We start from the raw sequence: 119,239 nt of genomic DNA on the forward strand, positions 1-119,239 counted from the left end.
CTGCGAACATTGAGTACTTTTTTGTTTTTTTGTTTGTCCTTTGGATATTTTTTCATATTATGTTGAATATTAAAGCCACTCGTGATTTTTAACCATTGGTTAGAGCAGGGGTTCTCAAAGGGTGGGCCATGGCCCACTGGTGGGCCACAGAGCATTTTGAGGTGGGCCACAGAGCTATTAAGAAAATTTCAGAATTAATGTAAGCTTAGTTATATTTCTTATGTTATTCGCTAAAAATATATTCGTATTATATAATTATACGTAGGCTACATAAAGCTTTTCATCCGACTCTGATTAGACGTAGTGGCACGTATGAAGTCAGCATGTACAAATCGAAAACGTTAGGGAGAAACGGTGGCTTTTTCTACTGGATACGACAACCTACGGCTAACAGCAACTAAAATAATTTCAAGCGTATAATAACTGGAATATAATGCTGAAGTAACCAGGTATTCCGGCGGGGTCATATGTCGTATGCCGTTGAAAGGGGTATACAATGAACTCGCAATGAAGTGCAATTGATGTACAGATTTACTGTACTTTGGCCGGCCGTATTATTGTAAGCTACAAATAGACGTAATTGCAAATTATTAGCAACTTCTGGTGGAGGTATACTGCACCACCGCAACGAATCTTAATGGATTGAGGATTTATCGGAGCGCATTAATCTTTGAAGTCGGTTTAAAATGTCCGGCCTGGAAATCATTGTACATAATGAAAGAGTCACAGGAATAGATTGTATCATTGGATTGAATATTCTGACATCGCAACTTAAGTTGTTTTGGTGCAAGACATACAAAGTACATCATGCATATTGATCACTAAAGTCCCAATCACGCAGTGCGGGGATCTGATCATTGTGTTTCGCGACGCGAATGGAGCAGCGGACGAAAATAATCTACTTAGGAGTTTTAGCTTATGATCTACCAGAGCCGTAACTGCCGCACCCACACCCCGAATTGGGGGAACTCGAAGGGCCCAAGATTATTTCGTTGATCTTTTGTTGGAGGATATTTATTCAACTTGAAATTCTTTTTTCGCGCTTCGCGCGATTTCATATCCCGAGAGATCGAGATTTAAATATCATCAGTTAAAGAAAAATGCGCACATATTAGAGAAATAGGCATATCGGCGCTGTCCATGACCACGCATTAAACAAGATTATGACTCTAAGATATCAGGTGGGCCACAGCACATTTTTAAACCGGAAAATGGGCCACGGCCAAGAAACGGCTGAGAACCCCTGGGTTAGAGAGTGAAGGGCTGTGATTCAAATGTGAATCCAGGTAATTATGAATGCATTTCGAATCACTATTCGAATTAGATATTGCAAAAGCAGTCGGTCTGTTTTGTATTGGGTGAATTGACTTTCCAACACCGTTGTCAATTCGGTTTTTACTATACCGCGGTTTGATGACACGAAGTGGATAGTGCACGTTTTGCAACTTTCGTTTAATATGATAGATTACACTACATAGCGTTTTACAACGTTAATTCGAGTATACAAATATATATTCCTGGTGATGCCAAATCTTGCGAAAATAAAATCTGCAAAATGTCAAAAATAAGCTATTTTTGGTATTTTTGTGATATGCCAAAAATAATGCGGCCCGATGATGACTAATAATAGCTAAAGGTAGAAATACGTTACAACAGTAAATCTAGCAACATCTTTGATAACAGGGGCGGGCAAAATACGGCCCGCGGGCCATCCGGCCCGTGGACAGTTTCCCGTCTTACATGACGTCAAATTTTAGTGACTGTATGAAATAATATATGAGTGTGTGCGCAGCGGGCGAGAGTAGAGCTTGTTCGTCAAAACGAGAAGATTTGCATTATCGGCATTTACCATATACTCAACCCTACTGAATTGATTTCGTGGTAAATTTGGGGAACCGGGCTTATCGAACGCCACGAAATCTTAATTAGGGATTGCATCGTGTGTTGATTAAAGAGAAGTTCTTTGCCACATTGTGTTCGGCGAGATATGGCCTTGAAGTGACATTGATGTCGGTAAAATACATCATTCATTAAATACGATTTATTCCTTGCATATGAGGATAAATGAGCGAATAATGTATCGATTCAGCAATCCGGCCCGCCGAGTACTTAATTTTCCTATATCCTGCCCGCTGAATGGAGAAATTGCCCGCCCTTGCTTTATAAGGATCCAAATTCAGCGGGGTAAGTTTTGGTAATCATAATGATTTGTAGGACTGACTTCATCGAGAGAAGTAGGTCTATATCAGTGGTCGGGAACCTATGGCTCGCGAGCCATATATGGCTCTGTTGGGCATAAAGTATGGCTCTTTGCGAAACTTTTATATATGTGCTTCATTTATCAATATTGCAGCAATTTGTTAATAAATCTTCAACACGACCAGTACAAATATTTTTGTGACAGTATAAATATGCCCTTGAGAGGTTAATACATTTGCGTATTCGCGGTTAGGGGCTCGGACCCCTTTTCAAAATCTTCAAATTTAAGTTGCTGTCTCGCCTGCGACTAATATCACTCCCGAATTTGGATGTATCCGATTCCAAATCTCGAATTGCACGATACCTTGATTGATCAATGAAAATAGCAGACAAGGCGACGCCTATGTGACAATGCAGTTTTCAAATGCACATTGTCTTCTTGATCTACGGCGAGCAGTGAACTGACGTGGAAGTGACATTTACATTTACAAATTCAACGTATCGTAGTTGCTTTGTAGTTGCTGTTCAAATGTAGGCGTGTGGCACAACGTTGTGTTACCGCCGAGTACTTTGAGAATTGAGAAATCGTATCGGACTCGACAATTTCATTCGATTATTTATCAGTTTTTATAAATTTTATGATAGTCATGATCAATTGCGCTACGCTAATCCCGGCCGTGCCTTACCAATGCCTTACCTCTCCTGTCACGCTATATTTTCGAACAATAAATAGACAAGTTGTGATTTTCGTAGTAAAAATATTCAAAATCTAGTAGACAGGTAAGGCACTGCCTCACGTGCATCCCCTGACACCACGTCACTGACGCATCACACATTACAGTGGTCATGTATTCTGCTGTGTAGTGATAATGTTTAGCATGATTAGTACGAGTTGTTACAGATAATATACGGTGCAAACGAGGAATCCCATGTGTGGCGCTACCATGACGTCACCATTCTACAATTGTGACGTAGTATTTGATTAAAATGTATGGCTCTTTGGGAGTTAAAAGGGAAAATATAGGGTCAGTATGGCTCTTCGGACGAAAAAGGTTCCCGATCCCTGGTCTATATGGTAAGTATTGTATCGCCAGATTCATTACATTACTTTTCGTTCATGCTAATATGTGAAATACGTAACTGTTATGCAGAGTTGATGACGATTGAAATATTGACGCATCGAGATTGGACATGGATATCTCACGAATTAAACATATACGGCTACAAGCTATTTCAGGAGGGAAAAACCTATCAGGAGGCGAGGGTGGCATGCGAAGCTGCCCAGTCGACGCTCGCGTGCGTAGGAATGCGTATTCCAGCTGTGCGGGAGAAAGTATTTTGATAAAATAGGCCTATTCAGGCGCCATTTATAAGGGCGTTGTAAATGAAAATCGCGTATTTTCCAAATATCCACCAACGAGTCAACTATATCATTTTTTATGTAGATGTATACCAGGGCTGAACTGGGTTATATATAGAGAACGGTAAACCGATGAAATTCTGATACAGAAGTGTAAAATCCAAGGTATAGTGCGGTCATCGGGATCGGGAGGTATCTGGATCGGACTGAATGACCTGGAGCGCAAGGGCCAATATGTCCGGCTTGATGGAGTGGTGTCCACCAGAGAAAACACTGAATGGTCATCGACCGAACCGAATACAGCATCTGAAAGATGTGTCGAACTGATGAACTCTGTTAATGAAAAGCTAAACGATAATTTTTGCAGTAAAATCTTTCAGTACCTTTGTGAAAAAGTTTTATTAACTGATCGCTGCTTCCCTCGTCACTTTGAGCGTATTTGTCACACATATACCGCGATATATACCGATCTATTAGTCATAAACAGTTAAAGTTTGTTCTCATGAATAGCTTTCATACATACTTATTCGGAAACTTATGTATATTGAGTCCTTTCTTCTGTTATGCGATCAATGCCGATGTCAGAGACACAAAAATAAAACTTGCAAACTAATTTCATACGCATTTTCAACATCTTTCACATCAGCCGTAATATCTTCAGATGTACTCAACTTACTGATCATAGACATGTACGGTATGTTTATATCAGGGGCGGGCAACTTCTCCAGTCTGCGGGCCGGATATAGGAAAATTAGGTACTTGGCGGGCCGAATTTCTAGATCGATACATTATCCGCCCATTTAGCCATATATACAATAAGGAATAAATCGTATTTAATGAATGTATTTTAACAACAGCAATATCATTTCAAAGCCAATTCTCGTCGATAATGAAGGCGTTCTTCTGGCGCGGTGAACGAAGGAATGGCACTCATGAATCCGAATTGCAGTTGCAGTACTTAAACAAAGGGGCCTACACAAGGCATTTGGGGAGGAGAGATTTCCCTCTCTGTGAATATGGATGCGATGTAGGCCTACTCATTGCCACTAAAAATCTATGGACGGCTGGACACAATGCTTCGAGTACCGAGACGATTTTTTTCGAGAACTGAAATTATACGCTCCTTGCCATAAATAGTTAATTTGTCAAATAGAGTTATAGTTTTGATTCTATTTTCCACTATGCTAGCCTTGAAACCGAGATTGGTCGTATCGCAGCACACGAACCGCAGTACAAAGCTATGTAAGTTAATGTAAATGAAATATCTGTGAATCAACCCACAGCAATGTCTGAAAGTGCGTGAAAGAGTTATGGTCGAAAAATACAAAATTATTTTCAATGTGATGTAGAACTAGGACTGATGTTCCTTGCGGTGTCACAAATGGTAATTATTTGAACTTCCCACTTTCTTACATGCTGTTATCTCATCAAAAAGAGTGATACTCGAACACTCGACCCGACCCGAAGCCTTACTCGATCCAAGGTCGAATTATCCAGGCAATAAATTTTGCCCAGCTCTAGATATGTGATATGATATCCGTAGACAACTTTATGTTGTCTTGGTGTGCAAAACACGGATGGGGACGTTTATTTAACTCTTTGTTGAGACCAGGATCATTAGATTCGAACTAAGTAACACTAACGAATATCCAAAAAAGACGTATAATATTTTATATATTCGAGCAGACGGCAATTTATATGCAGAGGTAGTTAGTGTGGCTAGATAAGCTAGCAATTTTTGGGAGTACTCATATGTCACCACTATAGAGACAGAGGGAAATTCAAAGAAAAAGAAAGGTGGTGGTTCTATTTGTGTTTGAGTACACGCTGATCAGAACACTCCAAACACCATACGTAACCTTGAATACAGTCATTTGCTGGGGAACGCTACATTGTGGTTTCGTTTTTTTGACTTGGGCTGCCTTGGCCACTATCTCTGGTTTGCTGGGGTTATTGTTGTTGTTGTTTTTGGTATTCGTGGTATTTGTCGACTACTGTGGTTATTTCCACCGGTTCAATAGTCTTTAGTATTATGCCGTATCTGCCGACTTGTAGCACCGACCATTTCTAGGCTTTTTTAAAGACGCCGCTTACGCGGATCAGATGGCGTGGAGGAACTTAGATAAACCTCCAACCCTTGTGAAGCAATTCTGGAATCGACCTTGGTCGGAACCTATTGGTTTTGCAGCTGTGGATCCACTATGTCTGGCTTGACGGGGGAAAATAGAGGAAACACTATATGGTATCGCGGTTAGCCGAGCTCAGAGTATGTACGATCACTACGATGTGGCCAAATCGTCCAATTAAAAGAAAGTATGGGGGTTTAACGATAATGCGTGCGGCGGAACCTTGCGCTATCTCTGTGAAAAATATCATTAATTATACGCAGACGTGCATTCTTAGGCTCATTCACGGCACAGCCTTGTTGTACTTTTTCCGACCATTCAAGTAGTTTACCTAACTTGCACCATTTACTCGCGTGGCTTTACTTTTATACTACTTGGATTTTGAATGGTCTTTGAAATGAACTAACTCATTTTTCACATTTAGCCGCGTAACCCTCGGATGGATTCAAGTCATTCATAATAGCGTAATCACTAGGGTTGAACACAATAATTCGAGTATACTCCAATTCGAATCGGGTATATTAATTATAATGTGGAGCGGTCAGAGATTATGTTTTCAAGTACTGAATTATTAGATGATATTTTCCACCATAGAAGCCTGGAGGAACATATTGTAATTGTGAAACTTGTCGCCGTCTATTGAGAAATAAAAGTTGTCAGAGCGTCATTACTAGGGCAAGTTTTTGCAACTTTCGCCACTTTTTTTTACAACTTCCGGCAGCTTCCTAAATACTCGTAAGATATGTAGAAGGATGTTTTAAGCTGTTTGAAGGAATCTTATAGTGCAACATTTTGCAACTTTTTCGATTTTTCATGATAGTATTTTTGATTTTGGTGAAATACACGGCCAAATTCGACTGAAATATATGCAACTTTTTACTGCAACTTTTTTCAAAAATAAATGCAACTTTCCACGGATTTAACTGCAACAAAAACTTGCTCTAGTCATTACACATGACTGAGTATGTTCGTTTACGTAGAGTTTGTTTGAACACTTGTTAACGTTTCGTTCTGTACTTCTCCTAAGACGATCCTCCGCCATTAGAACTATACTCCAGTGAGAAAAGCGAGCTCATAATTATATCTTGAATAAATCACAGTGTTCCGTCGAGAATTGTGTTCTTCGCCAATTCGTGGTAAAGTAGGCTACATTACGGTTTTGATGGCGCTTCTTGGCCGTTGGCACAACTTCACGACTATACTGAGACTCGCTGTGACGAATAAAATTTAAATAGAGTCCCAATGTCCATATCACAACTTGCAGGAATCAAGGGTGCCTTTGGATTCCGCCGGATGGTACTATCTCCGACGAGATGGCCTAATGGAGAAGCGCCCGGCTTCTTAAAGGTTATAGGTCGTGGTTTCAATCCTTGGTCGGGTCGAACCAAATACATGATTGGTAAAAGTGTTATCCATGGCTTCCCCGCTTGGCACTCAGCATTTCCGGCATAGCATGGATGGTGGTGCAGGAATTAGAAAGCTCTACGAGGGTATTTCGGCACCTTCTATGAACGACGGTATATGCAGATTGCAGATCCTGCACGCATGGTATGCATATGCAGTTATACAGATTGTGTGTATGTGTATCATCGTGTCCGGTCAATACCGAGTGCCAATTCTCAGGAATGAATTTCTCGACAACGTCCGTCTCAGTAAATTAGATTCTCGACATTGTCCATTCCCAGTATTGTCCATTCTCTCTAATACCCATTCACGGTAATATACATTCTCGTCAATGTCCATTCTCGGTAATAGCATTCATGGTAATATACATTCTCGCCAATGTCCATACTCGGTAATAGCATTCTCGGCAATGTACATTCTCGGTAATGGTGTTCTCGTTCATATTCGGTATGCTAACCTCGATTCTTTGGAGATTATTGCTCGCAAACGAACCTTAAAAGGTTCTTCACGTATGTACATTTTTTGAATTTCGATATTAACGTGGATTATCGAGCTACATACCTGTTATAGGCACTGTATTAGTATCGATGACAGTGAAGTCGATTCCAGCATATCAATCATTCTCCCATCTCGCGCCCGTGTTGGTAATGGCTATCAATAAATCATTATTACGCTTAAGGTTAGCAAACAACATGCCTCCGATCGACGAAGAATTAGTAGTAGCAATGAAAGTGCTAGCCGATCGCCATATATCTATAATTATCTCATCTATCGCTCGCGTTGGCATTGACTATCAACAAATTATCGTTACGTGAGCAGACATACTGTCAAACTTCGGTATCTTACAAAAACCCAAAACGAAAGTGGGTCATGCTAAAAGTCGACTGATAAGGAATCAAATACCAAAGATCTGTCTATAATGGCTATGAATACCAAAACTACAACAGAAACTGCAGACGATAAGCGAGCTGGGACGAATCGAGGAAATAGTTGCGAGGAGCTGGTCAGAAGAGAGGCTGGGGGCAGTCGTATATATCTACGGCTGCATTTGAAACAAGAGGTGTTTCAAAACACATGTCATTAAAAATAATTATATTTTTAAAAAGTTGTATAATATTGTATGCAAAAAGATGTAGTATAAGCATTCGAACCACATACAATAGATCAGCGGTTCTCAACTTGAATTTTTTTTAAATTAGAGAAATCGCGAGGCAGTTTCGCTACATAACTGCTTAATCTTCGGGATCCACATAAACAGAATGGCCATCTAGTGTGAAATATTATTCTGTGCAAACTCCTTTTAATTGCCAATAGCCTAAACATAATGTTTAGAGATGTTTTGTTTGGGTTTTGGAAAGATTTGTTTGTAAAAACCGTATTCTTCTTTGATATACATAACCGCTACTCCAGAATAACTTCATTTTTCATCATCACCGTGCTATTGAAATTATTATCAAATCAATACATCACAAGATTGCGATATAATGAAAAGAACTGATGGGTTGATAGATAGAAACGACTAGGCTGGACGTTATATGTTCATTAACAATATGTTTCTCAATTATGGTACAAAATATGTTGCAACTTGCGATCAAATACCCGAAGTTGTCGTCGGATGCGTTACGCATTATTATCATATTCGCCAACATCTTTGTAGAGATGGATTTCGGCACTCGTTCATATCAAATCGTTCATTCATCACTCAGCCGCGTATTTCAAGAAACGCGCGCAGCTACAGAATTCGCTTAGAAACAATAAAAGTTTTCCCACTTTCTATATAAATATTATGATGTTATTTTCAAGAAAAATCATTTTATTGCTGTTTATTGCTACCATGCAGTTAGTATTTACATAAGACAAATGACGCTTATATCTACTAAAACTTGGGGGGTTAAGGTGCAAAAGGGGTCCGCGAAGACAAAAAGGCTGAGAACCACTGCACTAGATATAGTCGACTTATACGACATGGAATGGTTGGAGCCCGCGAAATCATCGTCGGTTTGACAATTATAACATGTAGTTATATATCACAGCATCGCAGTGGTTCCCAACCTTTTTTCCTTCGTTCCCCACTTCTGATTTTTTCAGTTACTTTTATTCCCTACAAACTAAAATCTCTCTATTGAAAACTTGAAATCCTCCATCCAATAAAATTCGGTTAGACTTTGTTTCGCTGAGTCTTGCCGTTGGCGAGAACAATCGCCTTTTGTTGCAACATAAAACTTCCTGTGTATCTACTAAATGTGTTTGTGAGCCCAATATTGGTTTTCCAGAGTTCGAAATGAGTTTTTGTGGACAACACGCGTTAAAATTACCTACGCATATTCCAGAGCAGTGAACTAGTAACCGTCATCGTGGTGTTATGTCTCCGCACATATATGTATTTGTATATATTGCATGTAGTTATTTTGCATTTGCGTCTATTCCCCAGCAGATATCTCTGAATTCCCCACTAGTGGGTAATTCCTCGCCGGTTGGGAACCACTGCTGTATCGGAATTGATGTCTGATGAGTATGATGACCGCTGACCGTACAAATGCTGCATGACGAGGTATTCCTGGTAAAAGAGATGTTGATAGTTCGGTGAAGACGGCTCGGAAACCTCTTTCACCAAAAGAGCCATATTGACCCTATATTCGCAAATGCAATTCTTAAGAAACCGTATAATAATATCAATCCATTGTGGCGTCAAAATTGAAAATTCCCGACGTCTTGGCTAAAAAAACAATAAAAAAACATGTTTTAAATAAGGACCTTGTTTTAAACATATTTGTTTTAAATTGATTTTTGTTTTAAATACAAAACAACGTAGTTCGCTCATCTCCGGTTGGGAGTAACTCTAAATGAACTTATCTTGCAGTCAGGGCTCCAATATTTCATTTCGACTCCCTGGTATTGCCCACTCGCCCATAATTTCCTACCACCCCTCCCTTTTTGCTATGCCTGTGATCATTGCAGCCGGAACTGAGACTGTCACATGGACTCAATTTGAGGTAGCAGCAGCAACAAAGCACACGCTTTCAAAATTAATCCTTTAAAAATCGTTTAGGACATATTTTCGTTTTAAATATAAATTCAAATTGGATATTTAAAAACATTAACAGAAAATAGTCATTTCATGTGACTGCTGCCGACAATACCACGTTCCGGCATATCATGTGAACATAAATAGGGATTAATTGTGGATAATAATTCATGTCAACAAGGAAAGAAGCTTATATTAATTGTTTCAAAACGTTAGTCTCGAATTCCCAAGGGAGAGAGTAATTTGAAAAAATGCATAGCAACACTAGTTACATATAAACGGGCAGGGCAGTCTGAATTCGGTCACTGCCACGTTACATTGAGGGTGCATAGGTCAGATATGTCTGAGATGCTACGTTACCTGGTCATTGTCCTTTTGACATACGAATCGTTCCTTCATCTCGTTCACGGACATTGCTGCTGCGATCAGGAGGATAGTGAGCAGATCATCGGACCTCCTGGACGACCAGGTAAGGCCGGAATCAAAGGAAGCCAAGGAAATGCCGGGAAACCAGGAAGAGATGGCCGAATCGGTATCAATGGGAGCAAAGGAGAAAAGGGGGAGTCTGGAATGTGCGACTGCTCCGAACTAGCGACGTCACAAAGTAATGTATCCCGAAATAGTCAAACTAGTCAATCAGGCTATATAGTCAATTCGAATCAGAAATGTGTGAACCTTCTACTTAGAAACAGGAATACAGGAAGCAGTATTAAATGCGGTCCAGAACGACTTGAGCATAACAAAGCGTTTGAAATGTACGCGGGTAAGAGATGATGGTATAGTCGAATTACAATTGGTTAAAACGATTTTGATGTCTACAACAATGTACATTGTTAATCTACCTAAGCCAACGGATGCCAAACAGGCTGCCACCATTGAAATATATTTGTGCAGCTAGCGTGGGGATAGTTTGAATTATCTTTTACCTCCAGTTCCGTTATGGCGACTATCTGGCGAAACTGACTGCGGTCAAATATAATTTCCCGATTTTCTCTCTAATTTGATATCACATGATATTTAGGGCGCAGTGCTTCCTGAAACCTGTAAAAATATTGATCTTCTTGTTCCGTTCGTAGCATCCGCGTCACGCTTGTGCGAAGTCAGTATCTCCTCGGCGTATTGTTAACATCATCTGACTTTAGTAGACTATTGCGCATTTTATGCGATCAGGATGTTGTAGTACCAATGCAATTCTACATCTTTAAATTTGTACAACTTAGAATTGACCAGGGCTGTTCAAGGGGCGCCATCAACAATAATAGTATGAAAACCACTTACCTAAGCTATTCGGTTTCTTTAAAAATAATAATCCGAGTTATAATACCCTCTTGGTTACCCTTAAATAGTACAAATACGTTATTTCTGACCTAGGCATCTTTGTCCATCAGCAACGAACAGCGATGTATAATTAAGTTTTCAACGCAGTAAGCTTCGTAATGTATGGTGATTTCGAGGGTTCATCTTATAAATAGGAATATCGGTTAAAAACTACTTCGCATGCGCTCTCATTACATTTCTTTCGTGTTGCAATAGTGCACAACTATTCTTCAGAGTTAATGATGTTCGACTTATTGACGCATCGAGATTGGAAATGGATATCTTACGGATCAAACATTTACGGCTACCAGTTATTCAAAGAGGCAAAGACATATCAACAGGCGAGGGCGGCATGCGAAGCCGTCCAGGCGACTCTCGCGTGTGTTGGCATGCGTATTCCACATGTGAGGGAGTAAGTATCCAGATGACACAAGCCTACCCTCGCTACCCCTTTATCGATAACACTGGTATACACAAAATTTCAGGTTTGGGTTTTTTTGACAACAGGTTGTGGCTAATTTTGGGGCCTTGAATCCGAAAATGACCTCAGATTTTCTCCATCATATCACGTTTTTGAGATATGAAATATCGCTAATTATAAAAAAAATATGAATTGTTTACCCCCCTCTGTTGTCAAAACAAGGAATTCTGATACAATAAATACTGATTTACCTGCAATAATCTAGCTTTAATTACCAAAGAAGCATTCTATATTAGATTCACACAAATTAGCGTTGTCTTTATTAAAATTTCATGCCCTGGCATAAAAAATAGTCACGCAAAAGATCAACCATAATGAAATCAAACGCTACAATATGATGACGAACATGTCGATAGGACAGTACCAAGGTATTATCGGAATTATAGCTTACAGTTCACACAATATGCATATACACATTCCAATGAAGTGCAGAAATTCTGAAGACAGGGACTTGGGCAGGGCGAGTTCAGAAACAGTTAAAGGAGCCCTGCACTCAAATGATGTGGTCTCAAACTGAAGGGCGAAACGAAAAAAAAATTGGCCGCAGCCGTTTTCTTCAGAACGCCACCGTAATGGAGCTGTAATGTATTGAAATTTCCACAAAAACATCACGGTCGAGCAGTTAAGCCGAGATCGAACTTTATATAGTTGTCAACAGATGTTATGAAGTGAATATGTCGTACAACGCAAATTTGTGTGAATCTAATATAGAATGCTTGTTTGCTAATTAAATCTGGATTATTACAGATAAAACAGTATTTATTGCATCGGAATTGCTTGTTTTGAAAGTAGAGGGGGTTCAAAAATTGATTTTTTTCAAAAATTAGGGATATTTCATATCTCAAAAACGTGATGTGATGCAGAAAATCTGAGGCCATTTTAGGATTCAAGGCCCCAAAATTAGCCAAAATCAGTTGTCAAAACCCAAACCTGAAAAAAATTGAAATTTGTAGACCAGTGTATTAGAAGTCAGGGCTGTGACACTAGTCACCGTGGGACAAATGTTAGCCACTAGGCCATTTTATCTGACCCCAGAAAGTCTGGTGTATGATGGTTTCAATGTGAATAGACCATAAACGATATGTGACCGTACCATAAACATTGTTTACTTAAACACAAAGGGAAGTCAGCCGACCGTCGAGATAGAGAGATATGCAAATTGCACATATCACCATTAAAGTTACATCAAACTATCTTATCATGGAATCGAACGTCTCGACTCCACACTGGAAAGCGACAAACACTGAACAATCCTGAGATCTAACCGTTTGGCGAAGACACCGGTTTTGTGACTTTCTCCGCAACGCATATCACGATGCTGCAACATATTGTTTCGGACTGACTCAAATTCGTATCGTTGTCCATAGTTTAAACTGGTACGGATGTTGGTTATTGCGCTACCTGCGTCGCCAATAACTTTTATACAGGGTATATCGCATGAGGTGAGCCTGTCGTTAGGAATTCACGGCGGTATAGGCTACGATGGCATTGCTGACATGAGATCGTATTACCGATAACAATATTGGACTTGGCCTTTAGGATATAACGTGATTGATTTTAAATTACATAAGAAGCATTCCACCGGTACATGAGGCCGATTATTCACCATTGACAAGATAGAATCAAAACGGGACAAAAGTAACAAGGTGTCATGATTCCCCCTGACACACCCGGTAATGAAACTTGTACCGATGCGGTGCTTTCCTAACCACGCCCGTCCTAGTTTTACTACCAGCATGGTACGCCGTACTTACATCGTCCCAACTATACACTGTACGCCAGGCAGTGTTGGGATCAAGTCACTACCTTCGAGTCACAAGTCATCTCGAGTCATTGGACACTTTGACTCGAGACAAATCTTCATCATTAGGCCTGCTATCTCTAAGATCGTCATCTTGATCCAAATTATCGAGAATATATCAGTTTCAAGTTACACATGATATGTTGAATGGGGCATTAGACCTATAGCTGATATGAAATGTAATGTATATTTTTTTGCCATATCCTGCAGTTTGCATGAAATATGTGTCTGAAATATCCTCGGATGGTTGCATCCTCTAACCAAGAATGGGTGAAAACATCGGCCTAGATCGATACCAGTACCTTTTTTCTTCATAATTTAATTGATCCCTTGGCTCTATAAGTTAATATGGTAAAAAGTGTGGATTTTTATATGGTATGGAAAAGTTGTATGGCTAAATTCGTGACAATTTGCATATTTTGGGCATATGTCGTAGAGCAAAAACTTGACGTGGTAGAAGAAAACCAATGGCGTTTTTAGAATCAGCACGCCAAAATTTGCCTAAATCAAGTGCAAAATCAAAGTCAACAAATTTTTCGTTCAAAATTGTTGCCCAGTGTAATCATTGTTAGCAGATTTGTTACCGGCAACATGGCGTTTGATGGTAACCCAAGAACGCTCAATTGGTAATACACTGGTGACTGAAGTATAAATAAGTGAGGAGTGAGATATCCCACAATTTAACGTCAGTGATGAAATAACCAAATTTATATATAGGCTGGTAAATCGATGAAATTATAATGCAGACGTGTCAAGGCCGAGGTACGGAAATCATCGGGCTCGACTAGCATCTGGATCGGACTGGATGACCTGGAGCGCATGAATCATTATGTCTGGCTTGATGGGGTGGTATCCAACAGAGAAAACACTGATTGGTTACCGAATCAACCGGATACACCAGAGGAAAGATGTGTCGAACTCGTGAACTATCACAATCACAATAGAATGCTCAACGACAATACTTGCAGTAAAACCTTTCATTACCTGTGTGAAAAATTTTACTAAAATGTAGAGGTGGTTAGTATAGCGAAATAGGCTAGAAAATTTCAGGAGTAGGCCTACTCGTTTGTGATCACAAACAGAAGAAATTTCAAAGGAAGTTGGTGGTGCTGTTCGTGCTTGAATATGCCTTGAACACTCCGCAAACATATGTTACATTGAAAGTAACTTGCCGGCACGGTAGCGCAACAGTGTGGTTTCTATGTTAGAATACTTCTATTTCGAACGTTTCATTTTTGACATTTCCAAGGGTTGGAGTGATTCGCGAATGTTTTTATGAATTGAATCATATGTACCACCGCAGAGCGATTTAGACCCTGTTGTGCTTTTGCGTAGTTCTAATTTTTGAGGTACCCATTAATGAGTAATTATTGCCGTCTTCACTGCAGTCAGAACAATCTTATATTTAGTTTTGGTCAAACTTTTCACGACAAATAAAACGTGATGTGTGACACGTATTCACCAGAAGGGAAAAGCATACTCGGGCCCTTTTCAATCTTGGTTTGCGTTTATAGGGACCTTCTCCAGTAGGCAGGCCTTATAAGAATAAGTGCAGTAGCTGGTTGGCAAATCGCTGGGGCAATTGTTTTATGTAATGCGTAACTAACGTATATCCACTGTGGCGCATGACGATACACTTGTTAGTGTTACCCATGAGGTAGTATTCGAAACGACATTTGAGCAACTGCTGCGTAGCAATACCCGAACTTGTCTCTAGACAAGTTGATGTTGTTTGTGGTAGCCTATTCTTAGTGATTCTCGACTGCAATGATCATTTACACCAGGCCGATATTCTTTCTTTTTATTCCGTATAGCTTCCTACGTATAGCACGACCCACTTCTAGGGTTTTTGAGATACCGCTTACGCGGATCAGACGGTGATGAGGAGCCTAGATAAATCTCCAACACTGGGGAATGGATTCTGGAGTCAAACTCGGAGGGCCATTCTAAAAGTTGCCAGATACAGAATCTTGAAAGGAATATCGGTATTATGTAAATGACCACGAAAAACACCATGAATTCAACAACAACAACCACTGCGGGTTAGACTAGGGTTACCATATTTTGGAAATCTGAGAAGAGGACACTTTTTCCAAATTTTCAGACTCGCAATACAGGAGGAAAATCCTGAAAAATGGTAAATTTGTAGCACTTCATGGTAGTCGGTTGACTATAAAAACGTCAACTTTCTGGCTCAGCTCCCGAAATAGCCGGCGGAGCGTTACTTCAGTGCTCCCTGCTCATTTACTGTATCTCAGTCGAATTTTTGCCCTATATTCAACCAAAACTCTCAAAAAAGAGGACATATTGGCGTCATCCGAGGACACTTTTTAAAAAGTCAAAAGAGGACAAATGCTCTTAAAAGAGGACGTATGGTAACCCTAGGTTAGACAGGGTTACCATATTTTGGAGTCGGAAAAGTAGGACACTTTTACCAAATGAGAAAAGTTAATTGATCAAGACTGAAAACAGCCGATTTCGCTATTTATGCTTTAAAATTTGGCGAGTTGACTAAAAATAAGGTCATCACTTTCGTTCGACTTCCGGTTTGCACACCTTTTACTTCAATTTAGTGGTGTTGACTCCAAAAAAGGTCGTCATTTTCGATCGAAACACAAATGTCCCGCTCGAACGTCGTTCTTTGCTATTTAGCGTCAGATAAGCCCATTTTCACTAGAATCTAGCCATTATCTTAGCTGTGAAAGCTGTAAAGGAGGACGAATTGCCAAAAAGGAGCACATTTAGTCGTGCTTTAGGAGGATTCGTCCTCCTTTTTCAGGTTTTTGAAAATGCCCTCCGAGGACGCCCTCCTTATTGGCAATTCGTTTTCCTTTACCGCTTTTAGAGCTAAGATAATCGATAGAAGCGAGTGAAAATGGGCATAAATGACGCTAAATAGGAAATTCGTGGATCGATCGAAAGCGACCACCTTTCTTCTAGTCAACCCACCAATTTTTTCGGCAAAAAAGCGTAATCAGATGATTTCAGTTTTGATCAACTAACTTTTCTGATTTGGTAAAGGTGTTCTCCTTTCCCGATTCCAAATATGGTAACCCTAACGTAGTGTGGAAAGTCTAGGTTATTAGATGTATTTTAACTCAGATATGAGTTAGAGCAGCCTCTCTTGTCTGGCATGAATGTAAATGAAGTATTTGAGGAGCCGGGTTACTGGATGTCACGATGTGTTTCAAAATAATGACTAGTCGCAAAGGCCGTGTCTGATTTGTTTGCAAAGGGAGGATTAAATACACCTTCCTCATCCCTGGCCGACAACCTATAAGGCAGTGGTCACCAACACTCGGCCCGCGGGCCACATACGGCCCGCGAGGTCATGTTTAGCGGCCCGCGATCTGATTTCAGAAGAACGCTAATTGAAGCTATTCTCCTGTGTCCAGCATCGCTATTCCTCACGAGCTGAAACCACTTTCGTGATGGCAACAGCATTCCATCGGGAGAGAATCAGCTGATATGAATGCACAATGGGAATGATCATATTGCCTTGATGCGCAATGGCTGGCACTGCCAAGACCGAAACGGCTTAGAGGGCTTCCCCTCAAGATCAGGCTTTACCAGGAGATAGTGTTTCAGCTAGTACCGTGTGTAGCTAACCCCCAGATTCATTAGCCGCTGAAAAGTGTTTTCTGCAGGTATCGTGCGCAACTCACAGATCAAAATAAAATGAAATTGATTAACATGATATTTTTGTTGAATTTTTATTTCATTAATAAAATATTAATTCTTTTGCTGGAAATATGCCTTTTGCTCATGTTAGAGAACACAGTGTTGTACTAACGTAACGATTTAAAAACGTGGTTCCTAAATGTGTGGCCTATTTTATCGCGATATTGCATGTTTGCGGCCCGCGGTCTATGCGAAATTTGAAAAGTGACCCGTGACCCGCGACCCGCTTTGAGTTGGCAACCCCTGCTATAAGGACTCGCTATAATGTACGTTTTGGTCGTTGCCTAGCTTAAACGATGGTTCTATATATTTGCTTGATTAAAGTCCTTGGTTGCATCAATTTAGGCTTCTCGAGGAGCTTACCAACTGGAATTGAGACTACTTCCTCCATTTCTTTGCTTCCTATAATCCGAGCCAACCCCTTGAGACCCGGTCAAATGTAACTCAATCAATTGAAGAATAGGATAACAAATTTACTACATAGAAAGATCATGTCAACATCGAGTCAATAATAGTCACAAATCCATGCTAAACCGCCTTCTGTTTGTCTACATACTGAAGGCTAATGACATGGTATTTTTGGTAGCCACATGACATGACTATTTTCTGTGAATGTTTGAAAATAATCGAATTGAATTATTACTTGTTTCAAAATAAAACATGAACGCTATAAAGGGTTGTAATTTAAAAGTGTGCTCTCTTTCTTTCGTAAACAACCAATTAGATCTTCAGACGTTTGATGGCCGTACGTAAAGAAGACGCTCAGGAAGACTAGCACTAGCTTCTATGTCAATGTTGCTACTATAAGGTTGGATTTAAAACAAATGGTTGTTGAAAAATATGTGTTAAACAAAACCCTTTTAAAAAAATTTCAAGTTTTATAATTATGCCATTATTGTGTAAATACTTTCCAAAAAACATGTTGTATGAGCCTACGGACGATTACCACTTGATGTAGCCGACGTATACGATGTGGGATGGTTGGGACCCTCGAAATAGTCAGTTCAACAGCTATAGTACGTAGATATATATAATTGGTGCGGAATGAATGTTCTGATGATGATGGCCGCCGACCGTTAAATTGATGCATGACGATGTAGTCCTGGCAAAGGATATTTTTGGACCGGATTGGAACCCTATTTCGTCAAAGGAGCTATATTTACCCTATATTTTCAATTTTCAATGCCAATACTCTATGACGTCACAATTGAATATCCGTGACGTCATCGATTTAGAAAAAGCAATAAAAAACTTGTTTTAAACAATTGATTTTTGTCTTAAATGCGACCCTAGTTGCTACTTCAATTTGGCTCCATGTGACGTCTCAGCTTTGGTTGCCCAAGCAAAGGCATAAATTACAATTTGGATGTGGCGGTGAAACATTTTGGGTTGGATGGCGAGTCTATATTAACAATGGGATGACGTAGTGTGACAATTCCCTTCGAAATACTTGGGATGACTTGACTCAAGTCTAAATACACAGCGACTCGAAATTAATTTAGACTTGTTGATCCCCACAATGCCTTCAATTTGAAACAATTTAAAACGTGAAAAGAATGTGTATAGTTAGTCTTCTAAAACTATGGAAGTATATGTGAAAGTAGCCTACAAAGTTATCAATGAGTCAGTCGTAGACGTAGACAAATATCCCTCTGGAGCACGTGAATATAAGTGGAAGTAGGCTACTTCGTTACTGATCCCCGTTGTTGCACTAGTACTTCAACAAGCCAGTTTCAATCTTGTGCGGCCGCAATGATAACTTGAAACGATAAATTTTCCGATTCCAATCACATTCAGAATTCAGATTTGTGACTTATGCAGAAAATCTTTTAGATCACGTTACCTGGGATAGTTGATATAGTTGTTGATTCCAGCACCTCCAAATGAAGCGAAAGTTCAACCGTGTGGCAATAACAAGACACATGTCGATGTAATCACTATTGCTTTACATATACGCCTTCGAAGCCTGCCCAATCGACGAAGAGTAGGCTATGCTGTGATGTCGTCATATCAACATGTTTACATCGGCGTGCAACTACACTATATGTCAAGACTTTACCGTGTAAGCGCTGCAGACTCTACGTTCAGTTATTCCGCAATTAGATAATAATAACCTCCGTGTATATACATATAGCTTAAACATATATCCAATGCTTCAGTATATTCATATTCAGGCATATATAAATGCATTGATTACTTTTACAGTGGCACAAATGTGCGATAACTGCCATAACTCTTCATTTCTGGTTGGAACTGTCTGTCCTTACGAAGTAGTTTGGCCTGAAAAAGCTTATTTGACTTGAAAACTGACAAACTTTTACATGAAAAAAACTTCATTTTAACGAAATCTGGTCATGTGAAGAATTCCACGCATTATGGCAGAAATAATTAAAATTTGCTGTAGTACAATGCAAGATATTTTCCTACATTCTCGGGTAGAAAGTGTCAGTCCTTACTAAGTAGCTTGCCAAGAATGGAGAAGGAACGTTCAACAGCAGCAGTTATTGGCTGAGAACACTGAAGTTGTGCGTATATACACCGCTGGTGGCACACAGTGTTGCTTCATTCTGACAATGGTGTCTATGTCACAATTTTTCATTATGCGCTTCTTGATGTAAGAACCATGCAAGGCCCACGCAGTCTTGCTTCAGTTAGGATATTGCGGTACGTTGAGCATAACACTATGACCACCTATTTGTTTCATTTGAATGTTTATGCTTCACAATGAGCAGACAATGGGCCGTCTACAACGGTAGGTCTCTACAGCGGTAGGTTTATAAAGCAAGCTACAAGCTGTAAAATGTCAAACGATAAGTTCACCGACAGTGTAAAATCTACAATACAAACGAAATGCAGGTTGCAAAAAAATTTCTACTTTGTAAAAACTTTTGACATTTTTTGACCTAACGTTACAATTTTGACATAATTTTGACTTTTTTTGACATGTCAAAAAAATCGCCATAGGTATATCCATTATCCATCCCTATCACGCCCACCGAATGGAAATGTTCATTGTTCACCACCCTTGTACGGAAGTTCAGAACACTGGTTTCGCGCAAAATAAGGAACATCGACGGAATCTTGGTACCACTCTCGTGACATCTATACGATGTACTAATCGGATGAGGAACACTGTTTTGCCAATACGACATGTATGTGTATTCCCGGCCAAAATTATACCAACGCGTCCAACGGATTCCGATTCAATACAATTTCAATTGTAACATTACAAAAATGCTATTAGGGTTACCATATTTTAAGTTCCGAAAATAGCACACTTTTTTCAGACTACAATAGGAGAAATATTGAGATAAAATAAAAGCTGGGTTTCCACGGACAGTTCCCGTTCTTTTGACCTTTTTTTAGTCAACCTCCACGGCAGTTCCAGAAAGAGCCGACTTACACGTGTAGTTTGTGGCGATTTGACCTTTTTAAGTCGTCTCTGTATAATCGTCTTACTCTCAAAACGAAAAGAGAGGACTAATTGCGAAAGAAGAGGACACATAAACGTTCTCGGATATATTTTTAAGTTTTATTGAAAAATATGACAGGTCCTCGTAAATGAGGGCTTAATGGCATATTGTATCCCTTTAACTAGTATGGTATAACCGTGTCTAAGCATGAGTTTCTCTCAGCCCACTTCTTGTTCATGTCCACTGTGCAGTCATCATTGTGCATTGTGTTCCGAGTCATAGTAAATATAAATTGCTCGATACGGGCGGCGTCATGCAATACAAATATTTGACACCTGCACAAGAGTCACAAGCATTATTATGAACATTGCATTGCGGTTGAGCATACTGTAATGTAATTGCATTCGAGGATGGTTAGACCGATTACGTTTTTAGAGGTCGTTGTACTTCTTTCTGTAATGATATGCGCAACATGGGCAGCACAGACACCACCTCAGCACGACATTATCCATTACATTGAAGCAAGACAGGTGAGTACATTACGGTCTCCTAATTGCTAAATGGTAATAATTACTTTGGTCGACGGCTTATAGAAATGTTGAATGAAATGAAGTCAAATCATTTATTGGGTATTTCATGACCACCCACTACATGCTACTTCGAGGCATCATCAAGTGTCGATCAAAGCATTCAAGTTGAAATAATATGTAAACCATATATCGTCAACTACACGTTGGCATGTCACAACTCACTCACATAGATGCGGTTTTACGTTTCCACTTTGCTAATCATCGTAAGGAAACAATAATCCTGTTCAGTCGACCACCACACTTTCCATTTTGTTCATCGTTTGAAGCACAAAACATGTCGCGTTTCATGTAAAAAAGATAGCACTTCAAAATGTCCCTGATGCTGATTTAGCACTATCTATTATGTGCTTTATGATCTACTTCCTATATTATGTGCTCTATGATCTATGTGCTGCAGCGGCTACGTGCTTCGGTATGATATGGATTACTAAAAAATCTGGCGTATGTCAGCCGCCTGCTGTCCTCGAAATTATAATAAAATCGCCTGCGACGACACTTACCCCGTTAATTCGAAACCATCACAATATAAAATTGTATTACAAACGAAACAATTGACGTGCATACTTTTAGGTAGGTTATTAAGGTTATCAACAAAATACGCTTGAAGACATGAAATTTAAAAAAAACAATGACTTCTAGATAGACGCCGAGTAGTCGCCAGGATAAAAACAATTACCGAATTGTAAAACAAAAGGGCTCAACAACACTGGTTTGATACGAGAAATTGCACAATATATATATATACCACGCCAGAATTATAACTCCAATACGCAAAAGGCGGCACGGAGTCCAGATATAAGGAACAGATAAGCGAAACTATATCGGAAAACATTGTGGGAAGACTTACAATACCAGATTACTTACACGATAGTGGCAAATGCATTGTGTAGTGAAAAAATGTCTATAGTATAATCAAATCTATTGTTCAGGTGACCCCATTTGCGCTGCCCATGACTACGACGACGTAAAAATTATGCTATATACCTAATGTACACACTGAAAAGATTTTTCAATGTACAATACAGGATGCGAACCACGTTTACATATACGGAGGAAACCTGACAATAATCGTCGACAGACATCCGTGGAGACTCGCCATATACGACAACACAACCCGAAAGTTATACGTACAAGAGGCTGAAGAATCTTCCAAACGATTGGTTGGTGTATAATATATCGTTTATTTGGATTCTAGCGTGTGCTGGAAAATAATACAATAGGTCAGCGAATCCAGTTTCGAATTTTCTGGATATATATTTCCTTACAGCAAGTTTGACAATTAGATTTCGCCCAGTATTTCGTCTAGTATCGTCTCGACTCCATCCAATATTTTTATGCTGGATTGAATTGAATAAAGGTATATAGTTTCTCATTTATCACCGTCCAAACCGTAACCATAAATGAGAATATGTAAATACTTGGTAAATCTATTTGCTACGAGCATTCGTTTGAAAGGGATACGGGCGATGGGACGGAAAATACTTGGACATATATCAAGGATACCTGCTGCGTTTGGGTGGCATAGTCGAATGGCACCATGCTACAGACGCCTCCTTAAAAAGCACAATGCCTGGACCGAAAGGTAATGTTTTTTGTAGGCTTTACTGAACATTTGCACATAGACGAATTGCACATCTGGTTTGAGATCAAAATTCTTTCTTCTGTTTCGATGTTACTTATAGGCCATAAGGCAATTCAAATATCATGAATCATAATTGCAATATCAAGCAGACTGATACGGTGCCCAAACAATCAGATGTATACTGGAAGTATAGAAAACTAGTCAATTATAGTAAGAATATAATTGATTTCAGTCCATACAAAATTATAATTTGCGAACAAACAGAAGCATATTGGGATGGTGAGGTTCACGTTCGCGTTCTGTGTGTGAACTTCGGAAATTGAGAGGTTCACGTTCACAAACGAACCTGGGTAGGTTCTGCACTGTGAACCTTTTCATATATTACAATTTTCTCTTCATTATAATATCTTTGGTTGAAATGTCTTGCATGTCAACTGCGGGATACTCTACGCCTGGCGCTGGCAGCATATCAAAATCAACGCTATAAACGAGCATGCACATTGACAATCACAAAAATCTTTCCTGCTTCGTTAAAACAGTTTGCTCGAAATATACAGCTTTCCGTTTGTGAAGTTTTAATGGCTCTCTGCTGTGAGTTTGACCCGCAATCACACAACATTAAGATTGGAATACACTACGTGTAGGTAGTCAGCGAATGATTCTTATTCAATCAATCAATAAAATTGATATCATTGTCTGATGTAAAAAATCTAACAGGCGTGCGGAGTCGATCTTGATTTCGTATGTCTATTGTGTAATAAAAACCAAATCTGTGCGATTGGGGTGTTGGCTACTGCTGTAGTGTACAACTTTTTAAAGTAATATCGGTAGCAAGTACAGAAACCCGTTTTACACTCTGCTCGATATCAACGTAGCAATATTCACACGCCGAATACATTGTTCAGTCTGGCCTAGACCGTTAAGGCTTAACCTTATATTCGCTTGCAAGTATCCTCGGCGAAATTGTCGGCAAAGCGACGGAAGATATTTGTTTTATGGGATTATGATATCATTTGATTTCCCCAGTTGATACATTTGGCGACGTTTAAAATGTCAATATGTACTTCAGCATTGTGGAATTATGTGGCCCGAGTCGTCGCTAGGTATCGTGTACAACTGTAAATCGATATTGGCTATAACTTCACTGAAATGTAGGGTTGAAATTAGTAATATAACGTCACGTGACATCATGAGGTTTCGTTATTTGCGTTCTCACAGAACCTTTCAAAAAGGTTCGCGTTCACACGAACCTGAACCTTGCAGAGGTTCATCATCATCATTGGTTTATTAGCAATTTTATCAGTTCAATACACCACAAAAATGCGATACAATGAAAAGAAAGGAAGATGTCGAAGCGACTAGGAGTTGTCTATGGAATCGGACACCCACCTTGGCCCTAATGAGCTACAAGTATTTTTAATATAGGAATAGTTTGAAAAGTAATCAAGTTTGTTTAGACTTAAGGCTGTAGTGCACAACGTACGTACAATGTACTCGTTATTTATTGTGCAGTGTATACATGTACCGTGTCTGTAGCCAACATCTGGAGTATATATCTCTACAGGAGCCCCAGTATCTGCAACCATCGAAGTCGAGACATCGTCCAATGGAAAGCTACTCGTGACATTCGAGAACTTTGATGAGAGACAGGTTTCGATCCGCACTGAATTACAAAATCCCGGAGAGAAGTACACGCGCCAAAATCAAAATCAGGATAATTCTGCCAATGACAAACCACCTTGACGTTTCAGCAATCGCATAGGTTGGGGTTATCTAACGCCAGACGCCGACGAAGCGTTTTACGGATTTGGAGAGCGGTTCACGGGAGCGAACCAGCGGGGTCACAAAGTCGGTTCCTGGCTCGAGGATGGGGGATGGGGGCTCGGAAAATTCGACCCTACCGGTAAAATACGCGTGAGTATCGTTGAAGTACTTACTGTTGTGTTAACAAAGCTGAGCTAGAACTCCGCCAAATGTACAGGTGCCAAAAGGGGAGCGTTCTACGTACGTTCCCATGCCTCTTTTTATATCATCCAAAGGTTACGGAATGCAGCTCGATATGTTTCACAGGTGAACTCTGAACAGATATTCAATTCGGCCTACTCAAAATTAACGGGGACAAAGCCTAAATTTTCGAAATTTACAATTCGCATATTATTATTTATCCTTCTTGGTTGCTCATGCTAAGCCTTTCGACATAGGTTGGCGAAAATGTAAGTATTTAGTAATAGCAGGCAACTTCAGGAAAGTAGAACTAGATAAGGCATAGACTACATATGTGCATGAGCAATTGCTCAAAGGCTGACCGTATACCTCATAATATTCTGACGATTAAGTACTGAAAGCAGAGTGTAATAGTTTTCAGGACATGTAACAATTGACTTTGACCTTATTGGATTTCCTTATTGAAGTGTACAAAGATATCATCCCTTTGTTATGTAGAGATTCGGGTATTGGTGTCTCGTTGGTTGGTCATTTTCTCTCTTTATCGCAGGAGCGTGTTCGATTCAAAAACGTCCAACAAGCACATGCACATCATGGCGGAAACGCATTATATGAACCTTACGATCTTCTGCAAAAATTCTATTAAGGTATTGGAAATGTGGTACCAATAACGAATACACTGATATAGGTATAGGTAGATGTGCTGACCCTCATCGATACATTGGACCATTAGGTTATCAGTCGCTGTATCATAAGCGTAAATATATACTGACAAGTATTTCAGGATACCTTTACGGCCATGTCACGAAAGAATGGCAAATCCTTGATCCCTCCGCTATGGGCATTCGGACCGTGGAATCAACTTGCCGATGAGGAGTCAGGAGTATCGACTCTGGACCGGGCCAAGTAAGACGTCCTTTGCACGCAGTATGCGCCTGCAAATTGTTCAAATATATTTACCACTCGAATCAAAGAATTCCTTATGAATTTTGCGTTTTACAGACAGATGCTTTTTGACCAAGATATTCCGTTTTCCCATTGCGTAAACACTGTTCACTACTTTCCTAACGGAGATGGCACTAAAGCAGAAGACGCAGCCAGAATAACAGTAAGTATCAAGCCATGCAGAGCAAATCGAATTTAACAATTTACCAACCATACACAAAACATCCACAAATTACATACGTAATGAATGTTTTATCTTCTACAGGAGCTGAATAAAGATCTGTTAAACCTCGGTATCAAGGTATATAGAGTTCTCACATTGGTGCAATGACACGAAGAATAAAATACGAAAATTTCATAGTCGACGGCATATTTCAACGCGATGCTTTCACAAGAATGGAACGAGACCTACGAATACGCCGCTCGACAGGGTTACTTTTACAAAACCAAGGACGGAAAGCCATACAATTATTCCTATGAAGGCGCGCGGTAATTCAAAAGTATAGCTAACTTGCATTTCATAAATCGTTATCAATATGAACTATTTCTTTTAATGGTAGGAGAGCTTCCTCTGTGAAACTCATCATGAAACTGATCAATCATATAAGTATTTTATCAGGAGCCAAGGGACCCCAGGGGTTTCCCGGAGTTTAATACACACACTCAACTCATAAATATGCTTTTTGATGACACGCCCTGTTTGGTCATCATCGGCTACAGGGAATGAAAAATTATTTCCGTGATTTCGTTCTTTTAGCACCGGGTTGATTCCAAGTTCATTTTGTAAGCCAGTTTAATTGTGTATTGTGGTCAGTTTTTGTTTTGATGACACATTTGGCCTACCGACGAATCGCAGATTAGCGTAAGTGTTACTAAGGTCAGTAAAAGTTAAGAAATAAGTATTATGTGATAGTTGGAAGCACTGGTGATGACAATTTAACGGATACCATTTACTGAGCTTATTCGTTTACCATTTCACGTAAAAAGTTGTTTGTCAAATCGGTGAACGCACTTCCGGTGACTCGTGGGTTGTCTGGTGTGCGTTGGGAGAAAGTAAATTTTACAACACAATGCGAATTCGTCAGAGAACCTTAAAACTTTTGTTACAGTGCATTTAAAGTGTCTCAAGTAGATTACTCGAATCCTGCGGCCGCCAAGTGGTACACGACGCAGTTGGATCGTGCAATTAAAGCCGGGTTCCGAGGTTTGGAAATTTTAAATACTGTTTACGCTCGAGTTCAAATTATTAATTAGAAATGGAGTAGTTAGAGACAGTTGGTTTCCGTATTTCCGTATTGCGTTCTAGTGCATGTTGAAATCCTGCCTTCGCAACATGACCATTTTAGAATACTTGGGCGATTTTGACATATTTATACTGGCTCTGAAAAATGAAGGATTTGCGTATTTTTAAAAGGCTTCTTTTAAAACATTTCCTTAAACATATTTTTAAAAAGTATGGTTTGAACAACGCTTCGTTTTAACTGCAAGCCTACAAACATGTCCACGGCGTCTTTAGTGTTTGGGTCGTCAAAATCGCAACTTTTCATCCCCTGTATCATACCGAAACGTCTGCTTTGCCTGTTCAGGCTGGATGTACGACTATGGAGAATACACACCGCCTGATTCCGTGTCATACGAAGGTCACAATGGGCTTTACATGCACAATTTATTTCCTCTGCAGTATCAGAAAACATGTCACGACTATTTGGTGAGCAGATTCGGAAACTGGTGAGTATTATGTTGGTAGGTAGATCGTAGATGTCAATTCAGCGATCAATACGATGCAAATATGTGGCACAGGAACTACACTACCCTCTAGCGGATTGCTCATTGTCGAATCACAGTAGGCGTTGCATTTATCAGACGCTATTGTGAACGTGGTGTTGAGAGTGAGACTCGAATAAACTTGGCTTCACCATTTTACCGCTAGTCTGAAGACAAGAAAGATAATAGTTCGCTATGATATCGAGAAACTTTCATATAGTTTTGTGATCAAAAACGTTATGACTGTGATCCGAAACATTCTTTTGCAAAAGCCAATCCAGAAATCAAAAGTTGCTTGGAAAAAAGATCTTCAATTTGTATAATGTCATGAAACAAGTGTTAAAATACTGCATTCAGCCCAATATCAACGTTGGATGGGGTTGTCAGGGGTGTTATATTTCTTCTCTATTTAGTCCACTGGTTCCCAGCGTATGCGCTATCGCCCCCCAGTGGGCGATTTTTAGAAACAGTGGTGGCGGGCGAAAATAACGAACGGGGCAAATGGGAGGCGAAAGCGTACGTAGGGGGCTGTATTTACCTAATCGGCACGAAATGCACAAGAAAAACGGGTTATTCTGGATCTGCATAGAAAGTTAACTAAAAAAAGGCACTCACACCAATTATACGTGCAGATTATGTCTTTCGGGATTAATGTCAGAAAATGACCTTTTTTTATGGTCAATTCACCAGCGATCAGAGTATAGTTGTGTGAAATTTCCCGTTTATATGTCTTCTTTTTCGGTTCCGAAAATATGGAGCTAAAATTTGCGTCGAACTTGATAAGGGGGCGACGAGCCGAAAAAGGTTAAGAACCATAGTCGATTTAGTCGATTCGAAAAACAGCTTTTCAGCGATTTTTATAACTATTTTCCGGGATATAGAGATATAGCTGGCGATTTCCAGCACCATGCAGTTTTAAGGATTTTGGTCCATCCGGAGTTGGCAACACTGCTAAAGTATTTATTAGAATGCGTCAGGTATGTACTTTGAAAGACGAATTATTTTCAAATGAATACTTGTTAATCTTGACACCAGGCCAGTTTTTCGACTCAGTTTCTATTTTCACGCCATCTCTTGAAAATATCGAGGAACGGAATATTATAGAGCAGGGTCTGGTAACATTAGGGTAACCATATTTTGAGGTCCGGAAAAGAGGACACTTGTTACAAATCACAAAACTGATGATATCGGATGAGAAAACTGGCAATTTAAAAACTTCACGGTAAATACTTTTGTATTGACTAAAAAAATGGCATTTTTACAACTCATATCTCTAAAAACCCGCTCGAACGTAAATTAGGTCTTTATTACCGATTATTTCTTTAGTCAACCTTGCTGTTACTGCCGGCGAAATTCAGATTTCGCGTCATTTATGTCGTTTTTTAACTGTGCCTGTAATATTACGTGGCTGTCGGAGCTATAAATAAGGATGAATTGCCTAAAAGGAGGGCATTTGGGCGAACTTGCAGGACATTTTCGATTTCCTGAAAAAGGAGAACAAATCCTCCTAAAGGAGAACGTATGGTTACACTAGGTGACATATACTGTTCACGACGACATTTTGTCTGGTACGCAGTCCGACTTGAACACGTCACCATAACTCACTACTTCACTATGGTACGCAACGCCATTGACCCTCGTTGATCCGGCCGACCGGCTGGAACAGTTTTCGGTCCGTCTACGGGACCGGGTAGACAGGTAGGGGAAGGTGCGACACAATGGTGCATCGTACATATTTTTAAGCCCCTAAGAATATACATCGCTTCGATGGTTTAGTAGTGTCATATCAGCCGTAATCCTGATGTGATTTGATTTCGCCAGGGAAAAAATGATGAGTTGCTTAATTTTGCTAACTTGAGTAAATTTACATCGTTATCTTTCGATTGGGTTTTCGCTGGGTATATCTCATTTGTTGTGTTTGAAATTAGTACACACCTTAGTTAGAGCGGGTATCAGTCGCCCAGTATGCTAATTAAAGCGCAGGATTGCGATTGTCAAGTTTTTTTGGGAGTTTTGCACTGACGAAGTGGGTGGGGCACATTGAGACAATTTGGCTGAGACACAATGGTCCAGTGATATCCAAAGGCAGATTTTACATAATATATAAAAAATCAAATGATGGAGTGCGTAGAAGCAAGATCGTCATCGACACGTCCTTAAAAAAAGCATCCCTTAAAGTGTCATGCCATAAAGGGACGACATTCAGGTTATTTTTCTACCCCTTATAATCAATTTGGATCGATGAGCCGGCAGACAACTTCATGCAGGTTTCATTACGATTCCAAACTTCCAAACTAAAATAGGTCTTGGAGTCCTGCTGACCCATCCTCTTCTTTAACAGTTCTCAGTTTCTTGCTAACTAATGCGGTTTTAAATTTTTAATAACGTCCCATTCTCCCTACCGCTTGTCCTATTGTGCCCCGCCTATGGGGCACAACTGAGCAAAAAAGGTACGTTTTACAAGTGGCTGTGATTTCGTTATTTCTTCGCATTTTCAGACCATTTTTCATTGGAAGTATATGTTTTCTGTTCATCCATTGTTTTGCTAAAGTTCATTCGTATTTGTTGATTCGAAATATAATTATGACTAAGAGTGCGTTATTCGCCCACTGTGCCCCATCTTCCCCTTCGGATACATCGTGAAGTATTTATATTCCTATACTTCAGGTCATCCAAGTACGCCCCGGATTACGTTTTCTATGTGAGGTCCGGTTATCTCGGTTCTCAAAAGTACACATGGGCGCATTGGACCGGAGATCCTTCAGCTGATTGGAACAAAGCTAGCGGCCTACCTGCACAGTTACAGGCTTCATTGAACTTAGGTAGGCCACAAACAAATGGTAGAGTGGTAACCAAAGCTGGTCAGTAACGAAGTGGTAGTACATTTATTGAGTACTCAACTAAGTTTTGTCTACGTGTCCTAGTCAATTGGCTTATGTCTGTAGACCACTTCCTTCCTGTCACACTACTTACTGTTTACACTCTAGATTTGATAAAGTATTGAGTAGTTTTGAGATAATTTTTCATCCCGTTTAAGGGTGAAATTGTCGTGACTGCGGGAGGAAAGAGTCCCTATATCGAGGTAACTGAATTAATATTTTCGGAAATAGCACATGTGGTGTCATTAGTGATTTTGCTTTGGTCGCGAATAGAAACCGCGCGATTTCGAAAGTATGCAACCCGTCAACCTAATCTAATTTTTATACAATGTGGTGACGTACCTGAGTACTTTTCTTACCTTTTTAAAACTGAGTAGAAATTGACGGAATTACCTTTAGTTCTACTTGAGTAACAACACTGACTACTTTTAAGACCTCTGATAGTAATATGGTATACAGACAAATGTTGCAATTATACCACTCATGATAATATAGGCATTAGGTAAAGCGGAATATTCTGACTTACAATGATCTTACAGGCATATCCGGGATGCCATTTTCGGGATCAGATATCGGCGGCTTCGAATGGTGGACCGGTCCTGCTCCCAGCATGGAATTATGGGCGCGGTGGACTCAATTAGGCTGTTTCAGTGGATTCATGCACGAACAGGGTCGAGAGAAGTCATGCAAAGTTTTTCTCATCTCGTCTTACGCAGTTAATCTCTAGGTGGAGGTAGAGGTATAGGAGACAAGACGCACATCTTCGACACCGCCGAAGGAACGCGAATATGGAGGAAATTCGCGAAACTGCGGACCCAGCTTTCGCTGTACGCTTACAACGCGGCGCACCAGGCTAGAGATTCGGGCATACCAATCATGAGACATCACGTCTTATCTTACGAGGGAGACCACGAAGCCGTGAAACAAGACTATCAGGTGATTAACACCACCTCTAAACGATACAGAAATTTCATTCAAATCCAGCTAAGCGGCCTAAGCCTCATTACCGTCATTCGTTTTCCGAAACATATTGTCCTCGCAAAGTTTCACTACTACTAACTGGGTGCTAATATATGCCAAGCAATCGGTATATGGGCTATATCCTACCTGTTATTAAGCATCACGGGGCATGCATGGTTTGCATTTGAATGCTGGAGACTGTATCGTCTTTACGCACAGCGTTTTGCATTCGACTACAGGCCTATAGAAACATTGATTTATGTTATGTGTTAAATATTATTTCTCTTCGCATAGTTTATGTTTGGAGACTCCATCTTGGTCGCGCCTGTTGTAGCCGAGGGTGCTACTAAATGGTCAGTGTATCTGCCAAATATTGAGGACCTATCGAATTTGTGGATTGATTTCAACGCTAATAGTAAATATATCGAGAAGGATGGAAGCTTTCGAATTGGATTCACGGGATATTTACAAGGAGGAACGTAAGCTATTCAGGGGCATTATGTCATCAAAGCAGAATACGTAATTTCTGATTTTCATATGCATGCACCGTACGGATGGCGCAAAGCATGTATCCCTAAAGGTGCAGTTTTGAATAATATAATGATATAATACTCCAACTGACGGTTCTGAGAGCGGTATTCGCTGGTGTCAGAGCCATATCCTGAGCAATGGTCCGTGGTGATAATATATAGTATGTAGCCAGGGCCGTAACAGCACTTCGTGAGGTCCCCCCCAAAAAAACGTTGGTCTTGGGCCCCCATATGGTGATAAACCGAACTTCTGGGGGGCTTCGCTCCCCAGACCCCCCTTAGGCTGTCCGCTCTTTGACGCTACTTGTAATCTACATTGGGGGGCTGTTTAGTGAGTCTGCTATTCTCGACAAGACGCGCGAAAAATTTTAGTAATTCATGATTGAATCGGGCAACATGATCGGGAATTGTATATATATTGCTATCAATTTCTTGTCCTCTCTGCTCACGTTATCAGATTTACCGGTAGAGCTGAGTGAGGTATCTTGGAAACTGTAGGGCCCGTAAATAATAATCACAAATCTTCGGGCGGGCGGACCCGTTGTTATGACTTCGTTGCATATGATGTCATTTAGTGACCTCCTGTCTGCTAAATCAAAAAAATATAGAATTCCCCAAACGTACTAAACTTTCAAACTGGTATTTCTTCACTGGCATATAATTTTTCCCGGCGGGATGGTATGCCTATTCGTCTTCTGAGGTTCGCAGATTGCCAAGACAGGAACATTCGGCGCCAGTCATTTAGGCGCCTATGGACAATTAAACTCATAATTATATTGTATATATTACGAAGTTTTCGGTCAGCGTAAGGGCAGTCCTTTTCGGCCAAGGTTTTCGCGCTGCCGATCGTTCTGGCACACTTCTTGGAGTCGCATATGTAATATGTCCTAAATCGTGATATGTCTTGGTACGTCGTGGTGCGGTAATGGCCAACGCCGGTATGTCCATGTCTATAAATCTTGCGTGTTTTTCTTGGGGAAAGAGTACCAAATAATGAAGACATCTGTCAACTTGAAATCGCGCGCAGCGCGAAAAAAATATGAAAAAGTTGCATAAATTTTGAAAAAATACTCTATAACTTATGCTAATTCACGAAATAATTTTGGGCCCTCTTCGAGCCCAAACCCCCCAATTGGGGGGTTTGGGGTGCGGCAGTTACGGTCCTGTATGTAGCCTACATCGGTGGCTAGAACTTCGACTTAAATCTATCGCAAAGTTATGGCTAATTGCTGGCAGTCGCTATTACAATTACGTTGATTAAGAAGTGTACTAGAATGTAATAGAAATCTAGATTGTCGGTGTAGCGGGCTTATAAGGCCTATGCGGTATGCGTGGGTCTGATTGGAACAACATCGAAATTCCGAATCATTTCAGTACTGTAGACATTGATGCGCCAGTCGACGTCGTACCGGTATTCGTGAGGGCCGGCGACATCATAGTGACGACAGATCCAAGGGTACAAACACTGAGCGCCGCCTCGAATACTTCCGTCCGCTCGTTTCAATCGATGGACCACATCAGATACGTTTGGGTGAGGTGAATGGTTGTTGTGATTTTACTTCATGATTCGAGCATCGATCCGACGACGATCTTGTATCATTCACCTGTAAAATAGTGATGCTTTGTACAGCGGGTTTAAGCCTGCCGCTACTCATGCTTCAAGAAAAAGCATCAATAACTTCATCAATCATTTTTATTTCCGTTTGAGCCTCACATCATACCAGAGGTCGCAAGTAATGAAATACTTCCACTTTTTTCAAGTTATCAAATAGGTTTTCAGACTTTTCCCACGTACACCTAACTATTTTGAGGAAGAACTACTCACTTTTTGCACATTTCAATTGTGTAAACTAGTAAATAGTTCAGAGATATAGTTGCGTCACTTTTATCAGTGAAAGTGTCATGAGAACTGTGGAAAAAGCTCCTGTATCACGGTAACTGAATATATTTTCGAAATTGCACCTATTTGTTCTGTCATTAGTCATTTTGCGTTTATCTCGAGAATACATCTACTAATTTCGACTGCGGTAATCTCCGATTGACTAGTGATAGCATGCGATCCTTCGACCAAATCTACTTTTTAAAACTGGTGGCAAGATAGCGTAGTGGTTAGGGATGGTGTGAACCTCTGAAAGGTTCAGGTTCGTGTGAACGCGAACCTTTTTGAAAGGTTCTGTGTGAACGCGAACGTGAACCTCGTGACGTCATATTCCTAGTTTCGACCCAATATTTCAGTGAAGTGATAGCCTATATTAATGTACACGATACCTAGCGAAGACTCGGGCCACCTAATGTCACAATGCTGAAGTAGGCCTACATATTAACGTTTTAAGCGTCGCAAAAAGTATCAACTGGGGCAATGAAATGATATAATAATTAATCCCATAAAATCAATATCTTCCGTCGCTTTGCCAACAATTTCGCGAGAATTTGCAAGGGAATATAAGCTTACGCCTGAACGGTCTATAGGCCAGACCCCACAAAGTATTCGGCGTCTGAGTATTGCTACTAGGGATGGTGTGGGCCTCTGAAAGGTTCAGGTTCGTGTGAACGCGAACCTTTTTGAAATGTTCTGTGTGAACGCGAACGTGGACCTCATGACGTCACGTGACGTCATTTTGCTTATTCCAATCCTACATTTCAGTGAAGTGATAGCCTAATAATAATGTACACGATACCTGGCGACGACTCGGGCCACATAATGCCACAATGCTGAAGTCATATTGACGTTTTAATCGTCGCCAAATCAATTAACTGGGGCAATCAAATGATATAACAGTCCTATAAAATCACTATCTTCCGTCGCTTTGCCAACAATTTCGACGAGTACTTGCAAGGGAATATATAAGCTTACGCCTTAACGGTCTAGGCCAGACCGGATAATATATTCGGCGTCTGAGTATTGCTACGTTCATAGTGAGCAGAGTGTAAAACGGGTTTATACTTGGTACCGATATTACCCCGATAACAAGTTATACAGCAGTAGCCAACACCCCAAGAGCACGGATTTGGTTTTTATGATACGATAAACATATGAAGTCAAGACTTACCCGGTACGCCTGCTACATTTTTTACATCAGATAACGATATCAATCTCATTGATTGGTTGGATAAGTATCGCTGAATACCTCATGTAGTGTATTTCGCTCTTGAAGTTGTGTGATTGCGGGTCAAGCTCTCAGCCGAGAGTCAATAAATATTTACAAACGGTAAGCTGGATATTTCGAGCAAATTTTGTAACAAAGCAAAGGAATTGTTTGAGATTGTCAAGGTGCATGCTCGTTTGGTGTTGATTTTTTTATGCTGCCATTGCCATTGCATAGAGTGGCCTGTAGTTGAAATGCAATAGAATGCAACCAAAGATGTTATAATGAAGTGAAAATTGTGATATATGAAAAAGATTCACAGTGCAGAACCTACCAAGGTTCGTTTGTGAACGTGAACCTTTAAATTTCTGAGGTTCACACACAGAACGCGAACGTGAACCTCACGTTCACACCATCCCTAATTGCTACGTTGATATTAAACAGAGTGTAAAACGGGTTTTTAAATTTGCTACCGATATTACCCCATTAACAAGTTACACAGCAGTAGCTGTGTACAATAAACATATGAAATCAAGATTCACTCCGCTCGCCTGCTAGATTTTTTACATCAGACAACGATGTCAATTTCATTTATTGGTTGACTACCTACATGTAGTGTATTTCGTTCTTGATGTAGTGTGATTACGGGTCAAGCTCACAGCAGAGAGTCGCTAGATATTCGAGCAAACTTTTGTAACAAAGCGAGTAAAATTTTTGAGATTGTCAAGGTCCACGCTCGTTTAGTGTTGATTTTGTATGCTGACAGCGCCATGCATATAGTGGCCCGCAGTTGAAATGCAATAAATCTCAATCAAAGATGTTATAATGAAGTGAAAACTGTAATATATGAAAAAGGTTCACAGTGCAGAACCTACCAAGGTTCGTTTGTGAACGTGAACCTCTAAATATTTTAAGTTCACACAGAACGCGAACGTGAACCTCACGTTCACACCATCCCTAGAAGTGGTATTATCCACAGCTGAAACCCAGTCGATTGCTGGTTCGAGTCTGACTGAGGTCGACTTCAGAATTCCCACCTTAGTGTTGGAGGTTTACCTATAGGCTCGTCCTCGCAATCTCATCCGTGTAAGCGGTGCCATATGAAAGCCTAGAAGTGGGCCGTGCTACAAGTTGGCATCTACGGATTATAAAGAAAGAAAATTGACCTGGTGTAAATGACCATAGCAGTCGACAAACACCAAGAATACCACAAACAACAACAGCATTTTAGAACTACTTACTTGAGTAATTTTCAGATCTTTCTTTTCTTATATAACTCGCATGTACTACGAAGTGAAGATGAAACAGAGAAGATTTACATCTGTCATTGCGTATTTGAATATAGGCTTGGCCGCTGAGAGGTAACGATTGGGTGGCTGAAGGAGGTCTGTACGACGGATCCGAATACGTGCTCTACTTCGGAAAAATGCCCGGGGTGATTTGCGAGTTCTTAGCCTGGCATACGCCGAAGAACATCACACATGTCGTTCAGATTGCAGGGCCATGGCTGTGTAAGTATGACCAATTGCCCCTTCAGAGACAAACAAGTAAATAAGGAAACATAGCCGAGTGTGTGTTTGTAAGATAACGAAAGTTCACCGAACTTACTGGTACAGCGGTGCGTGTTTAAACGAATCTCATTATTACTTCAATGAGATGAAGGATGCAAGTTGTTTTAACAAACATAAGTCATGCGGCAATTTTGAACTTCCACTGAAAATAGATGTCCCCTGAAAACTTCATTTACCACTTTCAAACACACTATTTTCTACTAAATACGATGTGGTCTGTCTGTGATCGTACCGTCATACGCAAAATTTAATGGAAGTTGGGACTCATTTGGTGGCAATTTAAATCCGAACTTTCGGGTACTTTACCCGGGTCATTTCAAAAGAAAATCGTCACGCAACGCAACTGCCTAAAAGTGTTTCGGTATATCTCGAAACAAACACTATTTGGGCCGAATAAAGATTATTTTTACAGCCCAGTTTACATGTTGATGTATCATTGTCTTTGCGAAGTTTAACCATCATTCGACCGCTACTGTTTATCAAGCAACGATGCAGCACTGCCGTTCAAATATTAGTGTTCTGCTTCTGCGTGCGTGCAGGCGCTGCAAGTAACCAACCATAATATCATTTCACAGCTGTACCAGCCGGAGTCCGATACAACCTCACCGACAAAAAGCTTGCCAACGCTGGTAGCGTTGAGAATTTACTGTCGCGCGTCGACGACCCGTCCGTATCGGAATGGTACTTCGATTCTGACATGAATACGCTCTGGCTCAAAATGGGACCCGACGTGTTCGACGTGATGCCCCTGGATTATGTTTAACAGACCGCCGATCTGTAATGCCCTGTTGACAAACTGCGTTAATTCCGAAGGGTAATACTAAAAAAATACATTGATCCATGAATTTTGAAAAGTACATTACACCGCCCAATAAAATAGCAAGAAGATGTCTCTAAGCGCATAGTGAGCGGACTTTGCACAATTTGGGATGGTTAGTACAATGAAGAAGGGGGGGGGGGGGGTATTCGGATAATAATTTCAAAAGTTGCTGTTACAGGAAATGGTCACAGTGCCAGAAATTAACTTTGCTCGCGTACCCCCGAAAATTCTCTCACTTACACCTGGCGGTACGCGTATCCCCAGGTTTGAGAACCCCTGCCGTAGCCATTTATTACACACATTAAAAAAGAATGATTACCCTGAGTTGTCTTTTTAAATTATCGGACTCGCGCCAGTTTCTGCCAAACGCGCGTACAAGCGACGTTTAGCAGTGAGCAACGTTAGTTAACTAGCGAGTTACTTCTGAATTATCTCAGGAAGTGCTTCGACGACGTCACCTGCATGCCTCAGTCGAGTGCATGCAAGGCACAAGCCAGCGATGAGTCAGACTTAAGCAATAGATTTTACTGTGCCGCCCGTTCGAACATGAGATGAGGTGTACTCTTGATTTGCTTCTGCTCGTAGTGACGAGTTGGCGGATTGCAGCCAAACGTGCAGTTGTGGCTTGTCGTATCTGACAATCGTTGTTGAATATCTGGTTATTGACAGACCTTGGATACCGGAAATTACGTAAGGACCTGCACGACTTCGGTTTTCACTTTGATACAGACGGATCTTATCCGCGTTGCCAGGTAGTAGAATTAGCCTACCTATAGGTGCACTCTAACGAAACAGGAAATTTCGTTGTATAGTAAAATGCGAAACCATTGCGCATAGTAAATGATAGGTTCAGAGAATGAGCTGTCAAATTAATTTTAGTTGGGATTATGTGGTTGAGGAATATTGGCATGTTAATCAGATATAATAAATAAATTGCAAGATCTATGAAAAACACCGTGCATGCGTGCCTAATGATCATTTATTTTTGTGTCTGCCTAAGTGTATCGTAAACTCTTTAAATAGATCTTGGCGCAAAGAATATCATGTCTACCTGAATAGAAGTTACCAGGTCTGGACCGAACGTGAAGCACTCCTATGTATTTTACGCAATCGACAACATTGATTTCACACAATATCGACGACGATGAGATTATTATCAGTATCAGTGTCATTTATTACCATTTTTATCGATTAAAGATGCCGCTAGAATTGTAACGCAATTAAAAGGAAGGAAGGACTCGCAACCACTGGGTATGAAATGATGCTAACTTGCAAAAGGTTCGCTATATGATGTCTCGTGAGTCGTGACATCACAATCCCAATTTGAACACAGCATTTTGCATTGCTGTCTGGTGTCTATGTATGCTCCTTTCTGTATTAGACATTGCCGGTGAGGTAGTGATTCACCAAAGTATATGCTTGATTGAATTTAGACTTCAAGTTGGACACTCGACAGGTCATATTCGAAGACACTCAGATATCCAGCAGAGCCCAATTCCACGCTTCGTGTCCTTCCATATTTATTGCGCGTTTCCTTTTGCTAATTCGTTGCCTTGAGTACTATGCAGGGCATGGTATGGTATGGTATGGAACGAGAATTTTCCATACTCCATACTTGCCTTACTCTCTCCATACCATACTTGCAATTTTCCATACCATACCAACATTGTTCCATACCATACTTGATACATATTACATACTTTCAAATACTTCAATATCATAAGTATAGTACCTTTTATAGCACCTATATTATTGATATTTCGGATGTCATTATTGCTTAAAGTAACGAATCTAATGCGAATCTAATTCCTAGTAATAGTTTTACAGAGTCTGTTTTGGTGAGGTTTAGTTCACGGTGGTGAGGTGCCGTGTAAGTCTACTCTACAGCTTCCGCGAGCAAAATGAGATAGTCAGCAGATTGTTATCTAGGACTGTCCATAAAAGGGACTGGCAACATACGGCCCGCAACAAGATTTTTTCCGGCCGCGGACAGTTTCCCGTCTTACATAATAAAGTGGGCCGCGGCCCCAGTCTGCCGAGATTCCCCCCTACTTGCCTAAACGTCAAATTTTAGTGACTATGTTATTATATAGGTGTGCGCACTGTGCTGCGTGCGAGAGTGGAGCTTACGCGTAAGTTCGTTGAAGCGAGAAGACTTGCATTATCGGCATTTACGATGTGCTCAACCCTAATGAATTGATTCTTGGTAAAATTTGGGTACTGGGCTTATCAAACGCTTTGAAATCTGAATTAAGGATTGCACCGTGAGTTAGTTGATCAGAGAGAAGCAGACACGGCGGCGCCTGTATGACAATGCTATTCTCAAATCAACATTGTATAGTCATTATCGGCGAGAAATGGCTTTGAAGTGACATTGCTGTCGATAAAATACATTCATTAAATACGATTTATACCTTGTATACATGGGCAAATAATTTATCCATTCAGCAATCAAGTCAAGTACCTAATTTTCCTATTCTTCCATTCCATACCATACTTGCATTGTTCCATATTCCATACCAAAATATCGATCCATACCGTACCATACTTCCATACCATACCATACCATAATATGCCCTGGTACTATGTATTAATTGTTACAAAAATAACCGGTTATAAAATCAAACATTTGGTAAAGGTGGTGGACTTTGGTCCTGATACCGCGGCAGGATTCCAAACAATACATAATTGTAATGGTTTGATCGCTTTGGTGCGTGTAGAGATAATCGTGCGGAGCCGCCTCCTGTAAACGACATAACTCCCGGAGTGATTCACTCAGCAGCACAAAAAGCAAGCAGCGTGCCAATGCCTTACTATCAAGATTCAACAATGATGTATAGATGCAGGTGTAGGACAGAAATAGTAGCAGATACCAGGAAATAGGCCTACTTGATTGGAAATGATCGCAAGTGCGGTGTGACTGTCATTTCCTGCGACGCGTATGAACCGATCGCGAAAGAGTAGAGAGAATTGATTACTGATGTCAAGCAGCCGCAAGTCGGCAAATATGAAACGGAAAGTAGCGTCATTTCGCGCCAGGTTCCGGTGTAAATGTTTCTCGAAGTGTCAAAAGTGTAATCTATTCGTGCTGGAAATAGATGATGGCTGGATAACAGAACGCTGACAGGATGCAGTACAGCTCTAATTGCGATAAGTCAGTGCAGGCAATGGCATTTCTTGTCTAATTTAGCGAGTCGCATTGCAAATTCTATACATCAAATCAGGGCTCTTGACTTTTTTCCTGTATGTATAACCGCTCAAATCGCTAGTAACGATGTGCATCGGGCATTTATTATTGTTTAAGGTTCATTCTTGAGACATTTGGAATTTGAACAGTGTCAGGCAAAGTATTCGCTAATTTGATTGATGTCTCTGGCTTTACGAATGAGAAAAAGTCAATGGAATGCAATTACTAAGCTCATATGTTGTTGTCGTGATATAGGAGGCTAAATGTTGTAGACTGTACTGATAACAATAATGTCAGGCGATCCGCAAGTTCTTTCTATTCAATGTAATAGACTCATTCGTTGCTGACCAGTCACCACCTTTGAATCTGAATCCTCTCTTCAACTTGAACTTTACATATCTGCACCGATATTACGTTTGCTAGAAATAAGCTCATCGGTCGATGTAGACACGTAAAGAATAAAGTAATAGTGTGAAAATGGCCTTCATGAATTATTCGTAGCCTTAATGAAATGAAGTAATTTGATTAATTGGCATCCGATTCCCCGGCGGCGTCGCAAACAAATTGCCGCCCAGTTAGTTGATTATCACCGAAATTAAAATGCGATGCCCAACAGGTGGCTGTTTAATCGCGAAATGCAAATCTAGCAAATTTTCATTCGGTCGAAGTAAAGCCATGGAATGATCATATTTGTCCATTTTCGAATTAATATTACATCGTGTCTGTAACGCAGAAATTGCAAAATATAGCATTTGAGTTTTTCTGTTGGTTTGTTTTAACGAATTCTATATTATTAGCGTTCGCATTGTGTTTTCTCAAAACTTGCCAGAAGGATCCGTGGTTGACAAATACGTTTTGTGACGCCACAGTTGCATTTATCGCTATAATCACACGGCTGCGCTTTCGATCGCCGCAAATGCAAGTAGACACCATAACAGCGGAGCACGGATAGTCACCACGAGTGCTGTAATCTATTTGTGCTTGACGGGATCTATTGAGGTTTCTGCAAGCGAAGCTTGCGAACCTCGCGAAGTCCTGTTAAAGACGCTAACGAATGTGATTGTTCGGTTTACTTTACAAGAAATGCTGTTTGCTATAACCTCTATAATATTGTCAGGTGTCGGTTAATTGCACAGTCAGAATTTAACGAAGACTGTTTACAAGTCTCCGTAGTTTTCACATGAAACTTGTTCAAAACGAATTGTGAGCTACTTTTAAAGATTTTCGTATAACGCTTGCACCATTGTGACGTATAGGCCTACAACTACATCCATGAACTCTCTATTACGGCACCACGCAGAAAAATACGTTGCAAACTACCCGATCAATTTAAAATCTGATGTCTTATTTCTCCATCTAGTGGACAGTTGTCCAACTTTCTGCCATTTGGAATTGAGATGTATAATTTGGCGGAATGTCAGGACACGAACCGACGGTTGAGAAGGTTGCCCGACATATGAGCATGCGACACAATGGAAAACGACAGTTCAGCATGGAACACATCAGCATGCGTCACTTCAGCATGTGACTGTATAACCCTAAAACTTACCCTAACCCGAAACATAGCCTAACCTAACCTAACCTAGCCTAACCTAACCTAAAACCTAACCCTAACCCAACCATAAATCCAACCCTAACCTACCCCTAACCCGTAGTTTAACCCACATGCTCATGTGTCGCATGCCAAATTGTCGCATGCCGAAGTCTCGCATGCTGTAATGTCGCATGCTCATATGTCCACGGACCGGTTGAGAACCAATGGTCTAGTGTCCACTGTCTACGCATGGCAATAACAGTCAAATCGAAATTAATGATACACAGAGAGCTAATACATGGTACAAAAAGCTAATACATGGTACCTTAAATCATTGTTAAAAAGCGTGATTTGAATAGCATAGGCTTGTAAAAATCAATTCATGACCGTCATGATATTGACTACCGGCGACTTCCAATGCTACCCACATGGATAAATCCATCTGTCTCTGTTGGCTTGTATAGGCGTCACTTAGTTATATACCGTTTGCTGATACGTGATCATGATTTTATAGCGAAAAGCGAATTTCATAGTCAGAATCCAACGCATAGATCGCGTCTTGATTAGAACAGCTACAAACAACCTTGTTTGCTCAAAGTTGACAATCTAAGTATAGCCAGCAGCTGTAGGACATCCCCATCGAGTATATTAGTAAGTGGAACTCCCGGTAATGTGTACATAACTACATCATATACTGAGAGACATCGAAACATCTCGTTTCGTGTTAAATCACATTTATAGTTATATTCAAGTAATAGGTAGGTAAATACACAGGAAGTATATATATATATATTTAAACTCGTAAATATCCTTTAGGGATATAGAAATGCTACGAGAATTATTCTGTATCGAGGTCGCTTTTGTGTAAGTTACAGTCGCGGATGTAGAACGTAGGTCTGTGGTTGGACGGACAGGGTAAGGGAGTTCTCTGTAATGGATAAGGAACCCAAATATTTACGATGAATGTATTGCATTGACTTGTAATAGACCAGTGCATACTTTCAAGGATATATATAAAGCCTTAAAATTTCTTTTACGTCAATTGTTGGTATCGCAATATTCAAACGCCAGCGGTTATATAATAGCTGAGTATAGTTATAAATGCCTACGGCACGAGTAATCATATTTCAAAGTCAGGTGACGAATACTATATCTATAATTCCGATATCCTACAGAATAGATGGATGATAAGATCGTAATTGTATTGTACAGCCGACTGATGCGAGATTACTTCGAAAATGTTCTGATAAACGAAACATCAGGGCACTTTCCCTTCGAACTATGACACGCATCAAATGTCTGGTGATCGTGATATTTCCGGTGGTGGCCCCCATCAAGCGGTTGACAGGACGCACTTCAATGCGTACAAGGATGTATTATACACCATGATTTGCGTTGAATGATATTGTAATCGTTGAGATATGAATCATTTTCCCAGGCATGCTTAATACGCGCCCGCCATCGATTATGACTCCAGTATAGAGTAGTATAGGCGAGGAATTGTTACGACTATCCTTAAGAAATCGTAGTTCCCGGTAATCGATTTTGATGGTATTCCAGTATACGTCGGTAGCTGAAAAGCCCATCGGCCCTAGCGCAGGAATAGTGTGATGCGTTGTTGTTTAACTATATATCTCCGAAGAGTTTGTGATAAAATATACTAAGCAGTCTAATACGAATTCACCATCTGATCTCACGCTAATACCAGGTATAGGCATAAAGATAACAGCAGATATCCTTTGTACTCATAGCATTCCCTGATGTACCGACGCTAACATTAGAAGCAGATGGTCTGGTATAGGACTGGCGTAGTGCGCGTTAGGAAGCCTCAAGCTTTTCGAAGAGTACGTTATTTTGTGACGCACTTTTGCAGCAGAGATTATTGACAGCAACCAGAGCGTTATTGTTCATAGTTCATACGCGTAAATGTGAGTAGACGCATTTATATTGAGGAAAGGATAGTGGTCTGTTACGTAATAGTGGCAAGTAACTACAATAATAAACGTCACCGAGAGCGCGGCAGGTAAAAGAGATACATTACTAAGTAGGCAATAGTGCAACATTCAACCGGGGCCTACGATATACGAATATCGTAGACCCCTATACAACAAATAACTGGATGTGGAATATTGATTATCGTTACCGAATACATCACGTTTATTTTATACATGCAACTGTATTTGTACTTTTGTTAGTACTTTTCATAATAATAATAATAATAAAGTGACTCTCTCTACAATGAGGGATCTGGTGTGTAAGCGAGTTCATGTACCTTATGAACCTCATGAATTCATGCATATTCATGTATTAGTATGACTTCACTGTAAATATCCATTCCTTACGTCATATCATTGTGCAAGTCTTAATTCCCTAATTTGTAATGATTTTCCAGAGCTCAGTTGCTCCGATTAGTAAGGTCGCTGGCGTATCTTAATCACTGTTCCCGGCTGAATATTTTAGACAGAATGCGGGACGTGATATAATGGACTCATTGTATTAGAATAAATTGATCTGCTATTAATGGCGAGAAATTCGTGACAGCCAAAAGCTGTGTTTCTAGGCTTTTTAAGTGTAGTACAAATGAAAATAGGTACAAAAATTAGATGATCATAACCGATCTGTCAACAGCTTCAATTAGATTTTTCGACTAACAATTGCAATTCTCTCTTATTTAAGGTTAACAGCAGCGGAAGCTAACATACGTACACCGTACACACTCGCATACCATACGGCACATCATACTTTATTCATTACATCGACGCGAATGACGAGTTGTTCATCGCCTGCGCGCTCGACAAAGAAACAAAAAGAGATACGACCACTCCGGCGGCAAGAGTGAGATTTATTATCGACGCTGCAGAATTTACATGCTTGTCATTCGCGTGATGGATAGTTGGTTCAAAACTCGTCGCGAGTCGGGCATGTCAAACAGCACCGTTGATTCTGGATATGCTGGATCATTGGATACGAACGTGAACGGTAATACGGATTCCCCTACCAAGACAGCACAGATGTACGGGATAATGCAGAAGAAGCCGTTCGGGCATCAATCGGCGAGGTGGTCACGAAGGTATGTATCTTGGAACGTACAGATTTATCACGTAGTCACATATAGGTTTCCTCGGTTGCGATAGTGTGTTTGCAAATTTTATAATGCCCTATTTTATAATGCCCTTTAGCCGTCAAGTGTTTTTACTGTAAAACACAACCATATTCATTTTGTGTTGCATGTTAGTGGAATAGATCAATATGTATACCGGAATAGAGATGCGGATGTCATGTCCGCGTCCCTCGGTGATCAGAACTACCGAGTCTTGTAGTATGACATACTGAACAATGAATAGCGTGCTCGTGCTGACCTCAACTTGCGTAAGAAACTCTATAAATAAAAACAATCGCACACTTGAAAGGAATCAGCAAAAGCATGACCGATTTGCAGTTATAGAATACGGAAATAAACATATATGATGTTACTTCGAGAACAGAACGACGGCTGTTTCTACGACCGCAGTGCCCCATAAAAATAACATGTATTTTACAATAGCTTCTATGTATCAATAAAGCGTGAGACTCGCCTGAAGTAAATTATCGCGGCATTTCCTCATAAATTATTATCGTTACGGTAACGCTGTTGCTTGTAGACCAATGATTGTTTGCCGTCATTTAGCTGTGTAGACTACTGCAAAATGAGATTTTACCATCCATAAATTTTGTATGCGTTTGATATTGACACGATACGGGTAAATTTTTTCCCAGTCGAAAAGCACAGGCTCGATAAGTACAGTCGACTATGGAATGCCATACTCGCCGATTACGTCAGTCGCACGATGCTATTTTCTGCAAAATTGCTCGTCTATCAGGTTTTTGCGGCGACAAATTGTGTTTGTAATGACCTTAAATCCATACAAATCTATTATCAATTGTGTGATGGCACCAAAACTACATTTCCTTGGTGTGTCGCGTTCTGCTTTGTATGCGTTGTAAAATTCGGGTCAGTAAAATCCCTGACCCATCTTCTGCATACCAAAATACGCCCTACTATTCAAGGACGTGTTAAATTGCGAGTCCTAATCTGTAGGGATGTCATTTCAAATAAACCCGGAATCATACAGAAGGTGTCTCGGGTTGCAGGAGTCAACCTTTCTACTTCGACACATCCTGATAACATTACTGAGAAAACGGCGTGATATCACTCTCGTGATATATGCGGTAATGTAGGCTATTGTGCACCAGTGCACGGACACCGACAGGACGGCGTGAATTTCATGCTTTTTCTGTGATACTTCTCGCCTTGTATTTCCCTTTGGCTGGTAGGTTAAAGTAGTAATGTCGTGCAGCTACATCTAGGCTTCATGTTTCTATATACCTGAGCTATACTTCCTTCTTTCAATGTGTTTCGATGCCTGGAATAAACATTTTCGCTTTCTCGTTTGTCAAGTACAAAAGATATGCTTTTAATTATGTTTTGGTCACGCAAATGTGTTTAATGATAAGACAGACTGGAGTAGGTCCATGCTTTATTTTGTTATCCTGAAATAACGTAAGATTCTGAACAATTGATGATTAATATTACTGTATATTCATCAACCGTATTAATTCCACAACCACTGGGAAATCATTGAGGTCTTTACAGCAGTAGAGGTACCCCTATCCCGCGTCTACAAACTTGACGAGACTATATAAAACCTTGTGATTATCCACCCCTATGGTGAATTGAAAAATGCCTATTGAACCTCTGTTTAAATCACAGTTACCGTCACAACACTTCGTTGCTTATGCAACATATATATCGGGGATAATTATAGTCCATCCATACGGAATATAGAATACCATTTGTGTGGTTGATAAAAAGAAATAAGACAAGGTATTTATTGTAAATCGCCTTTGAAATTTCGGGCACTTATTGCAATCTCTAAATTCACACTAACAGAGAAATGACTTAGTCACCGCTATTTTCGGTTGCTTTGAATTCAGGCGGCCGCATTATCACGAGCGTACTGTAATACCTATACAAATCAACACCGCTCAACTGGTGTAAAAAGCTATTCCAGAAACTGTATCTCCCACCTGTCTGTTCTCGATTGATCCACTTCTAGCTAACCGGATCCTTGATGACGCGTGCATAAACGCGACAAAGAATCCCTTATCTCGTATGGCCTGATCTCTCTGTAATGATGTCCTGCGTGCTTGACGTGTGAAAACCATTTTCGGCAATACAGTGCTATCTTGATTCGATTACAAGGTTACAAGTAGTTGAATATGCTGTACAATATACTCCGGTGCTTACTAAACCGCTCTCACGGGGGAGCTGGACATACTGAGTGCGGTCCTGGGACGATATGTGGGCGCCGAAGAATGATACTGTATCACAATACTAATATAATAATTGGAAATGTGTTTTTGGCCACAATTGTCGAATGTCTAGATCAGCGGTTCTCAACCGGGGGTCCACGAAGCATTTTCAGGGGATCCGCGAAGCCTCAAAATATTTGATAACCTAATTTGTACTTTTTTTAATTCGGAAAATCACGAAGCAGAGTCGCTTCATTACTAGTAAAACTCCAGAGCTCAAATCGCAGAATGGCCGTCTGAGACGACATATCCTACTGTGCAGTAGTGCAGACTCATTTTAATTGCTAAATTGCCAATAGCCCACTGATACAAACATTTTGCTGTTTGGAAATGTTTTATTGGGGATTGTGAGAAAGAAAAATTGGAGGAGTAAGGTCAATCACGGTGACTTCGAAATGTTTACAAAAATGCGTTTTGTCCTGTGATGCATAACCATTTTTTCCATAATAACTTTAAGATAAGCTGTTAGATAAAAATGACCAGGCTTGTTTGTCAATTTGTGGCGATCGTACCCAAATGTGCCGTCGGAAGCGTTCCGCGTTATTATTACATTCGCCACCATCTATATTTGTGGAAATGGATTTTGGCACTCGTTCATGTCAAATCGAAGGCGCGGATTTTCAAGACACGATCACTCATTTCAAAAAATGGAGTTGCGGAATTCGCTTTGAAAAAATAGAAGTCAACCCAATTTCTACATGATTAGTATGGTCTTATTTTTCAAGAAAAAAGTCATTTTGATTTTTTGTTACGTGGGTTATTGTATGTATCATGATGATGCTTCCCTGTTGAGTAGTAAGGTATGACGTCATGTTTTACCTAACTGTGCATGACCAATTGACCATATCACTCGTGCTTGACCGCTTTTTCTCTTATCTCATCTCTGGTTGATGGCATAGGGATGCCATATTAAATGTACAGCAAGAAAAATTCATCATTAAGACTACAGGTATCAATGGCACAAGATAGATGACGATTGCACGATAATTGAGCTAAATTTGAACTCAAACTTCGTGGGGGTGCGCGGGGTCCATGACGGCCCGAAAGGGGTCCGCGAAGACATAAAGGTTGAGAACCACTGGTCTAGATTGTTCGTCAATCGTCGCGATACGCACGAAAAACACGTTGAACTATGTTTCCAAAAATACAGCGGGCAATATACGTTATGTAAAATGTGGTTTACATGCTTTGCGCGCGTAATTTGAGGCCGCGCAGTCACGTTAAACACAGTTTTATCCGAATTTTCTCATTAAACTGTCTTAACGTGTCGACTGTCCAAATCCAGAAATGTGACCCTTTGCCACTTTTTTGCGTGAGACTTTATTTTCGTCTCAAGCAGACCTGCTTTGAAGCTTGCTGGCCGAATGGATGAGCTAAGCATCATGGAATTGGAAAAATTGACGAATGATTCAGTAAATATTCGAAGTTCGGTAACAACAATGTTGTATAATATGGATTATTTTGTTTGGAGCACATATACGTTGAAGTTGAGAACAGGGTGCAGTATATTGTCTCTATTCCCGAAGTTAAATCCAATGTGAGGGAGGTTAATATGGCTGCGTGAAGTTAGCCAGGACACTGGTACAAAATTTGTGTCGATGATTATACTATTGTATTAGTCATTTGGAGCGACTCAAGGACCATATATCTTCTGAAATCAATTGTGAACCCGACCCGGACTTGAACATCCCCAGCTAGACGCCGATATGCCCTCTACTGTCTTTACTATTTCTTGTAATATGAAGACGCCACACCACGGAAACCTCTCAACAAGACGCTCGATGAAAAAGCTTAAGTACCACTGATGCGCACTGTACTTGTGCGTGAAATACGGTACACTGTGTGATGTCAAACGTACGCAAAGCGCAAATTAACGGAATCAAATTCCATGGGTTACACACATGGCCCAAGAATCCCATACTAGAAAACTAGGATAAATTCTCGAATCGGATATATCAATGTAAAAATCATCTGGTTATCCGTCCGCGAATTGAGGATTAAATAATTCATGCTATTTTTCGTTAATTACCTGCTGGCAAGCTTTTGGTTGATTTAAAATATCATATCGAACCACGTTGGATTGATCATGCCTTTCAAGGGCGCATTTAGCGTAAGGCACAAACTGGACTCACGTTATCGTCAATTCTATTCTATGCGGCCGACTGTGCACGCATTCATAATATCTTAATAGTGTGTTGTGTTGTGGATTGATCCCGAGCCGTGTTTTTTCAAAGATTGCGTGCTAAAGCTATCAGTAAAGTAGAACAACTCCTTCATGACTCGCAATGAACGATAGCGAGTAGAGACAACCAGACAGTCTACAGTCTACACCAGTGGTTCCCAACGTGGGCGATATCGCCCCCCAGGGGGCGATTTGTCGGTCCAGGGGGGCGAAAATAGCCAAGGGGGCGATAGGGGGGCGAAAACGGACGAAGGGGGCGATAGGGGGGCGATGGCGCGTTGAAATGGCTATATTGGCGTCCATGACCGTAACTGCCACACATAAACCCCCAATTGGGATGGGGGGCCTGAGCTCTAAGGGGGCCCACAATATTTTCGCGAATTAACAATAATTATAGAGTATTATTTTGGAAATTTAAACAAATTTTTCAAAAAATTTCGCGCTGCGCGCCATTTCCTGGTCACATATTTGTTACTTATTGGATACCCTTCCTCCAAGAAATAATACGCACGAGGTATAGAAATGGGCATCTCGGCGTCAGCTATTATCACACCATGACGCACCAAGACATATGTAGTTTCAGGCCATGTAACATGCGAGAAGAATGCCAGAACGAGAAAACCTTGGCGGAAAAGGCCTGCCTTTATGCTGACCGACGTCGATATATATACGATATACATATATGTTTAATTGTCCTTAGGCGCCTAAATGGCTGGCGCCAAATCTCCCTGTCCTGGCAATCAGAACCCCACAAAAAAATGCCATCTCGCAGAGAAAAATTAATTGCCAGTGCAGAAATACCAATTTGAAATCGTGTGCGTCTTTTAGTTCAGTACGTATGGGCGATTTGAATGTCTTTTGACATAGCAGACAGGCCACGAAATGTCATTACGTAACGGAGTCCGCCCGAATATGTTCAAATATTATTTACGGACCCTACATTTTCTAAGATACCTCACTCAGCTTTACTGGTAAATCTAGATACATGAGGAGAGAGAGGATAAAAAATTGACAGCAATATATATGCAATTCCCGATCATATTGACCGATTTAATCATGAATGACATAATTTTTTCGCGCTCCGCGCGAATTAAGCCGATCAACTGAAGAGTCAAACAATTTGTGCTGAGAAGTAGCGGCAAAGAGGTATCGGGGAAGTTGGATCTGAGGGGTGCAGAAGTTTGCTTTATTGTCCTATGGAGGGGGTCAAGACCAACGTATTGGGGAAGGGGCTGACGAAGTGCTGTTACGATTATTTGGGAGTCAAGTCGGAGAAATCACCTTTTTGTTAGTCAACTCACCAAAATTTAGCTGGAAAACTGAAATTTCGAGGCCGAGCCGAAATTTTGACCCTTTTTCTTGGTCAACTCGCCGGTGATTTCAGTCTGTATACCCATTTTTCGGTCCCCAATATTTGGGGGGCGATGATCGGTGTGGAGTTTGAAAAGGGGGCGATGAGCCGAAAAAGGTTGGGAACCACTGGTCTACACACTGTACAGTACTTTCACTATGTCGCAGGTTCTTCATGATCAAGGAGGGATTCCTGCTATACTACGCGGAGACAGAAAAGAAGGCTTACGAAACGAAAGGACAGTTCAACATTCATCCCAAGGCAAGTACACGAAATACGAGCTACAGTCTGTATCAATCCTGGTAGGATTTAATTGAATTGTGGTGAGCGTCGATAATGTCGGCTGTCGCGCATTCCCATAGGTATTGTTATATTACAATCAACAATTTCCCAAAAATCTTGATGTGACATGATATCAACAGAATGCAATATTGATGGCTTGTATATTGCAGCTTGTGATCCGCACTGGTGTATCATTGTATTGACTCAGAATGTGTAATGGCCATTTCCAAATGACTGACAAACACTGCATATGGATGTCATTGATAGAGAATGTGGTATCGGTATGAAACGTACTCGATGTGTTTTGAGGTTGGACATGAGATTATAAGCTCAATATATATTTCCAATGTACCATTGCGAGGAACGTGCTCAAACCAGATTTAAACTTCATTCTATCTGGGTAAAACACGACATCGGCTACGAATGCAGTCGAGAGGTCGACTGACTCGTGTTAACGCAAGTTCGGTTCAAATTCTGATTCCAAGCACGATGGTCCTGGTACTCACTGTGCAGTGCACAGCCGATGCGACGTGCAAATAATACTTTGCGTTTATTTTCAGGGCATCATACCGCTCGGAAACTGTTTCATTGAGGACTTATCGTTGCCAGGAATGCCATACTGTATCAACATAAGAAATACGGAACTCAAGGTAGGTTTTCGGGGGTTGCGTTTGTATATTGAGGTTTTTCGGTCGGTAGTTCTGTATTTCACAATCGGTGTCAATAAAGGCGTGCGAGGCTTGATAACTTGACTAGGAATTCTTTCTGTTTCACCAATCATGCGCTGAATGCGTTGCATATTGTATTCCAGGCGAGTAACGGAACGTCTTTAACGCTGTGCTAAGTTTGTATATATATTCTATTTGCAGTCATAGCTCATACAACTGTGCATGTGCATACGTGTACCTGATGGCACTTAAATGGTAGTATAGTAAGTAGCCTACTCTTTCCAACATTATGTACATGTAGAGCTAATTTTGTCCATTAGTTATTCCACGAATACAAATTACATATGCCCTATGCAGATCACTTTTACAAGATGTTGCATTGGTAGTGAGGGTAATCCTAATGATATCGTAGACCAGGGGTGTCAAACTCTACTGGTATCGCAGGCCGTATTCAAACCTTCAGATTGCTCACGGTACGCACCAGTCAAATGATTCCAAAATACTACCTCAGAACTCGTGCCATTGTTTTAATTTGAATACTTTATTATCAAGCCGATACACGCGATAGTAGGCATCATATTATTATTATTATCATTATCATATTATCATTATCACATCATATTACGGATCATAGGGGTTCTATTCTTGCTCCACTTCTATTCGCAAACTATTGAATTATGGCAATAATGCGATGACTGGGGGGTTGAATATAGTTATAAAAAAGAGGCTCTTACGATGATATGAGTTGTCATATTTCTATGCACCCTTTCAATCTGTCGGATTCTGGCGTCAGCCCTGCCTTTGAATTATATTTCCGTGTAATTATTATATTCTCCATATAACCTGCATATATAGGTTTCGCATCGGCGATTTAGGTCCCTTTCCCCATAAAACTCGGAAGTCTGTAGGCACTTTTTTTGCCTTCTCGAGATTGGGTGTCAACGTGAATGACTTGTTCCTAGTGGTGACTGAAGCGAAATCACAACACCGCTGTCGGATGGTTATGGCATATGAACATGAACATGAACATACTTTACATTTGCTGTCGTGAGGGATTATTTAACGGAAGTATTTCTTACTAAAAATACCAACATTTGCTGCTAGAAATATGCCCGGTAATACACGCATTTTTCAATCTACTCAAAATTGCTTCGCGGGCGGATAAAACCGTCTGGCGGGCCGTATGTATGACACTCCTGTCGTAGACCTACCAACTACCAAGACGGCTTGAGGCATCCTTGTGCGTCCACAATAATGCTAAATATTGTTGTGAGTATGGAAATTCGCTTCTTGAATAATGAATTCTCAAGCACCGCTATTGCGGCTCGAATATATCCTCTGAAATGTGGCTTTTCGTACTGTGTATCCCCGTTCGAGTTACCAATTCACGGACACTACACTTTATAAGTTAATTTTATGGCAGTGCCGAACACCTGTTTTGGTGATGCTTCTGGCTAGGAAGGTCCGTAATCTGTATGGTATAGTTGCGATTGCGAGTATACGATATCCATTGCACTGCCCGACACCGATAATTTCACGGAATCAATGGCAATGCTCAATTGGCCATAAATGGCGACATCTGCTATATACCTCTGGTCGGCATTCCTGGGTAATATGGCTTGAATCACAAGCAGTGCCACTGATATAATGAGTCTTCACATCAATGTAAATTATAGCAATTAGGCTTAGAAGATCGGAAATGTCTCAAGTATTGGCCTATTTCGCGACAAAATTCGTTGCAGTTAGATTTTAAGAATATCGAAAAGCCGCAATTTTCTTGGTGAAATGAACTCATTTTGTAGTTTCAGTAGCCATCGTACGATTATTTTCCGCTATCGTTAGATATGAAGAGACAAAACTGTTCTTATGTTTTTACGTCGACAGTTGGAAGTCTGCGTGGCCACCGACGACGAACAAAGTCGCAAGAAATGGATTAGAGCGATGGATGAAGCTACCAAAATGTAAATTCACCAAGTACTTTTTCTCCTGCACACACGATACTAATATGGAGGAGGTTGACTATTACACTGCATCCGTATGTGGAATATGGATATGTAATCCACAATCCTTAGATTGGTTGACATTTCTAGAAACAGTCCAACAATGCTTCAAAATGACTGCCGAGAAACATGAATAGTGGTTAAACAAGCATTTGAAGTGTTTGGTTGCATTAAGCTCCTAGTCGTAAACATATCAAAGGATGACTATAATGTCTGCAGAGAGAAAATAGCATGGTTATCGAATGGCGGCCATGCACTTGCACATTCCACATGCACAGCCAATGCTTCGGAATCACAATATCACATCGAACTACTTCTGGACTAAATCCTCTTTCATTACTCTTCAGCACTAGTGAAAACACAGGACTCTCGGAGAAGATGATCAAGTCCCTGCAGGAGCAAAGTTTGCAGCTGGCTAGAGAGCGACAGGAATACGTCGGTATGACGAACTTTCTCATACTAATCAGTCACCCGTGTGGATCTTGTGATGCATCTTGTGATTCGCCTGCGCTTGCATATGCTATCGTAAACCACAGTATTATAATGTTGTTATATTCTTTGATAATAAATGGAGCATTTTATGTCCGGTTTAGCCTCATTTCATCCAAGTAATCAATCATGAGTGATAGCTTCATTAAATCGCAACATTGGTAGGGAGAATGTTACAAACATACCAATGGATCGCCATGCGGGTTAATACACCAATTGCAATTTCATCAGTCTTGCACCAATGGTAACAGATGAATACTTTTCTGCTACCGGAGTTAAATGTCCTCAAATGTTTGCGTTCTGGATTGATTGGCCATATATCAAGTCTTGTAGTACCAACTACTTTCGTTTGCGTTCGCCTTGTAGAGTGTGTACTCGCCGTGTCAATATTAGCCGTCGTTGCGTGTTGCGAGATTCCCTAGAATTTATAAATGTGTTCCATGATCACTTGTCGATGTATCGTATGCCCGTTCAAACTAATCAAACATCTCTTTAAAGAATCCCCCAGCGCCATATATCAATCCTATTAAACGCAGTTTTTTTTGTGTGCGTGTCCATGAACTGAACTTGAGATATTCCCCAGCCGCCCCTGGTTTCATTGAACTTTGCTTTCCAACTTTGCAAAATTCTTACTGAAACGACCCGCTAATGTTTTCCCGCACACGCACTCAAACTTCTGTTATCTGATTCTCTGAAATGTTGTTTACAGACAAATTCATTAGCGAAGCAGAGGAACTTGGTAACGAAAGAGAACTCAGGGTGGTGAGATAACGTTATATTCTGGTTCCGTATCATTCTTATTGACATGTGTAATTTCTTGAGGTGGTTAGTAACGAAATACTTCTACTTTTGAGGAGTACTCAAGTAGCTTTTGCATACTTGCGTACTCAAGTGGTCATGATTTTAGGCTACTTCTACTTCTACTTACCAGTTTTCAGGTTTAAGGCAGAAGTAGGCCTAGAATACTTACTTTTTTTACTTACTTGGAAATCGCTACGGCTACTGGTATAATTGAGTAGCAACGATGACTACTTTGGCGTCCTCTGGGAATTTCAACAAAGTAGGGTATATGTCTTTACATAAAAGCAATATATACACCGTGATTTGCACTTGTCATGCATATTGTTCACCCACAATTCACTTTACCTTTGCTTGCGACAGGCTCTCGAAGAATTCAACCATGAGCTTGAGGAAGAAAACGCAAGGATTGAAGATATGCTGGAAGATTTGAAGGATGCCCACGAAGATGTGAAAAGGTATTTCAAACATAGGCTTTTACTGGGGGATAGGACTCTGCTACGCGTATAGAAAGGAGATGAGTCTATTTTACGTAATCCGTATAGCCGGGGCCTACGATATACGAATATAGTAGCCCGGTATAGCATTCGTAGCATGATCTTACTACCCGTGTGTTGGGCTGCATGCAATCAGTAATTCTACAGTCGACGAAGTATATTCGTTGGCCCTTGATACTTATTCTGGGTCTCTAAAGAAATAATTCAATTATAGATCTAATCTGGTCAAATGACTGTTGTGTAATAGCGAGCGTCGGCTAATACACCATATCATCTGACTTTTTCAGTGAACTTGAAAAAGCTATTGAATCGAGCAAGACGTTGGAAAGTGAACGAGCCGAGATGCAAGCAAAAACCGACAAACTTCACGATAACTTAACGGTAAGCCAATTGATCTCTCGTACACTGAATACCTCGTTAACTTATGCGGTTTGATTACGCGCGATTCGCATTGACAGACCTTGTCGAACGAGAGAGCAGAAATCATCAAGAAGCTTCAAGACCACGAAGCGAAAGCGGATAATCCCGCAGAGAAAAACGCCGAACTCGCGCGCCAGCTAGCGATTATCGAAGAGAAAGCCATCGTGCTCGAAAAGGACAAGGAAGAAATCCGACAAAAGTCAGTAAGGCGGTTTCAGATATGCGCGATTACGACGTGCATATCTATCGTGGACTGTCGGGTTGCTATCGAAATATTGTTCCACAATGGTGGTCCTTCATTCTTGATAGAGTGATGACTTTTTAAATGTAGTACTGAATGAAAGTGATGCTAAAAGCATAGCGTCCCCATTAACATTCTGCTACTTCCCGTCAAATATAAAGTCAAACATCGTTTGCAATTTCAGATTGGAAGAGAACCAGCGAATGTCCAAAGACCTCTTGCAGGAGAGAGAAGCCATCTCCATAGAGGCGGAGGAATTAAAAAGCGAAATCCAGGTGAGCGAGTGGCCGTGCAGCGTCCGAGCATTCGCCGAACCACAGAAAAATATACCGATATACTTTACAGCATCTCGCGGACGAGAAAAAGACTGCCGAAAGGAACTTGAAGGTACGTATTGTCATTATCACATTACATTCATTTCGATGTTACTGCTCTGACGTCACTGTGGATATGATGTCATTCACACGAAAAATGTGATGTTTGGAATTTCTAGTATGGGCCCTAACTAGACCATAAACCATCGACGCCCGAGTATTGCATAATTTCTATGGCCTTTTTCTTCTTCCGCCATCCATAATGAATTTCCTGTGCCCAAGTAGCCTACTTAACGAGGTAGGCTTTACGACGAGTCGTTTATATTGAGGTACACATTTAACGAGGACAGATTTGAATCACCCGTGTTCCTCGCAATTTCGACCGTGCAAAACCTCGGGAAAGTTGATGGAATTTACAAGTACATAGTGTTTTCTTAGGCGTCCCCAAAACTGCTCCTAAAGTCAACGTAATTCTGTCCATGTTGAAATAAGAGCGAATATTTAGCCTACTTACCACACTGCTTATAAACGTAACATTCAACCAGGAAGAAATGGTTGCACGGATGGAGCTCCAGCGGGAACTCGAAGAATGCAGGTCCGCATTGAAGCGACTTGAGGTGAAAGCTTTGTACAACATCCACATCGTGGAGAGTCAATCTTCCGACGAGGGCACGCAACGGGATGCCGACGGCTCGAGCGAAGCGAACGACGAAGGCAGCAGCAACGAACAAATAATGCGCGATGTTAAAAGTTTAAGAGGTATAGTCTATGTACGCATTTGCCACAGACAGCAATAGGACAGGCAGGCCTACCCTACATGTCTGCAGCAATCTTGATGTTGCGCGCTCTAGCACGCCCTAACGGTGTCTAAAACGGCGTATTATGCCTACTTTCGAACATTATGACACCATTACCATATATGTTCGTAGCCGCGACTCAGCTGGGAATAATGTGATCAATGATCATTAGGGATGGGAAAATCGAGTAGCGTGATCAGTCGTTTGCAAGTGGAGTGCCTGAGTACTACCGACTAAGATGTCATAGCATAGGGTTACCATATTTTTGTGACCCCAATTCCGGACGCTCTTTAGCGCCCACTAGTGGATTTTAAATGAGTTATGAGCACATTTCGATCAAGATGGCGTCATACAAGCAAAGCTTTGTCTATCGACTTGAGGTGGTCACGATCCGGTTCAGGAGTATGTGGCTGTGTGTTGTAAGTTGTAACCACGGTCGAAGACACATTTTTTCGCCTCACTCCCGCACAAATAAACACTGATCGGCCCACCGTACGGTAAACGATGCAACTTCTTAGGGCTTACTACATGCATCTGGTCGTAAATGATTTGAATAAATTACAGAAGAATGCGGAGTACCAATATTCTTCGATAATGATAATAATGTATCGTTGGGATACTTTTTTTTTTATCTGAACAAGACATACAAGGTAACCTACAATGCGATAAGACACAATGCGTTGTAATGAACAGAAAGGCCTATAGTGCCCGACGTCACAGTTCTTTTCGATGTTGACATTTTATGAAGCCGCGGCCTTTTATAGTTCGTTATATTTCATGTGAGTGCTTTCTGTCGTCGGATCTTTTTCTGGGCTTTTTACGGCGAAGAAAGAGGAGATCAGATAAGCCTCCGCCGCGAATCGTACCGGCGCCGCCCGGTTAGTGGACCCTTATCGTCACTACTACGCTATCTCTCTCGCGCATTGTGGAATTACGTCAATAATATTGGTTCTTCCATATATTATTATATAATTTTGATCCTCTCTCCGCCCACATGATCAGAGTTAGCGGTCGGCTGGTGGAGGATGGCGACTTCGAAAATGCAAGTAGCGTAAATGTACGTCATGATCATGTCACACCGACATGATCATTTATCAGCCTGCACCACTGAGCTACATAAACAACGCACATTCGGCGGTTTCCAACCTTTTATGGTCGCGACTCCATTTCCAACTTGGCGTTGCCCAGCTGATTACTAATTAATGGTCGGCAAATTTGCCCAGATTTATACTCACAGCCTATTTTGGAAGTTGATTACGTTCAACCTCTTCGTAAACCCCAGAATAAAGGCAAACTATATTTGAATAAAGTATCCAAACGGCCTCAACCGACTCTGTGAATGTACCGTTACCTTGTAATTGCGATTACAATTAGACTTATTTCTGTAAATAATTGCTATTTTATATTTTTATCGCAGTTTTTGAGAGGGTGGTAGTTCTGATATCCAAACGAAGACACGTGATACTAAATCGCGCGCAGCGCGAAGAAAAATTTCATAAATCTGCCTAAAAACAATCTTGTCTATGTTCATTTACGAAAAAATTTATGAGCTTTTTTCAAGCCTTCAGAATTCCGGACATTTGAGCATATTTTGGAAATTCCTCCCGGACGCAGTAAAAACAGTGAAATTCCGGACATGTCCGGGAAATTCCGGACGTATGGCAACCCTATCATAGCAGTACTATTGACTTCAAAAGTTGTATCTTTTAGCGGCTACGTGGAGGGCGTTGCCAGTTACACGTCGACAATGATATTACGTACTTCTGGACCGTAATGGCGTATCGTGACCATTGCGAGGCTCGATCACGTCATATCATAAATGTCTTTCCATGCACACTCGTAGCTATTTGTCACATGGTTTTTATTCTGAGATATGGCTAACCTATGGATTCGATAATCCAGCCGTGAAAATGGAACTTTGAAAATACCGTTGATAATATATCTCTCTCGGTGTAAAGGCGTATATTTTCGTTATTCGCGGAAGTCGACTCTCGATTCCAACCATCACAATTGATACACGACTCGAATTCACCCACCCCTACAGATAGTCGGTATATATATACTAATGGCGTGGTATATACTAACAACGCTGATAAGGAACGACGTAAAAGCGTACCGACTAGGGTTGCATTGCTATAAAACTAAATTTAAAACAAAAATGTTTAAAACAAGGCCCTTGTTTAAAACATGTTTCTTATTGTTTTTTAAAGCCATGACGTCACGAATATTCGATTGTGATGACATAGTGGATTTTCATGGACAATTGCAAATATAGGGTAAATATAGCTCCTCTGACGAAATATCTACGTACTATAGCTGCTGAACCAACTATTTTGGGGCTCCAGCCATCCCATTTCGTATACGTTGGCTATATCGGGTTGTTATTGTCTGTAGGCTCACACAACATGTTTTTTGGAAAGTATTTGCACAATTATAGGATGATTATACTACTTGAAAAAGACAATTTTTTAAAGGTCTTTGTTTAAAACACAGTGTTTTAAACAACCATTTGTTTTATATGCAACCCTAGTACCGGCTATTGCGAATCGATCTGCTCAATACTATAGCACAAGAAACATCAACTTCGTACGTAGCCTGTATTGGTTTCATATCTTCCAACCTCGCACTTTAGTTGTGCCGTTCGAGTTACGAATTATATTCCGTGACAGAATTCTTTGAAAATTGCGCCCGAGAAAACAATATCGACGAAACGAAGACGTCGCCCGCCCGATCGAATTCAAGTCCGACCAAAGAGAACGCGAAACAGACGCAGACAACTCCAGTACAGAGAACGCAGACACTGTCACCGGGCAAGAGCTTTCTGAGAGGTAAGCGGGATATTAGCAAAATACAGCAAGATGTACTGCTGAATCGATGCAGTATTACTGAAAGACCTGAGTACCCGGGGAGTCCTGAATAGGGCTGGGCACAATGATTCGAGCACTCGAATCTGAATCGAGCAGAGATTTTAATGATTCGAGTCGAGTAGTACTGAGTACTGAAATTATACGATCTTCGCAACTGAAAGTTAATTTAATAACGAGAATTATAGTTTTGATACTATTTTCCACTGAGGAAGCCTTGAAACCTTGATTGACCGTGTCGCGGTATACGAGACATAGTACGAACCTACGAACATTTCTGAAAATGACACATTTCTGAAGTCATGATCATCCCACAACATTGTCAAGAAGTGCAATGAAATCGGTATGGTCGCAAAAATACCAAGCATTATGACCTTTGTGGTGGCATAAAAGGTACATATTTGAACTTTAACATAGTGCATTCTGTTGTGACGTCATAATGAGTGATACTCGAATACTCGACTCGAAGCATAATACGTGATTCAGAATCGAATCACTCAGGTACTCGATTTGCCCAGCACTAGTCCTGACCTTTCGATCTCGCCTTCCGTGACATGCCACCTCATTTTGTCGCTTGTCTTTTATATTATCTTTTTTTACTTTTGATTCAGTGTGCAGTGCATGCCTCCTCTTTACATCGCCTAGGCTAAGGTGGGTGTTGAATTTCGAATACTCGTTTCGACACCTTCCTATCTTTTCATTGTATTGAACTGATAAAAATTGCTAATAAACCTACGAATCGCAAAAGGCCCTTCGCGCCTTCTCAATTCTTGAATTTCGCGTTGTGACGTCCGTTGTTCTCCCAACGTTGCAATTGATGCCCGACGAATCTCAATGGTCGAAAAGTTTGCCACATAGTCCTTCCTGCGTAAAAAATTGTAACATGAATATCCGTTACAAACCCACAATTCCGATCAGTACTTCCCCTTATGTGCGATTTTTTGTGTATTTTGTGTATTCGTCAGCATGCAGCCACAGTGCCACACTCATTTCCGATACAAGGACTATATTTTGACCATTGTTGTGACGATTTTGCTGGCAAACCATATCCAAAAGCTAAAAAAATTGACGTGATTAAAACCAAGCAATTCTGCTTAATAAGTTAGAACTTGAAGTTAAAAACCTCTCGATCGGGTGATGGTAATCATGGAAATCCTTTCTGAGCAGATGTAAACGGGGAACATTATAAATTGAAAAATGTATACGAAGATTTTGACTGAAATTAAATCTACGATTTCTTCCGATCTGGATTTGGATGTGTATGACCTAGAATTTATCATATTTCTCAATTACTTTCGTAGATTTGAAAGAGTTTGTTTCACTGCTTGAAATGTTAGGAAAGGAATCCAAATTTTAGATTTGGACTACGATATGAAGATATAGTATCGGGAACAGGATTTGAAAATAATAAATCTAATACAAGTAATAAAATAAAAAATAACACTCCTCATTTCCAGTATCCACGGTTCGACGTCGGCCGCAAACGGTAAGGTGCAAGTCCATGGCGATGGAGGACGATTTTTCCATTTCCACACTGGTGCGAGACCCCAACCACCGCAGGAGTCTTCTTATATCGCGTCACAAAAGGTCGCTATCCATGACGGGATCGAAGAAGCCGAAACCGCCCAAGACCGAACAATTCTAGCGCTAGATGTCGCTGCTGCTGTCTGAAGTCGCGCCAAACCGAGACGGCAGGGCGACGCGATGTCTCTCGTTGCGATATTTTCTAGGACATTGTGCTTTTCGTGTGCCAGTCTACATTGCATGTTACTGCCGCTTCTCTGCGAATGTCCGTTCAGGCTGAGCTAAGTGCTTTGTACTTGTATGTTGAGTTCTACCTACCGAATACTTTGGCACTTAGCGGTAAAACAATGCACAATTACACCTACTAGTTTTGCCGTAACTGCCACGCTGGTTGAACGCGCCACATCTCTCAACATGCGATGGTATGCTAGGTTTGGGCTGTGCGATATGCGGTACAATGATACAGAAATGAATGCATTATAAGAGGTGGTCAGCGCGAAGTACTTCTACTTCTTATAATTATTCGAGAAGTTTTGTCTACTCGCACTGCTTTTTCACGTGGTGGTGTTTTCAGGCAACTTCCACTTCCACCTGAACAGTTTTTAGGAAAAACTACCTACTTTTACCACTTTTGATTTTTAAACTAGAAGGCAGTGTAGTAGGAAGGTTGCATTTAAAACAATCATGTTAAAACAAGGCCCTTGATTAAAACATGTTTTTTTTAAACCATGACGTCAAGAGTGTTCAATTGTGACGTCATAGTCGATTGACATTGATAAATTGAAAATATACGGTAATTAAAGCTCCTTTGACGAAATAGGCTTCCAACCCCTGCCTTATACGGACCAAAATATTATTAACCAGGACTACATCGCCACGCAGCATTTTTACGGTAGGCGGTCATCATCATTAGAACATTCGTTCCGTATCAATGATCTACATCCAAGTACAATTGCTGTTAAGCTGACTATTTCGAGAGTTCCAACCATTTCGTGTCGTATACGTCGGCTATTATCGGGTGTAAATCGTCCGTATGCCCAATCTACATGTTTTCGGAAAGTATTTAAACAATGATGGCATTATTGCACAACTTGAAACAAAATTCTTTTTTAAGGCCTTTGTTCAAAACACTGTTTAAAACGTGTTTTAAATAAAGTGTTTTAAATGCAACCCTAGTGGCATCGTGATGAGAACCGCGTGAAATAGCCATCGCAGTAACTGGTGAATATATTTTCGGCGATTGTGCCTATTCGTAGCGTAAGTCAGTCATTTTGCGATAGTGCGGACACGCATCTTGTCATTTCGATGGTTATAGCCATCTCTGATTAGCTGCCAAAAGCATGCGAACCATAGGCCAAGTCTACTTTTCGGGGCTGCGTACTGGATTTCAATTTCTATTTCCACTTGAAGTATCTTTGACATGTCTTGGAAACCGCTGCTTCTACTTGTAACTAAGTATAAATTTACGGCATTACTTCGTCGTGAGCAGCAACGCTGAATACATTGACCACCTATGTGTAGTATACGAATTCCAGGATCTTGAAATCGTGTCAATGTTATAGATATCGACTTTTCAAAGTGGCGCGTCAACTACGTCTAAATCGCCGGAGCCACTCGATGTTACAGACCAATATAAACACTCTTCCTTCCCCTGTCATAATATCTTCGTAAGCAATCAACTAGCGTGGCTATATATCAGCGATATCGACAAATATCGTGATGGGAAACCAACCGGCATGTGCATTCAATGTATCACAATACCGCTACGGGCCAGTGCAGAATTTTCGCGAGATGATCGGTTATCGCGGCGCATCAGTTTCCCTTTTACAACAGTATTGAATTTTTGCTTTTGTTACCTTTTCCAACTGATATTCACTGTTGAAATATCCGATTTATTGTAGTTGTGTAACAAAGTTTTCCCGAATTTTTGTGAATATAATTTATGTCAATTTTGTCTTTCTGACGTTGATAACGGCGGTGGGATGTAGCAGTAATTTGGAAAATGGGTGCGTTCATTTTTTCCCGATTTGTGATCTGATGTATGTCACAGAATTGCGATAGTCACCCACGTGAAATCATATCGACAGCGCTAGCGAAAGAAGTGCAGAATATCCGCCCAAATAGATATAGTAGTGGTATGATCCACAGCTTCAGCATGAAGGGGTTGCGGGTTCGTGGACGACTCCCAGAATTCCTACTTACGATGTCAGTGTTGGACTTCTATCTAGGCCAGGGGCGGACAACTTCTCCAGTCGACCGGCCGGATATGGGAAAATGTATAGTATGGCGGGCCGGATTCCTGAATCGATTAAACGCGTATTTAGCGACCTATACGAGGATTAATCGTATTTAATGCAAACTTTCAGTTTGAAGTACTGAGATCAAAACAGCAATCAATGGGATTTATGCTATACAGTCGCCATCTGGTCCGCTTAAGCGGCGTCTTCCAAAGCCTAGAAGTGGGCCGTGGCTGTTACGGAATGATAATAAAGAATACTGGCCTGGAGCAATTGACCATTGTATTATAGTCGTAAGAGACAAGCCCGCCAGACCCAAAGAATGTAGAAGGACAAGAAGTGCGAGGTCATTGTTGCGTCACGCCACTGTTACGCAGCGGCATCCATTTTGGTCTCAAAAGACCATAAAAACAGCCTGAACGTATGCGTGCGGCTGTAGTTTTCGGTCATATTGGCAGTGATATTTATGGGATTACGCTCGCAACTGGGATATTGGACGTAGAAACCAAAGTGAATTTATGTTTTTTCGTTGTCTGCTGGTTGTTTTTATTTCAGATCACCCCGGACTACCACAGCAAAATGCCTTTCTGGGCTGTACCTAATTGTAGGCCTACATATGGCGATGCTGCATAACGTTTTCCAGTGGATGAAGAGAGATGCGGAGATGCAAAATAAACTACAGGCGAGATCAATGGACGACTTTGCGAAGTTCGTTGCAATTGAAATTTTAATGTAATAGCTTTTGGCCAACGCAAGTTAACTCAAGAAACACTTTGAAGCCAATCAATTTGAAAGAAAGCGTATTGACGGTTGCGCAAAATTCAAGTTGAACGAAATCCCGACATTATTCGATGTACCGAATCCCCGTCGGAGAGATACGTACTTGGCGGGTTCTCAAAAGATCAATATCAACTGAAGGTACGAAATGACGTTGCATATAAGTAGAAGAAAATTCTCCTATCCTATAAAAATCATATTGTCACAGAAATGGATTGCAATGATGGCGTGTATAACTATGTATATGCTTGGTGAAAAACAAATCACCGGCGAATCCCGGTAGGCGTACAATCCTACTTGCTTCTTCATGATTTGGCGAATTATTCCCTTTATTTAGAATCTCAACCAAAAGGCTTTTTGTGAGAATTGTATCCTGTTGAAGCAGGAGATGGAGCTAGTAAGATTCAATAATGCCGATAGGAACTTTCCGCATAGATACTGTAACAGCATAGACCACCCACTACGATATAAAGTCACCCATCTTACAATTTGCAGCTAGAAGACCGGTGTCGGGAGAAAGATGAAGAAATTGCGCGTTATTATTATTATTAATAAAAGTTTAGAGTCACCCTTATCACCTGTTCAGGTCTTGCGTGCCACGGAATACAGTGCAAACAAATTCAGGGAGAAAGATGAAGAAATTGCGCCGTTGAAATCGCTGGCAATGCGAAATCCTTGTGAAATTAATTGTAGCATTTTGACGATACAAATACACAATGAGAACCATACAAGATACCCAAATGTGATTTATAGCGGGATTGTACAATTTATGATCGTTTTGGTAGTTGCATGTAAGCTCGGATACCACGGAACAGATGGAAGAGGATAGGAAGGTTTCTTAACAAGGATCAGATTCAGGCTTTGAAAAGAGAAGGGCAGGCCATACAATTATGTCAGCACTGAAAATCAGGTTTTCATCTGGAAAGCATGGGTAGTTTTTGAGCTCCAACAGTGCTTCTATATCGAATGTAAATGAGTAAATCCTCTGATACCACGAACATTTTTCTGAATTTTTTAATATATTCTCGGGTTAAGGCTCGTTCCAGTTCCTTAGTAATGATTAATTGGAGTATAAATTATTCACTAATAGTCGGACTTTATAAATAAAGGGTGAAATTATCCGATAAATAAATTTTATTAGAACCGGCGAGCGCGTCTGCAGGCAAACCGAAGGCAGGTCGCTGCAGCTTTTGAGACCAAAATGGCGGACGCCGTACGTAACAATGAAATGACGACACAATGACCTCGCACTTCTTGTCCTTCTACATTCTTTGGCCAGACCCAACTTCAACATGTGTACTGTACGGTTGCATTTTGCTCATTCAAAACTGGTGCGGTCGTGGAAATTGGAATTGTGTACCAGAAAGTACCGTTGGCTCGATTTGTGGGTACAGTTGTATCACAGTGTCCTATATGGTGTCGACACATGCAAATCTCACGCCTCAGTGAAATTAATTCACGTCACAATTTCCATTTGGCTACAAGCAATTTGACGGTCATTTTTAACCGGCTTGCTGAGCATTAAATTTGGTAAAACGGGTATCAATCGAAAGCTGACTTTGCACTGATTACGAAAATATAAATTTTATTCCGCTCGTGGCCCTGGAACCCCCCACACTCCCACAATCATCCTCGAATTTTTCATTGTTATGGTGATTGACATTGGGAAGCAGCAATGCTGTCTGGCGAAACAAGAGAGTAGCTCAAGAGCAAAAGAGCCAGACAGCATTGTTGCGTCTCAATGCCAATCTCAATAACAATGAAAAATTCTAGGCTGATTGTGGGGGTACCAGGGCCGCGAGCGGAATAAAATTTATATTTTCGTAATCAGTGCAGAGTTAGCTTTCAATTGATATCCGTTTTACCAAATTTAATGCTTGGCAAGCCGGTCAAAAATGACCGTCAAATTGCCTGTAGCCGAATGGAAATTGTGACGTGAATCAATTTCACTAAGCCGTGAGATTTGCTTGTGTCGACACCATGTAGGACACTATGGTTGTATACAGTGCACAGTACACGCTACGATAAAACTTTCGAAGATTCACGTTCCACGGTTACAGTGTCACCATAGTGTCCTACAGGTGTGGACTCAAGCAAATCACGCGGCTCACTGCGATTGGTATACGTCACACTTTCCATTTGTCCAAAGACAATTAAACGGTCATTTTTGACCGACTTGCCCAGTGCGAAAATTGATAAAATTGCATCAATCCAAAGCTACCGCCGTAGTGATTGCGAAAATCTAAATTATATTTTGCTCATGGTTCAGGAACCCTTCAAAATCCGCCTAGAATCTTACATTGTAACGGAGTTTGGTATTGCGTCGAAAAATGCCGTCTGTAAACAGGTGAGGAGCAGCGCAAACCGAAAGGGTATTATTATCGCCCGTTCCTTCGCAAGCGATTGAGCATTGGCATTCTCATTCTCGTGTGCACTTGCTCCTGAGCTGCGCCGTAGTATTCCAGATGGCATTGTTACGTCACAATACCAAATTCCGTCACAATGCAACATTCTAGGCTGATTTTTGGCGAGGGCTCCAGGACCAGGAGCAGAATAAAATCTATACTTTCGCAATCAGCACCGCGGTAGCTTTCGATTTATGCAGTTTTATCAGTTTTTGCGCTCGGCCAGCTGGGCAAAAATTACCGTAAAATTGCCTTTTGCCAAATGGAAAGTGACGTAAACCAATCGCAGTGAGCCGTGAGATATACTTGTGTCCACGTCATTGTAGGGCACTATGGTGTCACCCATCCGCCTATGTAAGGTAATGAAAGCTGACCTTGTTTTTAAAGAGACCTGCTCTACACGATAAAACGCTGGGATATACCTGTAAATAGGCAAGGAGCATTAGTCGAGATATCTAGCCGACGAAACATTACTATACGAAGGTTGTGGGGTGACGGCGTTTTGAAAGTTGGACAAATTTGAAATTCGGAGAAGTTTTGTAGTATCACTGGCTTTATTGTAGGTCGCCAGTCCATGGTGTAAAATTGCCGTGATACAGTATACTGCCAAGGTCAACATATATCTTTGAAGTGTGGCTACAGAAACAGTAATTTAGTTGGACCTGATTTCGGCGTCGCAATGGGATACTATGAATCGCGTCGATGGGTCGTTTATTTGCATCAATTGGTTTGGGTGTGAAAGCCGAAATGTTAATCGCGACTATGTCCTTGAATTATTAGCCGACTAGCACTACGTTGATAATCTTGAAAATCCACGCATCGCGTTTGCAATTTAATTCATGTGCTGATCTGAACATCATAATAAGGCCGATGTCTGTTTGTTTTCTGTTTACAGAAGCTAGTTTGCCGCATATGCAGTTTCGATGAATACTACGCAATTCTGCGACAGCATTACGTGATGTTTATTACCTCTCCAATACATCGTGTAAGCTATAGAGTAATAAGACTATAGAGACTATTATTGTATACTGCATTATATGCTTCGTAAGGTTGATACTCGGCAAGAATCCGTCAGCAAGATTTGTCATAGATCGCAGGTTTTGTTCGTTCGCATGCAAGATAGATGGCCTAGTTGGTCTGGATTATAGTAACAATACTGTAGCGTGTATGCACGGTATTTAAATTTGAATGTGTCATTTGAAAATTTCGAGGAGTCTGGATTGTTTTTAGCTGCTGACTTGACGTTTCGTATCGACCCTGGTGTTGCGAAAATTTGTGACGTCACAATGTCCGAGCCAGGCCTCAGAGTCACACACAGAGCCGCGCATCGTATGACAATGAAGACGGGCGGGCGGGAATATCATTATTATGCTAATTTCGAATTGGGATGGGGTAACAAATTATTGGATGCCGATTCTGTACCGCCGGAGAGAGCGTCTTTATGCCATCTTGGTAGGGCATTTACTGACGTTCGCTCCCGTCGAAAACCTTATCCTGGATTAACTTGGCACTATAAGTACGGGATATTTTGTTCGCTGCATCATGTGAGGAAGCGCAGTGATCACTGTACATGTACTGTACAATGTGTACAGTGTGTAAATGAAAACAAGACAAGCACGAAAACACAATGAGTACTGACAGTACCCAGAAATCCAACTTCCAGGTTATATGAAGATATAATGAGAGATCTCTTTAGTTGAACTCGCAATCTCACAGGTACCGCAATCTTCGAGTACAATAAAACAATTTTGAACGGAATATCGGCCCGCATTCATGTGTGGAGGAAACTGATATCATAAGCTGTTACAGTCATGGGTACATATTGTGTTGTTTTTACCTAATAATATCAGTCAGTCTTTCTGACTGGACGCGGAAGTGCCGCTTGAAGCGTCCTCTGTTATGTAGTGGGATGTATGATCGCGAATATCTCTTCATCTCCGATTGCAATATAACAGTGCAGAAATCATGACCTCATGCGGAGAGAGAACTGAGACTATACGCCATCCAGAGTGGGAATGTGAGTGCATTGCACGCACTCATCGCTAGTCGCTTAAGGACTTTTGGCTTGTATATACAGACCTATGATTTGTAGTTATTTCTGCAATGATTTAGGTTGGACGTTTTTTAGTGATGCACAGTGTTTCTATGCCTACCATTTTACGCCAGAATCAGAGGTGGTCAGTAACGAAGTACTTCTACTTTTTGAAGTAAGTGAAGTAGATTTTTCCTACTCGCACTACTTATTAAGTAGTTATGATTTTACACTATACTTCTACTTCTACTTGACATTTTTCAGTTTTGTAGGCAAAATAGGTGTAGAATGCCTACTTACTTACTTACTTGTGAACCAGCACTACTACTTCTACTTGAGTAAAAATTCCGGCGTTACTTCTACTTCTACTTGAGTAGCGACGGTGACTACTTTGACCACCTCTGGCCAGAATCTACGTAATCTTTCTCACGTAAAGCCAGATATAGGCCTACCTAGTACAGTAAGGTTTTGGACTTGAAATAAATTCAAGGTGAAATTGTGGTGCTCAATGCGCAGTCGGGATTCGAATATTCATGGACCTGAGATGTTCATATTAGTGCAGATTGTGGGGGACGAACGCGAACCGTCGGTTTACGCCACACCCAACAAACAAGAAGATTCATAAGACATGGCCTGGTTCACTTTCACATTAGTCAGTGGCCAGTAGTGTTTAGACACGAAATCTAAAGACGTCATATTCGTTATAGCTTGAATTAAACGTTAGTTTCCAGTTAAAATTCACGTAATCAAAACCAACTCTTACAAGAGTATATATGCATTTCTATAAGGTAATGGGGCCTAGAGTGTGCACTGTGCGAACGCATCACAAGAAGGAAAAAGCGGTGGACAGTTGGACAATAGGTCGTGGGCTCGAGTCCGGCCGAAGTCCCTATTTCTGTGCTGTGGATTATCCAGGCTCCTCATACCCATACCCACCCGATACATCCGCGTAAGAGGTGTCTTACAACATATTAGAAGTTAGAACAAACGAGGGCGTGCCGTAAGTCCGCAGTTCAGGCATCATATAAAAGAATACCATTCTGGTGTAAAATGCCCGTTTCGGTTAATGTCGAAAAATAATGAAGAATACCAAAGCAATAAAAGAAACAAAAAATCGGACATTAAGGTAATCCGGAATATGTAACGATGTATTATGGTCGTATTTGTTCGCATGATGATATCTAATTATGTTACAGAATGTTTCCTCGCCACCTTCCAAACCATACGAGTCACAACACCAGTCGCACGAATTAGCTTCGGCCGGCCACCAGCTTATGGCTGCTGGTCACGAAATTTCGGAGATGAATCAGACTGTAATCATTGTTAGTGTTTTGTTACTTGCAAGCCCGGTGAATCAGCTATGTTTCAACTTGCTTGTAGCAGCCAGAGCTTTGGTGCTTTGAAACAGTACTGTAGTCCATCTCTAGCACTGTACTTGCGACAATGGTTCTGATTTTCGACATCTCGCAGTATACTTCAGCAATTGGTGATGTAATACCAACCAACATTTGTCTGCTACTAGCAAATAAGTAGATAAGGATGGATTCGCAATAGCTCGTTTTAGATAACTACTCACGGGATTACGTTTGTAACTTATATGAATTTCAAGCATTATTTCAACATTAGTCATTTTGCGCTACCTATGGCATTGCGATTTCGTGAGTTGCTACACGGTATCGATCTGGAATATCGCAGGATAAGCCTTATTAAACTAGTTCACGAAGCAACACATGCAACAAAGCTATATTCAGCACAATTACTTCTGCCTGTGTATATGCACTCGTACAATTATTACTATTGAAAAGTATATTCATATTGAAATGAGCCCGAATATTTTCGGCTGACCGTGGTCCTGGGGCGGGGGACAATTTTATAATTTTTCCAGTGGGTCAAAAGCTGAAAAAGTTCAGTTCGGAAACCACTGGTGTAAATGGATACGTTCATTCAGAATATTTGATTTGTAAGAGTAATGAGTATATAGCATAGAGAATTATAGATAGAAGGGTAACGATACGTCCCCCTTTAGGAGAATCTGTACTCTTTTTTCATGAAATTGAAAATGTCCTCGAAAGACGCCTAAATGTCTTCCTTTTTGGTAATTCGTCCTCCCTTACAGCTTTTACAGCTAGGCGAATGGACAGGGTTATCTGAAAATAGGCATATACATCACGCGAAATAGATAATGCAGACGTTCTAGGCAGGGGTTCTCAGCCCTTTCTTGGGCGTGACCCATTTTCCGGTTTACAGATATGCTGTGGCCCACTTGATATCTTAGAGTCATAATCTTGTTTAATGCGTGGTCATGGACAGCACCGATATGCCTATTTCTCTAATATATGCGCATTTTTCTTAAACTGATGATATTTAAATCTCGATCTCCCGGGATATGAAATCGCGCGAAGCGCGAAAAAAGAATTTCAAGTTGAATAAATATCCTCCAACAAATGGCCAACGAAATAATCTTGGGCCCTTCGAGTTCCCCCAATTGGGGGTGGGGGTGCGGCAGTTACGGACCTGGTAGATCATAAGCTAAAACTCTTAAGTAGATTATTTTCGTCCGCTGCTCCATTCGCGTCGCGAAACACAATGATCAGATCCCCGCACTGCGTGATTGGGACTTTAGTGATACTATTGTGAGGAATATTATAATCATTCTGTACCAGCATCGAACAATTCATTGGTGAATGGGGTACTACAGAGAAGTGAAAAAAGATTTTTCAATATGCATGATGTACTTTGTACGTCTTGCACCAAAACAACTGAAGTTGCGGTGTCAGAATATTCAATCCAATGATACAATCAATTCCTGTGACCCTATCATTATGTACAATGATTTCCAGGCCGGACATTTTAAACCGACTTCAAAGATTAATGCGCTCCGATAAATCCTCAATCCATTAAGATTCGTTGCGGTGGTGCAGTATACCTCCGCCAGAAGTTGCTAATAATTTGCAATTATGTCTATTTTTAGCTTACAATAATACGGCCTGCCGAAGTACAGTAAATCTGTACATCAATTGCACTTCATTGCGAGTTCATTGTATACCCCTTTCAACGGCATACGACATATGACCCCGCCGGAATACCTGGTTACTTCAGCATTATATTCCAGTTATTATACGCTTGAAATTATTTTAGTTGCTGTTAGCCATAGGTTGTCGTAGCCAGTAGAAAAAGCCAACGTTTTCGATTTGTGCATGCTGACTTCATACGTGCCACTTCGTCTAATCAGAGTCGGATGAAAAGCTTTATGTAGCCTACATATAATTATATAATACGAATATATTTTGAGCGAATAACATAAGAAATATAACTAAGCTTACATTAATTATGAAATTTTCTTAATATATTAAGAAAATTTCATAATTAATGTAAGCTTAGTTATATTTCGACGTTCTATAGCTCTGAGGCCCACCTCAAAATGCTCTGTGGCCCACCCTTTGAGAACCCCTCTAGCGGGTCATTCGGGAGTAGAATCAAAGTAGCAAAGTTACGACCTTTTTTTGTCAACACAACAAGATTTCCAGTAAATATTACAGAATCAGCAGTTTTCAGTTTCGGTAAACTAACTTTTATGATTTTTAAATAGTCCCCTTCTTTTCCGAATTCCAAAATATGGCAACTCTGATAGATGGGAAGATTACGTGATATAGGAACGAAAACGTTAACATTAACCCCTAATAACATGTTACTTAGGGTGACTATATGTCCTCTTTTTGGACTATTTTGAAAGTGTCCTCGGAGGTCGCCTAAAAGTCCTCTTTTTTAGAAAATTTAGGTCAAATGTACGTGGTAATCGGACTGAGATATAGGAAATCAGCGCTCGAGCGGCTTTTCCGGGACTTGAGACAGAACAAAGTGACTTTTTTTAATCAACCAGCCACAAACTCGGGAAAATTATTTACCAATTTTTCCGGATTTCACTCCAGTGTTGTAGATCTGAAAATTTTGAAATTTTGAAAGTGTCGTCTTTTCCGATTTCCAAAATATGGTAACCCTAATGTTACTACGATATAGGATTTTCGGGTTGGGGAGTTTTTATCATGCCAATATCGTCACAAACGTTTTATGATATCATAATTAAATACACTGACACCACCACTGCGAATTACTCATCTCCGTGTAGTATGCAATAGGCCTACTTTCACGGTAGAGAATAATATACGATCCGAACGAATGACTTACAATCACGATTGCGCAGTAGATTACGTCACTGTGAGATATTCCTCGAAAATCAGTGTCATTGATCCGGTAATTCGTGTATTGCCTTAATATACGCTATAGCCTATACAATTTATACATTGATCAATTTAGCCAATTAGCTTACACCACTAAGCCTGTTGAGTTGTGGTATTTAGCCGGGGTTCAAACCAACCTTAGGGGTTCGTTGAGTCAGTTTGTCGGTTCCGGATGAGTTCAAGACACACCATAATTCATTCATTCGGCATGAGACACGCTCGTCTTGGCCATTATTGGCTGCAGGATAATAAGTGGGACGATCTATAGTCGAATGTGACTGTTTTGGTGATAGGCGTATATGACGCGTGGAGTGGCGTATGCAGGAAAGGAAATCGAAACCCCATTCTTTTGAAATGCCGATTCTATCTCCAGTGTTTACCAACTCATTTATCAGAAATTCATATCACGCTGTTGCGAGAAACATTTGAGAACTATAGTCTCTGAAATGGAATAGCAGAGCCACGCTGGCTTGCAGTAAATCAATCTTTGTGTTTGTGCTCATCATGTTGTAATGGTTTTGTTCTTTAACACTGCTGTTGATGCACATTTCATTTTCTGCATCATTATTCTGTAATATATTATAGATGTGTAGCTGGATGTACAATGTGTTTGATTTGTAGCTTAGTAACGGTTAAGAACTGCTGCTGTTAAGTAATGACGAATGCACCTTCTGTTCCGCTGAGAGTATGGTAGACGAGCACTGTAGTGGTATAAACAACTTTCTCGTGGAACTGATTCATCAAAAAGTAGGCAACATAATCGGATCTTTATTTTTTATAGTATTGGATTTTAATCAACGAGTAATACGTTTAGTGCGGGGGTGGATTTGGCAGAGCAAAACTGATATAGACACATTGGTATTTGCCACTTATGAGAAGTTGCTCACTACAATCCTTCGATTACGATGCACAAATTTCACATTCAAGGATTTTATTGGAGAATTGCCCTTTTGCGTCACACCGTCACATTGAGTATCTTCTACAATCGAGCGTGAACTGGGCATGTGCATATATATATAGCCTATTATATAACAGCGAGCATGTTCGAGAGATTTTAGCGGCGGGTCGCTGTCTTACAACCGATGTCTTGAATAATACGTATTTTCAAGTGAAAAAATATTTTTTCAAAATCACTAAAGGTATATCTATACGAATAAAGCCGCTTGGACCGAGTAAGTTGTCCTTTAACTCTGAACTAGCGGAATATGCGGAAAACCAAACATTCGGTCGCTGACGTTTATAGCATAATAGTATGCTGGAGCAGCACCACCATCCACCATACTTCGGCGTAACAACGGCATCCCCGTGAAAATAACGGAATATTTAATATCAGAAGATAATGGTGAACTTAACCTTAACGGCATAAAACTTCTCATTCGTAATGCGGTCACAATACAATAATATAGTAAAGTGATCAAACGAGAAGGGCAAAATAGATCCTTACACCCTAGCAGTTCAAGTGCGAGAATTGGGAAGCCACAAGACTGAAGAGGGTCATCAACTTACGCCACCACTTTTGACTGTTTAGTCCCAGGTTCTGATGGTGGTAACTCAAAAAAGTCATCACTTTCAGCAAAGCCTCAATATCACGACCCCATCGCCAGCGATGACCTTTTGCTGTAGTCATTAGTTTCCCAAATAATAATAATAAATATCGACCTGGTGTAAATGAGCACAGTGTATTCGAAACAGCCTGAATACCGAAACAACACCTTCCCAAATTGTAGCCGGAATTTGGATGCTCTTAATTTTTGTAATATGCCGGCGACGACCCTCTTTTTTCGAGGCAGCGCTGAGCATTCCGACCAGCACTCCCGCGGTTAAGAACCAATATCATATATTATAGCGGTATTGCTAGCGTGCCAGGGTCTGGACTATCCTGTTGTAAACAGCATGAAAATGACCTATCTGATATTCATATATCTTGCAGGCATATAGATATATTTATATACTACAAATCAGTCAATATGTCACGCATTGCGGGGACGATCCTATTCGGAGTTGCCTTAGCATTGAACGTCGGTGGAGTTGTGCGGTTCTTAGACGAAGACTGGCGAAATGTAACGGGTAAGTAATGGCGGTAATTGCGATTACATATCGCGAGGTTTATTTCCATGCGTAAGTTACAGTTTATTCTTATTCCAGCCGCTCTAGATGGCTGGCATTTCTGGATCGTCGTTTATTCGAACATCTTCGGTGAAATAGGATTGCTCATAGCGATTATCCGAACCATGAGGGGTCAAAATGAGAGAGCAGAAGGAATTAAAGGTCGAAGCGGAGGTTTAATCGGAATAGCGTCAGGTTAGTAACTAACACAAAACAAGATTATCGACCTGAAAGTAACACTGCTACAGAAAATTTGTGCCTGTGTCGACTCTCGACCGTGAAGTGTCAATCGTGCTGGTCGAGGGACATAGGCATAGGCTAGGCCTATAGGCTTCTTTCTGATAGTCAGGCCTATGTAATATCGTTGTTGAAAATGTGTTCGCACCTACTGAAATTTCATTCCCACTGCGCTCATTAAGGCTTTATGGATGTGATGCATTTTGATAGCAATTCATGTTTTTTCTAGCTGTACGCGCGTGTGCAATGCACATTTACTGCGAATTTACAGTTTTACATTGTTTTTATAATGAATTATGCAGTGTCAGGATGACTCAATTCATGACTTGACCTGACTATGACTCGAGTCAAAATGTGCAATGACCTGAGATGACTCCTGGCTCGAAAGTAGTGACTTGATCCAAACACTGGAATTATGTAGCTGGGTATCGAACACCGGGGTACCGGGATAAGAGCGAAACCCGCCTTTGTGCTAGTTCGGAGCATGGACCGGAGCCGGATTGGATATCCGACCGGATTTTTTTCAATTTTGGCCGGAGCCGGATCAGTACTTTTTTGATCCGGCTAGAATCTTTATTGATAAACATAACTTTTGTAACTGAATAACTACCAACCAAGCACACGCAAGTAACCCCCAAGCCAGTGCGAAAATAAACGAGCCATATTTATAAATTCACGGAACCAGCGTACCGTGTAGGCCGGACTTTTTCATTTTTAGCCGGAGCCGGATCGGTAATTTTCCTGATACGGCCGGAGTCGGACCAGAGAATTTGTCGATCCGCTCCGCACTATTTTGTGCTCTATAACTACAATGTTCGACTGTGACTCCATCTACTTACATATTCGTGACGAAGAACTCTTGACATCTCGTCATTGTTGCCACTCCGCCCTACCTCGTTATGCATATACATAATTAGAATTAAAACATGTGCCTGTCTCACCTGAATTCCCACCGACTGCAGCACCCACCTTAACTGTAACCATTTTCGATTTACAGGAGTATCAATAATGATCGGGTCTGCTTATTTCTCACACAATCTGGGCTTGGCAGTCGGATCCATTGGTGCAACGTGCTGGATTTCATTTGTTCTTACGATACTGGCTAGCGGTCTTATCCTATATTCTACCAAAGGAACACACTATCAACTGCATGATATGAATGTCTGATTTCTCCTATTATGCTTTCGTGATTTAAATATTTGATTTACAGTGCTTCTGCCATTCAGCTACTCTATTTTTGCTATACAGATATTGATATTATAATGAAGCTAGACACTTTCATTTGTGAAAAAGGATTGCACCGCGTTACAAGACCAACTATACGGTACTGACAATATGGCAATAGGCTAGGCCAGTGCTCTTCAACCTTTTACGTCGTGGTACACCCTTTTAACGTTTTCTCAAAACTCGTACATCCCTGACCATACAGTACACCGATAACGTAGAAAGCCGCGTTTCGATTGCATATACATTACGCCCACATTCCAGCGTGGAGTCTCCATAGCCAATGGAAGACAAATACTCATATGAAATTGGCTACTGAGAACTCTGCACAGCGGAGATCCCTTGCGGTGTTCTGTGCCTTCACTGATTTCTTGAGATATGCCTTACGTAAATTTTCTAATCGTAGAAACAATACATGCCAGCCCGCTTTAAATATCTAATATCTAATATATGTACCAAAATCGCGAGTACAAATGTCAGAAAAAGATACTAGGATTACGTGTGTATAGTCGTGCGGAGCGCGAACATTTTTCCCCTTGAATGGATTTGGTCGATAATGTTGGTAGTTTCACATATTACTGTCAAAAATTTATCCATTTTCAACTCACGTCATCAAATTAACCCGTACAGCTGATGGAGGGGTGTCTTCCAAAATTTTGGGCACAAAATTAATGATGATGCATGTTCCGGTTTACTTTGTTGCATGCTGTTATTTCTTGACCTCTCATCAGGATTGTTTGTATTGTTATATTATTGCACATTAATGGCAGTGGTGCTAATCGCCTGTTTAGGATTTGTGCTCCACGACAGTGCATTTCTTAAAGCTCAGTGTCTTTTCTTTGGGTAATGACGACGACTTTTGCTTGCGCGCGCACTCCCACTCTTCATTCTCAGTCGATTAGGTGCGTCCACTTTAAAGACGGTGCTGCCGACTTTGGAGCTCGGCTCACTCTACTTCTAGGCTTTTTAAGACGCTCCGTTAACAGCGGGGTCGGCAATGAGGAGCCAGATAAACCTCCGACACATAGAAACATGCCAGACTCGAGACTCTAATCAGTAACAATTGGCTGCATAATGACGGCCGCCAACACACGCTAATTTGAATATGTGAAGACAGTCGCATAATTGTGGTTTTACGACTGAATGTGGCCGTACATTCACAGGTTGAGCACCCCTGGCTTAATCATAATAAGGATGAGCATGTTAGCAAGGCTGCAACGTACAGGAAACGCTAAATACGAGTCAGGGCTCGAGGCTACCGGACGACCATCGAACACAGTGGTTCGCAAACTCGACCCTCGGGACCCCTGACAGTGCAATCATGTATTCTGCGTTATTTATAAGCTTGCCGCAGGAAGCGCCATTTCAAAATGTCAGAGCCATAGCGGTGGTTTTCTTGAGAATCATTATAGACAGATATCGCAAGCTGAACACATGCTAACTCCATCGTGTTACTATAAAAGGAGCTAATAAGTCCATTACCAAAGATTAAATAATGAGAAGATTGGCCTATGACATTACCGAAGGAATATAATTTACAAGCTGCATACGCAGTTGATATGAACATTGTACGATATTGCACATCCAGTCAACCTGTTCTGAAGCATAAAATGACGTATTTACTGTGATAGCTATAGTCATCGTCTCATCGGTTCATTATAATGCGAAGCTGGTACACCCCTGTACACCTCATCCGAGTGGTACACCCTGGTGTGTACGAAACACCTGGTTGAAGAGCACTGGGCTAGGCCACTAGCCGATATTTGCAAAAAGGAATTGCATTCGGGTATAATAGCTATATCTCCTATTAGAAAAAAATAATTTTAATTTAAGGACGTATTTAGGAAGTTACAGTAATTATAGCACTGTACTTCGTATTAGATATTCCCCGCGTGACAGAAGCAATCGTCGGAGAATGAACACGCGCATGCAATAAAAGAATATGTGTTAGCATGCGAATGCATGAGAAAGTAAGCTCGTATAGTAATAGCGGCATATGACATAATAACGGAAGGGTCGGAAGACAGGGTCAGTAATTTTTTTACGAAGAAAAGGGCAGCCTTGTCCTCTTCCATACTGGAATCAATAGTTAAATTGAACAGTTCATAGAAATGAACCGCATGCCATGACCAAATTGACATAATTACTTCAGAGAAGGGTTGGACTTGATCTTTAAGTTTTTAATTTCATATTTGTTGTGTTTCAATCAATATTCAATACCGACCTGTGAGTAGATGATTATGGTCGGAGTTTTTCGGACCGGGTCACGGTCATTTCTGGAATCCGGTCTAGGAGTCGGATCAGGGAATTAATAAACAGGATCGGAGTCGGATCAGCGAATTTATATATGCATAGTATATTAAGTTTTGATTAGGGCTGTAGAGTCGGAGTCGGTGGAGTCAGAGTTTGACTAATTTTCGCTTCATGGAGTCGGAGTAGGAGTCTCTCTTTAGCACGCCTTGTAGTCGGAGTGGTGAAAACTATAGTGGCTGGAGTCGGAGTCTAGGAAAAATACTGACTGGAGTCGGAGTTTGTGAAAATGACCCTGACTCCGACTCCAACTTCTTTATTATGAAAACAATTGCTTTCAAAGGTAGCTTTAAATTGCTAATAATACCTAAAATAGGATTTTTATGCACCATCAATCACTGTTATTAGTAGCGATATAGATAAAATTGGACATTATTTGCAAATTCCAATTTAGTTACATAGAGGAAGAAAATCGCAATATGCATCTTCGCGATGCAGTCACAAATTGATGCAATTTTCGGAATTATACCATGATACTGTGACATAGTGAATACATTGTCTGATTTTATAAAATTGTAAAATTGAGGTAAATATTAGGGATGGTGTGAACGCGAGGTTCACGTTCGCGTTCTGTGTGTGAACCTCGGAAATTTAGAGGTTCGCGTTCACAACAGAACCTTGGTAGGTTCTACACTGTGAACCTTTTTCATATATTACAATTTTCACTTCATTACAACATCTTTGGTTCATATTTATTGCATTTCAACTGCGGGCCACTCCATGCATCGCGCTGGCAGCATTAAAAATCAACACTAAACGAGCATGCACCTTGACCATCTCAAATGTTTTACTTGCTTTTGTTACAAAAGTTTGCTCGAAATATCCAGGTTTCCGTTTGTGACTCTCTGTTGTGAGTTTGACCCGCAATCAAAATCATCACGAGCAAAATACGTAGTCAGCGAATGATGCTTATTCAACCAATCAATGAAATTGATATCGTTTTCAGATGAAAAAAATCTAGCAGGCGTACGGGGTCAATCTTGACTTCGTATCTTTACTGCATCATTAAAACCAAATCCGTGCGATTGAAGTGTTGGCCACTGCTGTATATTGTATAACTTCTTAATGGGGTAATATTTGTAGCAAGTATAGAAACCTATCTTACACTCAGCTCAATATCAATGTAGCGATACTCAAACGCCGAATACATTGCCCGGTCTGGTCTCGACCGTTAAGGCGTAAGTTTATGTTCCCTGGTAAGTCCTCGTCGAAATTGTTGGCAAAGCGACGGAAAATATTGATTTTATGGGAGTATTATATCCTTTAATTGCCTCAGTTGGTACATTTAGGGCGAAGAAAATAAAGTTGGATTAGCAATAAAGTCGATTAGCGCGTTCGTCAGGATTTATCAACTCAAGATTAAGGAAACCGATTGATCGCGGCGCATAAAGTTAGTATTAATCTCATGATTTAACAAACTGGAACAACTATAGATTTCTAGTTATGTATAGAAACTGCGTACCATTCCTACGTCTAATTATTCCCGATAATTACCGTGCCGATTGTCTCCTAGGTTATGGCTTCACTAAACAACAATCACCAAATTATGTAGGACTACCCGCCATTGCAAAGCGATATCCGTTTCTTAGCTGTGCCGTACGAATTGGACACGACTTTCATTTCGCGATAATGATAATTCTACCTATTACAGTGGCAGTATCGTCGTCGGCAGGCTGCTGTTTCATTATGGAGATTGTGGGATCTCTAGTTTTATTCACCAACTGGCAGCCAATATATAACGCATTTTCGCATTATGATGCAACAGATAACGCCACTTGATTGAAAACTCGGGACACCGCGACTAACCATCACCTTCATGCGTCGCGATTAGCAGTATTTAATCACACGATTAGCATTCTCCCGGATCAGCACACTTAATTATCTCCGCCCTCAGCTACGTTTAAAACACCAATATGTACTTCGGCATTGTGGCATTATGTGGCCCGAGTCGTCACTAGGTATCGTGTACATTAGTAGGCTATCACTTCATTGAAAGATAGGGTTGGAATTAGCAATATGACGTCATGAGGTTCACGTTCGTGTTCACACAGAACCTTTCAAAAAGGTTCGCGTTCACACGAACCTGAACCTTTCAGAGGTTCACACCATCCCTAGTAAATATAACCAAACGCTGCTTCCCACTTGACAAAATTAAAAATATTTATAGTGTAGCTTAGCCGCTTGGGTCGAACAAATGTTTAAGAAATACCGTATGTCCTTGTCCCTGAATACTTGAGTAAGTGCATGTAGATTGTAAACTAGACACATGCTATTTCACTACTTCCTAAATTTCGTTACTGGCCAATGTTTATTAGTTGTGAGAGTGAGTGTGCTTGTAATCAGTATAGTGTGTAATGAGAAAATTAGTAAATTACATATCTGTATTAGTTGCTGACTCATACACAAGAGCTACACTTCGATTGTTTATCTACATTTTAATTATACATGATTAGATATATGTCATGTTTGAATGATTCATACATAATAGGATAATAGAGAGTCCATGTTATAAAAACTTATAAAATACGAAAAAGGAATGATATTTTGAAAGGCATTCTTTGATGAATAATTATAATTATAATTTGAGCTGTGCCACAATGAAACGATTTTGCATGCCGTCGTTAATCATATGTTTACATATGTTTAATGGTTATATGATAGTCGATTAAACGTCACTGTGGCATATATTTTTGGAAGTAATAAATTGGTAATACTGTTGAAGTAGGAGTCGGAGTTCTCTTAAGAAAATAGTCGGAGTCGGGGTAAAATTTACCGACTCCACAAAGGGACCCTAAAAGGGCCACTGTGGTAAGCCTGGGCAGCAGCGCGCCTGGAATCAGCAAAACGTCAGTTGGTACTATAGAAGGCGTATATCGTCTGATAAACCAAGTAGAGTTGTAACCTAAGTTCCACGTAACGTGTGGCTAGGTAGATAATACTTAACTCGCAGTGGTAGACGCACGTTCCTTGCGTTAGTCCTTGATCTGACAACTTCAACGTCAATGCAACGACACTATTGTCTCAGATAGATATATTGGTCGAATATGCATGGAATATACAGTAGGATATGGAAAATGAGTCTGGCATGTAATCAGTGGCGGCTCGTGAGTAGGGCTGGGCACAATGATTCGAGTACTTGAATCTGAATCGAGTATTATTTTTAATGATTCGAGTCGAGTAGTAAAAGACGAATTTTTCGAGTATCGAAATTATACGCTCCTCGCCACTGAAAGTTAATTTATCAACGAGAATTATAGTTTCGATACTGATTTTCATTGCTGAAGCCTTGGAACCTGATTTTTCATATTGTAGCATACGAAATATATAGCCCAGTGCTAGGAACATTACTGTAAATAGCACATTTCCGAAGTCATGATCATCCCACAGCATTGTCACCAAGTCCTATGAAATCGGTATCGTCGAAAAAATACCAAACTATGTTTAATGTGATGGATAACAGGCATTATATTCTTTGTGGTTGCATAAAAGGTACATATTTGAACTTTGACATATTTCATTCTGTTATGACGTCACAATGACTGATACTCGATTACTCGACTCGACTCGAAGCATATTACGTGATTCAGAATCGAATCACTCAGGTACTCGATTATGCCCAGCCCTACTCGTGAGTCGTGACAATATTGGGTGGTGGGGCACGGGCTGCAAGCGACTTTTTATCAAGATGACGTCACAATGGCGTTTTCCAACGTAAACAAGTAACTTAATTATGGTACGGTAACATGAATTTCCGACAACAGTGATTGTAACGTATGTGCCACGAGAGGTCTGCCGGTGAGCTGTGACTTGAAGTGTGGTAACGGCGTACGGAACAAAGATTCAACACGGTTCATGTTCGCACTTGACCTGACTAATTATCTGCAGAAATGGAAATGACTATAACGATAACTCGAGCCTAACTGGAAAGGTCAACGAGTTCGGACACATACGCACACACGCAATTGTTATCTCATAGATTGGGCCTGTCATATTGAATCCAAAACATCATTCTGAAGAACTAAGAATAGCAGCCTCGGAAATTCGGTCTCGGTACAGCATAGGAGATTTTGGCCTTGAAACTGGAGACTGTAACACGACACATACGGCTTTATTACTGTCTATAGGTCTGCTGCGAAATCGTCTTTGGAAAATATATTACCGAATAATACGTGGATGAAAGCCGTAAACTTAGTACACTGTTACATGACATCATCGAGAAGTAGCCTCTTGGCTCATTGTATGGTACACTGTCAAAATTAATACAAACAGACCAACGCCGAATTTTGTGTAAAATTTACTGAGGAATAGGCTGATCAAGTGATCAGATCAGCTGTTAGCCGCCATCGAAAGCGAAATAGCTATCTGCCTATCGCGCTTGACAGAGGGTTGTATAAGCAATGGCTTGTAGGCCACAATTTCACGGTGATATTGACATTGGAGAATATAATATAAAAGTAAATATTTGAATGCAAACCGAGAATGTTAGTAAACTGTTTCATGATATCCATGATATCATCATCTCATCACCTATCTCAGTATGGAACACAGTTAAGGTTAACACAGATACACCGGCTTTTGCGTGAAATCCGTAATGCGTTGTAGGCTAAAAGTGTCAGATCAGCGCACATCTCTACCATACTCGACCTTGATAACGAAATTACTGCCCTAATCATTGAGTGTCAACCTTGAGACTTGGCACAGCGTTCGATACTAAAATCAAGACATACCGTGCAAAAGCTTATGACGGATCTTGGTAAGGAGTATCGTTAAAATCAATAGAGACCAATACCGGCTTTGCGTAAAATCAGTTAGCGATAAATGAAGAGTCAGCTCTCACTCGACTTAGGAAACGAAATTACCACTAACATAGTTCAGGGACGAACTTAAAACCAGACATGGGGTGATTACTTTATGAATGTAATCGATTGCGATTACGATTATTTCTGAATCACGCGATTACGATTACGATTACGATTACAACAAAATCAGGAAGTAGTCGATTACGATTACGATTACATTGGAAAAGTAATCACGATTACTCACGATTACATTCATTTCGGATCGTAGAACTAGTCTTGGAATATATATTGAAGACAATAAGGATGCGATGAAAATGCCTAATGAGATGACACCTTTCTTCATAAATGATACGTCATTTGCTTGTTACGTCATAATGTACCCATTGTCTAGTTTTATAGTGCTGGACGATTCATCGCACCCAACGATTTGAATTCTTGCCTGGTTCGTAATTGTCGCACCCCAAACTCCCCAATGGGGTGGGGAGCGAGGTCGTAGGAGACTTAGAAGTATTTCGTAAATAAACATAATTATATAGAGTATTTCGAGAGATTTAATTAACTTTAAAATGTTCTTCGAGCTTCGCGATTTGATGTCTCTATATAGTTTGATTTTGATATGCATACGTCTCCCATTAAGACAAAACGGGCATAATTTATAGGCATTTCGGTGCCGGTCATTAACGCGCTAGGACTCACCAAAAGTCATATGCAGTTTCGGCCAACTTGCGACCTCACGAAGTGCGCTACCAAATAAAGAACTTTACCGAAATGTTGGGTACGCCTGTGTGTCCATTATCAATAGCCGCGCAGGGTGGGCGTGACGAATATATAGTGTTTTCCTTCCAATCTGAGCGCCACATTACAAATGTCACCCGGGGCACCCACTGAGGAATTGGGACATGACAATTTGTTTGTGCGACGCACATTGTTCGCTCTCGTCTCAAGAAAGTTTTTCATTAGTCTGCTACGTTTGGACGACTACAATATCTTTTGATTATGTTACAGACGGGGGAGGGGTCACGAATTACCAACACATAATAAATTATAGTTATAACAATACCAGATAATATAGCTATGAATTACGTGCCCCCAGCTCTACCAGTTAATCTAACCATCGGGGCTGAGAGAGGATTAATAATGAATAAATGCAATTACCAATATTATTGACGAAACTCAGTCATCAACTTAAAATTTACCACACTATGAGGAACCAAGACAAACGTTTCGAGTGGGGGGGGGGGGACGAATTGCTGTTTTGGTCCTGATTCTAGCTACAACCCACGCTAACATGGTGTATAAGCGTATAGCTATGGCGACAGGTTCAAATGTTGAGTAAAAGATTGCGAAATAACGATGACACCCGTTTCAAGTAGAGTCATATGGGAATAAGATAAAGCTGCGATCATAAAACTGCGAAAACCGATTCTCTGTCGCCAAAAGGAACGCCTCTACACACTCTTGGAATATTTCATTGATGTTATGTGTTGTGTTTTCGGTTATTTATAACCGAATATGTACTCGTTAACGTTTGTTTTGTACCGTTACTACCGTATCTTGCCCGTCTGCTAGCTGTTTGTTTTTGTTATTATTACGTCATACAGACAAAATAGTTCTTACATTTCGAATTTGATTCACCCTATCACTGACGTTCGCTACTGATGAGAGTCAGTCGAAAAGCTTTTAGCGAATAAATTAACAATATGAAGTTATTGTTTCGCGTTATAAGATAAAGTGAACATAAAATTTGATGTTCCACATAATACAGCTGCCGTTACGAGAAACGGCAAAGAACGGCTTGGTTATGATAAATATCAGCAGCTGTTGATTTTTATTGCTTCGTTGTGGAAATCGCAATGTCTCATTTGACGAGTACAAAATTTCACATCTTTGTTCGATGTACGTACCCAAGTATGCCAACTTACATAGGCGAGGCCTAGCCTACTGCTCGCCAAGCAGCAACGGTCAAACTACGTTCAAATAGGCATAGCCACGCATGAATAGCCTACATAAGACAGTATTTGAAAATATAGGCAGAATGGTGATTCCATGTATCATGCTGCTGCGGGGTAGTGGTGTGTATTGATAACCTGAAATACAGCATGGCGGGTGTTCTTACAACTACACTACAATGTAGGCCTACATCGAATATCTATATATTATGTGTAACTAATAAAGTTTGTTCATTCGCAAGTGGACGTTAAATAGGATGCGAAAGCTACCAAGGTCTTATGTTTATATATATCGTCTGCTATCGGCGCAACAAAGCACAGAGCTATTTTGCCCCGGTTGCTCGGTAATTTTATGAATAGGAGAGAGTAAATCACCGTTTCTTTATTGTGCGCGGCTTTGAGAGAATAGGCAGTGAAAGCTTGGTATGAGCGCTACCGGGGCATGCCCCGGCTAGGCATTCGCAAAGCGAAAACACAGAAGAGAATTCGATTTTCGCAGAGACTTCGCTATATGACGGTATTTACAAGCGAGAGGACAAGAAGAATACGATTTTCGCTGTGATTTCGGTATATATAGATTGCTGTGCGTCTATAAATGGTAAACAATTGTTATTGAACAGAATTTTAGGTGGGGCAATGCCCCAGTTGCCCTATAGGACGAGCCGCCACTGCATATAATTCAAATACACGGTTAATAAATGTTAAGTCACGTGGTGACGAGAAGAAAGATATAAATCACGTGATATACGAATATGGGCGCTGTATCATAATGATGTTATATTGTTATTAGGGCTGGGCAGAATGATTCGAGTACTCGAATCTGAATCGAGTATTAATTTTAATGATTCGAGTCGAGTAGTAAAAGACAATTTTTTCGAGTAGTGAAATTGTACGCTTCTCGCAACTGAAAGTTAATTTATCAACGAGGAGTTTATCAACGATCAACGAGTTTATGCTAATTTCACTGTTGAAGCCTCGAAACCTTGATTGGCTCTATCGTAGCATACGAAACATGAAGTACAAAGCTACGAACGGTACTGGAAATAGCACATTTCCGAAGTCATGATCATCCCACAATATTGTCACCAAGTGCAATGAAATCGGTATGGTCGAAAAAAATAACAAAGTATCCCTAATATGATGGATAGCAGGCATTATATTCTTTGTGGTCGCTTTAAAGGTACATATTTGAACTTTGACAAATAATATTATGCTATGACGTCATAATGAGTGATACTCGATTACTCGACTCGAAGCATTTTACGTGATTCAGAATCGAATCACTCAGGTACTCGATTTTGCCCAGCCCTAATTGTTATATGAGTAAATCTTACAAAGTGTATGAACCGTGAGAGGGCGCGGGGCGTTCCACACTATCCTCTTTTAAAAAGAGTTAATTATAGCGGCTAATCGAATATAATTGAATAAATGCCAAAATATTCACTTGAATGAATGCGATAACATCAATCGAAGATGCGATATTGTAATGCTATCTGGTGAAAATCGCGGCGTTTTGAAGATAAGCGTCTATTTGAGCTCGGCGTCGAAAGAGTTAATATCACTACATAACAATGAGGTATTCTTTAAGTATTCGCATCCCCTTCTATACTGGCTGGCTACACCAACGCTGTAATATGTATGCCATTGCACCGCGCCCGGCTACTCCTATTAACTCTAGATAACTAACCTCCAAAGGTGCGTTATCTATATATTAACTATGGAGCAACAATATCACGTGACCTCTATTCGTACTTGGTATATAACGAAATGCATATCGACTGATCATTAATAATGAGACGCGTGTGTTATACAAAACCTATACTGTTTGATTTATCCGTATAATATATCTGGAAAAGGCAATGGTCGTGTTTTGAACTCAGTTAAGGACTCATTCGTCAGGACATTCGTCTCTGCTATACTGCCAGCTATCCGACACGTCGAACGTTCCACACCATGTTGACCATTGCTCATCAGGATGCCATTGACACAGAAGATGCAAACTAGGGTGGAGTCAAAATGACTTATTTTTAATCGAAAAAGGGAGTTCTTAATTTCCGACAAATAACCTAAAACTTTGATAAGCTCAAAAGCTGCCAAAACATCATGTTTCTATCTGTCTTAAGAGGAATGTTTTCTCTATTGTGAACACAAAACGAGTTACAGCCCAAAAACACTAAACTTTTAAAGCGGGTAAATGGCAGGAGTAACTTATAAATTACATGTTGGTGTGATTCACACAAGAACAGCTAAATAAATAAATCTCAGTATGTAAAAGCTCACTGGTAAGAGCTGTTACTCCATCTATTTTTAGAACAGGCCCGCGGGCGACTCATCTGGTCTTTGCAGCCTACATGGGGCCCGCGCGGGCACCGCATTGGTGACTCCTGATTTAGAATGGCTGTGTAAGGAGACCCTGAGTGGTCGTCGGACCTCTTGAGTGGGGTGGAAGGACACAGTCGTGCTTCGACTGCTGCCTTAGTAGCAAATATGTGTGAGGCTGTGACATCCTAGCTCCCTGGGGATTGATTATCCCTTGAACTATGAAGCATACAAGGGTACGTACAAGATGTGCATGGCGTAAGACTTCACGAGGTGTGTGGGTTGGGTGGCGTCGTGCGCAAAATAGGTAAAATGGCAAAATAATATCCATGCTCTTCATAAATGCATGGCGGGTAGCCGTCAGTTGGCAGGGGAAGTGCTGCTGATGACGCCCGATCGATTGATCATGAATATTGTCGCGGAATACCCAAGCGGGCAACGTCTACATGAGAAAGGAGAAGAGGCAAGTCATGCTTTGACTGTGGCCTCAGTAGCAAATATTCCAGGGATATCTAGATCTAGAAGTTTTAGATATCCCTGAAGTATAGGGTAGAGTGGGGTAAAACGCCCAGGCGAGGTAAGACGCGCACCATCAATATGACAGGACAAAGCGAGCGTTGCATGCGTCACAGTATCGCAAATATCGCCTAATGGCCAGACGAAATTGTCACTTTGATTTCCATGCTCGAATGAAGATTTGTAACGTTTTATGAGAATTTATGACTTTTACACATATTCTTACCAAGAGAGAGCCAGCCAAGTGAAATGTCATATTTAACGGATGCTACCTAGAGTTTTCTGGTCCAATTTATGATTTCACTACGCGTAGTTGGATTTAAGCCATAGTCCGAAGGCGAATTTACACAATAACCACCTGTTAGCTGATCCACAAACAATGGCGACCTCAAGAGGTTAAGACACCTACCACGCCCGTCGGGTGAAACGACCCACCCCTTAAAGTCCAGTAAATATGGATTGATTGAGTAGCCGTTTATGGTTTCATCAAGGATGCCTTCTCGGAGAACGCCATTTCTAGTAAAATTGCTATTCAGCTGGCGAATATAGGCTATCCCTCTGACTAAACAAGATAGCTTTCAAGAAATTCCGCCCAAGTTTTTTGACTTATCATACAGTTGGTATTTCTGGGTGAAATTTGTTTTCAAAAGATCCGGTACGCCATGATGAGGCGGAGAAGCATGTATATTGTATAGGGATTAAATATTTATTGGTTACTGAGTGGCATGCGGTATTCAGTGGGGTATAGCGGGGTGAAAAGCCAATGGAGGCATTTTGCCCCACACATGTAGCAACACGTCAAATTGACGGACATAGATCAGGGGTAGCCAACCTGCTGCCGTAAGGAAATTTGTGCGGCCGTGGACACGTTGTTCGATTAATATGTTTTGGCGACCGTCGACATGCAATTTGAAGTTACTAATTGACTACCGATTTCTTGAGAGGTTTTATTTATTCTTGAATTTTTTTCGCGCTGCGCTCGATTCAGTATGACATCGTTTTTCGATAATGATGTAATTGCAAGCAGTTTTTGCAATCAGATCCCCACAGTACTGTACAGTTTCGAACAGCAGAGGAAATGATGCACTTCACAAAGAAATACCCACTCGGAATTGTGTGCTCCTCACTATACCGACAATCCTGACGGAAGATCAAGAAATAACAGCATGCAACAAAGTGACTAATAACAATTTGCCCACCCGAAGATGCACCATCATTCATAACTTTCCCTAAATTTTCAAAACAACCCCTCCGTCAACTTTACCGGTGAATCTGTTCACATAAGTTGAGAGAGGATAAATGTTTCATTATAATATGTAAAACTATACTAATATTAATGACGAAATTCATTAGTAAATCTGAAAAAAATTTCGCGCTCCTTCGCGACCTGCAGTGACCATGCAGTGACCTTACCACTCGTATATTAAGCCTATATGCTTAAATAGATTAGTACGGACTTCATCAAAAATGGCCACAGACACTTCAACATCGGTATTTGCCGTGCGGGTAGTTCATTACGACTATATGGCCTGAAATGCGGCCGTAGGCTGCATGAGTAGTCCAAATGCGGCCGTGAATACCAAAAAGGTTGGCCACCCCTGACATAGATGAATGACAATTTCACGTATGATACTTGTTGCTTGGGCTTTCCAGACGATCGTGGTAGTGTGGGGACGATATCTCGCGTGCAAACACCGAAATTCAATCCATTTCGACTAGTTTGGTGGATATTATGACGTTTCCCGCTTATGGTAGGCGTGTTGCCTACTCACTCGACCGTACCACGTCAGCAATGGCCTCCCAGCCTCGTCTGAGAAAGGGTTAGTCTCCGGTGGCAACAGAATGAGGTTTAACTGAAAATCCAAGACGAGAAACAAGCGGGACCCAGCCTGGAAGATGCATTAAGGCGCAGTGGCGGCTCGTGACAATATCGGGAGGTGGGGCAAGGGGTGCATGTGATGTTAATAATCTAAATGACGTCACAATAGTGTATTCTGACGTGAAAATGTGACTTCGTGGTCGTCACACACAGTTTGTATGGTGTATAGATATTAGGCAAGGTTAACTAGGCTTACGCCTTTCAAATTTTAATAATATATTCATGACAGAAATATCTTAAAACCCGAAGCTTTTCGAGCTGACACTCTTCAGATTATTATGAAGAAAATATGAAGTACAGTAGTTCATACCTGTATATTTTAACGTTTTGTATCAGTAGGCGTATTGCGCGCGGCGTGATTTCATAGTTGCAAAATGTTCAATGACGAATTCATTGAAATCTGGAATAGGCCTACCCATAATGACAGCACTGAGAATCCTGAGCACATCTACTATAACTCATCGAGCCTATATCTTTACACATCCCGATTCTAAGAAAAGTCTCGATGCGTTTTAATGTGCAGAAACCAGGGCTTCGGAGCAGCCGTAAATTTTAACTGCTCCGGCTCCGGCTCCGGAGCTCTCTTCTATCATACATTAGCTCCGGCTCCAGCTCCGGAGCCGCATTATTACCACTGCTCCGGCTCCAGCTCCGGCTCCGGCTCTGAAATTATCGAATGGGCCTAGCTATATCAGGGGTGGCCAACCCGCGGGCCAAATGTGGCCCGCGAGAGGTTTTGCGTGGCCCGCGAGGTAATTTCCTATTATATTATCGAAAATAAATTGCTCAGATTGTGAACTTGCAATGCCAACCAAAAATTACAATTCTGGCTGCGACACTTGGGATGTTGATGACTAAAATATCAGTTCCAACGCATTGGCAGATCCACGGTCCAGTCACATTTTCAGTAAATCGTCGTGCATTTCAATAAACTAAAATAGTAGCGACATTTTCTTCACGCCTCGCGTGTTTAACTGTCACACGATTTCTTGCTTGATAGCCTACCCCCTACTGACAATGAAAAAAACGCCCAATTTACCCGATTGAGTCTAACTGTATTCGCAATTACGCGAGAAAGTCTTTTTGCGTTTGCGCTCGCATAAAGATCGTCAACGGTGAAATGTACGCACAACATTATCGTCGCATATTAACGGAGACCTTCGATATCGATGTGACCAGACGCCGAATAGTCGTGTCCTTGCAAACTGAGCCTAGCGGGCGGTATACAGTAGAACCGCAATACTCAAGTAATAATATTATTGACCAAGTTTATTATAAACTCAGAAAATTTTATCCGCTTGGCGCGGCTAGTGGACCGCACACTCATTCTTCAATTGCATGTGCCCCTTTAGCCGAAAAGGTTGGCAATTCCTGGTCTATATAGATTACTAATCTACCCATAGGTTAGTTATCTATAGCAATCTAGAGTCTGTCAGCCGTCAGTAACATCCGATGTAGCAACGAAGACATATAGGTGCCGCCGTGCCAGCTTGTGACGTCATTCTGAATACTTGTCAATTGTCGACAACATCATAGTTGCACAACAACGCATTTTACTCTATGCCATTGCTGTGCACAGCATTAAAATTCAGGCCTGCTGTTCAATTATGATAAATCAGCAGATGTGGTTGCTGCATATATATATAATGGCATCTTATGAAATAGGTCGGAGCCGGAGCTACTACTCAAATAACGGGCTCCAGCTCCGGCTCCGGCTCCGGCTCCGGCTCCAAAGCCCTGGCAGAAACCACGCTCGGATTCTGCGGATGAAATCGGGGTGGTCAATATGATATCAAAAAAGCTAGTTACTGCGGCAAAGTTGATAGAAAGCGATTTTTCAACTATAGGATTTTGAAAGTTCACCACTGGTTACTACTTCGAAAAAAAGATGCATTGGAATATAAGCCAGTCAACTCTAACCGAGTAATGTCGACGATCGGGTAGTATCGAGACACCGTTTGCAGTAGAGACCACATTCTTCAGATCACGATACCCAATTTTGTTCCAACTAGATCAGTGGTTCCCAACCTTTTTGTCTTCATTCCCCACTTCAGATTTATTCCGAGCCTTCATTCCCCACCAAGACCGTAACAGCCCTTCGTCAGCCCCCCTAAAAAACGTTGGTCTTGGCCCCCCCAGGGTGATCAACCAAACAAAGCCCCCCAGGTCCCCCTCAATCCTCCTGAGCATGTACGCTATCCCCCATTGCTTATGAGGTACATTTGGTCTACTGTTTAGTGCGTCGCCATATTTCGACTAAACGCGCGTAGCGCGAAAAATTTGTATAATTCATGTTTGAATCGGTCAATATGATCGGGAATTGCATATATTTTGCTATCAATTTTTTCTCCCCCCTCAGATTCACCGGTAGAGCTGAGTAACGTGTGTTCGAAAAGGTAAGACCCCTAAATAATGATAATTATTATTAATTGTGAAAATGGGACATTGTGGCGCTTATCACCTTATGGGTCTGGTGCGCCACGGCAGAAAATTTCGTATTACATGTCGCAAATCGTTTATCTAGAATAAAATTGCTTATTAAACATCTTCGGGCGAACCCGTTGGTATATTGACTTCGTTACATTATGCTATTTCGTGACCTCCTATATCTGCTATGTCAAAAGAGATGGAAATCGCCAAAACTAAAAGGCACACACGATTTCAAATTGTTATTGCTTTACTGGCAAATAATTTTTCCCTGCGGGATGGCATTTGTCCTGTGGGGTTCAGATCACCAGGGCAGGAACGTTCGAAGCCAGGCATTTAGCCGCCTATGGTAAATTAAACATATATGTATATTGTATATATATCGAAGTTTTCGGTCAGCACAAGGGAATTCCTTCTCGGCCAAGCGCTTCTCGCTGCTCATCGTTCTGGCACACTTCTTGTAGTCGCCTATTACATGGCCTATAACTTCATATGTCTTGGTGCGTCGAGGCGCAGTAATGGCCGACGTCAAAGTCTCCATTGCTATAAAATCTACGTATTTTCGTGGGGGAAAGGTACCCAATAATCAATATATTCGACAATATTAAATCGCGCCGCCAGCGCGAAAAAGTTTTGAAAAAGTGGCATAAATTTCCAAAATAATACTCGATAATTTATGTTAATTCACAAAATAATTTTGGGCCCCTTCAAGCTCGCCTCCCCCCAATTGGGGGGTTTGGGTGCGGAAGTTAAAGTCCTGTTCCCCACTACTCAACACTTTTTTCATCACAGAGCAGCTATTTGCTGGTTTGACTACACAAGACACCCAACCACACCAGTACGCAAGACAATGGCCTATAACCGCAACATAAAACGTATTGTGAACCGATACCAGTAACGGTCAAAATTTCGCGATGGCGTTATTTCACGTTAAACTAGTCGTGCTGGATGCGTTTGTGACGCCATCATTGGCCATCCAGAGTTAAAAATGAGGTTTTGTGAACAATACGCAATATAATTTTCGATGCATACATTCCAGAGCAGTTAACTGGTAACTTTAATTGCGCATGTGTCTCCGTGAATATGTAGAGTGTTCTGTATATAATTTTGAACAAATGCGTCTATTCCCCACCAGAAACCATTGAATTCCCCACCAGTGGGGAATTCCCCACCATTTGGGAACCACTGAACTAGATAGACCGCCTCTGGCACCAGCAGTGTAAAAGTGTATAACGAGGCGTCCTTATCCTCGCTTATACCTCAGCTATTCATTGTTATCGAAATATGTTGGGAAAACGGTAAGAGTGCGCTTTCCTCCCGCGTATACGATTAGATCAGTGGTTCCCAACCTTTTTCGACTCATCGCCCCCTTTTCAAGCTCAACGCCGATCATCGCCCCCCAGATTTTGTGAACTGAAATATCGGTATACAATCTGTAATCATCGGCGGGTTGACTAAAATAAAAAAAGGTCAACTCTTCGGCTCGATGTCCAATTTTACACTTTTGCAACTAAATTTCCGTGGGTTGACTAAAAAATAAATAAAAATAAAGGTCATTTCTCCGTCTTGACTCCGATATCGCCCACGTTGGGAATCACTGGATTAGATCAATGGACAATTTCTAGGCTGATAAGGACCGAGTCTCTTTACCTGTAATTATTGCTCTAAAGGAAACTGCATAAACGGCGTACGGAGCAGAAATTCAACACGATTCATGTTCGCAATTGACCTGGCTAACAATCTGCAGACATAAGGCTATAACTCGAGATATTGCGTATAGCCTAACCGGAAAGGTCAACGAGTTCAGACACAAACGCCATTGTTATCTCATAGATTGGGCCTGTCATATTGAATCCAACACATCATTTTAAATTTGAAGAAGTAAGACGAAAGCAGCCTCGGAATTTCGGTCTCGGAACAACATAGGAGATTTTGGCCTTGAAACTGGAGACTGGGACATAACACAAATGGCTTACTGTCTCGAAATCTGCTGCTAAATCGGCAATGGGAAATATATTACCGAATAAATACGTGAATGAAAGCTGTAAACTTAATACACTGTTACATGACATCGTCGACAAGTAGCCTCATGACCCTTTTCGGTATGGTACTGTCAAAATTAATACGAACAGCCTGTTCGGAACAGACCAACACCGAAATTTGCGTAAAATTTACTGAGGAATAGGCTGATCAAGTGATCACTGATCAGCTGTTAGCCGTCATCGAAAACGAAATAGCTTTCGCGCTTGACAGTGGGTTGTAAGCAGACATGGGGTAATCGCGATTAGTAATCGTAATCGATTACGACGATTACAGCATTTTCAAGTAATCGTAATCGCAATCGATTACATTCGAAAAAATCCCGAAGTAATCGTAGTCGTAATCGACTACTTCCCATATTTAATCGATTTTTTTTGTGAAAGAACGATTACTTTTTTATTTGTACAAGGACTGTGACATAAACTGAACACTCGTGAACAAGGAATACGTATTACACCAGTTATTGAGAGCACAAGCGTCGGATTTTCTAATGTCACTGCTCGTTATTACGTCAGAGGTAGCCTATTAGCTTTGCTCGTCTTTGCGTGAGAAGTGTCCAGTCCACACATAGTAAATAGATATTCGGTGTACATTAGTGTGATTGTAAGAAAACCCATCGTGCTGTAAATCGGGTTATCAATACATTTCAGACACCACTACCTCGCAACAGGATACTTAATCACCTCTCTGCCTAAGCAACTTGTGTATTGAAGTTTGGTTCTGCTTATTTAAACTATAGAATGTAATAGTTCTAATTCTATAGTTATATGCAGTTTCAGTTTTGCTGCTTGGCGAGCAGTAGGCCCATATGGTACGAACCTACACCAGACAAAGGCTTGAAATTTTGTACTCGTCGAATAAAACATTACTGTTTCCACAACGGCGCATTAAAATCAACAGCTGCTGATATATATCATAACTGAGGTGTTGGTTTGCCGTTTTCGTAATGGCAGCCTGCATTACATTATCTGCATTAAGTTGAAGGCAGAATTTTATGTTCACTTTCTCTTATTCTCATATTATTCTACTCAAAACGGGCCCCAATCACTATTTCGAAATTTTTTACTGAACATTTGGACCTGCCACCATAGCCATCGGCTTATATACCATGTTAGCGTGGGTTAGAATCAGGATAAAAACTGCAAAAGTTTCCCCCACCCAAATATTGGTCTTGTGCCCCCATAGAGTAGTCAATTTTGAAGTTGAAGATTTAATTTATTCAATAATATTGGTAATTGCATTACATTGCATTTTTATTCCTATCTCAGCGCCCGATGGCCAGATTAACCTGAAGAGCAGGGGGCGCGTAATTCATAATTATAACATCTGGTATCTTGCAATAATTACTTTATTGTATGCTTTTAATTCGTGACCTCCGGTCTGTTATATAGCCAAAAGATATTGATTGTAGTGGCCCAAACATATCAGACTAAAAGAAAAACTTGCGTGAGACGCACTCACGAATTGTCATGTGTAATGCTCTGTGGGTGCCCGGGTGGCATTTGCGTCGTGGGCTCAGATTGAAAGGAATGGACTGTTAGTCACGCCCACCCAGCGCGACTATTGACAATGGACACACACCCTAAGTTTCCGCCAATGTCGTTCTTTAGTAGCACACTTCGTGGAGTCTCATGTTGGCCGAAACTGCATATGTCTTTTGATGTGTTGAGGAGCGGTATTGAATGGCACCTAAATGCCTATGACTATGAATGATACATGCTTTATTTCTTGAGGGGGAGACGTATGCATTTCGAAATCAATCCATCAAGACTTCTAGAGACATTTAAATCGCAAAGCTCAAAGAGAATTTCCAAGTCAATGAAATCTCTCGAAAATAAATAATTTCTGTTGGTTTACGAAATACTTTTCAGTAGCCTACCCTCCAACCACGCTCCCCACCACCGGGGTGCGGCAGTTATGGACCTGGCAAGAATGCAAAACGTTGTGTGCGATAAACCGTCCTCTATAAAATGGGCAATGGGTACATTATGACGTAACAAGGAAATGTCCCATCTTTTGTAAAGACAGTTGTTATATCATTAGGCCTATTCAGCGCAATCCATGTATTGTCTTCCAATATAACTACTACGATGCAAAATAAATGTAATCGTGAGTAATCGTGATTACTTTCCCAATGTAATCGTAATCGTAATCGACTACTTCCTGATTTTGCTATAATCGTAATCGTAATCGTAATCGCGTGATTCAGAAGTAATCGTAATCGCAATCGATTACATTCATGAAGTAATCACCCCATGTCTGCTTGTAAGTAGGGCTGGGCACAACGATTCGAGTACTCGAATCGAGTACTCGAATCTGAATCGAGTATTAATTTTAATGATTCGAGTCGAGTAGTAAAAGTCGACTTTTTCGAGCACTGAAATTATACGCTCCCCGCCACTGAAAGTTTTAATTAATCAACGAGAATTATAGTTTTGATACTACTTTTCACTGTTGAAGCCTTGAAACCTTGATTGGCCGTATCGTAGCATACGAAACATACAGTAGAAAGTACAAATGTTACTGGAAATAGCACATTTCCGAAGTCATGATCATCCCACAACATTGTCACCAAGTACAATTACATCGGTATGGTCGAAAAAATACCAAAGTATCTTTAATGTGAAGGATTGTGGTCGTATAAAAGGTACATATTTAAACTTTGACATAATAATTCTGTTATGACGTCATAATGCGTGATACTCGATTACTCGACTTGACTCGAAGCATAATACATGATTCAGAATCGAATCACTCCGGTACTCGATTTTGCCCAGCCCGAGTTGTAAGCAAATGGCTTGAAGGCCACAATTTCACGGTGAAATTGACATTGCAGAATATAAAGTAAAAGTAAATATTTGAATGCAAAACGAGAATGTTAGTAAACTGTTTCATGATATCATCGTCTCATCACCTATCTCAGTATGGAACACAGTTAACGTTAGCACAGACACACCGACTTTGCGTGAAATCCGCAATGTGTTAGGTAGGCTATAGTGTCAGATCAGCGTACATCTCTACCATACTCGACCTTGATAGCGAAATTACTGCCCTGATCATTGAGTGTCAACCTTGAGACTTGGCACAGCGTTCGATACTAAAATCAAGACATACCGTGCAAAAGCTCATGACAGATCTAGGTAAGGAGCATCGTTAAAATCAATAGAGACCAATACCGGCTTTGCGTAAAATCTGTTAGCGATAAATGACGAGTCGGCTCTCACTCGACTTGGAAACGAAATTACCACTAACAAAGTTCGGTGAAAAACTTAAAACTTGGTACAGCGTTCGATACTATAACATTAAGACTTACCGTGCCAAATGTCATGACCGATCTCGGTATGGAACATCGTCAAAATCAATGAGCTTGGACACCAATACTGACTTTTGAGTAAAATCTGTTTGCGATACACGACGGATCAGCACACACTCAATTTCGGAAACGGAATTACTACCCTTATCTTTAAGTACCAACCCTGAAACTTGGCGCAGTGTCAAATACCACCATCACGACATAACTCACCAAGTTTCAAGAATTATCATGGTGTGAAACACCGTCGAAATGGACCTATACCAACAAAGATCGACTCAAGGCATATGACGGTAACCGAGTTCAGATATAGATACGATTGTTACATCACACCTTAAGGGCAACCAGGCTATGTTGCCCCACCTGCTCGGTAATTTTATGAATAGGAGAGAGAAAATCACCGTCTCTTTATTGTGCGCGGCTTTGAGAGAATAGACAGTGAAAGCTTGTTTTGAGCGCTACCGGGGCATGCCCCGGCTAGGCATTCGCAAAGCGAAAACACGAAAGAGAATTCGATTTTCGCAGAGACTTCGCTATATATGGGCAATGGGCATTTACAAGCGAAAGCACAAGAAGAATGCGATTTTTGCTGTGATTTCGGTATATATTGATTGCTGCGCGTCTATAAATGATAAATAATTGTTATTGGACCGAATTTTAGGTGGGGCAATGCTCCAGTTGCCCTATAGGACGAGCCGCCACTGTTAAGGCGTCATGTTGTCGGCTCGGCAGGCATTGGAGGGTATCGGAGTGTGCGCGCGGGCGATCTTATGAAACTTGTCAAGCCCTAGGTGGAAACCAGTGGGGCCCGCAGTGGTCTGGACTTGCGTTACGACTGTGTCCCGTCACCCTACTAAAGGGGGTTCGACGACCGCTCAGGGTCTCCTTCCACAGCCATATTCCAATTCAGGAGTCACCAATGCGGTGTCTACGGGCCCTAGGTAGTCCGCAAGGACCAGATGAGCCGCCCGCGCGCCTGTTTTAAAAATAGATGGAGTAACAGTTTTTACCAGTGAGCTTTTACATAATGAGATATATTTTTTCAGCTATTCTTGTGTAAATCTCACTTACATGTAACTTTTAGTTACTCCCGCCATTTACCCGCTTCAAAATTTTAGTGTTTTTGGGCTGTAACTCGTTTTGTGTTCACAATAGAGAAAACTTTCTTCGTAAGACAGATAGAAACATGATGTTTTGGCATCTTTTGAGCTATATATCATGACTCTACGACCAGTGGTTGTCAACACCCTCCGTGCAGAAATTGAGGGGTTGCCAGCTGGAAAGGGGGGCAATCCCCTAAAGCAGGGCTGGCCAACCTTTTCAGCCAAAGGGCCACATTCGATTGACAAACTGTTGCGCGGGCCACAAGCCGCGCGAAGCGCGAAATTTTTTAGAAGTTCACAGGTCAATAATATTGTCACCTGACTGTATTGCGGGCCTGCTGTATATCGCTGGGCTCAGTTTGCAAGGACTGGGCTATTGGAGTCTGGACATATCGATATCGAAAGTTTCGACCAACATGCATCAATCATTTTGTGCCTAGGTTTCATAGTCGACGGTCTTTCTGCGAGTGCAAACGCAAAGTCGCATATGTTGAACGACACTCTGTCTCGTAATCGCGAATATAGTTGGATTCCATCTGATGCATTAGGCGCTCTTTCATTTTCACAAAGGGGCAACAATATTAAAAGCAAGAAATCAAGTGACAACATGTTGCGCGAAGCGTGTAGAAAATTTTTACATTTGATAAATCTATCGCAAAGTATTCTGCTTTATTGTAGTCTACGAAGATCTACCAATATGTGACTGGCTCATGGATCTGGCAATGCGTCGGAACTGATATTTTAGTCATCACATCACAACACTATAAATTTCGGAAATTACCTCGCGGGCCACTCAAAACCTTCTCGCGGGCCACATGTGGCCCGCAGGTTGGCTGGCCCTGCCCTAAAGCCAATTTTTATTGAAGTTTAAGATCACTTTTCGGGATTTAAGAGCCCCCTTTTTCGGTTCAAAGAGACGAGTTATTTTCACTCCACCCTCATGCAAACCTGCCCACAAATCACTCACCAATTGACAAAGTCTGCTTCATTAACCGTCAAGGTTGAAGTTATCTGATTTGAAATTTAGAAGTTACCTTACTTCGCGGGCGCATAGACCACGTACGCACTCGGAGTGAAAGATCATGCTTGGGTCTTTCCACCCAAATCTGTTCTTTCGAGCGTCAACTTAGTGTTTACGCAATACGCAGCGGCGCAAAGCTTTGGAAATCACTACCCTAAGGCATCTTTCGGATGACAAAACCAGACAATGATTTTCCGTGTCCAAGACTTCGTATGTAATAATACAATCTAATACAGCAATTAAAGCATATGCTAAGAACTTCACAATAGAAATCAAGATTCTACATAACATCTCCGCGCACAGGAAATTTCCAGACAATAATGAGATATATCTATATAAAGTAGTTAAGATTGATGAAGAGAAGCAACCAAAATATATAGATATTGCATTAGGGCACCTTGGGATGACAGACAATCACACCACAGCAATGACATAACTTTTATTTTAATGAGTTTGAATCTCTTATTTGGTGTTGTATTTACCCTACAGGAGCAGTTCCCCCTTATCCGGTTATTGTGCCGAGATACCAGAGATGAGCATGGATTAGGATTAGGTTTTGAAAAAACAGGATTTGTGAAATTTTGTCGGATTTGGATCAGACATTTTTTACAGAACGGATTAGGATTTGATTTACCTATTTTCTGGGAGATTGAAATGTCGTGTGGCGAATGGCGACAAACTTTATTCAGATCAATTATTAATGTAATTATGGTACGTAAGTTATCTTGAACCAAGTGAATCGTTGGTTGTGAAAGAAAATTTTCGAATCCCTTCATTGAATAAATTGGTATTTTTTCTGAATTTCCAGTTGGAATCGGATTAGGATTGGACATGGACTTGAATATGAAAAAGATATGGATTAGGATTTGAAGGTTCGGATTTGATTAGGACATAGAAATTTCAAATCCGCTCATCTCTGCGAGATACCACAAAATTTCAATCTTCAGTGATGAGTAGCAATACGACACATTGCTCAAACTCGGTGAAGCTTAAAAAACATTCTATTGCCATACTTCAGGCGGATCTTAACCTTGGGACTAGCCAATATAATTACCAGTACATACGTCTGTGTCATTATATAAAACAAAGCGCCACTGATCTTACCACTACGTATAATCAACGGCAAACAGGAGAAAAATTCGGTAGGCCCAATACAATGATTTACCGATATCGCAATACACAGACATCAGATGTATGCAGAAATATGGGTTGATGCAAACCTCCGGCCTCTACGACATGTATCTTGAGCCACTCTATTTACATATGACTGCTGTAGTTGAAGCAGGGCTAATTAAAAGTGTAGAATGAGGACAAGATTCTGAACAGTCAACCACATGCATGCATGCTGCATGTAGCTTAAAAAAGAGTAGTAAATTCCCAAAATGCAGAAATAATGCTGAGGTTCAGCTCTTTCAACAGTCAGACAATTTGTGTTGGTTCAGAAAGAGGTATCTAACATTTTGACGTAATCCATAATACTTTATAAACCAAATTCAATAAGGCCGGATTCACGCACACCTAACATGGATGCAGAGCCGATGGTCAAATAGGAATTACCGAGTCTTCCTCGCAGTCGCAAGTAGGCGGATCAGGGCAGAATAGTCGCATTAGGGCAGAACCATGTCACAGACAGACACTCACACGCACGCAGCCAGGCAAATCCATGACAATTCTTACAAAAGCAGTCAAAGAAAATATACTGCATCCACACACATATATTCATATAGACTATTTAAATGATGTAAAAGAATCTCCAAGCGCTTCAGCATGATGAAAGAGAGAAATAAAAAATTGAGCGACGTGATTCTACAATCGGGCACATTACCAACATCGGATGCGTTGACCAGCTTAAAGATCCGTTGACGATGGGTTTAATTTGTTGCTGTCAAGACATGCTAGTTGTTGGACGTCGTTCCCACTTCACCGCCAGAATCACTATCAATGTCGATGTAACTCTGCATACCCTTTTCCGGCGAGCCGCCAGAAACGGAAAGCCGCCCCGTTACACTCACTCTCTCGATGCAGTTCGGATTGCTTTTGATAGAGTCATAGCACGCGTCGCAAACTCTAATGGGTTTGCTGGATTGATAAGGAAGCACCGCACGCTTCCGCGAACACGCGTCGCACACAACGAAGCCGCATTTCCTGCAGTGGTGCCGCCTGTTCAACGCCGTGAATTTGCTCTTCCGGCATCTCATGCACTGGTTCGTCTCGCTGTCGGGGACCCAGGTCGGCGCGACGTCGCTCGAGTCCTTGGTGATGCCTTGACGGAATAAGAGACTTAATGTTCCTGCCCTCGTGTTGGAATTATTGTGTGGAATAAATTGCCCTGATAGGATAGGATGTTGGAGATGGATACCAGTCGGGTCTTAATTAAAAATACTCAGTGGAGTGGTCATCCATTATAGGCCTAGGAGATAGGCCTATATATTATATAGCATTTTGATCACCAATGCGCTCCTAATCATTATTTTGAAAGATTGCTGGGATCAGTTTTACCTGCAGATTTGCATGTGTACAGTCATTCATGGTATAGTACCTGGCTTTTTCAACGTTTGTCATAGTCTTGCATGTTCTACGAATTTCCTCCCGTTTTGATTTAGTTGAGTTACATAGCAAGCCCGAATGGTACATTGCAAATACATGGCGCAACGAGTCTGCATGTGCAGAGTGCCGTGATAAAAGAAGATGTACAGTTGATCCTGAAACTAATTTCGCTTAGGTGCTTGGATAACCGGACACGCTCAGCATAAAAATTTCAGATACTCAAGGATGTAGCATTCACTTATCTAATGCAGCATAATAGTACATGCGTAAGCCGATGACGTCATTTCCATAATAGCCTACCTTGACAGATGATAGCACTACCATGTGTTTGGACATTTAATATCTGAAGCAGATTATATTGACACATGAAAAATGAAATATGATGAAACCATAGGAAGCCAACCAACGGTACGCTGCGGGGGTAATACGGTAAATACTGAGCCCTAGGCTCACGTAAAATGAAATATATTTACTCTCCACAGTTTTCTGTCAAATGATGTAATCCATGCACCATGATGTAATCAAGCTACTTCATGTAGTTGATTAACGGATTCTAGAGCTTGTGATATCTGCCAGAAAATTAACAGTTCTACCACACCAAAAGTTATCGCTAATGTTTTGTCAATGCAAATCTTCATGGCTAGAAAGAATGTATGTTGGTTGTGTTTGTTGGGTCTTCATAATGTTACAGTAATGAGGCATAGATTTTCAATTGATGATTCGGAAACACAACACTAAAAGGGAACAATACTGAAGCGTTCCCACGTGATTACAAAATCAACAATACTCAGCAAACAACCAGCAATGCTGATTCATAGGTTCGATTGAATTTCCTATTGGGTGTGTAATTGCAAAAGCAGCTGCCATGTCTGAGAATTCACAGATAACTCAGAAATACATTTCACTATAACATCACAGATCAAAATGCTAAGAATATTTAAGATTGACTGGATTTGCCTATGCCTAGTAGACCAGCATTTGAGATATCGATTTGCAAGTAGAAATAAGATTTAGCTGACACCTTGAGAAGCAGAACTTTTCTACCTACTTTGGTATTTGATTGGCACATGAAATGAAACATTAGCTCAAGCCACTATTGAATAGCTGAATCCCCATAGATTCCGACATGATGTGTAAAGTGTACATTGAGGATAGCAGAGGTTGCAATCTCACTCTGTCTCAGGATTTCTCGACCTTAGTAACTTAAATAGTAGTAAGTCTTCTCTCGAATGAGAAAGAAATGTGGGTGAATGATATGCAAGTGTTTATTTTTGGGAAGTGAAACTGATTCTGTTAATTGAAAGAAGTCATTCAGACAAAATGTAATCGGAGGAATCTACAAGAATATAGCAGAGAAAAAGCAATATCAAGAACACCAAGCTTCTGTGGACGTTTCGAAAATATAGTAGCCAATATAGGCGAAAGCGAAGATGTGTCATTATCTCCAGGAACGATGGAGGAGTAAAATATCCAACTGTCCTACAGATACACCAACAATGCCACCACAATATCCAAAGATTAGAAATTTGAAAAATAAATTTCACAAGATTCACAAATAATTTCACTAAAATAGTTTCACGCTTCGAGCAAGACCATTTACTGGAGAGACTCATAGTTCTCAGATTACATTTGGTTTTAGCAGAAACCTAAAATTAGTTTTAGAGCAGAAGGGAATCTCACTGAAGGAAGGCAGTACATTTTCTCCAGCACCTTAGGCTAGAGGTGCTTGAACAATGGAGGTTATAAGGAACTACAAGGTTATCAAGACGGCATCACCAGTTTTTCTTCCCAAGCAATCCCAGCGTGCTGAATGCCTACCAGGGAAGTCACAGAAACCAGTTCTGGTCCGACCCAGCTTAGGAGCAAGAAGCTGGACAATCTATCATTACGCTATCTTGTGGAAAAAACATCGCTCTAATTTCAACATGGCCTTCAATATCGACTGAGAAGAAGTTTCGATGACTTCACGGCCTAAAATTGGATCATATCAAGAATGCAACACCTACCCGCTTTAACGCGTTGTTCTTCGATACCCCATTTCATATGTGACATCCACTCCTGTTTCTCAGAGGCTGTTTGAGCATAAACTGCGAATGACTTTGTCGGCGAGATGATGAGCCAGCCAAATCTCAAAGTTTCATTGTCACTATTATAATCCGGCGAGACAAGAGTTTCATTATCCGGTATTTCTTCAATCTTAACATCTTTCAACGCGATGATTTTCTGCTTGTTGTACCTAAACAAGAGGCCATTTTTAATTTTATAGCACAACAGAAAATGAGTGGGGTCATATCAGATTTTGTCTCGATGTTCCAAACTACTTGAAACACTATCAGTTTGTAATGACGGTTATTGGTAACTGTAAGCGATATCGGTGCTTAGTGTCAATTCCTTCCTTCCAGTTAAGTTATCAACAAAAAGAAGTTCTTCATGTCAAAGTAAGCCTACTGTGGGTTTGTAATCTGTAAATTCTTGCACCAAGAATAAGATTGATTAATATTGGCAATTCAAATTTTGCAGCATATTCTGCACATGCAGGCAAATTTTGAGCCCACATTATTATTGTAATGTAGTCTTGCAGCGTACCACATTACCACTCAAGTAATGTAGTAATAAGACTGACATTGTGAAACAAGTCAGGAGATTTGGGATTATCATTTAGAAGAGTGGTTTCCAAAGTGGGCGCTACCTAATAATTGGGCGATTTAGGGGTGCTGCGAAGAGAAGGGTGCGCTGAGAGTAAACGTGGGAAATTGTTCAAGAAAATCCGTAAATTAAGAGCTCTGTCTGCGCACCAAAATCTCATTCATGTGGTCACGTCATTCGCTGTCGTACAAGGTGCATTCCATTAAAAATTAACGCTCTACGCAGATGTTCATGGTTATGCAGCATTGAGTTTTCTAACTAACTAGACAAGCAATCAAACAAATATTATAAAAATTAAACAGTGACACTAAACTAGCACAAATTAAGAGCTCGCATTCAAACGCATGCACATCGAGGACTATGAAGTATTCGGCGCATAACACATCACAATGAAGTATGGTGATTTGGAAAAGAAATTGCCTTGTACGCTTGATTTCACTGATTGTGTCTGTCTTATAATTGATACAAAAATGTGAATCTGAGATAGCGCACATAACATTTATCGGGATGCTAATCAATTAGATTAACACATAAGTCTAGGCCTACCCGCTGGTGTAGTGACTGTGCGATGAACACATATTTTTTGTCTGGAGTAGGAGGGGGTTCGGGGGGCGTGGATACCTGATTTGCTTCCCTTCCCAGAGGGACGTTGTGTAAAAAAAGTTTAGGAAACACTGATGTAGAACGTATTTTAAAAGGAGCGCAACAGTAGCTCTTGGTTGATGATTCATACTGGTCTTATTAAATGTCGCAAGCGGGCTGCCGGCTATATGATAGTACTATCAGCTAGCCTGCTATATTGATAGAACGGTAGGCTGTTTGGTGTTGCTAGTTTAGCGTATCCTACTGAAGAGTCAGCAGATGGTTTGATGTATCTATGTTATTACGCACATGGAAGACAAGACAATTATGGGAACAATTCTATCGATGACACCATATTGGGATTACTACTTAACTAAACAGGCTTGCATGGGCACAGGCATAGTCCAATACATTTTATCGGGCCATGGTACTGTAGTAATTTAATTATCCAATATCGAAGTTATCGAATTTTCAAACAGGGATGCTAAATTGATAAAACCGGCATGACACCCTCCAACAACATCGTGAACACAATCGCACATTGGTACACGTACAGGTATTGTAGGTTACAGTAACATGCCTCACGCAGGGCTACATGATGTAATCTTCCATCAATCACGGTACGGCACCGTATCTGCCCCTACAGGAATCTCGGTACGTTCTGCCTGATATACCAGGTGAGCACCAGACTGGAATTGGTGGTTGTTTTCGACAACATGTTGTGTGTGACAGAAGGATTTCTCGCGTGATTGGAAAGTTTCATCCGCGTGACGGAAATATTTTTCGCTCTAATTCGATTGAATTACTTACCGGTATTAGACGACAATATGTTCTAAAATAGACCTGGTATATCAACGAACTAGGGTTACGCCGTATATTCGCTGTTGCGCAAATGCCACGCTTGTTTGCGTTCATTGTAAAGCGTAAGGGCCTTATTCTGAATCTGGATTCTGGTATATCACTTTGTGACGTCAGCATAATTCATTAATCGGCGTGATCAGATATAAATGCTCGCGTGGCGTTGCGTGTGCCGTTGCCACCGATTCCACTCTGGGGTGAGCAGCGATGATTCTCCATGATGTTAAGTAATTCAATAAAAAAATAAAACATAGTGTGAGCACAGGACACCGATTCCGTACATGGTATCTGCCGTACCGGCATACGTAGTACGTACCACACTGGCGTCTCAGGCCGAATTCTATATTACCTGGACAAACACGACACTCATTAGGCTACTGTGATATGATATTCAGAATTAGTTAAAAATACAAATAGGTAATGTACTCACTTCTTTTTACTGATTAATATATTACCATACACCAAGATATCATTGAATAAAAAGAACTGCCGTAACTTGGGTTTCTTCCGACACAACTTCGTTAATACTCCTTCTCCTACCAACACCCTTCCTGGTTGTTTCAGCGATTGGCCAACAGTACCAAAACATTGTTCGATGTGATAGATTCGCTGGTTATTTATTTCTGAGTTCGCAAGTCTATCAACCATAACTACGCTGGGCACTAGACAGGGAGCGGAAATGCGGAAACAATCTATTTACAAAAATCGCTCCGCATACCAACCATAGTGAACCATAGTGAACTAGTGGAGTCGGCCATAACTTTCGAAGTCATGAAAATTAAAGTGTCATGTTGGGAAAAGGCGTTGAAATCACCACTGATTGGCACTCAACAAAATACCAGCGACCACAATCATGTTTATACATTGTAATAGTGGAGGTGGAGACCCGTAGCAAGATCGGGTAGAGGGCTAAGGGAGCAAAACTTCGCACGAAAAATTTTCTAGATCAAATTGGCTTTACAATGGTACATTCTGACGAGTGCAGGGGAGGAGCAGTCGTCCTCAAAGTCGGTATCATGAGGGAAGTGCATCAGTTCAGAAAGGGAGTTGGAGGGTGATAACCATGCCACATATCAGGGGTGGGCAGAACTGCTTCATGCGCAAGCCGCATATCAAAGATCTTAGCTTCAAAAAATTCAAAAATACGAATTCATGACGTCACAATGAAATATAGGCTATCGAATCAAGTTTAACGTTGTGTGGTGGAACTGGTGATACGTACGAGGCGTTTCCACCTGGACTGCAAGGTATTTGAAACCAGGCTGGTATGACATCCAAGCAGTGCGGAGCAGTTCCTTCGAGTGCTGATGAGAATTTAAGGAAGATTTCAGCTCGGTTATCTCGACGACATTTTCTTGGCTAAACTCTGCTGTTATTGCTAGCCTTTACAATACGAATGGAAGAGCCGTATTCACCATTGCTAGCCCGCAAATGATTGTGACCTGCGCTGGTGTATTTAATTATCAAGTTCATTGTTTAATGAAATGACTTAACATTGATTGATGAGGATCAATTGTTGTCTGTGTTTATATGAACACGATTCGAGAGTTCGATTGCAAGCTTATAACTAGTGAGTGTCACCCTCCTAAATTTTACAAGTTTAAAAAAAAAAAAAAAAAAAAGAAACAACACGAAAACAATACGCATATTGCGGCAAAATGCATCAATTTATAATAAGGTTAAACCACTCCAGCAAAATGATAAAACACATGTGCATTTGTGCAATCATTAAAGAGCCGCAGTCAAAGGCCGAAAGAGCCGCAGTTTGCCCACCCTGCCATATATCAATCAACCCGGTTCACCTATGCTTGCTAATCAAGTCATACAGATTTTGCGTTGGATATTTTTCAAATGCCGATGTAACACGCGTACTCCGCAAAAAGCACGTTGCAATTATCAGCACCGTAACTGCCGCACCCCAAACCCCCCAATTGGGGGGGGCCCGAGCTCGAAGGGGGCCCAAAATTATTTCGTGAATTAGCATAAATCATAGCGTATTTTTTGAAAATTTAAGCAAATTTTTCAAAATTTTTTCGCGCTGTAGCGCGAATTCAAGCAGCCATTTTTCTATATTATTGGATATTGGGCCATTACCGCGCCACTGCCCACCAAGACATACAATCAAGTTTTAGGCCATATAACATGCGACTCCAAGAAGTGTGCCAGAACGATCGATAGCGAGAAAAGCTTGGCCGAAAAGGTCTATGCCCTTATGCAGACCGAAAACTTCGTTATATAGGCTATACAAAATACATATAGGTTTAATTGTCCATAGGCTCCTGAATGACTGGCGCCGAATGTTCCTGTCTTTGCAATCTGAACCTCACGAGACAATTACCATCCCGCTGGGGAAAATTTTATGCCAGTGAAGAAATACAAATTTGAAATTGTGTGCGTCTTAGTTTAGAAGCCTACGTTTGGGCGATTCTATATTTTTTGATATAGCAGACTGGAAGTCACGAAATAACAACATAACGAAGTCATATCAACGGGTCCGCCCGCCCGAAGATGTTTAATCAATAATTTCGGGCCCTCTCGTTTTCAAGACACTTCACTCAGCTCAACCGGTAAATCTAATTAAGTGAGTAGAGAGGACAATAAATTGATAGCATAATATATATGCAATCACCGATCTGATTGACCGATTTTATCATAAATTATCGAAAATTTTCGCGCCTCGCTTTCGCTCGGCTCACAATACAGTACAGATAATTTCGTGACAAACGCGAACAACGTGATGGGTGCCTGACGAGGTGCTGTTTAATTATTATTGAGTGGTCCTACCTTTTCAAACACACCTCACTCAGCTCTACCGGCAAATCTGATTACGTCAGCAGAGAGAAGATAAAAATTGATAACAAATACGCAATTCCCGATCATACTGACTGATGAAATCATAAATTTTCCGCGCTTCGCGCGCTTAGGCGACAAAAACTGATTCCCTAAACAAAGTCCCAAAGTCTAAGATGAATAGTGGCAAACAGTGTATGGCCGGAGGGGGGGGTCTGGGGGGCTAAGCCCCCCAGAAGTTCGGTCTATAACCCTATGGGGGGCCCAAGACCAAAGTTTTGGGGGGGGCCTGACGAAGTGCTGTTACGGCCCTGGCAATTATTGATAACTAACCGTATGATTGTTATTCATATTGCAGGATTACCATATTTTTATTGGACAAATGCCGAACGCTCTTTAGCGCCCACTAGCGGATTTCGAAATGTTGCATGAGCACATTGTCGATCAATATGACGTCAAATTAGCAAAGCTTTATGCAGAGGTGGTCAAAGTAGCCAAGAAAGCTACTTAAGTAGAAGTAGCGACGAAAAAACTACTTAAGTACGAGTAGAAGTAGTTCTTTCATAAGCAACCTGAAACTACTTGAAGTAGAAGTAGAATTGACTGACTTTAAATCTACCAGTCAAAAGCTGCAAATTGCGCTATACTGAAGGTGCAGAGAGCTTGATTCATTGATGCATCCTAGGAGGTGTCATTTTGTTACAGCATGACCATTCGTCCGCATCGTGGGAGGTATATGATAGTATAATGATATGGCAATGCCCTACTCATTCTTTGTTTACTCGAACACCCGGTTTTAAAGAAAATCACGGCATGGCGCCCTCCCCCATATTATAAGGCCCCTAGTTCAGTCGAAGAGAAATACGGAGAAATTGTGTCGGATACGGCTTTAACACTTTCCGCGATTAGTATACGTTAATGCAAAATATGACAGATCGTAAAAATGCCATATAGTGAGTAGCTTCATTTTCGGAAAATATAAGGCATTACCACACTTGACATTTATACTTCGCAACATGTATGTTCTCCAAACAAAAGAACTGAAACTATAATTAAAACTCAACGTATAATACTCGTAATTCAAAGAAAAACACAAATACTACTTCTAAAAGCGGAAAATATATTTCATGTCTTTTGTCCAGAAAGTTTCGACGGTGGTCTGCTAAAACAAGTCTAACGTTAAAAAAAGTCAAAGTCCACTCTTCCAGATTAGGACACGTCATGGCAGTGGCGGCTCGTGACAATGTCGGGCGGTGGGGCAAGGGCTGCGAGCGACTTTTATCAACATGACGTCACAATGGCGTTTTCCAACGTTAAAAAGTAACTTTAATATGATGGTCACATGAATTTCCCGACAACAGTGATTTTAACGTAGGTGCCGCGAGAGGTTTGCCGGTGAGCCGTGACTTGAAGTGTGGTAACAAATGTTTTATTCATTTTTTTTTAATCAAAGGATTATTTTACATAATGTACGTGAACTAAGAATCGTCCCTATGCCACGAATCAATTATCAGGTCATCCTTAGTAGCATGCGTTATGATTTCATGGTAGAGTTAGAGATTACGCAAATCGATAGGCCGTCCGAAAGTGTTTCGTACACGATCCTGGTGTGTGACGACCACTGAGCTGGTGGTTACGAGTTACGAACAGGTGATAGGCAACCAAAGCGGAGGTACCCGGCGTACGATTGGATCAATGGACTGGACAATTTCTAGACCTTTAATTTTCGCTCTAAAGGCAACTGCGTAAACTAGCCTACGTACGGAGCAAAGATTCAATACGATTCATGTTCGCACTTGACTTGACCAGACTAATTCCAATGACTAGAACTCGAGAGATTGCGTAAGCCTAACTGCAAAGGTCAACGACTTCGGACACATACGCAATTGTTATCTCATAGATTGGGCCTGTCATATTGAATCCAGAACATCAATTTGAATGGTCTTTGAAGAACTAAGGACAGCAGCCTCGGAACTTCGGTCTCGGAACAACATAGTACATTTTGGCCTTGAAACTGGAGATTGGGACGCAACACATACGGCTTACTGTCTATAAGTCTGCTGCGAAATAGCCGTTGGAAAATATATTAATCAATAAATACATGAATGAAAGCCGTAAAGTTAGCATACTGTTACATGAAATCATCGAGAAGTAGCATTCGCAATCTCATAACCCATTCCGGCATGGTACACTGTCAAAATCAATACAAACAGACGAACACCGAACTTTGAGTAAAATAGATCGAGGAATAGGCTGATCGAATGATCAGCTGTTGGCCGACATCGAAAATGAAATAGCTATCGCATTTGACAGGGGATTGTAAGCAAATGGTTTGAAGGCCACAATTTCACAGTGAAATGCACATTGGCGAACATAAAATTATGTGAATATTTGAATGCAAACCGAGAAACTTAGTTAGCTGTTTCATGCGATCATCGAGATATACCATTGGAAATATCATCACCGATCTCGTTATGGAACGCAGACTAGATTAGCACAGACAGACACCGGCTTTTGCGTGAGATCCGCAATGATGTGGGTAGGCTAAGTATCAGATCAGCGCGCATCTCTACCATACTCGACCTCGAAAACGAAATAACTGCCTCAATCATTGAGCGTCAACTTTAAGACTTGGCACCGCGTTCGATACTAAAATCAAGACATACCGTGCAAAAGCTCATGACAGATCTAGGTATGGAACATCGTTAAAATCAATAGAGACCAATAACGGCTTTTGCGTAAATCTGCTAGCGATAAATGAAGAGTCAGCTCTCACTCGACTTTGGAAACGAAATTACCACCCACATAGTTCAGTGACAAACTTAAAACTTGTTACAGCGGTCGATACTAACATTAAGACTTACTGTGCCAAATGTCATGACCGATCTCGGTATGGAACGTCAAAATCAATGGAGACCAATGCCGGCTTTTGAGTAAAATCTGTTTGCTGTACAATGTACATGATAGATCAGCACACACTGAACTTCGGAAACGAAATTACTACCCTTATCTTTAAGTAGCAAGCCTGAAACTTGGAGCAGTGCTAAATACTACCTTCACGACATATCATACCAAGTTTCAAGAATTATCATGGTGCGAAACACCGTCAAAATCGACATATACCAGCAAAGGTCGACTCAACGCATATCACGGTATCCGAGCTCAGATATAGATACGATTGTTACATCACACCTTAAGGGCGACAGGCATAGTTGCCCCACTTGCTCGGCCATTTTACGAATAAGAGAGAGTAAATCACCGTTTCTTTATTGTGCGCGGCTTTGAGAGAATAGATAGTGAAAGCTTGTTATGAGCGCTACCGGGGCAAGCCCCGGCTAGGCATTCACAAAGCGAAAACACTGAAGAGAATTCGATTTTCGCAGAGACTTCGCTATGTATGGGCATTTGTTAGCGAAAGCACAAGAATAATGCGGGTTTCGCTGTGATCTCGGTATATACTGATTGCTGTGCGTCTATAAATGGTTAAATTGTTATTGAACAGAATTTTAGGTGGGGCAATGCCCCAGTTGCCCTATAGGACGAGCCGCCACTGCGTCATGGGCTGCTGGGTATAATAGGTAATTGCTAGATTGCGAAACGGTAGTTTCAAACGTTATGAAGGGCGAGGGGCATACTTACTGTAATGATGATATAAGTGACAATAAGGTGTGAACGGAACCACGCAACCGGGTATCTAAATTATATCCAGCGAAACTTTCGTTGAAACATATTTGTCACTTCATATCTACTGTGCGCGAAGCGCAACGGAAATTCTGGATATTACATGACTTTTATGAAAATTAGATGTTGGTACTACGTGAAAACAGCCTCGAAATTCCTTAGGCTATCTTATTGGGGCATTGAACTACTTCTACTTGACGAACTGAAAATAGCGAAAAGTAAGTGAGTAGTTCACAAGACATTGCGAAGTAGAAGTAGAAGTAGCGAAAAAATGATCTACTGGAGTAAGTACCATGTACCAGAAGTAGAGGAAACTACTTGAGTACTTCGAAAAAGTAGAAGTACTTCGTTACTAACCACCTCTGACTTTATGTCTATCGACTGGAGGTGGTCACGATCCGGTTCAGGCGTATGCGGCTGTGTGTTATAAGTTGTAACCAGGGCCGAAGCCACATTTTTTCAGCCCCGTTCAGCCCAAATATACAGTGATCTTGAGCCCACCGCAGGGTAATCGATGCAACTTATGGGGAGCTTGCTATATGAATCCGGTTTCTCTATGCATCTGGTCGTAAAATGATTTGATTGAATTATGTCAATAATATCGGTTCTTCGACATATTACTATATAATTTTGACCCTCTCTCCGCCTAAGTGATCAGAGTTAGCGGTAGAGCTGGTGGAGGAGGATGACTTCGAAAATGCAAAAAGCACCATCGAGATATATAAACACCGCACACCCGGTGGTTTCCAACCTTCCATGGTTTTGACTCCATTTCCAATTTTAAAATGTTCCGTGGCCCAGCTCAAAATTTGATGAGCTGATTACTAATTAAAGGTCAGCACATTCGCCCTGACTTACTCATACTCACGGCCTATTTTGGAAACTGATTACGTTTAACATCTTCGCGCACCCCAGAATAAAGGCAAACTACCCCAGGTTTAGTACCAATATCTTTGAATAAAGCATCCAAACGGCCTAAACCGACTCTATGAATGTACCGTCATCTAATAATTGCGATTACGATTAGACTTATTTTTGTAAATGAATGTTATTTTTATTTATTTTTGATCGTTGTTGCTTACATTGTCATGCTCAGTTGTGTCTTGCTGATGTTCCTATACGTGTCAGCAATCTTCATTCGGTTATATGTTGCCATTGCACGTGTCAGCTATCTTCATTCGATTGTATATTGCAGTTGCTGTTTTAAGCGTCAGCTATAGACAGGCTTCTGCGCCTATAATCGGTAGCAGAGGATTCCGACTGTTTCGGCGGCTGAACGCTTCAGAAAAGTCCTTGCAGCAGTTGTGTCGAGGATCATCAACTATATAAGGATATGCTACATAAGTTTGTAGTAATCTGTGATCGCCTTACCTTTTCCTGGGGTCGCCAGAACTCATCATAATTAATTTATGAAAATGATGTTTCAATTGACAAGGATAAATTGAAAGTTATATTCTCATGATACAGAGTCAAATGAACTAGTTCTAGTACATGTCATGTCATTGAGCTTGTAGTCATTGTTAATCATCGTTGACGAGCACGTCTGAGCGACCAATTCAATTCCGAACTCTTGCGCAAATACAGCAACAGGAGGCGTCTGAAATTCGACCGTTGTTGTCCCCAACGTTCCCCTTGTACAAGGAACATCTCGTTGCGTCATATAGAATCCAAATGTTGCTTTCCCACGGAAAATAGATAGAGTTACGCATGTATTTTCTGACTGATAACATCAGATAAATGTGATGTGTGTACTGAGTGTATAATATCAAATACATACGCAATATTGGACTTGAAAAAGAGACATTGAATATTTTTCCCTGATATTGATCATGATGCAGAGACAATAACCTTACACAATGCAATTAGGTTATGTCGTGTTTACTTCCTTGTTAAGTGTGATCATGATGGTTTACGTACAGTATACATCTTGATATCCAAGTGCCCGAGTGGTATATATATATATGCAGAGGTGGTCAGTAACGAAGTACTTCTACTTTTTTGAAGTACTCAAGTAGTTTTCCTCTACTTCTGGTACTTACTCAAGTAGATCTGATTTTCGCTACTTCTACTTCTACTTCGTAATATTTTGTGATCTACTTACTTACTTTTCGCTATTTTCAGTTTGTCAAGTAGAAGTAGTTTAATCCTCCAAACGGGAAGATAGCCTGAGGAATTTCGGGGCTGTTTTCACGGAGAATCAACATTTAATTTTCATAAAATTTGAGTACAGCCCAGAATTTTCGTCGCAAGTAGTATTTCACGATATTATTGGTGAATATAATTTAGGTAGCGGGCTGCGTGGTTCCGTTCACACTGCATTGTCGCCCTTCGCCATATCAGATATTTCATCACAGTATATAATATTATGGCTCATCATACCGTTTGAAACTGAAGTTTCGCAATCTAACATTTACATAACGTATCGTAATCTAGCAGTCCATGGCGTGTCCTAATCTGGAAAGGTGGACTCAGACTTATTTTTAGTTTCAGAGCTGTTTTAGCATACCAGCCTTCGAAACTTTTTGGACTAAAGACATGAAATACATGACCCGCTATTAGAAGTAGTATTTATATTTCACTTCCAACGCTCAGTATTATATACCTTGAGTTCTAATTAATATCAGTTCTTTTGTTTGGATAACATACATGTTGAAGTATAAAATCAAGTGTAGTAATGCCTTTAATTTCCAGAAATAAAGCTACACAGTACGGCATTTTTACGATCCGGCATATTATTTATTAACGTTTACTAATCGCGCAAAGTGCTAACACCGTATACTATAAAACTTCTCTGTATTGCTCTTCGACTGAACTACAGGCCTTATAATATGGGGGAGCGCGCCATACTATGATTTTTTTTTTAACGTGCTGTTCCAGTGAACAGAGGATTAGTATCGTATTTCCATATCAATACTATCATTTTCATCCCATGATGCGGACCAATGCTTATGCTGTCGAAGATTGATACCACCTGGGACGCATCGATATGAATCATGCTCTGCACTCCTCGCCTAGCTCAATTTGCAACTTTTGACAGTCCATGTGAACGAATTACGATCGTTTTCACAACTACTTACTTACTTGAGTATATTTAAAGTCAGTCAATTCTACTTCTACTTTAAGTAGTTTTAGGTTGCTTATGGAAGTACTTCTACTCGCACTTGAGTAGATTTTTCCGTCGCTACTCCTACTTTAGTAGCTTTCTTGACTACTTTGACCACCTCTGAGGTACACTCAATCGCACTTCGATTGGTACGGTAGATATTGTTCACTCCATGATCACAGCAGCCGCGAACATTCACACTATAGCATGGAAAGAGTGCGTATCACAGTCAGAATTATATAATGCACTTCTACATCCATCATCCTCAACTAAAACTGCGCAAGTACGCATCCCTCATTCCACATACTCAAAGATCCAAATACGGACTTTACAATGACTTCTGACATCACTTAAAAATAAATTACATTGTCCCGATTGTAGTTATTCTTTTCGCTGTTGTCGAAATGCATGAGTAGGCTATGAGGTGCCCATTTGGTTTAGTATCACATATGAACTATACTTGCTTATAGGTTTTGGAGATTGCCAGTGATTCTCAATGACGATATTTCTAATAGCTGAATGCGTGTCACGTGGCAGTCGCATCCGCGAATGCCTTGCTATGATAGTAACTATTTTGACGCTCGCTGTTTCGTTCCACGCCGTTTTGAACAGATCAAGGTCTACTGTCCGATATCACAATAAAGTGTTTGTTTGTACATAAAAGGTTTCCCTATACTCCGATTACAATTTCCAACAACATCTAAGCATTACAGACCGTAGGAGTATAGCCAGGAAGAAAACTTGGCGGTAAACAAACGTAGGATCGTGACGTCATGTATACGTTGTGAGGCAACGCCAGACCGGGAAGCACGCGCCCGGTCTCATTATAGCTACAGCAGTGAACCTTTATAATCCATATTGTCGGTCTCCACAGGAAAAAAATAATGTTTGTCAGTATATTTGTAAATCGTCGAAGGCGATTTTCAAAATATGGAGAAAATGAAAAACAATTACTGCATTTTTTTAACCGAAAACTTTAAAACACATCCCATTGTAATCCGACTTATCCGATGTTACCGCGAATAGATATGATATGTATTGTGCAACCATATTGTTCGGTAATGTTCATTGAGCTTGTCGTATATGATCGAGTTCACACTTTGAAAGAAATGTCGGTACCGGTCATAGGTAACAAAATATCGGTAATTTTCGTGACGTCACTGCATGACAGTAGGGAGTCAGTGAATCATAACGCGACTGCTAGAGTGAGGGGGATATTTATGTATTTCTTATAGCATCAGTGGTTCTTAGACTTTGTAGGCCACGACCCAATCTAAGTTTTAATGGCATCTCGCGAGTCGCGACCCAAGCCTCACACATTAAAAAATGCATTTTAAATATTAGCATGCTACGTTTTTACGGGCATAGAGAACACAGCTACACGCAACGCAGCTCTGTGGAAAATTTCTGGGGCGCGCGATTTCCAATTGTGATGCATTATTTTCATCTGCGGGTGACATTTCTACTGCATTTATGCGACTGTCTACTCAAATTGCAAGGACGTAACTTTTCGATTCCATTTCGACATCAACTCGTTTTTGGCCAACATGAGATGATCCTACCGGAAAGTCTTTTTCGCCACCGATCTTTTTGGCACGGCACTTTGCCCATGCAGCCTTACGTCTTATCTACATGCTGTAGGTGTAGGCCAAGGTGAGTGTCTGCTTAAAATACTATTCCGCCCTCATATCCTAAAATACCACTCGGCATCCTCCTATCTTTTCATTATATCGCAATCTGATGGTGTATTGATTTGATAAAAAATTTAACAAAATGATGATGATGATGTTGGCCATATCTTCGCATGTCACGTGATAATGTCATTAATAAAAAAGGTCAACTTTCTCACCCATCGCCCAATATACAGTTTTTTTCTTTACGTTTACAGGTGGTTGACTAAAAAAAAGGTCATTTTTGCGGATCGGCTCCCAAAATGCCCGCTGGAGCTTTACTTTGGTGCTGATTTACGGTATCTCACTCCAATTCACAGTGCATTTGACCAAAATTCTACAAAGAGAGGACAAAATCTTAAAAATGAGGACATTTGGGTGTCATCAGAGGACATTTTCAAAAACCTGAAAAAAGAGGACAAATCCTCCTAAAGGAGATCGTATGGTAACCCTAC

At 40.8% G+C, this 119,239-nt stretch overlaps 5 protein-coding genes across 6 annotated transcripts; 4 read left to right on the forward strand and 1 right to left on the reverse strand.

The window, feature by feature from the left end:
* The first annotated feature begins 5,451 nt into the window (after positions 1-5,451).
* Positions 5,452-15,497, forward strand: LOC145438957 (C-type lectin lectoxin-Phi1-like). Of its 2 annotated transcripts, XM_080316361.1 has the most exons (4): positions 5,452-5,456; positions 10,438-10,718; positions 11,666-11,843; positions 14,460-15,497. In XM_080316361.1, the coding sequence occupies exons 2-4, from the start codon at positions 10,454-10,456 to the stop codon at positions 14,716-14,718; spliced, it is 702 nt and encodes a 233-aa protein (XP_080172487.1). In that variant the 5' UTR covers positions 5,452-5,456; positions 10,438-10,453; the 3' UTR covers positions 14,719-15,497. The 2 variants fall into 2 exon arrangements, with proteins under 2 accessions (XP_080172487.1, XP_080172486.1); XM_080316360.1 differs by lacking the exon at positions 5,452-5,456 and having other exon boundaries at positions 10,365-10,718.
* A 5,644-nt stretch (positions 15,498-21,141) lies between these two features.
* On the forward strand, positions 21,142-37,555 carry LOC145439679 (sulfoquinovosidase-like). Its single transcript, XM_080317219.1, has 20 exons — positions 21,142-21,337; positions 22,423-22,557; positions 22,853-22,979; positions 24,544-24,667; positions 24,731-24,893; positions 24,961-25,049; positions 25,474-25,570; positions 25,708-25,829; positions 25,926-26,031; positions 26,134-26,169; positions 26,230-26,357; positions 26,978-27,072; positions 27,455-27,596; positions 30,300-30,454; positions 31,051-31,182; positions 31,239-31,447; positions 31,766-31,950; positions 33,376-33,532; positions 36,433-36,598; positions 37,234-37,555. The coding sequence occupies exons 1-20, from the start codon at positions 21,218-21,220 to the stop codon at positions 37,419-37,421; spliced, it is 2,676 nt and encodes an 891-aa protein (XP_080173345.1). The 5' UTR covers positions 21,142-21,217; the 3' UTR covers positions 37,422-37,555.
* A 7,141-nt stretch (positions 37,556-44,696) lies between these two features.
* LOC145439687 (uncharacterized) lies at positions 44,697-63,932 on the forward strand. The gene is made up of 14 exons (XM_080317234.1): positions 44,697-45,269; positions 51,252-51,345; positions 51,927-52,016; positions 53,919-53,995; positions 54,382-54,473; positions 55,233-55,285; positions 55,685-55,779; positions 56,106-56,199; positions 56,277-56,437; positions 56,664-56,754; positions 56,825-56,866; positions 57,339-57,552; positions 60,260-60,418; positions 61,912-63,932. The coding sequence occupies exons 1-14, from the start codon at positions 45,067-45,069 to the stop codon at positions 62,097-62,099; spliced, it is 1,653 nt and encodes a 550-aa protein (XP_080173360.1). The 5' UTR covers positions 44,697-45,066; the 3' UTR covers positions 62,100-63,932.
* An 11,640-nt stretch (positions 63,933-75,572) lies between these two features.
* LOC145439711 (uncharacterized) lies at positions 75,573-77,291 on the forward strand. The gene is made up of 3 exons (XM_080317276.1): positions 75,573-75,734; positions 75,813-75,968; positions 77,008-77,291. Exons 1-3 carry the CDS (start codon positions 75,635-75,637, stop codon positions 77,175-77,177), a joined length of 426 nt encoding a protein of 141 aa, XP_080173402.1. The 5' UTR covers positions 75,573-75,634; the 3' UTR covers positions 77,178-77,291.
* A 23,806-nt stretch (positions 77,292-101,097) lies between these two features.
* LOC145439696 (pleckstrin homology domain-containing family F member 2-like) lies at positions 101,098-108,370 on the reverse strand. The gene is made up of 3 exons (XM_080317254.1): positions 107,971-108,370; positions 105,461-105,690; positions 101,098-103,170 (listed from the first exon to the last, which is right to left on the reverse strand). The coding sequence occupies exons 1-3, from the start codon at positions 108,186-108,188 to the stop codon at positions 102,803-102,805; spliced, it is 816 nt and encodes a 271-aa protein (XP_080173380.1). The 5' UTR covers positions 108,189-108,370; the 3' UTR covers positions 101,098-102,802.
* Positions 108,371-119,239: the final 10,869 nt, after the last annotated feature.

The sequence above is a fragment of the Botryllus schlosseri genome, chromosome 5 (assembly GCF_051294905.1).
Source record: "Botryllus schlosseri isolate E-star chromosome 5, Bs_hap1, whole genome shotgun sequence".
Taxonomy (NCBI): domain Eukaryota; kingdom Metazoa; phylum Chordata; class Ascidiacea; order Stolidobranchia; family Styelidae; genus Botryllus; species Botryllus schlosseri.

Excerpts from the sequence above, each read along its gene's own strand:
- LOC145438957 (XM_080316361.1), top strand. The coding sequence starts at position 10,454 with ATGTCTGAGATGCTACGTTACCTGGTCATTGTCCTTTTGACATACGAA. Across the intron at positions 10,719-11,665 it reads CGAACTAGCGACGTCACAAA|AGTTAATGATGTTCGACTTA; the intron begins GTAATGTATCCC and ends ACTATTCTTCAG. Across the intron at positions 11,844-14,459 it reads CGTATTCCACATGTGAGGGA|ACGTGTCAAGGCCGAGGTAC; the intron begins GTAAGTATCCAG and ends ATTATAATGCAG.
- LOC145439679 (XM_080317219.1), top strand. The coding sequence starts at position 21,218 with ATGGTTAGACCGATTACGTTTTTAGAGGTCGTTGTACTTCTTTCTGTA. Across the intron at positions 31,448-31,765 it reads CCGTGAAACAAGACTATCAG|TTTATGTTTGGAGACTCCAT; the intron begins GTGATTAACACC and ends CTCTTCGCATAG. Across the intron at positions 33,533-36,432 it reads ACCACATCAGATACGTTTGG|GCTTGGCCGCTGAGAGGTAA; the intron begins GTGAGGTGAATG and ends ATTTGAATATAG.
- LOC145439687 (XM_080317234.1), top strand. The coding sequence starts at position 45,067 with ATGCTTGTCATTCGCGTGATGGATAGTTGGTTCAAAACTCGTCGCGAG. Across the intron at positions 54,474-55,232 it reads AGAGCGACAGGAATACGTCG|ACAAATTCATTAGCGAAGCA; the intron begins GTATGACGAACT and ends TGTTGTTTACAG. Across the intron at positions 56,438-56,663 it reads AAGGAAGAAATCCGACAAAA|ATTGGAAGAGAACCAGCGAA; the intron begins GTCAGTAAGGCG and ends TTGCAATTTCAG.
- LOC145439711 (XM_080317276.1), top strand. The coding sequence starts at position 75,635 with ATGTCACGCATTGCGGGGACGATCCTATTCGGAGTTGCCTTAGCATTG. Across the intron at positions 75,735-75,812 it reads AGACTGGCGAAATGTAACGG|CCGCTCTAGATGGCTGGCAT; the intron begins GTAAGTAATGGC and ends TTCTTATTCCAG. Across the intron at positions 75,969-77,007 it reads TTTAATCGGAATAGCGTCAG|GAGTATCAATAATGATCGGG; the intron begins GTTAGTAACTAA and ends TTCGATTTACAG.
- LOC145439696 (XM_080317254.1), bottom strand. The coding sequence starts at position 108,188 with ATGGTTGATAGACTTGCGAACTCAGAAATAAATAACCAGCGAATCTAT. Across the intron at positions 105,691-107,970 it reads ATATTAATCAGTAAAAAGAA|GTACAACAAGCAGAAAATCA; the intron begins GTGAGTACATTA and ends CCTCTTGTTTAG. Across the intron at positions 103,171-105,460 it reads AGAACAACGCGTTAAAGCGG|GCATCACCAAGGACTCGAGC; the intron begins GTAGGTGTTGCA and ends TATTCCGTCAAG.